Genomic DNA, 121083 nt, shown 5'->3' with positions numbered 1-121083 from the left:
CTGGCAATAGGATGGAAGCCTGTGGTTCACTGCAGCCCTGAATCTTTGCTACCAAATATGATCTTTTATCACAACCTCCCTGTTCCTAAACCATGATTCATATCTGCTCTTATGTACATATTTGACACTTTGGGATTCAGTCTAGACCAGTGGTAGGCAAGCTACAGCCTGCAATCAGATTATACTTATTGGCTACATGCGGCCCACAGATTGCCCACCAGACCAATGAGGAGTTGTCACCACCTGCCTTGTAATTTGGGATGCCTGAAATGCTATACTGCTATGGCGTGCAGTCTGGATCCTAACAGCCAGCATAAATGCAGGTCACATTGTGGCTTCCACCACCCAGTTACTCTTTGCAGAGTGACTCCAACTCCTTAGCCATCCCAAGTCCTGAATGTTCCCAAAATTGTCTCACTGCATGTGCAGTCCTCTCTTGGAACACTCAGGCCCGATCTACACTGCAGCGGAAGGTTGAATTAAGATACACAACTCCAGCTATGTTAATGATGTAGCTGGATGGGGTCAACATATCTGACATTGAGTTTCTGCACCATCCACACAGCAGGAGGCTGACAGGAGCAAACACTCCCGTCAGCTTCCCTTACTTCTTGTAAGGAACAGTAATACCCACGCCGCTGGGAGTGTCCTCTGAGTTGGATTTAGTAAGTTTTCACTATACCCACTAAACAGAACCCCGGAAGATCAACCACAGTAGCGTCGATCTTCCACATAGTGTAAACATGGCCTCAGAGGAGTTATTAAGTTTGCAGTTCCCTTAATGGGACAGAAATAGCATCTCATCTTGATTGGCATTAACAATAACTTCAATGCAGTCAAAGCAGAAAGTTGGTTTAAATAAAACAAGTTTATTCAATTAAAAAGAGATTTTAAGAGAGTTCAAATATAGACGGGGCTGCTAACAAAAGTGAAAAAGAAAAAACAACTAAACTGTAACTTCAGCTAGCTACAATCTTTGCTTAAGCAGATTCTCCCCTAAGTTCCGTTCTCAAATCTAGAGATTTTAGCTCTCTTGATTGAAGGATGCACTTTTCTCAGATGCACAAAAGCCCTGGCCCACGAATAGATAACTATGGGATTCTTTCTCTTTCACTGTATAGTCCAGTAAACTTTTGAAACCTATTCTTTAACAAATAAGGCCAGACAAAGCTCCTTTCCCCTGCTGCGTGTGGATGCCGTGCTACCTGGTGTACACTCCATGCTGTCTTCTACCATCTGGTGATTTTTACAATGCAAAATATCTCTTCTTGTGTCCTCTGATGATAATAAGTAGCCCACTAAATTTGGTCACACCTGGTTGGAGCCTTTCCTTTGTCTGTAGAAAATTCATCAACTCCCTTTAACATGCCAGGTTAAGTACATTTTGGTAATAGTTCTGCATACTATGTAATTAAGAATAATAACCATCAGGGAGCTATCAGTTTTCTAATGACCTGTTATCTGATGCCTTTTACATACAGTTTATAGCTATAGTGAGTTGTAGCACATTGAGCTGGTCATGCCAGCTGAAACTCGCTGCTAGCTACCAAGGAGATGCTTGCCTTCTGTTATAGGGATGCTGTTAGAGTCACAACATAATCTGAAACCTAATTTGTCTGGTTATTACAACGGCTAGACGGGAATGCATTGATGAAAGGCAGTTACGAAGATGGCAATATTTGGATATGAAGGCAGCAGACTGTGTGTGTGTGTTGTGCCTGTGAATGACTCAAGCATACCAATACTAGTTGGACAGTTGCAACCTTATCCTCATGCTTTCTTCCATACTGCGTCAGTCAATACACTTTTGTGTTTCTGACAGTGCACAGTGTCAGAACAACTTGAAGAAATGTGTGCATTTATGTAGTCAGTCCGACACCATAAATGTTAGACTACTCTAAGGGTTAACAGCCTGATCCTCATCTCATGCACTAGTTTCATCCTTGTGTAGCCCTTCTGGCTCCAGTGTGTTTCCTCTTGATTTATGCTGGTGTGAGTGAGATCAGAATCAGGCCCTAAATGTTGCATGCACTAATATAAACAGGAAAAAAAAGTCATAGCAAATGCTGATTTGTTGCTGTAAAACTTCTAACTAAGGCTGATTTATTCAATATGAAATGAAGAAAAACCCAGATGTCTTATATGTTCTGTCTAGATGTAATTTAATTAGAGCCAGGCAGAGTTCAAGTAGGTGCTATGCAAGCTTTCCATACTGCTCTGCCATTGCACCTCACGCATGATTAGCAATATCCCTCCCTCACCTCCACTGCTCATTAACCTACAGGATTGACAAATTGCCAAATTCTGCTGAATTACGAGGAAGTTCACATATGAGCAAATGTCCATTAGGAGCTCAACTGACATACCACAATTGACTTTTCTTATGACTGAAGCCAGATGTGAACACAGCCCCCCACCCCTGAGGTGAAAAGCCCCTCTATGAACCCATTGTGCCACCTAGACCTCCTAGTGCTTTTTTCAGGAAAACATGGCCTTTCAAACTTTTCCAGCTGACACCTGATATTACGATGCCTCGCATCAGTCTGTGTGCATGTCAGGTTTTACCACATCATGTAATATAATGTGAAATGACTGACGCAGTGTGATGCAAAGCATCAAAGATTCAGGTTGTGTTCATAGCCAAAGTGCAGTCAGAGCAATGAGTGAGACATGAAAGAAAATACCCAGAATGCCCTAGGGTCAGTTTTACATGTGATGAAGCTAAGCAGCTGATCCTAAAGAATGGGAGAGGTATGAATAGATAGACTAATTCATCTTTCTTAGTCTGTGTGGCTGGCCTCCCTAGGGAAAACTAAGGCACATGCATGTAACCCGGGGGCCCATGAGAAATGGAATGTATTATCACTTGGTACTTTACCAAATCACAGAATCCTGGGCTGACTACTCAGTAATGAATGTGTAGCCTCAATTTGCAGTTAAATTGATTGATAGTTCTGTGACTTCGCCATGAATTTGGCTCCTTTGCAGCCACAGTTTTTCAGTGTAAAGGGTGAAAGTTATCCTTTATGATTCTCTTAGATTAGAGGACTCTGAGAGTGCACAAAGAATTAATATGGTGATCACAATAGTAAACATTCTTGTCTGTATAATTATATGTTAGATTCACGGACCCACCTCCACAAACTGAGAGACGCACCCCCTCCCCTAAAAGAACAACCAGTGCTGTGTTCATGCCTACATCCCCAAAGATACTGTAGATCCCAGTGGATCTGTCAAGAGATGGTCATCAGAGGGGGGAGGGTGAGTTCCTGCTTGGGCATTCCCATGCTTACCTAATCATGAAACCTCTTTTACATGGCTGTTCAGATCACACCAGCACCTCATCCATATGCATAGGGGTTCCACTTCCAACCTCTTTTTCCTTATCAGTACTTCCACTCCCCATAAGTTTTGGGGTGTGCCACTTTCCATAGGCTGCCCTCTTAGTTCTCCTTTTCCTTATTAGCATCTAACTAACATTTATGTCAACCTTTTTCCAGGAAAACTGATGGTCAGAAGAGAACTTTTCAAGTGTTACAGTCAGGTGTCTTGTGGTCTGTTTTCCCATCTTACAGTATTCCTGTGGGATAGGGACAGGTTTAGGTCACCCACTGATGTCAAGTCTCCTTAAGCCTGTAGTCAAGCATGGCTAAACTGGAATCCTATGGGCCTTAGCCTGTAGGCTGTGCATTACCTACCACCTTACCATATTTATATCCATAATACATATTTGTCAGTCTTCTACTTCTACAACTGTGCCTGAATGTAGCAGGAATTTTGAAGGTGCAAGGAGTGTACAGCTGGTCCCTATATTAATCCAAAATTTGATATAGAAAAGCTAGTAAATCCAATTAGTAGGCTGCTTCAATCCCTGTATTTAAAATATGTTTCACCAATGCTCCACTGTTTTTCAACACCAGGCTCTTTGTCTCCATGGAGACCTGGGTCATTTTCTTTTGCTGAAGCAATGTTTGTAATGATTATGTTTTGGACACAAGTAGTGTAGTGTCAGACACACTGACTAAATACTGCTTTACTGACAGAAGCTAGAGCATGTTATTTAAGCAAGGTATTGTTTAATAAGTGGGTTTTCCACTTTCCAGGTTTATCTTCTATATCAGGTCGAGGCAAAATAGGGCCAGTGGGCCAGATCCAGCCTGTGGATGAATCAGGGAGCCTGACAGATTCCCTGATTGCCTCTCCCCCTCCAGCACACCACTCAGAAAAGCAGCTGCCAGGCCGTTTGTGATTCACAACTTGGGCAAGGGAGAGGCTTCATACGCTGTCCCTGCCCCTCATAAGATCCCATTGGCCGGTTTCACAGACACACATGTCCCCTGCAGCCTGTACGGAAGCAGGGCAGGCACAGAGCCTACCTGAGAAACGTGCTTGGCTTCTGGCTGGGAGTCACCTAGGTAAGTCTCCCAATCAGAACCTACCTCTAGTACCCCAGCCCCTCCCTCCCCCCAAACATTTGCCCCCCACTCCTGCCCCCACCCAACATAATCTGAACCCTCTGTCCTCTTCCTGCACCCATATCCCCTCCCAGATCCTGCATCTCAATCCCCTGCCTAGGTCATAATCCAAACTCCTGTACTCCCCCTCCTACACCTCAATCCCTTGCCCCAGGTCATAACTGCCTCCTTGACCCAAACTCCCTCCCAGACCCCATACATCTTCCTGCACCCCAGTCCCTTACCCCAAGCTCTCTTCTACACTCATCCTCTAACCAAGACCCTGTGCCTCCTCCATTAATATCATACAAAAGTGCAGCCTTTGATCACTTTCCAAAATCTTGAAGTGGTCCCCCCATCAAAAATTATTGCCCACCCCTGTTCTATGTGTAGCCTTGCCTTGTGTGTTTCACATGTTAAATAACCCTTGTAATCTTATGAGATAATTCCTCTCTCTCTGCCATCTAAGGATAGACAACCACTCTGCAGAAATGAAAGTGAATGGCACTTGTTTCCTGGATCACTTTACTTTATCCAGTCAGAAAGAAGTAACAAAACACCACTATTGCTGTGTTAGTAAAACACCTGTTTTTATAATCAGCAGATCTAAATACGGGGAGAAATGACTAAACTTTTGATTTTGTTTCTCGGAAGACAGCACACAGTGGCCGTCTTGTAGTGGAGTTCCATCAATGAGTCGATTAGTGGGGGCGCCACAGCAGGTTATGCCTTTTAAATGTATTAAGAGCCAGTAGGCTGGTGTGCAGCATGGGGGACCAGGCATGAGCTGGGAATTAGCTGTCCCAGTTTGCGCTGGGTCCCCTCTACTACACTCCTGCTTTTTAAATGTATTAAGAGCCAACTGATAGAGGGAGCAAGGGGGAGCGACTAGTCAAGGGACTAGTCAACTATCCGATAAGCTTATACTTGTCAATTAGTCATTTACATCCCTAGTTATTACTAGACCCACTAAATCAAAACCTCAGGAGTTCTCTGTATCGTCGATCTCCTGGTAAGTGGAGACAAGGCTTCATGAAGGATCTCTCCTTAACATCAGCCTAAGACCATTAAAGTTATTGGAAAGAATCCCAGTGACTTGAGTGGACATCAGTTGAGGCCCTAAGACAAAGAGAAATGACCACCAGGACCAAGCCATGTATCACACATGCGTAATTCTAGATAGAAGTCTGCATTTTATGGTAAAATTGATATGAAATGGTAAAATTATCAGATTAGGAGATGTAAAGTCATTAACAAATCTATCCTAGATTCACACTAACCATTATACCTTCTTGGCAATAGCTGCCTGCCAAACAAGTTGATTTACGTTTTTTACTTATTATAATTATTGCACAGAACAGTTCACATTAAAAAGTTACTGACTTATGGTTACCAATTAGATAACTTTTAATATCCTGATCTAACTATGGGAAAGTACTGTAGAATTTCTGTATTCCTATGAAATAGATGCAAATAAATTCAAACTGTTTGGGTATGTTTACAGTACAGGATAAGGTCAAATTAAGATACGCAACTTCAGCTACATTAATTGCGTAGCTGAAATCGAAGTACCTTAACATGATTTTTGGCGCTATCTACACTGCAGGAAGACGAAGGGAGCAGAGTCTCCCTTCAACTTCCCTTACTCCTCGTGGAAGCAGGACTACTGGCATTGACCTGAATGCTCCTCTCAGTTTGAATGAGCATGTCTTCATTAGACCCGCTAATTCAAATCCTGAATGATCAACAGCAACAGCTTCAATCTCTGTAGTGTAGACATACCCTTTGATGGTGACCATTGTATGTTTATGGATTTGTTCTTGTTTGAATGCTTGGGGATTTACACACACGACTTTCCTGAACTATACCAGGAGTTATTCATGTCAGCCCCAATTAGAACGAAAATACACCCCCTTTGCTGTAATCTGCAAGGCATTTTTAACAAAGTGTTTAGAAAAAGTTTCTATGGAAAATCACTGTAATTTTAGTTTCAAATAAAAATATAGTGCATATACAAATAAGACATTATTATAAACCATTGATAGGGAAAAGACTAAAAATTGTAGCAGGATTTCTAGTTAGGGGTCAATGGAAAGTAGTGAAAAAACTAATAAAAGATTAACAAATCATCAGCATTGTAAGGCCAACAGATAGAAACAGAGAGAAATCTGCAACCACAGCTGATGACTTGACCAATTAATGATGTGACTTTTGAATAGAGTAATGAGAGAGGTCCCCATGCAGTGAACAGAAAAAAATGATTTTTTTAAGTTGATCATATCATTAATTGGGCAAGCTGATAGCTGTGTTTGCAGATTTCTCTCTGTTTCTATCTGTTGGCCTTATAATGCTGATGATTCATTAATCTTATTTTAGTTTTTTCACCACTTTCCATTCCATTCAATATGGTGCTGTAAAAGAGTCTTTCTGGGATGCCTCTAGTGGGAACACAGCACCTTGTCCCACATAGTGGTCACCACAGGGTCAGCTCAGTTCAGGCCTTAGCCTCTAAGTTATTGCATTGTTCTTACTAGTGTAACCCAGAAGCGGTGAAACCATTGAGAAAGAGAGAGTGAAGGCTGCTCTACAGCCTTAGCTAGGGGGCAGCTGGGTTTTAGTTCATGGGGCACATGGCTTTAGTCCCTAAGGGCCGAGGATCAATCCTACCCGCCGACAACTCGGATCTGACAGCTTTAAACGGAGTCTATAGATGGGAAAAACAAACATTCAAACTGAAACACGCCACTCCCAGGTTAACTAAAAGAGAGGAAGATAGCAGTGCCAATTCTCTTCAGAATCACTATGCAGCAGCTTTACTAGAGTCCTTCTTGCCAGGAAGCCAAATCAGTCTCTCCCGGCTGGGCTTGCTCCATAGATCATGTGGATTCCTCATCGCCATCTTCCCAGGCAACCCTTAGGGCCACCTGGAGCCATTTAAAGGGCCCAGGGCTCTAACTGCCACCGCAATAGCAGCAGCAGCAGCCTGGAGCTCCCGTCCATTTTGAATAGCCTGGCCCCAGAGCAACTGCCTCCTTTTCTCCCCCTGTCAGCGGGCCTGCTGTCCACCTACTGCTCAGCAAAGTAAAAATCAAATTATGACACAACAGTGACTGTTAATGGAAAACGCAAAAGTAGATGAGACTATTTCCTAGCAGTATTTTCACTATCGCTCCTTGAATGGAGAATTTAGTTTCACAGTGCTCGAGCATTTCCAACACCGGTGAGTTTCTAATCATTTCCTCATTTGTTGTGGTTGAGCAATGGGTTGATCCACAGTGCTGAATTTTCAACCAGCGGGGGGGGGGGAGGGAGTTGTTTGTTTTTTTCCTCCTCTATCACACACTAGAAAGGTCCTGAAGCCTTAGGTAGGTCTGAAGTTTGTTATGACTCTCTTCCCCACTGGAACTGAAAAAGGGCCACTCCGCAATGAGTTCATTTCCTCAATGATAAAACTTCCCCTGCTGAAAGACAGACTTCAAGCCAGAAGTCGCAAGAGTGGTAATAAATGGCACAGCTACCTGGGCGAAAAGCCAGTACTGCTGACTGCCAGCTGTGTTTTTCACAGGCCAAAGAACAAATCTTAGCCAAAGATACACATCTACAGCTAATCATTTGCAATTAAAAAACAACAAACAGAAATATCAAAGAACATTTAACTCAAGAAAAAAACCTGCCCTTGTTGCTGGTGAGAATAATTTTAGCAAAATTTTGTACAAGAGAATTGACAACTAGGTACTGTTTGCTTTACATCCCCAAACAGGATTATTTTCTGTTTAACGGTATATGGCAGACACCCCAGTGTATGTGCTGCTTTTACGATTAGTGGTGTGCTTAATAACTGAGCAGGGAAGTGATGGCTGCAAATGTGTCTACATCAAAAGAAATAGACCGTGTTATGGGTAACAGGATTGGAGATTTGCTGTTATTCACATAATTCATTTGGCACCATGTGAAACAGTATAAACCTTGCATAATTAAGTGATAGTTCAGGTAGAGCATGAACTCAGAATTTGAGAAGTCAATTGTCTCTACTGACATCACCATGAGATCTCAAACAGCCACTTGCCCCTTAGAAATAGGGGAATCAAAGCAATCTTCAGTATAAAAAGATTCATGGAAATCCATGACATTTTCAGTGCATTGCAAGCAATGGGTAATAAAAAAAGTCTGAATAAACAAGACCCAGATTTTGATGGGTGTTTTAGCTTGACTTGCATTCATAAAGCCATGAATGCAGTTAGGCCCACTGATGGGGAATGAGTGGGAAGGGGGAAAAGGGAGCAGTTGCCTTAGGCCCTCTTTGAATTGCCACTCGAGTGCCGGAGGACTGCTTCGCAAGGCTATGAGTGCTGGGGAGGGGGGTGCACCACGGTCCAGGTAGCGCTAAGGGCTGATTGCCCTTTCTGCCCAAAGCTCTACCCTTTCCAGGATACAGAGCCATGCCCCCCCACACACACACATACCTTGTCCCGGGGCCTGGGATGGCTGCTGGCTCCACGGAACACAGTACACAAGTCAGGATTCGCACACAGCCGTTAAGTACATAAAGGTACACTCACATGGAATTTAGGTTCTGCACACACTTGAAAAATCCACACATGCGAATACATGTGCACACAGCTCTCTCTGCAATGAAGCTATGCTGATCTGCAGTAGTTGAAGATATGGCCCCCTATTCTTTAGCTTCGAAATGGAAGGATGATTTTTTTGTGCTGTGATAACTGAGGGACACTTTCTAATAACAATTAATGTTGAGTGCATTGCTTACTGAATATTCTGAACCCCCCTGAGTTCACCTAGGGTTGAGGGTATCCCCAAAAATGGTCTTAGAGGGGTGATGTCATCTCCAGCCACCCTTTCTATGTAAAAATACCAATTAAAAACCAAATGCAGCTCAGCTCACTTGGCAGAATATGGCTTCCTCTAGAAAAGTTTCTAGATTTGAACTTTATTTTTTCCCAGTTTTTCCAATCCAAAATTGCTGATTCTTCTCCAAATAGTCCATAAAAAATTGTTCACCTGACACTAATGACTATTCAGAACTGTGACCCATGTAGTTAGAGTTCTAACATCCAGTAAGTATAAATATGCACTGAAGGCCTCTAATGACCAGGTGAAGAGGAATATTTAAGCACATTCTATACACAGATGGCAGAGAGGTTAAGTGACTTGGCAAAGACCACATAGTGAGTCAGCAGCCAACAATGATTTATAGGACAAAATGTAGCATTATTACTTATTATTTGTATTGGCTAAATAGCCCTAGTCATGGAGCAGAATCCTATTGTGCTAGGCACTGCACAAACACTGAACAAAAGAGACATTCTGGAACCAAAGAATTTATAATCCAAGTTAAGGATGAGACAGATTAATAGAGACAGATGGGGGGCATGTACAAAGAAACAATGAGACAATCTTAGTCAGTATGATAGGCAATGGTCTCGGAGCACCAACAACCTATTGTCAAGTTCCTGTAGGAATCGGGAAAAGGAGAGTTTTAAGGAGGGGGAAGGGAAAAAGAAGGAGAATGAGGCAGCTTTGGCATCATCTCAGGTATCGGCACACTCACTACTGTATTATCCAGCTATGTAGATTCTCTTCTGAAACCCTACGCAACTAACACTCCCAGCTATCTCCGAGATACTACTGACTTCCTGAGAAAACTACAAAACATCGATAACCTCCCTGATAACGCCATCCTTGCTACCATGGATGTAGAAACTCTCTACACCAACATCCCACATGAAGATGGATTACAAGCAATTAGAAACACTACCCCAGAGGATACCACTGCCAATCTGGTAGCAGACCTATGTAACTTTGTTCTCACCCACAATTATTTCCAATTTGGGGACAATTTATACCTCCAGATCAGCGGCACAGCCATGGGTACCCGCATAGCCCCACAGTAGACTAACATCTTTATGGCTGACTTAGAACAATGTTTCCTCAGCTCCCGTCCCCTTTTATCCTTCTCTACTTACGCTACATTGATGACATCTTTATGATCTGGACCCATGGCCAAGAAACACTGGATGCATTCCACAGAGACTTTAACAACCTACACTCCACCATCAGTCTCAGCCTGGACCATTCTACACGAGAGATCCATTTCCTGGACACCACAGTACAAATCACCAATGGTAAATTAGATACCACTCTCTACAGAAAACCCACTGATTCATACTGTTACTTACATGCCTCCAGCTCCCATCCAGAACACACCATATGATCCATCGTCTATAGCCAAGCCCTTCGATACATCCGCATCTGCTCTAATCCCACTGACAGAGACCAGAAACTTCAGGATCTCTACCAAGCATTTATAAACCTCAATTACCCACCCAGAGAAATAAAAAAACAAATTGAAAGAGCCAGACGAATACCCAGAAACCATCTACTTCAAGACAGACGTAAGAAAACCAACAATAGAACACCACTTGTCATCACCTAGGGTACGTCTAGACTACATGGCTCCGTCGACGGATTCATGTAGAGTAGTTTACTTTGCATAGTCAAAGAAGCGGGGATTTAAATAATCCCCGCTTCATTAAAATAAAAATGGCCACCGCGCTGTGCCGACAATCAGCTGATACGGCACAGCGTGGCAGTCTAGATGCAGCGCAGTCAACAAGGCAAGCTTTGACCGCTCCAGTATGCCTTGTGAAACGAGGTTTATCTTGACAACACTAATAGGACTATTTGATTATTTTGATCTGAGGAAGTGGGTCTGGCCCACGAAAACTAATAAACCATCCTGTTAGTCTTTCAAGTGCTGCATAGTCCTGTCTTTTGTTTTTGAAAATGTAATGAGTGATGAAGGCTACCATCATGGACCAATCAGAGGAGATAGTCATAATCCTGCTAACATGAATAAAGTGTAGCCCAGTGAGCTAGTTTGCCTTTATTATATTCACTGCTATCATAGTCCAATTGGCTAGCTTGTCTTTATTATAGTCTCAGAGGGGTAGCCATGTTAGTCTGTAACTGAAAAAAAAACTTTAAAAGCAACTAATGGTCCTGCAGCACTTTAGGCTATGTCTAGACTACATTCGTCTTTCGAAAGAGGAATGTAAATGAAGCAAATCAAAAGTATAAATGAAGCACAGATTTAAAATATCCTGAGCTTCATTTGCATATTCGTGTCCGAGCGCTTTTTCGAAAAAGGGTTTTTCAAAAGTGAATGTGCAGTCTAGAAGGGATTCTTTAAAAAAAAACTTTTTTGAAAGAACTACTGAGACTCATAGACTCATAGACTTTAAGGTCAGAAGGGACCATTATGATCATCTAGTCTGACCCCCCTGCACAGTGCAGGCCACAGAATCTCACCCACCCCTCCCAGAATAATCCTCTCACCTATATCTCAGATATTGAAGCCTTCAAATACTTTGAAGACCCCAAGATGCAGAGAATCCTCTAGCTGTGATCTGTACCCCATGCTACAGAGGAAGGCGAAAAACCTCCAGAGACGACAGGAACTAGTTCACCAATGGAAGAAATAGAGAGGGTAGTATGAGACAGTGCCATTTTCTGAGCAATAGGAGGAAAAAAATTCTCAACAGTTGGGAGAGAAAGAGATGCTGTTAGTTACAAAACAGTCACATTACGAATGTCTGTTGTATTCTGCCAGTCTTAAAGGGCCATCACCAGGAAAGCAAAATAGAAAACAAGATCTTATAAAAAGAATATCCTGAACTAACCAGCATTATTAGGAACCAGGAAGTTAAGTCTCTAGAGAAGGTTCTGCACTATAGCACGTATAGTAAACACAGAAATAAACAGGTCAGTTCCATCTCATTTTTGCTTAGCATTCTTTCCAGGCAATAAAAGCAGTAAATGGACTGCCAAGTTTTTAAAAGAGCCCTTAACCGGGCTTCTAGAACTGTACCTGCAGAATTCTAGATCTTCATATTCCCTGCCCTCACTTTGGAAGTGCTTAATACTGATTCTCCATTCCAATTTTCAGCCATACCTATAGTCTCCAGAGATAATCATCCCAAACATCTATTCTACTGCAGGATTTGATTTTCTTTCTCTGATATTTAATATGTTCATGTGTTTCCCCAGAGTACAATTGAAGGTATGGTTATTGTAGCTTATCAGCTGCATAATAGACATTTGTTTGTTTGTCTGTCTGTCTGTCTGTCTGTCTGTTTGTTTGTTGTGTGTCTAAGAAGAGATACTGGAGCAGTCTCTGAACTCAGTTGCTCCAGTGTAAAACTGGGACAACTTCACTAACTTCTAAAGTATGTCCTACATATTTAGACTCTCGTAACTGAAGTCATGACTTGGCCTCATATTTCCAATCACCAGTAGGCTTATTAAATAGTCCTATTAGTGTTTTCAAGTTTAAATGCTCAAGTTTAAAAGCTTAGATACTACTACAAAAGAGGGACATTCTGGTTCTAGCTCCTGTTTATCTATTTATACTTTGGTATCATGTCCAAAAATAGGTATTTGAATCTAGTACAAAAGTTACATTATTAGTCCTGGACCCAGACATTTAATAAAAGCCACCCTTTCAAAAATATGGATCAACACACACTAATGCTGGAGGAGGGCAGTGGGGGGCGGGGGGGGGGGCAAGTATCCAAATTTTGGCCTGCCAGCATCAACTATATCTGACATCAAATGCTAAAAAATTTCCATCCCTAGTTATTTCTCTGTGGAAGACTGAAGTACTTTATGTAATTGGGATGGGACACATGGATCACTTAGTCTAATAGTGTTCAGTCTAGGGTTCACTTCTACCAGCCAAATGTATGTTAAAATACAACTTGTCCTGAATACACTAGAGTTTTTAACATGTTAGGCAACATGTTTTAAAAAAAATCACACATTTTTATCCCAATCTGTGCAGGCCTTGTGGGAATGCTCCTGGAAGGACAACTTGTTCACTGGATTAAAAAACACAGCAAAATCTAAGAGTTCTTTAACTGTGGCTTAACTCTAAGACATACTTTGTTATATCAGTTCAAGCTATTTGGATGTATTCCTGAACAGTAAACTTAGTGGGTGGTCTCCCCCCCCCCCTTTTTTTTTCTATCTTTGACAAACCATAAAATCTTGATGGCCCACTGGAGCTATTATTATTTTGTATGTTTACTGCAAACTTAAATTTTTCAATAACCTAGAACAGACAGTGAATGCATTTGTTGTTGATATTAAGGTGCATCAAGGTTGGATTCACACTGGCACACAAGTATATTATGTTTATACTCTGATTTTTAAAAAATCATTACAATCCCATACTCACACGTTTCCATTACAAGCACATATTCCGCTCCTACGATGGCTTCTTTTGACTCTACTCAGTTTTGCATTGCATTTCTGTGATCTCATCTTAATGAAGCTTCTGCTTCACTACTCTGGTCTCAGAGACTCTGCTATAAGTGACTGCAAATCCAAATCATTCAGTTTGAGGCTTCTGTGGTTTGAGTTTGAAGGACACAAACCTACTTTTTTCATTTTTTGATGTTACTTAGAGAAACCACAAGGCCTAGCACTCAATGAGCCAGATCCTTAGCAGATATGTATCAGCATAACTCCATAGAAATGAACAGAGATACTCCTCTGTATCCTAATTAACAATCTACCTCACAAGTCTTTCTGAAAGCAGAGTGCCATGCACTGATCTCTTATAATGCGAGCTAGAGTCACAGATTGTGAATTTGTGCATCTAAGGGCACGTCTATACTTACTGCAAGATTGATGCTCAGGATGTCTTATAGTGTTCAATTTAGCGGGTCTAGTATAGACCTGTAAATCAAAGACTGAAGACAGCCACCACCAGTATCCAGCACTCCTCTTTTTTTGAGGAGTAAGGGAAGCTGACGGGAGTGTTTGTTTCCGTTGACCTCCTGCTGTGTGGATGCTGCCAAAGCTCAGCTTAAGGTAAGCTGACTCCAGCTACGCATTTTGCATGGCTGGAGTTCCATACCTTAGGTTGACCTTCTTGATCTAGTATAGACCAAGACTAAGAGGGTATGTCTACACTACCCTCCTAGTTTGAACTAGGAGGGTAATGTAGGCATACCGCACTTGCAAATGAAGCCCGGGATTTGAATTTCCCGGGCTTCATTTGCATAAGCAGGGAGCCGCCATTTTTAAATCCCCGCTGGTTCGAACCCCGCTACACGGGGCTCGAACTAGGTAGTTCGAACTAGGATTCCTATTCCGAACTACCGGTACACCTCGTACGTGGAACGAGGTGTACCGGTAGTTCGGAATAGGAATCCTAGTTCGAACTACCTAGTTCGAGCCCCGTTTAGCCGCGCTGCATGGGGTTCGAACCAGCGGGGATTTAAAAATGGCGGCTCCCTGCTTATGCAAATGAAGCCCAGGAAATTCAAATCCCGGGCTTCATTTGCAAGTGCGGTATGCCTACATTACCCCGCTAGTTCGAACTAGCAGGGTAGTGTAGACATACCCAGAGTTATTCTCTTGGGGTGAAAAAGACCTATCACTTGTGGGCACTTCCAAAAATTACATGCATACATTAATATTATTAAAATACTAAATAATGGAAGGGACGCAGATTCATTATATATTTAGACCATGGTTTTTCTGGTACTCTACCTGATATTTCTCCTGTCTGATTTGTGCCAGGCTAGGATCATATTCTTGAATGGATTTTGGATTAACTGACCATTCATTCGTTTTCATTATGGAACCAGAAACTCTCTGGACCCATCACTTCAAGCACTTTGTGGCTGATATGCACTAGAATGAAATCAGGTATTTACAAATCTCCAATTTCACATGGTAGCCAAAGATTTTGAATAAGCCCAAGTCACAAAAAGGTCATTAACCAAGTCACCCCTAGAAGCTACATTGTTCAGTTCTAACAAAAAAAACCCACTGTGAACAGTGTGTTCCTTACGTTGTATTTCTTTGCTGATGTAAGACCTTTTCCACTTAAGATATGGCATCCTGAAAAAAGTTTCCTGATGGTTATTCAATTGGCATTTTTCCAAAAATTGCTGGGGCCTGATTCTATTCACATTTATCTGATGAGAATTAGTAGTAACTGCTGGAGACAATGGGATTACACCATCATGAATGAGATGAGAATGAAGCCTACATTTGTTCATTAGTTATGAAGCAAAGCAAGAGATGCTTTTGAAAAACAAAATCTGACTTTTTCCATCCAATTGTAAAAATTTCTCCTACCATAAAAATATTGAAACAAGATCTCACAGAGGATCATTCTGGGACATGTCAGGGGAAAATAGTCAATTGCTGTCAAAACTTTGGGACCCTTCAAACCTAGGAATTCATGTAAGATGTTTCCAAGATAATATCCAACATGCCACATGATTGAAGTGCAACAGGTAACACATCTTAAAAAAAACCAAAGACCAAGAGATCAGTAAAATTATTATTAATATCCTAGAGCACAGGCAAGTTCTTACATTTCAGACAGAAATGTCAGGCAAATTTCTAGTTAGCTGTATTTTCTAAGCACCTGCACCTAAAATAGAAAAGTCAACTTACCAGTACTCCAGTGTATTGAAAGGTCTGTGGACTCAGCTGAAGAAACTGTGAGTATCTGAGGCACAAAGCCACAGAAAAGAACAGCAAAATCAATGTATAATAGTTTCTGATCTCTATTTTGAGCTTCCCTCTGCTGTTTGTGAGATGGGAGGCAGTTAGATCATTTACTTAGCACAAGACCCCACAGAAGTTGTCTCCAAGCCCCCCAAGCTTAGGGGATAGGAAAGGTGTCCCTAGCCTTTGTTTGTCAGGGGATGGAAATGGATGACAGGAGAGGGATCACTTGATGATTACCTGTTCTTTTCACTCCTTCTGGGGCACCTGGCATTGGCCACTGTTGGAAGACAGAATACTGGGCTGGCTGGACCTTTGGTCTGACCCAGTATGACCGTTCTTATGTCCATACTAAATTCAGGAATTGGCTTTGACAGAGCATTTATATTATCCAGCAATCCCTGGCTTGCAGACAGTTTCCCAGAGCCAAATGTGTTTCCTGATCAGGTGTGCCTAGCAGACATTGAGCACAGCTGAGAACTGAGGTCTCTGTAGGCCCTAAAAACTATGGGTCTAATCCATGTGTGCCAAGTTAAGCATGTGCATAATTCTTCATGTGATCAGCAGGAGAGGAGGAACTGTGTTCTTTGTACAATGTTATTGATGCACAAAGTCTGATCTAGTCTATTATTTCCTTTTGACTAGACCAGATATTCAATTGTTAGGATATTAAGGCTTGTTTCTGTTAGGAGGAGAATCTGATGATGGAGTTGGGTGTTTCTCTGTTCTAATCCTGTTTATTTTCAAAGAATACACACACACACACACAATTCTTGTATTTCTGAATACAGTATGAATGCAGTAGCAGGAGACAGTTTCTTTACCTTAAAATTCTCAGCCTCTTTCAGCCAGCACTTTACCCAAAAAACACTCTATAGGCTTTTTTTCAAGGTCATGCTTCTAATCCTTGTTTTGGCAGTCTTTGGCTTTCTTCTGCTTCTCCATTCAGTAACAAGAGAAGCAGCAGAAACAGTTTCAACAAAATACCCAGCCCCCTTCTTCCACCTTTAGTGCCTCATTAAATCCCTCTGCTTCAAAAGCTCAGATTCTGACCCACATCTATGTAGTCTATGCTTTGGGTGTTGTCTCCTATTCTTTCAGCTACCTCATTCTATAAAAGAACTTAACTCTTTCTCACATTTACCTTGAATGAAAGGCAGCTGCCAGCTTCAAGGAGTTTTCACCAGCTCAACTAACTGGCTATGTTAGAAGTTTCTAATTCTAAGGCATGTAACATTTGGTTCAATAGACAACCACAACATTTATTAATATGCCCATATATTTCCTACATTTCCTAGTTTCAGTCACAATCTTTTAGTCTGGAATATCCTAGATATTAGCCTGTCCATTGTGTAGCATCTTCATGGATTTGTTTTCTCTGTCAAAAGCTTTTCAAACTTACTGTTGAGACCCTTAGCTTGATCCCTCTGTTTTCCCATTTTTCCACAATCCTGTGCACATGCTTACCTTTTCTCAGCCAATATCTACTTTCCCCTATAAAAATTAAATCCTGTTATCCAAATTCTTCACTCACACAAAGTGCTGCTGGCCTTTTTGACCTCTGTCAAAAATTGTTTATTGCACCTTCTTGTTATGGAGTCCCTTTGGTGGATACATACATTGGATTTATTACTTCAAAACCTGCCAATGCTTCCTGACAGGCAGAGGAAAACCTGGTTTATTTTTCTCGTCTTCTTCTCCAATTAAATGCACAAATATCCCTATACTTATTTTAATTCATGCAATAGCTTAGTAGTTCTCTCTCCCCTGATTACCAAGAAAGAATTCATTTGACTATGAGAGCCTACAAATAAATATGAATATAGTTTAGAAAGTATAGGGTCATTTATAACACTCTGGGATAACATAAACCTAAAGTACATTAAATCATTTGAGGTTTGAAAACCAGTCTTGGGTCAGTAGAGACAAAAACAGGATCATCCGATGACTGAGTCAATAACCCAGAAATGAACTGGTGGACTCAAGGACTTCATAAAAAAGTCATCCCTACATTTGCAATAAATGGCACCCTTGTTAGCAATCTTATCCAAAGCGTGGATCCTGCAAACACATATGCATATGCTTAGCTTTGAGCATTTCATTCTTCCTCTTTCAGGGTGGCCAAAGGATCAGAACTAGAGAGGCAAATAACAGAGGCTCTCTCTTGCCTTGAGTTGGCACTGGATAAGATTCTCCAAGTATGTCTACATTTGAGCTGGTAGAAGTAACTTGCAGCTTATGTAGACATACCTGTGATGGTTCTTCTTGAGGCAGCAAGCTGAAAATAGCACCATAGTCAAGCTAGCAGGGGTGGTGGCTCCAACTAGCCACCAGAGTACATAGCTGGGAGATATAGGCAGGTATCTATTCTGGCAGGTAATGCAAACCACCCCATCTGCTAACCTACCAGTTATTTTTAGAATGCTAGTTTAAGCAGAGCTAACATGGCTACATCTATGTGAGTTAAGAATCACACATACCAGCGCAAATGCAGACATACCCTTACGGTGAAATTCTGGCCCTACTGAAGTCAGTGGGAGTTCTGGTAGTGAACTTAGTGGATTAGGATTTCTACCTTAATATGCATATGGATTCAAACCCGATTGAAATCAATGACTTGTGGCCATTACAAGTATATTGGGCCAAATTTTTCCTCTCAGTTATACCAGTGTATATCCGGATGTTACTCTGAACCCTATCAACATAATTGAAAACAGAATTTGGCTCTTTGGGGCTAACATGTGCCTCTACTCATTTGCCCAGCTCTTTCCCAGTCATTTCTAACTCAGAATTGGATAGCAGGAGTTGATGTTTGTTTTCAAAGCAGAAGCACAATGCACAAGCATGTTCCAGAGCCAAGGATATGAGCTTGAATCCTAGGATAATGTAAGCCATATTCTGAAACCCAGAGTATTATGTTCTACACTTTAGCTCTCTCATTTGTTTTCAGTTATTGTTTACAAAGTAGTACACTTACATCAAATCTGAATTAACAAGGAAATGTATGTTTGTGGTGGCAAACTTTGAACAAGGCTTCATTCTTGCACAAAGTCTTTTATTATATCAAGAAAAATCATCATAGGTTAGGAAGAGTAATTCATTTAGATGTGCTGACAATTTGAATGAATAGCTTTCTTCCTCTAGGTCTCGCTACTTTTGGTCCAAGTGCATGCAAAGATTAGTCAATGACAGGAATCCCAGAACAGCAGCCGCTTCCAAAAAAACTCCATGAAATTATTTGGAAAACTACTTTTAAGAAGTCTTTCAATTGTTTACATGGTGTACAGATTTTCTAGGAAAAGGGATTATGTCTTCAAACTTCAGAGTTTAGTAAGTGTCTAATTTCTGTGTCTACAATAGCCTCCTGTTTCTTTCAGTTTAACGGGCCATCATGTTGTAGCAGAAGTGTATTTGCTGCATATATTAGATCTAATGTCTCAGCAGGAAAAGAAGATTTCCTTTCATTGAAGTTTTATTCAGCCTTTATATTATTTCTTTTTCTTCACAATTTTCATAAGTCATCAAATGAAAGATGATTTGTAAAACATAAGGGCTCTATTCTGTTCTGCTACTCAGGTGTAAATCCTAAATAAGTCTGCTAGGTCCTATTCTGGTCTCACGCTTTCTGGTTTTATGCAGTTGTAACTCCATCCGTTTAAATGCATTTATTCCTCATACATCCTGGTGTCACTGAGAACTGACTTTGACCCTTAGTAAATCTCTTACAAGATTTCTGCTTTCTTACTATCTCTGCAAACAATGACATTTAACTTTATGTTATTTAAGGCTTTTCTATGAACCACAATGAATTTTACAGTATCAGCCACTTCTCTTGTCCCTTCAAAAGTCCTGTTCCCACAACAAGCAGTACACAAAGAACAGCTTTCTATAGGCAGAAAAGAGTAAAAAAATGCCAGAGATTCCAATAAGGGCACTAGGAACTTTAGTATAACCAGTCTATTCTATATAGAAGACCAATGGTTTTAAAGGTACCTGCAGATGCAAATAAGTGCTAACTGGGATTTGAATAATTGTCTAAACAGGTTAGGCCCTGACTCCAGTTGTGCACCTTATTATGCCAGTAGTTCCATGTTCTCCAAGTGCTTGTTTTTCTTTCATTAGGTGTTTGTAGGAGGAAGGCACCATGCAACATGAATAAGAATGGCCACATCAGGCCAGATATGAATTATTATTAGCATGCTGAAAGATTACTTCTGTTTTTGGTTAACTTTTTTTTTTTTTAGTCCTTTGTTCAAATGAGAGTTTCTCTGCTTAGTTCATATTGGTGTGATTAAAAGCTTCTCTACACCTGTGTTTTTTCCACTAGTGGAACATCCCCAGTTTAGAACAAGAGATGAAAACAGAATCTGACTCAGTTCCTCTCTCTTGACCCAGAAAAGGGTTTGCTGCTATTTACATAGTAATTAAGAATTGTGAATTCTTACAGGTGTTGTTTACAGTCATTAACACTACAGAGTCATGGACTAAACTATCTGCCAAGAACATGCCTCTTAGGGAAAGGCAGCGAATTTCTGTGCTACCTCTGACTCACCCCCAGAAGAAGAACCATAGTTACTTTCCTGCTCCCCTTGCTCTAGAAGTTGGTAATTTGCTGCTCAGCTATATTACTACATTGCCTCTAACCAGGGGTGAGGAACCTTGTTTGGGTTGGGGGCTGCTGACCCACAGAAATCAGTCGCAGGCCTCACACAAGTGAGAAAAAACCCCAAATACCCCTCCCCCCGTAATTCTCACTGACATGGCTCCTGACTGAGAAAGAGAAAGACACTCCCCAACATTCTCCTTGCTCCCCCTATTAGTGGGGCCCAAACTAGTAAATTTAAGTGCTCCAGCCCTGTGGGGAAGTGAGCCTCAGGGCCAGATCCAGGCAAGGTTAGGGCTGCATCCATTCTCTGGGCCTTAGGTTTCCCACCTTTACCATAAACCCTTGATCAGCTTAGCTCTACTTGTCACAGTGTTTATGGGACAAAGCCAAGGTCCTCCCATTAAATACCCTTCCTCATCACCCCATTTGGTGGGAGAGAGTAGGGCAAGTGGGCCTACAGCACCCTGTACATTCAACCCAAAGCAAGAGCCCTTTTTGTGCAGGGGCATTAGCAGGTAGCCTCCTCTCATTTGCATCCCTGAATGGGCAGACAGTCTATCAATTTTTTGCCAGCAGAATATTGCCTAATATTCACACGCATTTAGAAATAACTAGCTGGAAGCGATATTGGAAAGTCAGCATGTGTTGTCTGATTGCCAACGAGTAGACATCTCAAAGGATCACAAAGGAAGTAACCATGTAGTTCTGGATCAAGGTACAAGATAATCCCCAAGCACTAACTGAGACTTGACACTTCAGTTTACAGACTACATTTACAAGGTCTCTAATTACACTGGGGCCCTGACACTGGGAAAACAAGAAGCTAACAGAGAGGGGTAGCTTTAAAAATGATCTGCAAAAACTTTTTTTTTTTTTTTTTTTTTTTTGTGGCTGGTTGGGTTTTGTTCAGCTGTTGTAGTTTTTGGAAAAATACAGCAGCAACTTATAACTCAGCCACTTACTTTATGACAGCTCCAAGTATAATAAGTGATTCATTTGATTATATAGAATGATAATATGTACTGCTTTTGCATAAAATTAAAACTACTGTTAGAATTAGAGACTGCTTTCTTCAGTGACTTATATCTCATGGGTCTCCACTGGATTCCTTGGTGTTCTCAAGTCAGTAAAATAATCCTGTAATACAATGTAGGAACGTATGTGTCCTGGTTTGTAATAATTTTTTTTCTATACATGTAATTATTATTTTTATAATTGGTTTCATGGTACATTTACTTTTACGTGACAAATCTACAGCTTGGTAGTTTTGTGATTAGAAATTTTCTTAGGACCAAAGTGCTGCTGCTCTTTTAGGGTGTGTCTGGACTACAGGGTTTTGTCGACAAAAGTCCACTTTTGTCGACAAAACTATATCTGCATCTACACTACCACCGAGGTCTGCAGACATAACTCAGCAGTTTTGTCGACAGCGGTAAACCTCATTCTACGAGGAATAATGCCTGTTGTCGACAGAGTTCTTTCGACAGAAGGCGTTATTGCATCTACACTGTCCTTTGCGTCTACACTCTCAGGTCGACAAAGCGGCTTGCTTTGCCAACAGAACTGGATGTAGTCTAGATGCCCTTTGTCAACAGAAGCTTTGTCAACAGTATCTGTCGACAAAAGCCTGTAGTCTAGACGTACCCTTAAAGATCTACTCATTGCAATGCAAAATTTTGACAACAGATTACTTGTCTAATTTAATTGTGGCCCAGTTTATTACTGGATTGATGTTTATCACATAGAGTTTACAGATTTTATCTGGTACCTCTAAGGTGCAATGCAGAACTCACAGCTCAGGGGCCAGGTTTTAGGAGGGAACGGGACTAAAGGCTGGAGAGGCCTGTGACAGAACAGACTGCCATGGGGCTTGCTTAAGTTATGGCAGAACTTCTATAGCATTTCATGCTATAGCCCTGATGACAACACACCACTTCTGCCTGCGGCCTTGCTCTTGACATACCTCTGCACCAGGTGTGACTGCCACAACACCTGTACTGAGGGAGCCTCTTAAAGCCAGCTAAAAGGTTTTTAGGGCCTTTTTAGGCACTTTAAGTCAACAGACGGGGACCAGAGAAAGGTGAGGATCTCATCCTTTGTTTTGAATCCAGTACTTATCTACAGTGGATGTTCAGATGGGGGACAATAAGCAGCGAACAATAACTGACAATGCTGATCTAAATTCTACTGCTCTCATGTACATCAGTGTAACTACATAGATTGGATCAAGTCCTAGTAAGTTCAAAAAGACACAAAGTCCACAGAGTCTTTCCAATCCAAAGGGCTTTGTATCACATCCCTAGGTACTATGTGCTTACTAAACAGCAGCATTGATATTAAGATCATTGCCATTAAAGGCATTTTATAGGTACCATGTACTTGTTATTTAATCTCTCGGCAGTGCAATAAATAACCTATAGCACCACTCTGTTTAGTGTCTCTGCATCATTTTTCATTTCTCACCTAACCCTCCCAAAAGCCTTTTCTGGGAGCTTACCTCACATTAATTTACAAGCACCTAATCTATACCTTTGTTCTACAAAAATTTCACTGTTGTGGTCTGTTGGACACATCATTACATAATACAATAGCATCAGTATCTGTCTTCGTAGATTTTGATTAATGTTTTTTTGGTACAATCCCACGGCATTTTTCAATTAGAGTGGGTTCTTGTTGCATCTAGCTGTTATCACAAAACATCTGCACTGCATGTAAGAACATCTGTTTTCCAAACTTTTTCCAGGTCCCTAGATGACTCATTTATTTGATGTTTTTTTTCTTCATAATGGCAGTCTAAATAAAAAAAAACTTCATTTGTAACTTCTCATCTTCATTTTATAAGGTAAAGTATTGCTCAGGAGCGTTGTATTTTGTGTTATGCTTTCAATAGTATAACGTTCACCCATGATATACCATTACTTCAGCTGCTCTTAGCAAAACTGTTCTTACATCACGTTTTAAGTATTCCCAGACTAGTGATGTGAAGTGTTGAACTAACCCCAGATATCAACATACTTGAAGCACCTGGTTGAGGCTTTTCCAGATCCTCTAAAGAAGTTAGGTGCCCAAATGCAATTGAAATTCCATAGGAATCAGGCACTTAACTCCCATAGTCTCCTTTGATGATCCCACCCTTAGACATTTAACATAAATATAATTTGTCAAAAATATCAATACAGGCTCTCCTTGAGTTATGAACATCCAAATAACCATCCAGACACATGAACACTCACCTGCAGCTTCAGATGAAACTGCTGCTTCTCTCCAGCTTCCATCTATACAGCTGCCACCTGCTCCTCTGGAGTCCTCCAGCCGTGGTCATATCACTCACTGCATTCTGGTGAGCCAGGGCTGTGCTCAGAACACATGGGGTCAGAAAGGCAGCTGGAGGATAGGGATGGGAACGGCTGGAACTAGTGCTGAGCCTGTGGGTGGGAGCGGTTGGGGAATGACACTGACCATAGATACCAGCACAGAGCCTGCAAGGTTTGAGGACAGTTGGGGCAGCTGGGAGATGGGGATGGATGCTGCCCGAGTGAGTGCTAATCCTGCGGGCTGGGGGCGGGGGTTGGCCAGAGTTGAGGGTGGCCACAGGAGCCAGTGCAGAGCTGTAAGGGGAGGAGGAAGCAGCCAGGGAATGCCCAGAAGTCGCCTTCCGAATCTTCACCTACCTCCTCATCCTCCTCTAATTAAACCTGCCATTCCCCAAGCACCAGCATTCACTGTTAAATAAATAAATAAAACCTATTTCTTAGACAATTTTAATATTTTTCTGTTTTTTATAATTACTAGTATTGCAGCAGTATTGTTTGCTACTATTTTGCATTGTGAGCATACAGTATTTCAGCTGCATGATGAGATAAATAGGCTAGCTTGGGATCTTAACCACCATTTATAACATTGTTTCCATAGGACAATGCATTCTGAGTTCCAAATGGCCAACTTAAATTGAATTCAGTGGAAACAGGACCAATCCTTACAAATTAACCGTCCTTTCTCCCCCAATCTACCACTTTCATTTCTCTGTCAGAACATAATTATCCTTGAATAAGCAGAGTCACTTGTAATTATTTTTATATTTGTTTAAATGAACAAGTGAAATGAAGTCAACTATCTCACCCAAGGTCGTGAGGGCAGTGTAGCATGCAGACCTTGTCATAGAATTCTAGGGCTGGAAGAGACGTCAGGAGGTCATTGAGTCCAGCCCCCTGGCCAAAGCAGGATCAACCCCAACTAAATCATCCCAGCCAGGGCTTTGTCAAGCCGGCACTTAAAAGCCTCTAGGGATGGAGATTCCACCACCTCCCTAGGTAACCCATTCCAGTGCTTCACCACCCTCCTAGTGACATAGTTTTACCTAATATCAAACCTAGATCTCCCCAACTATAACTTGAGTCCATTGTTCCTTGTTCTGCCATCTGTCACTACTGAAAAAAGCCTCTCTCCTTCTTCTTTGGAACCTTCCTTCAGGAAGTTGAATGCTGCTATCAAATCCCCCCTCACTCTTCTCTTCTGCAGACTAAATAAGCCCAAATCCCACAGCCTCTCCTCGTAGGTCATGTGCTCTACCCTCCCAATCACTTTGGTTGCTCTCCACTGGATCCTTTCCAATGTGTGCACATCCTTTCTGTAGTGGGTGCCCCAGAACTGGACACAATCCTCCTGATATGACTTCACCAGTGCTGAATACAGGGGAATAACAACTTCTCTAGATCTCCTGGAAATGCTCCTCATAATGCAACCTAATATGCCATTAGCCTTCTTGGCTACAAGGGCACATTGTTGACTCATATCCACCTTCTCATCCACTATAATCCCCAGGTCCTTTTCTGCTGAACTGCTGCTTAGCCAGTTGGTCCCCAGCCTGTAACAATGCTTGGGATTCTTCCATCCCAAGTGCAGGACTCTGTACTTGTCCTTGTTGAACCTCATCAGATTTCTTTTGTCCCAATCCTCCAATTTGTCTAGATCACTCTGCACCTTATCCGTACCCCACTTGCTAAGGATGCAATCCATTCCCTCATCCAGGTCACTAATAAAGATGTTGAACAAAACTGGCCTTAGAACCGATCCTTTGGGCACTACCCTTGAAACCAGCCACAAACCAGACATCAAGACATTGGTCACTCACTACCTGTTGAGCCCAACAATCTAGCAGGCTTTCTACCCACCTAATAGTCAATTTATCCAATCCATACTCCCTTAACTTGCTGGCAAGAATATTATGGGAGACTATATCAAAAGCTTTGCTAAAGTCAAGGTATATCACATCCACCAACTTCCCCATGTCCACAGAGCCAGTTACCTCATCCTAGAAGCTAATCAGGTTGGTCAGGCATGACTTACCCTTGGTGAATCCATGCTGACTGTTCCTGATCATCTTCCCCTCTTCCTAGGGCTTCAAAATGGATTCCTTGAGGATCCCCTCCATGATTTTTCCAGGGACTGAGGTAAGGCTGACTGGTCTGTAGTTCCCTGGATTGTCCTTCTTCCCTTTTTTAAAAGATTGGCACTACATTTGCCTTTTTCCAATTGTCTAGGACCTCTCCTGATCTCCATGAGTTTTCAAAGATAATGGCCAAAGGCTTTGCAATGACATTTGCCAACTCCCTCAGTACCCTCGGATGAATTAAATCCAGACCCATGAATCTGTGTATGTCTAGCTTTTCTAAATAGTTCTTAACCTGTGCTTTCTCCACTGAGGGCTACCTACCTCCTTCCATACTGCATTGCCTAAAAGTACCCCCAGTACATACAGTTTTCAGACGTACAATTTTTTCTACCATTGCAACATATTTGTTTAAACAACTTAATTGTAGTCGGGCGGGCAATGAAATTTTTGGGTGTAAAATGTATAAAATAATAAAGTGCTGTAAAACTTAAAATAAAAATTCGGTTTTCTCCAAATTTCAGTTGTGTTGATGTACCCCCCACACTTCTCTCAAGTACCCCTAAGGATTGAGAAACACTGGCCTAGTGCAGTAGTCTGGGAGCTGACCTTGTCTGTGAATACAGAGGCAAAAAAAGCATTGAGTACTTCAGCTTTTCCCACATCATATGTCACTAGGTTACCTCCCTCATCCAGTAAGGGCCCCACACCCTCTCTGATCACCCTCTTATTGCTAACATGCCTGTAGAAACCTCTCATTACCCTTCACATCCCTTGCTAGCTGCAATTCCAATTGCTCTTTCGCCTTCCTGATTGCTTCTCCGCATTCTCGAACAATATTTTATACTCCTCTCTGGTCATCTGTCCAAGTTTCCACATCTTGTAAGCTGCCTTTTAGTGTTTACGCTCACCAAGGATTTCCCTGGTAAGCCAATCTGGTCGCCTACCATATTTGCTTTTCTTACTGTGCATCAGGATGGTTTCTTTCTGTGCCTTCAATAAGGCTTCTTTAAAATACTGCCAGCTCTCCTGGACTCCTTTCCCCTTCATGTTAGCATCCCAGGGGATCCTGCCCATCAGTTCTCTGAGGGTGCCACCTGTTGATGGAGCAGTGACACTTCTTACAGCACTGTGATGGGTTGCTCTGCTCACTGCTGAATGGCACCATGTCTTGGTGGTTCTGGGAATTAGCTTGGTCAGGCCAACACTCCAAGCAGAAGCTACACCCAGTTCTCCTCTGTAGCCTCTCTCAATCTCAGGAGCCACACCTATCCTCTTTGTGACTTAGCCCTCTGGCTAAATCACTATTATGGTTTTCCCCCTGGGGAGTCAGGGGACGAGATAAAAGTGTATCACAATTCTCCAGTAGTCTTAAGCCATCTTGCTGCCCAATGCCACTCGCGCACTAGCAGGCAGGACAAACCACATGCTCACTCTACCCCGAGTTCTGTCCTCTTGGATCCTGTATACAACAGCCCAGGTCCATTCCCTGCACCTCACTGCCTTTCTAGGCAACTCATATCTGCAGCCATTCAACCACTCCTTCCTTCTCCCAGGAGGTAACTGCAGACTCCCTCCCTCCACCCCGTCTGCTTCCAGTTTCCTGTCTTGTAGAAGTTCACCTGTCCCTCACAGATGAGCTTTTTTCTAATTGGCTGCCTCCAACCTAATTAGATGATTGGACCCACCTGGCCTAATTCAGTTCTTGCAGGGACAGTGTAGGAAACACATCCCATCACAAGCACTTAGGCTATGTCTATACTGGTGCGATCTTGCGCCAGAAGTATACAAATGAGGCTAAGCGTGGAATATCACCGAGCCTCATTTGCATACCTAATGAGCCACCATTTTTGCAGAAGAGGCTCTTGCGCTAGAAGGGGCAGTGTAGACAGCTCCTTCTGGCGCAAGAGCCTCTTCTGCCAAAATGGCGGCTCATTAGGTATGCAAATGAGGCTCGGCGATATTCCATGCTTAGCCTCATTTGCATACTTCTGGCGCAAGATCGCGCCAGTGTAGACATAGCCCTAGTGTTTCTTGAATGTTTCTCAGCCACCTGCTGCCCCTAAACTGCTTAGCTTCTATGTTCTGCTTGTCTGTAGACCAGGTGTCTTTAATGTTGCCCTATTTAAAGTAGCCTTACAAAGATCTATTCATCTGGGGGGTTTTTCAGGTTGGCCAGCAAATAAAATGTTTTGGGCAAGATTCTTAGTCGGTGTAACATAGCTATCTTGACTTTAGTTGAGCTATGCTGATTTACACCAGTTCTTTTCACACTCACAAAAGTCTTGGGTTCTGGTCCTGGAATCTCTTCCACGTTAACACATCCCTGTGCCTGCACAGAGCCCCACTAACTTTAATGGGACCCTGCACAAATCCACCTGCTCGAGGGCCTTGCAGGGCCTTGATCTTTTATTATTAACAAGCCTTGACCCCAAGGTTTAACATACAAGAAATGGACTTGCTCCCTAAGTGGTTTCTGGGACAGATATGTGGAATATTAGTGGGTGGGATTATTGGAGGTTAAATCAGGTTTAGTAATAGAGATGTAGCCGTGTTAGTCTGGTCTAGCTGAACAAAAGACAGGACTATGCAGCACTTTAAAGACTAATAAAATGGTTTATTAGGTGATGAGCTTTCTGCTATGTACATTGGACAAACGTCTCAGACACTTCGCCAAAGAATCAATGCACACAAAACTGATATCAGACAGTTTCACAAAGAAAAAACAGGTTCTTGCCATTTCAACCAGAAAGGGCATTGTCTCAACAACTTGACTACCTGCATCCTGCTTCAAAGACATTTTAACACAAGACTTCAAAGAGAAACCTCTGAACTGTCATTCATGCTTAAATTTGACACTTTACGAATGGGCCTTAACAAAGATGCTAATTATCTTACCCATTACAAAGATAGCTTTCCCAATTATCACCTCTAATATCATTAGCTCACAGACATTAACCTCCCCACCTCATCCCCCCTCTGTTCTGAAACTTGATTTGTCAATTTTATATGTGCTCACTTTTTTTGATTGTATCCCTTTGGTATATATGGTCATGCCAATTTTCTTCCCCAATTTGATCTGAGGAGGTGGGTCTGGCCCACGAAAGCTCATCACCTAATAAACCATCTTGTTAGTCTTTAAAGTGCTGCATAGTCCTGTCTTTTGTTTTAAATCAGGTTTAGGCTGTCACTTCACCTGTTTTAAAGACCCAGTCCTCCACCACTGAAGTAAATAGGAGTGAAGACAATGATTTCAATAGCAGTTAGAGCAGGATCTCAATTGGAGGGGGAAGGGGATCCTGTTAGAAATGGTTGTACGAGTCTCACTTTAAGTAAATGCACTCTTACTACATTCTGAGGTACAATTTAGACCAGTGAGAGATTGTGTCACCATTTGTATCCTAATCCTGAGTGCTCCCTTGAGGTTCACACATAGCCAGCATCCACTCTGTGTTCTCAGTACTGTATAGCTTTGATCAAACCATTTTCAATCCAACAGACTTGATGACCCAAGACACCTCCAGGGCTAAACTTTGCCAAACCTAGGTGCTTTGCAAGGTCCAGCTCTCTCCTGCAGTGATCAGAAGAAGAATAAGCTCTCATTGATCCTCTAATAAGACACAATGCGCTGCACAGCTGATCATTTAACTGGAATTAACTAACACTTTAATTGAAATGCAGCCCTTTAAAAGAAAAGGCAAACTCCTTCAAATATTTAATTCACATACAACTGTACAGTAATATATATTATGTAAATACACAGGCCAAGATTTAAAACAAAAATAAATGCCTCAAGTTATTCTCTTATATTTATATTTATGCATGTAGTTTCTTATTGGAGCTTATGCATGTGCAGCATTTTTTGAAATCAGGCACTTAAACATGGGTGTACGGCAGTGTTCCCTACAAGCTGCGGGGCAGCACAGCTTCACAGGTGATTAATCAGACCTTCCCAGTATGTCAACTCCATGCAACCTCTGGCTGGGTGGAGCTGATTAATCAGCTGTAAAGCTGTGCTGCCACGTAGTTAAGAGAGAACACTGGTGTAGGGGCCTAATTTTCAATGTTCATTTTTTTAAAAACTTGGCCACACTATGTATTAGATACAGTGTTGTAAGGTACCAATCTATACAATATGCAAAGGTTTAATTGTGAACTCCAGGGTACAGGCTCAGAGAAATAATGCATTCTACAGACAGCCCCCGACTTGCGACTTGATCGGTTCCTGGAGAACCGTCGCAAGTTGAGGGTGTCGTAACTCGAACCCTCATTTATGATAAGTGTTGTGCACCATCATAAATGTGGGCTGAGGACGTAAGTCAGGGGTTTTTGGCCCCTTCCGCATTTACAAAAATGGTTGTAGGTGCAGGGGTCGCAACTCGGGTGGTCACATTTCAGAGGTTTCCTGTATTCCTCTTGATTGGTGTGTGGAGCAAAGATAGAATAAACAACTTCATTTGCATTTTGTTATCCATAATTCCAACATGAAAGTTTTGTAGCTTGAATAAAAGTTTAACTCAGTTTTGAGTAATGGTGTAATAATTGTCCTAATATAAAGGAAACAGAATAAGAACTGTGCTACATATGTCCTGGGAAGGGTTGTATTTAGCATAATCCCAATCTTGCACAGTTACACAGTGGAGTTTGAACACAAAAAATGTAAGAAAGGGCTCTGTCTTCTCTCTCAGTGAGGACTCTGTGTAGGAGTCCACTATTGCTCTCACTTCCTCACATGGAAAGCCAGCAGCTTGAAGAAAGTATAGTCATTTATTACAGTAGTTGCTGCTGAGGTGAACCAACCAGACCTGCAAACTAGAGACAATTTTTCTAAAAAGGCAATGGGGGCTGGTAGTGGCAGGTTGGACTCTGAACCAGTGGTAGTGGAAAGGATTCCAAGTGAGAACTGTCTGGGGATGCGTTAGGCAGCCTTTATGGGGTCCTGACCTACTCAGAGATTGAGGGAAGCTGAAGCAGAGAACAGATCCAAGTGGCAATATTACAGAGAAGGACCATGACAGGAGAAGATGGGACCCACAGACAACCTGTATTACTCTGGATTCACTGACATATGATGATGGGGTACTAAATGGGGGAAGACCTGAATAAACTCTCTGGAAGTTACAGTGGGTTCTCTTAATCTTTAGTTTGAAGATATCTATAGGCAGTGTGTCCCATGTTCCATGGTTTTCATTCCCTATCCAAGGGTGTGTCTAGACTACATGCCTCCGTCGACGGAGGCATGTAGATTAGCCAGATCGGCAGAGGGAAATGAAGCCGCGATTATTTTAATCGCGGCTTCATTTAAATTTAAATGGCTGCCCCGATCTGCCGATCAGCTGTTTGTCGGCAGATCGGGGCAGTCTGGACGCGATGCGCCGACAAAGAAGCCTTTCTTGATCGACACAGGTAAACCTGGTTTCACGAGGTTAGTGCTCATAAAACACTTAAAAACTAATACATTTACAGCTAACAGGGCCATTTTGCCATGATTTATAAGCACAAATTTTAAAAAGCTAATATGTCAAATGCAATTTGTCCAACTCTAACTATTACCAAAACTCTTTAATAACTGAAATTATATTCAGGAAAGTAGGAATTGGTATGCAATCTAGCAGACACTGTGGGTAGAAAGTGAAAAAAGCTGCAGTAGACAGTGATTACAAAGACTCCCTCAGACAAAAAAAAAATCCCAATGGTAAAGCGCTTATTATCTTTGCTTTTTAGCCAAGTATTCATGATACTGCAGTTCATTTCACCCTGCCACATTTGTCTAATGTGCTGTGTAAGCCTCCAGTTATGACTTGATTTTAGAAAAAGAGAAGACCATGAAAACATCATACTTGAACCTCCTTGTTTTGGTACAAGCTTGAGTTTTGAAGCTTTAATTCCTCTAACATCTCCTAAAGAAAGCTTTTAGAAATAGATTGAAACCAAATCTTTCATGAAAACACATTCAACTTTGGAAAGTGGATACAGATCTGAACTTTTCAGCTTCTTCCTGTTTCATTATTGGTCCAAACCAGAGCCACAGATAAAGAGATTTGGGGGAAGTTCACATTCCACATTGTTGTTCACCCTTAGCTCTAGCAAATATCTCTACGGGTACATTTCTTGGCATATTACTTTGGCTATGGGATGATCCGCTATCAATTGCAAACATCTGCACAAGAGCTTGATCATAGATGAAAGACATTTTATATCATAAGTGTGAAAATATCATTCCCTAAAATACGTACAATGACAAATTTTGGGTATTTTATTCATTCCATTGGTATAGATCAGAGGTGAGGAACCGCCGGTGCTCTGGTCACATGTGATTTGTAAGCCCGTTGCTTCCTGCACCTCTCATTGGCTGGCAGAGGAGAACTGTGACCATTGGGTGCAGAGTTCTGTGCCTGTGGATGCTCAGGTAAACAAACCATCTGGTGACCTACCAGCAACTAATCCTGACAAACTACACGCAGCCCATGGGCTGGTGGTTCCCACTGCCATAGTAAATGATACATATTGGTTGACTCATGTTATGAAATAAAAATTTCACTTTAGGTTATCCTCATAAAACTCAGTGAAGTCTTTGGTGTTATATAGGTGTAAGGGAGCAGAATGTGGTCCCCGAGCCTGTCTCTTCCACACAAAATAGCTGCTATATGCTTATGGAGATAGACTGATTAGTTCTGCCTCCCCGCCCCCCCTTCAAAAAAAACCCCCAATCCAATGCATGTTGACTGGCAAAGATTCATTATGTCTAGCCATCATAACCATGTTAATGATGCTATTAATATTAATTAAGTAATTAAGACCAATCTTGGGACCCATGAAAACAGAAAAAGAAATCAAGGTCTGAGCTGCTTGAGGCCATGTCTATACCAGCACTTGTATTTCCAAACTTTTGTCACTCTGGGGTATGGACAGAAAAACACCTCTAAGCAACATACATTTTGCCTGTGTAAACATCCATGTGCACAGTGCTTTGTCAGCGGGACACGCTCTCATGCCCCCATACCTACTGCTGCTCATTGAGTTGGTTTTGTTATGTTGATGGGAGAACTGTATCGGTAGAGTTGTGCTGCTGTAAGCTTGTAAGTGTAGATATGGCCTTAGCCTGCAGTTTCTCTGTAATTTTCTCATACACAGAGACAAGTTGTACGGTACCTACATAAGCACGGATGAATGAACATGAGAACAGCCATGCTGGGTCAAACCTGTATTCCAAAAATGGCCAATGCTAGAGGCTTCAGAGGGAATGAACAGAAAAAGGGTCGTTGTCCAGTCCCAGCTCCTAGCAGTTGGAGGTTTAGGAACACCCAGAGAATGGTGTTGTGTTCCTGGCTATCTTTGCCAATAGCCATTGATGGATATACTCCATTTATTAATAAAAGGCACTTCTGTGGGTCCAGTACACCACTTTAGGGGCCACCTTGCAGTGCAATGAGTAAGTGATAACCCTGCTCTCCTTTTTATGCTGTTTTTTCAAGCTGGTGATTGGACTTTGCAGTCTATTCTTCAGCCTGGGGCTACATCTAGACTACACGCCTTTTTCAAAAGAGGCTTTTTCAAAAGTATCTTTCGAAAAAGCCTCTTTCAAAAAAAAGCATCTAGATTGCATTACGCGGATCGAAAAAGTGATCCGCTTTTTCGAAAAAGAGCATCCAGACTGCTGGATGCTCTTTCGGGAAAAAAAAGGCACCTGGAACCACTTTGACAGATCATGGGGGCAGCATTTACTTTCTGGTGCTGCTGCATGCCCTTTGCAGAAACGCGTGCTTAAAGGGATCCCCCTGGACAGCCGATGCTCTGCTCCTGCTTCTGGCTTGCCTACCTCCTAGAGGGACAGCAAAGCTGCTGCAGCACTTGCTCTGGTTGCCCTGCTTTCTTGGACACCATAGCAGTTTCTTTTCTGGTTGGTTTTCTTGCTTTTCATTGGGTTTTTTTGGCCATGGAGCTGGAGCTGTCCCTGGGCAGGCGGTGGCCCCATGCTGCAGCTTCTGCTTCATCTTCATGACTCAGTCATGAAGCTCCTGCCCCACATAGACCCGGACCAGAGCTACAAAACCTTTGTCCGGGATGCAAGAGCTATGCCCTTGCCTCCAAACTTTTTTGGGACAGGAGGATTTGGAGGCATGAGATAAGTTTGCCGGTGAAACCAGCTTGTCATGGAGCCCTGGGACGATAAGCACTGGCTCCACAACTTCCGGATGTGGAAGGCCACGTTCCAGGAGCAGTGTGCCTGGCTCGCCCCTGCTCTGCAACATTAGGACACCCACCTGCAGCTCGCCATCCCCCTGCAGAAGCGGGTCGCTATTGCCCTTGGGAAGTTGGCTACCCCCAACAGCTACCGCTCGGTGGGACACCAGTTTGGCATGGGGAGGTCTACCGTCAGGGCCGTTTTGCTGGAGATAAGTCATTTTCAGGGGACAGGCCCTGCTGAGTGGAGGGGCTGAAAAAAGGCAACTGCCAAGCAAGGGCAAGGGGGAATGGGAGATGGAGTGGCAATGGGAGGCTGCTCCTTGGCCAACCCTGATGCAGGGGAGGGGGGAATCCTGACATGGGGAGGGGTTGAGGATGGGGGGGTAGGAGGATGGGTTCTCCTCCCAAGGTCTTAGGTATCCTGTCTAACTCCCTGGTTTCCATCTGTCCATTTGTCTCTTTCTGCAGGTGGTGAGGGCCATCAATGCAGAGATGCTGAAGAGGCTCATCCATCTGGGAGACCTGGACACCATCGTTTGCTGGGCGTGGCTTCCCAAAGGAGCCCTTGATGGGACACAAATCCCAATCCGCGCACCGCCCCATTGAGTAGCCCAATTTATTAATCGCAAGGGCTACTTTTCTATGGTGCTGCAGGCCCTGGTCAACCCCTGGGGACAGTTTATGGACATTTGTGTCGGGTGGTCAGGGAGGACACATAATGCCCACATCTTCTGCAACTTGTATCTATACCACAGGTTTCAGGCAGGAACATTTTTCCCACCGCAGGACCTCACGCTTGAGGAAATGCAGATGCTGGTGTGCATTGTAGCCAACGCAGCCTACCCCCTGATGCCATGGCTTATGAAGCCCTACACCAGCCACCTGGATGAGAGCAAGGACCTATTTAATACGCATCTTAGCCAGGCTCGCATGCAGGTAGAATGCGTGTTCGGCTGCTTGAAAGGGAGGTTTCGTTGCCTCCTCACACGGCTGGACACGGGCAAACTCAACATCCCCGAGATGGTGGCCACATGTTATGTGCTCCATAACCTTGTGGAGAGGAGTTTGGTGTTTGCATCCAAGAGGCCCTGAGGGAGAGATTCTCTGAAGGAGCCCACTGACTCTCCTTAGGGCCTCCCCCAAGCAGGGTTTGGCCTGGCCCACCCCTACCTTTCCCTCCACAACCCTCACCCTCTTCCCATAAAGAATACATAAAAAACCAATGTCTGTTGCAAAGAAAACTGAGTGTTTATTAGAAACAATATCAGTAAGGAAAATGTGCTAACTGTTTAAAACAAAACTTTCTCTTTTTTACTGTTCTTCTGTTTATAGACAAGCTACTTCTTTCACTCAAAAAAAAAGATTTTGTTACATCACTGAAATGTTCTTTCACTGGCGTGGTAGGGGGCTGAAAACCTGAAGGGGGGAGGGGGGCTGAAAACCTGGAGGTGGGAGGGGGGCTCAAGTAGGCCGCTGCTTCCCTGATCGCAGGGCCCTGCCACCTTGCGTCCTGGCACCGCCATGGCCTTGGGGTCGGGTGGCATGAGACCTAGTCCTGGGCTGGACGGGGGGGGCAGCTGTTGGGTCTGTGAGGGCTCAGGAGCAGGAGTGGCTGGGAGAGAAGGGAGGGTTGGGGGGGAGCAGGGTCCTGGATTGCAAGAGGAGCGGTGTCCGTGACAGGGGCTGGCAAGGCTAGGACCTCCCACATAGTGGCACAGATTGAAATGCGCTGCTGGACCAGCTCATCCAGCTGCCTGTTGCGCCACTCGGCCTCTACCTCCATCTGCTGAAGAGTCCTGTTGAGGTCCTGCAGGGCCACTACGTGCTCTTTCAGCAGGTCCATGTGGACACACCAGTGCCTGCAGGTGCCACGTGTTCAGGATGGTGGTGGGGCTGATGTGGTGCTACCCTCTTGCATGGGGAGTCCGGCTGTGGAGAAAAAGAGGAGGAGACAATCATGTATGTGTGCACCCGCTGTCCCTGAAGGCATGCCATCACTGTAAGCGGCCCTCCTTCGGAAAGGAGACTCAGAAGTTTTACACGTGACACCGTGTGTGAGTTGGGCAGCAGCCTGAGCATCACAGGGGTCCCACAGTGGTAATGGGACCAGCTGCCTCCTCCTCCCCCCTGCATTGCTAACCCGCCCATGTGTGGTGACCCCTCAAAACACTCACCTGATGTTTCCTCCCCCATGTCCGAGGACACCTGGGAGGCCTTTGGGGTCTGGAGGACCAGCTCCTGGGATAGGGTTGCTGCTGTCTGTTCTTCCTCCTCCTTCTCCTCCTCCTCATGCAGCTCTCCTGTCCCTCCTTCCTGCTCATACTCCCTCAGGGGTTGGTCCACAATATGGTGGAGTAACCTCGACTCCACAAGACACAGCGGAGTCTGGGCTTCCCCACCGCCCGGAATCTGCTCCAAGTCTGCATAATATGGGCAGCTTTGTGGGGCTGCCCCGGAGCGGGAGCTCTGGTTTCGGGCCTTTGCATACCTCTGCCGCAGTTCTTTTACCTTGGCCCTCATTTGGTCCAGGGTGTGGGGGTGATGCCCTTTCTTAGCCAGTCCCTGGGCCATGCGCTCATATATGTCTGCGTTTCTGCGGGGCGACTGCAGAGCTTCCAGGGATTCCTCCTTAGAGCAGAGCTCCAGGAGATTTTTTATTTCAGGCCCTGACCGGGCTGGTTCCTGCCTTTTGGAGGCCCTGGGTGGGTCCTCTTCACCGTCTCGAGAAAGACCAGGGGGACCTTGAGGCGGGGACATGGCTAGCATGGGTGCTCTGGCTGGCTTCCAGACAGTAATGCTTGTCTGGGTACCTGTGCCTTTAAGAGACTGCAGACAGAAACAATAGAGGTATTCAGCATGTAAGGATAGACTGTCCACCAGGGCTTCTTTCTGGAGGCCTTTATTTTCGGGGAAAAAAACTTCCCCGCATCTACACATACCTTTTTTCGACAGATCTCTGTCAAAAATAGTTATTCCTCATAAAACAAGGTTTACCGCTGTTGACAAAAACGCCACGTTCTTTCGATTTACTGTCGACAGAACATGGTGGCAGTCTAGACAAAGGTAAAGTTTTTTCGAAAAAAGGCTGCAGTCTCGACACACCCTGGATGAGACAATTATACCCCAAAGTTCCATGTGAGTAGTGTCTGCATGTTATCACTGTTTAGGTTCATGTTACAGGCCTAATCCAGAACTCCTTATTCTCCAAAATAGTCCAGGAAGACCAAAATTTTCTATTTGTTAAATCAAAATATTATATATATTTTAAACTCAAATTTTAAGTGCACATATACAGAGAAGTTTAGAGAACTCACTGAGGTAAGGAGGGTTAATTGTAATTAACATTAAGAAATCAAAGCACTTTGAAGTAGCTAAACTAGAATTAGATAAAAGATTATATTAAAGAGGACTTAACACTCTTTATTTTGCTCTGGAACTCACACCTCTGATGTAATAATCATTCTGTAGCTGTAAAAAGTAACCACTTTCAAATCCTAATCCCTGGAATACAAATCCATTGGGGAGGTAGATCCTTGAGTAAATTTGTATTATGAAATGTTTGGCTTCAAACATGGTTTCTTGAAACAATCATGTTATAGCTGAATAATTTGTCAAAGACATTACTTGTGGATTTTTTTACTGTGTAATATGACAAAAATCAGTTCCGCATGTTATCCATAGTCTCTGATTTATGGTTTCTGAAAATTACTATTCTGCTCTACCAAAAATACTCTCAAATGATACACTGCAATATGTATATTTTTTCTACAACCATACATTCATATGATTAATAAGGCCTAGTACTGTTCTGTCTGCCAGTCATATAGAATCCACAAGAAACATACATCTGAAATTAGATATTAAACTATTCTTATGCAACATTTTATGAAATATAACATGGTAATAATGAAAACTGCTATGCATGAGTAAAAGTCACATATTTTCAGCTGAGTTAGCTTCACATTGAACTGCACATAAAGCTAGCTATGGTGCAAAGAAAAACTGTATGTAAGGGTGTGATATCTCATTTAGGGCATGTTTACAGTAGGAAATTATTTTGAAACAATAACTCCCGCAATAACTTTGAAAATAGCATGATGACACTACAGGAAAGCCTCAAAATTAGTCTGAGGCAGACTCCCTTAATATGGATGCACTTCCTTGACTTAGAGCCCCAGGAAGCACTGGGGAGTAATTACTTTGAATGACTTTGGCGAGTAATTATTTTGAACTAGCAGCAATGGAGCATCCACACTACTGCTATTTCCAAATAACTATTTTGAAATAAGCATTATTCCTTGTGAAAAGCAGGAATTATTATTTTGAAATAACCAGCCCCTTATTTCAAAATGACGGGCTTGGTAATGTGGATGCTCTGTTTGTTATTTTGAAATAAGGGGCTGGTTATTTCAAAATAATAATTCCTGCTTTTCATGAAGAATAATGCTTATTTCAAACTAGTTATTTGGAAATAGCAGTAGTGTGAATGCTCCATTGTTATTTGGAAATAGCAGTAGTGTGGATGCTCCATTGTTATTTGGAAATAGTGTAGACCAGGACTTAGGGTACATCTACACTGCATACTTATTTCAAAATAAGCTATTCTGGAAGAAATAGTCCGAAATAGCTCATTTCAAATTAGCACGTCTACAATACAGGGAAGCCTCAAAATTAGTCCGAGGCAGGCTTCCCTGTATTGTAGATGTGCTAATTTTCCCAAATTGAGGTAGCACATTCACATTAGGGAAGCCTGCCTCGGACAAATTTTGAGGCTTCCCTAATGTGAATGTGCTACCTCAATTTGGAGCCCCAGGAGGCACTGGGGAGTAATTATTCTGAATGGGCCTGGGGAGAGGCTATTTCGAAATAGCAGCAGTGGAATGTCCACACTACTGCTATTTCAAAATAACTATTTTGGAGTAGGCATTATGCCTCATGGAATGTGGTTTGCAGAAGTCAGAATAAGCCATCCATTATTTTTAATTTATTTCAAAGTAACAGAATTGCTGTGCAGATGCTCGCATTGTTATTTTGGAATAATGGCCGTTATTCCGAAATAATACTGCTGTGTAGATGCACCCTTAGAGAGCTGCACTCTTTGTGCAAGGCATAGTGATTCTCCAGGGATCCTTCCATACACAAAACATTTGATTGATGGGAGACTTGGAAAGGCAAGGCTTATGGATCTGCAGCTATATGGATGCACTGATTAAACTCTCAGATGAAAGACCAAGTAGGCATAGCAGGAAAGACCTGGTGAAGTAGCATTAGTAGAAGAACAACATCTATTGCAGTTAACTCTATGAGAAATTGGATGGGCAAGTTAAAATAATTCTTGTGAATGAACAAAATGTAACTGGAAATCAAGTCAGTGAAGAATACAGATGTTCCATAGAAATCTTTGGGAACAGACCTGTCCGCCTGGCAATAGGAATGAGTAATTTTTCCTAACAAAATCATATGACCCAGAATACCACATGCAATGCTGTGATTAATTACACAAAAAGTCCCAGGAAGGCCTGGTATATGTCAAGAGATAAAACCAGTCAATGGTCCACAGTTTAAGTGCAAAACTTAATTCAACCTTCAGCTACGGAGCTCTGACTGGCGCCTCCATAGTAAGTGAATAATTCCAGGAGAGCTGAAATTCAAACATTCTCTTGTATATCACTTAGATATCCACAACCAAACGGTTTGGACAGAAAGCCAGTGAAGACTGTTAAAAGACTAGTAAAGAAAGCAACAGCTGGCAAAGATTATAGATTCATAGGTTTTAAGAGTACAAAGGATTATTATAACCGTTCAGTCTAATTTATATAACAAAGGCAATAGAATTTCACCCAGTGATTCCTGTATCAAGCCCCAAATTTCTGGGTGAACATTAAAGCATGTCATTTAGAAACATATCCCATCTTGATACAAAGTCTTCAGGTGACGGAAAATATTCTATAATCGAAGTTAAATTGTTTCTGTGGGTAATTGCCATTGGCGTAAATGGTTAAATGCCACCATAAATTAATTGTTAACCAAATTCATAAGGAGGATGGACTGGTGATTAGGGCATCAGACGAGGACTTCAGAACATTTTGTTCAGTTCGTGGCTCTGCCACAGATTTTCTGTGTAATCTTGAGACTGTCAATGTTTCTCACTTCTCCATCTGTAAGTGGATGGTAGTAGCACCTCCCTTCCTCACAGTATTGTTGCAAAGATAAATAACATTAAATTCTGAGAGATTCAGAGGCTGATGCTAACCTAGGAACAACTGTACGCAATTATTTTTAGTCTTAATGTACCTACTGTCAGTTTTCAGCCACTGGATCTTGTTATGCCTTTGTCTGTTAAGTGAGGGTACGTCTAGGCTACAAGCTTTTGTTGACAGAAGTTTTGTCAACAGATACTGTCGATAAAGCTTCTGTTGACAAAGAGCGTCTAGACTACATCCAGTTCTGTCAACAAAGCAAGCCACTTTGTCAACATGACAGTGTAGATGCAAAGGACAGTGTAGATGCAATAACGCCTTCTATTGACAGAACTCTGTTGACAAAAGGCGTTATTCCTCGTAGAATGAGGTTTACAGCCGTTGACAAAACTGCTGAGTTCTGTCAATGTTATGTCAACAGAACTCAGTGGCAGTGTAGATGCAGGTATAGTTTTGTCGACAAAAGTGACTTTTGTCGACAAAACCCTGTAGTCTAGACACACCCTGAAAGCCATCTACTATCACAAATTATTTCCTTACATAAGTATATTTAGACTGTAACAAAGTCACCTCTTAATCTTCTCTAGGGTAAACTCTTCTCACAGCAAGACATCAAATCCTTCTTGTAGAGATTTTTCTTGAACCTTTTCCAATTTGTCAATGTCCTTTTTCAAGTGTTGACACCAGAACCGGACACAGTACTTCAGTCATGGTCTCTTGGCATGTTTCGGTTTATTGGGGTACTAGTCTCCTGCTCTGGGTACAAGTAATCATGGTATCATGAGCTTTTGTGGGCACAACCCACTTCTTGAGATGAAATCTCATGATACCATCTACATTTTTTGTTATTGTCTAAGGTGCTGCAGGACCATTACATTACAGACTAACACAGCTACCCTTCTGATCCCATTTTGATGGTTTTTTAAACAAAAATGTCTGGTTTTCTGATTCACAACCATTTTGTTTTGAAAGTTAGGCTACAGTAGAAAAATGTCAAGTGGTTGAAATTTGAAAAAAAATCCATGACACTAAAGTAGCCAAACTAATCAGAGCTGTTAGACTCATCCTTGGGCAGCTAGCCTGTGCTGCCATTCCTGGCACCACCTCTGTACTCTATTGTTAGCCCACTGATTAAGTCAGAGATAGCATAGGAATGTTTCCTTACACCCCTCGTTTGTCAGTGGGTGGACCTTTCGAGTGTCCTTGTTCATACTTTTTTCTAGGTTCAGTGAATAATCCACCATTCCCGGTTGGCCACAGCAGTAATTAAAGATACTTAAAATAGTTTGCACATCAGTAGCATTCCCTGGATTCCATTTAAGCCATTTTTGTCCTGTCCCATTTCATGCCCATTCATGTTCAGTCCAGTTCTGAAACAGAGGTTTGCTTACACGAATGTGTGTCTCCATGCTGTTCTGAGCTTCTCCTCACAGGTACTGAGCAGACACTGACGGCTGAATGCTAAGGCTTTTGGGTTCTGCACTTCTCTGTTCATAATATCACCTCTGGCATAATCAACAGCATCTAGTATGTTTACCTGCAACAGGCAGAGAAAGCATAGAAAGGTAAGGTGATCAGGGAACAAACTTGCATTGAAGAGAGGCCAAAGACTTCTATTTTAAACTGACAGATCTACATTTTGGTTCCACTCTTGATTATTTTGTGCTAGATATCCAAAGTGAGACTATTGAAAGCTAAAAGGAGACTCTGCCGCAGACATACGATTGGATCTAAACGATGTAAACAGCAAGACGGTCACAACAACCTCGCTTAATAATGTGACCAGCAGCCCTGAATCTGCCTATTTGAATGATCCCCAAATGAGATGGCTGAATGATCACATGTTCATTGATGCTCAGACACTGGAAATCATATGGGAGAAATCAAGAAACACAATTTTGTAGTAATGAGCTCTTGGCTACCCCCTTCTAGCTATTATTCTGCATTCCAGGGACTCAGAATGTATGCACAAAACATTGCCCATTGGAAATGTCCGTGATAAATTTAAGCTCACTGCTGGATGCAAACAGCAGCTGCCAAATGCCAGAGCCTCTGCCCATGCACCCCATTGCCTCTGCATTTTATCTGGCTTTAACAACAATGATGCAAGAGTCAATGCCATACCAAATGCCACGGCAAACCTCTACACACAGACATTCCTCCAGTTGCACAGTTTATTATTATTAAAGTTGTTCCGCAAGGCTCAACAAAAAAATCAAGCCCCATTGACCGAGGAATTGTTCAAACATAAATGAGAGAATCTCTACCCTAAAGATCTTACAACTGAAATCGGTAAGATAGGAAGAAGAGTGAGAAAGGAGAGAAGTAGGGAGCTGAAAGTCATACAACAGATGACAGAGTCAGGAATTAAATTTAGGTCTTCTAAATCCCACGCCTGTGTCCTAGCCAGTGGACCATGCTGCCTCTCTGGCAGCGCATCACTGCAACTGGCATTTCAAGAGATCAGCCTCAGATTGTATCAGTTTAAATGTCACACTAGCTATCAGTATCAGCATGGAAAAGAAAATAAACCCATGCAAATATTGTCAGATAGGGTATGTAGTAATTCCCTTATCCTTAGAAGGGAAAACAGTAGGAAATGTTTAACTGTCTGCTACGCATGGAGAATGGATACTTAATATATGCATGTGCAGTATTATTAGATTCCCTCTAATCTACAGTCATATTGAGCATGATTACTTACAGTGTCTGGGACAGCAGATCTTATTCACCAGATCTCCTGCATGCCAACATCTTGTTACTGAAGTGAAAAATACAGTTAAGTACCAACTATTGTTACCACAAGGAAGGCTTTTTGTGCACATATTCCAGATGAAAACAAGTAAATGAAGCGATAATACTCAAAAAGTCTTATTTCATCTATTGCTATATATGCTTCTACGTGGAATTTAATTCCGAGTGAATTTTTTTACTCCCACTTATTCTCTGCACATAGCTGTATGACCTAGTAATGACACACGTTAGCTATGAACTGAAGTGAATAGGAAAATGATATATTTAGAAATTAGTATTAAATACTCTGTTTTAGTCACTGGATCTTCACAAGGCTTTCAGGGGAGGCAGGAAAAGCTAGAGACCAGAGTTCAAAACCTAACCCTGCAGTGAGTCTTGAACATGTGCACCTTTCTATGCTTCTATTTCCCTTCCCCTTGTCTGTCTTGTGTACCCAGACCATTAACTATTTGGGTCAGGAGCTAATCATGATTTTGAACAGCACAATGGGGCCTCAGACTTGGTTGGGGGCTCTAGGCACAATCCAATACAAACAATAAAGCCATAATAATTCTGTCTACCTCGGGTATCTTCAATATTTCCTCATCATATTGCCTGGACAACACTTTAGAAATGCAAGTTGTGAACTAAACATCACCGACTTCAAGTGGCTCAAAATATCCAATAATCCAAAACAAATTTAGATTGGTTGTTTTGTTTTGATCATTTTGAAGTGTTTCGTTCTGATTTTTCGTGTCTTTTAATGCATACACTTGAATTTAAATATTGTCATTTTGAACTCATTTTTTTCCAAAATTGTTGAAATAGCCTCTTCAAAGCGACGATTTCCAAAGGGATCTGCACCTCCATTTGAAATGTTTTGGGGTACACAAATGTAAAAAAGGTTGAAAACCACTGACCTAGATACATAGGGATACTGAAAAGAGAAAGGGAACATTACAAAAATGATATCAGCATATGACATATCATAAAGGATCAAACCAAAAAGCTAACATAACAGTGTCTATTGATTGAGTCAATCCTTTTTTAAAATAAGATCTTCAAATCATACAAGCTTTAAAAAATAAAAACCACTAGCAAAGAATAAAATAGCCAAAGTAATAGGTTTAAAATATTAGTATTTGACAGGATTATAAATTAATTTATGCTATTTAAATGATTTTAGCGATAGTTCTGTCAGTGACCAGGGGATGAGCAGTCATGTCTCAGTAGCGATGAATCAGAGTAAGTTGTCAGAGCCAAAATCTGGAGCAAACAGTTGGAGCCTAGAGTGAAGCAAGGCAAGTGAAGGCTGGGTCCAAGACAGGTGCTATTTTAGCCATGGGCTATCTTGGAGCACCTGCTGAACAACTGGGGCTGGGCTTACGAGTCAGTCTGTTGATTCTTCCAACCAATCAGGCAGTCTACTACAAGCCAGCTGCTCTTGTTACACTGCACAGAGACTGGCCCTGCTGCAGGCCCTGCTTCCTGACAAGTTCCTTATGGGCTGGAACAAACCCTCACTGGAATCTACAGGAGTCTTTCCATTGACTTCAATGGGTTTGGCTCAGTCCCTAAACTGGTAGCATCTCTTAAATAGTGGTATATGAGCCATATGGTTAATAGAGGAAAATATCTATATTTATTAGAGATGAATGTTAGTTGAACTCCCCAGGAGAAGAAATACCCTTGAATGATCATAATCAAAATTAGGACACATCTCCACTATGCTGGGGATTGACAGTGCCGCGATTGATCCACTGGCCATTGATTTATCATGTCTGCTTCAACATGATAAATCAATCTCTGAGCACTTTTCCATCGACACCAGTACAAAACGAGGACAAGAAGAATAGCTGGTGTCAATGGCAGAGCAGCCCAGGCTGGCCATACGGCACACAAGATGCCATGGTAAGTATGTTGACTTCAGCTATGCTATTTGCTATTTGTGTAGCTGAAGTCACGTAGATTAGATGAAAGATATGGAAAATTTAGTCTCAATAACAGGAAAAAGCATCCAGCAGCAATGTATGCTGTACTCTGAACTAGTCTTCCTAAGGAAGTGAGAAACAGTTCTCACAGTATTTAAAACTGTATTAGACTAGGAACAAGAAAGCATATTGTAGAAATGAATACTGTGTAGGTTGAGGTGCAGAGAACAAGACTCAGATAGGTACCTCCCATCTCAAGACTTCTTTGCTGTGTCAGATCCTGGCATCCAGCCATTCCTCAGAGTTGGACTGGTGACATCCCACAAAGCCACATGTGGCAACCATAATCACAGAGAGAAGGATTAAGGATTCACCAAGGGCAAGCCATGCCTAACCAACCCAATTGCTTTCTATGACAAGATAACCGGATATGTGGATATGGCGAAGGTGGTGGAGATGATATACCTTGACTTTAGCAAAGCTTTTGATATTGTCTTCCACAGTATTCTTGCCAGCAAGTTATGGAAGTATGGATTGGATAAATGGACTATAAGGTGGGTGGAAAGCTGGCTAGATGGTCAGACTCAATGGGTAATGATCAATGGCTCACTGTCTGGTTGGCAGTTGGTATCAAGCGAAGTGTGTCAAGGTTGTGTTCTAGGGCTGGTTCTGTTAAACATCTTTATTAAAAACCTGGGTGAGAGGATGGATTTCACCCTCAGAAAGTTTGCAAATGACAGTAAGCTTCTGGGAGAGGTAGATACATTGGAGGGTAGGGCTAGGGTCCAGAGTGACCTAGATAAATTAGAGAATTGGGCCAAAAGAAATCTGATGAGGTTCAACAAGGACAAGTGCAGAGTCCTGCACTTGGGACAGAAGAATCCCAAGTACTGCTACAGGCTGGGGATGGACTGGCTAAATAGCTGTTCAGAAAAAAAAGACCTGGGGATTACGGTGGATGAGAAACTGGATATGAGTCAACATTGTGCCCTTGTAGCTCAGAAGGCTAACAGCATGTTAGGGTGCATTAGGAGGGGCATTGCCAGCAAATCTAGAGAAGTGATTATTCCCCTTTATTTGGCACTGGGTGATGCCACAACTGGAGTACTACATCTAATTCTGGAGGCCCCCAGTAGAGAAATGATGTGGACTCATTGGAGAAGTTCCAGCGGAGAGCAACAACAATGATTAGGGGGCTGGAGCACATGACTTATGAGAGGAGGCTAGGGGATTTGGGCTTATTTAGTCTACAGAATAGAAGAATGAGGGTGGATTTGATAGCAGCCTTTAACTACCTGAAGGGAGGTTCCAAAGAGGATGGAGAGAGGCTGTTTTCAGTAGTAACAGATGACAGAATGAGGAGCAATGGTCTCAAATTGCAGTGGGGGAGGTCTAGGTTGGATATTAGGAAAAAACTATTTTACAAGGAGGCTGGTGAAGTACTGGAGTGCCTTATCCCCCTAAAAAGATCATGTGAAATTCATTCAAGTATAAGAAAAACACTGCTATGGTTCAATCAGCACACCGCACAAAATCTAGGTATGTAAACGCAGTTAGCAAAACTACCTTATCCTAGGAGACTGTCTTGGTTATGACAATCTTGCAGCCCATTGACATGATGGAGGACCACTCATACAGCCCACTCACTAACCTAAGTTATCCATTGCTGCTCTATTCACACTAGTGGAAATCAAGACTAACTCCACTGAAATCAGTGAAGTGATGCTGACATATAAGTAGCATCAGCAGCAAATTAGTTTATGTGGGGTTAAGATATAGATGTTGTGAGAATGCATATTTAAAGCACCATGATTTGTATGATAATCTCTGTTCCACAACATTACATTAGCAGAGGCTTCTGCTTTTAACAGACATCTTGTTCCACATTTTCTGGCATGTGGAAATGCAGTAGGTGTAATCCCTCTCAAGAAGCAGGGCTATGAGTATTTCATCCTATCTCAGGTTCTTTCCAGGTCTTCAGTGATCATCAGCCATCTCCAGAACAATCCACTGTTGTGGTAACTTAGCCCTCCAGCAAAGTCAGCCAAAGTCCAATCCCTTCCAAGCTTTAAAAGCAACACAACAAAATTAAAAGGGAGAGTAAGGAAGCCCAATCAATGACTAGATACAACCCTTCTCCTCAGAGTCCGCCTTTTCTAATTAGCACTCAACTAAGTTTCCTGCCTATGCTCTACCTTCTCCCACGAGGCTCTGACAGCCAGAAAACTGACTCAGTTTCCTCAGCCAGATTTCCCTCCTAATGAAAGCAGGCGGCCTATTTCCCTCCCTAATCATGCTAAGTTGGGTTCTCCCATTTTAGCTCCAGCTAAGTTGGGTTCTCCCATTTTAGCTCCAGGTCTGACACCTACTGCCAGTATCATGGAGTGAGGCTGAGTAAGCCCACAGGTTCTCATTAACCCATTCTTGACTAGCATGGGGTTCGAACACCCAATTAGAGACAGTCTTATACCAATGACTTGTCATTAAATGTCAATATCACATATTAGTAAGTCACATAACAAAACATTGTTTAAAAGTCAGAAAGGCCAAAGTTCAATCTCATTGCACTGAATGGCAATTAATTAAAAGTGACATAAACTATAAACATGTAGTATAGTTCTAATAAATACCCAGGATAATGACCATAAAGTCAGACCAATGCAATAAAAGTGATTGTTCCAGAGAGCTTTTATGTGGTAACCAAGCCCTGCACTTGATGTTACATTAAAAGTTGTTCTCGTTACTTTGTGTTCCTGTTAGTCTGAGCTCTTCTGCACCTATCCACTGTTTCTTCAAAACAGTATAAATCTCTCTTCCATTCTGCAGGTCAAAGCAAAGTGTGAAGGATCATTACACTCCACATGAAATTTTAGTAGCAGCTGTGTGATTTTCCTCCCAAATAGCACAGGCTCTTTTGAGCTCTATGTTTTTCACAGGGGAAGAATTTACACAAACCATATTCTTGTCTGCTGGTTTTATGCTGAAGATTAGATGGCAGATATCACTGTGCGGCATGGGAAGTATAAGTCAACATTTTTAGAATCTTTAAAAAAGTAATTGCATCCACTGCAGTTGTTGCATAAAGATTTATGAAAAACTTGCAATGTACAGCCATATAGTTCACTTTCAGTCCCACACTTAACTTTCAATGACAGCAGCAAATGTCCCAGTAACCCAGTGAAACTATAAATATTTGAAAACAATGAGTAGTCTTGTGGCACCTTAGAGACTAACAAAATATATGTAGTATCATGAACTTTTGTAGGGGAGACACTTTTCTCCACTCAAACTTATCTGAAGAAGTGGGTTTTGCCCATGAAAGCTCATGATGCGATATACATTTTTTTTTGTCTCTAAGGGCATGTGTGCACAGCAGGGTTATTTCAAAATAACTAGCCTTATTTCAAAATAATGACGTGAACATCTACACAACAATCCCGTTATTTTGAAAGCTCGAGCCTCAGATAGCCTCAGGAAGAAAGTGCTATCCTAATGCCCTGCCTGAAGTGCTCATAGGTGGTCTTCAATGCAATTCTGCATCCAAGGGATGCGGACACTCTATTTTGAAACAGCTCAGCACTATTTTGATCAGCATTGCAGTGTAGACGCTCTAGTTTGAAATAAACTATTTTGAAGTATTTCTTCCGGAATAGCTTATTCCAAAATAAGCATACAGTGTAGACATACCTTAAGGTGCCACAGGACTACTCGTTGTTTTAAAAGTTACAGATTAATAAGGCTACCCTTCTGAGACCCTAAAAATATTCAAAGTTTGCTTTTATTTTGAAAGCATATCCATTCAAACTGTTAGAACAATTCAGCATATATCCAACTGACGAAAGATATGGTCTAGATCAGTGGTCCCTAACGCGGTGCCCGCGGGCACTATGGCACCCACTGGGCCATTTCTGTGCGCCCGCTGAGTGATCGGGGCCAGCCCCAACCCTGCCCCCAGATGCACAGCAAAGGGGCAGTGCCAGCCCCGGACACGAAGCACATGGGCGGCCCCGCCCCCAGGCACACGGTGCATAGGCAGTGCCAGCCCCAGGTGCATGGCGCATGGGTGCTGCCGACTCCTGGGTGTGTGGCGTATGGGCATCCCCGCCTCTGGGCACACGGCACAGGAGCAGCACCAGCCCCGGGAGTGCGGCGCATGGGCGGCCCCGCCCCCGGGCGCATGTGCAGCCCCACCCCCGGGCACCCGGCACCTGAGTGGCTCCACCCCTAGGCGTCCTGCAGCCCCAAAAGATTGGGGACCACTGGTCTAGATGTTGAAGCTTTAGTGTGGGACTTGGAATACACCCAGTTCAATTCCCCCCCTCTGCCACAGATTTCGAGGGATATCTTGGTGAAATCAATGGGAGTTAGGAACTTAAATACCTTTAAAGAGCAGTGTTTTAGTCTCTCCTCAGTTCCCATGGATTAGAATCATAGAAGACTAGGGTTGGAAGAGACTACAGGAGTAGTCCAACCCCCTGCTCAAAGCAGGACCAACCCAACTGAATCATTCAAACCAGGGCTTTGTGAAGTGTTGCCTTAAAAACCTCGAAAAATTGAGATTGTACACACACACCCCAGGCAGCCCATGTGTGAATGCAGATAATAGCACTTTCCTTCCTCACAGGCATGTTGTGAAAGTAAAATATATTAAAGATAGTGAAGTGTCCAGATACTACAGTGATGGAGCCACATAAGGACCTAAGAAATATCATGACATGCAGATACCTTTGACCTGCATAATATTTACCATATAGTGATCATCTCAGAATGGATTTAAATGTTGCCAGTTAAGAGATCTTTCTATTTAGATTTCCAGGATAACATTTCACCTAAATGACAAATATAAATTATTCTCTCCTTTTTAGCAGTTTAATAATGCTAGATTCAGATTCAGCACCAAAACAATGTATTAGTTATATTCTTAAAGCTATCTTCACAACCAGAAGTGCCAGGAACTTTAATGAACTGCATTTATTGCTGCAGATTTCTACTGTTTCAGATCATTTCTAAGGGTCAAAGTAAGTGTTCTTTTATCCCAGAATAAGCTTTGTTTCATTTCATTGTAGATCAGACTAGAGTTTATTATCAAAGAGAGCAGATAAAGCAAAAAGGGGTTTCAGGGGGAAAAAAGAGATGTGTACTAATACAGAATTCAGGGCCTGATCCCGTGCATAGAGGAATCACCTTAGGGAAGTACTGACAGCCTTCAACTTCCATTGAAGAAAGTGACTCATCAGACCCCTATATCACAAAGGCACCAGAGCTCTCCAAGGACTGGGATACAGAAGGGGGACTGATACTCAGAAGTGCTTAGTACTTGCCATTTTCATTGGCTTCATCCGAAGATTTTGGAGCACAGCACTTCTGAAAGTCAGATGCACAGCCTGTTCATACCCAACACAGCTCAGTAAATCCAATATAGAACAGTAGTAACTGAAAGTCATTACCATGCATGGTGCTCTTCACTAGTCTATTTTCAGTAAGTGGTCACATGTCCACTCCACAAAATACTTCACCACATTCGACACCTTTGTTGGCAATCTCAGCAAAGGCATGAAGCTTATGCAGTTCATGTTCTGTGACTAGAAAGGCACACCGGTCTCCAAGCTATGCAAGTCCTATAGTTTTCAAAAATCAACTCACGAATTAGATTAGTTTTTTATGTATTGTCTTTGAATAAACATAATGATGGAAGCCAAGCACTGATCAATCAGTGAGCATTCACTGTTGGAATAAACTGAAGATGAAACTTATAGCAAAGCTGTTGGTGCAGGAGGAATACACACAGCTATAACAATAAAGTTGAATTTATGTTTAATGGAAATTAGCCTTAATTTTTCATTGGTAAGATGATAGTTCTGGGATGCATCACAGGATTGGTAATGGACATAGATACTAAAGTCCATGGGAGTCTTTGCATTGACTTCATTGGACTTTGGATTCTATCCTTGAGGGACCAATTCTGCACGTTGGGCTCCCGATTCAACTCTTAAAAACCAGCTAGTCCAAATATTTTAGAGTTATAAAATAACTCTGTAGGTGTCTATTCAAAAAATTTGGCTGATTTTCTTTTAAATGGTCTCATGGTTTTACCCACACATTATATTATTAATCATGATGTGCAGACAGTTTAGCTAAGATGCCACAAAGTCTGTACTGCCCGGGATAAAATGCTGAATCTGAAATTCCTTACCAGTTGTGGGGAAGAAAAGAAGGACTTTGCCCTATTAGTGTGGTGGCCTTGGACATATAATGAAGTTAGTTATGCTGGGCTCAGCACATTTCTTTTGTTTATCCACTGATGCCATTTTAAAATAGTTTTCTTTGATTCTAAATACTTGCTATTTAAAACTGATTCTTCTTTATGGAGGCTTCATTGAGAGCTATTTATTGAGGACCGTGAGACAGCTTTATTGTCTATATGTATAATTTGGGCTTTCTGTTAAAACATATGCATCCACAGGAAGGGTCGGAAATACCCTCCATTTCTGTTTTGCTGTTAACAAAATGAATGGATGTTCATAGTTAAGTTCAGACAAAGGCTTGGTTTTTGTTTAAGTTATAAAAGCATTCATTTTATACCATTTATTCAAAGGCTTGCTCAAATCCAAGGACTGGAATTATGAATGTATGTAATAAAATACACATCCCACAAGTGGCTTAAATTTCACTTTCTCTGTCAGAATGATACTACTCATTTTAATAGTGGTGTTTCGTTGGTTTCCCTTGATCAGATTCTTTGGCATGGATGGGCTGAAACACCATGTTTAAATTCAATGGCACAGGCCTGCACATAGTAAATATCAGATTCCAGAAGTAGAAACACCCATGTAAGTTATGACGAAGGAAAGTTGTTGGATAAGACCTTTGTTCCCCACTTGGCCATGAAATTGCTTCCCCAAAACACCACGCAATAAGAGCTTTTCCCCACTTGTACCCCACTTGTTTGTCTTAATCAGCTGCTACTGCTACTACCACTAATAATAATAATAATAATTTCTTTCTCCCCCCCCCCCCCCTTGCCTTTATTTAGACTTTAAGCTGCATGACAGGTCAGGGATTGTATTCCACTCCATTTATCTATGGTGCCCAGCAAAGTGGGGCTCTTATTTCATAATCCTGTTACTATAACTAATCATTTAGGCTGTGTCTAGACTACATGCCTCTGTCGTCAGAGGCATGTAGATTAGACACATAGGCAAAGTCAAATGAAGCCGCGATTTAAATGATCGCGGCTTCATTTAAATTTACATGGCTGCCGCGCTGAGCCGACAAACAGCTGAGCAGCTGTTTGTCCGCTCAGCGCGCTAGTCTGGACGCTCCCCTGCCAACATCAAAGCCCTTTGTCAGCAGCCCCGTTATTCCTCGTGGGATGAGGTTTACCAGGACTGCCGACAAAGGGCTTTGATGTCGGCAGGGGAGCGTCCAGACTAGCGCGCTGAGCGGACAAACAGCTAATCAGCTGTTTGTCAGCTCAGCGCGGCAGCCATGTAAATTTAAATGAAGCTGCGATCATTTAAATCGCGGCTTCATTTGACTTTGCCAAAACAACAAATCTACATGGCTCCGTCGACGGAGCTATGTAGTTTAGACGTACCCACATAGTGTCAGTGAAAATAGAATCAGGACCTGAATATTCAAATGCAAATGTAATACTGCAGCTGGTCAGTAGCTGCTGTTAAATCTTAATAAAGCATCCCTGCGATTTTACTTGAATCTATAAAAAAATATCCAGAGGAAGCAAACCACATTATTGGATATTAGCTAGCACTATTTCATTTAAATGCAAGCTTTTTAACAGCTGAAACCACATAACTCCTGTTCTGGTTTATAATGGAAACATTGACACTGCTCTCCCCACAGTTGCTCTTGTGGGCGCCACTATAATAAACACCTGAACATTTGCAATAAGCAATCTAACCCCCTCAAGCAGAGGTTACTGCTGTACAAGTCACAAGAGAAATGGGAAGCATATAATCTAAACAAACTCTATTTAGTTTTATAACTCCCAAGTGATGTGTATATTTGGAGTCCAAATGCATTTTCTTTCCAGGTGCATTTCATCTCCAAAGCCCAACAGACTGTTTGATGCAAGTGAAGCCCTTACCTTATCCTCATTTTCCTCTCCCCTATTTCTGTCTGTTAAGTATTACCCCATGACCTCTCACTGATTGGCTTCAATTAAGACCATGGATTTCCTCTTCCTGAACCAAAGTCAGGTTACAGTGCAAGAAAAATAAAGGCAAAATCAACATGGTGCAGCCATCCAAATACAGTCCCTGAATGTCAGCGTTCAGAATCAAACATTATTTGGTGCTCCCACCCACTGGGAGCACCAATGGTATACATTTGCTGGCAGCCTTTTGAAGACTCCAGTAATTCTCTCCAATCATCTTTTTTTTCCTCATGAAAAACTATCCAGTTTTCAAACACAAATATAACATTCAAAAGGAATTAATCCATACTTAATAAAAAGTACAAGACTACTTAATTCCCCTTTATCTTTGTCTATGCAGAGGTACTAGAAAGACAAACCTGCTTACTGAGAAAAGTGCATGCTCTGACTTCTTTTCAAAAAACAGAAAGTTCTGCAGAATTATTTTTGACATGGTAAAATGCTTACTCTGCCTGTGTACATTAGTAATTATTTGAATTTCAATAGTGCTTGGAGGTGCCATACGAGTTTAGGGCTCTGTTGTGCCAGACACTGGCCATACACATAGTAAAACAAAGTTCTTGACTCAAAATGCTTATATAGACAAGACAGAAATAATAAGACTACTTTACATTCCAAACTGGGTATTATGAGCTACATATCTGGAAGTGTGAATTTGTGTCCCTATTCACAATCTGCGTGAGCAGTGTTGTCATCATAATTTAATTATTTTAAAGGGCAGTGCCTGGGAAGTGCTGTCTTGCTCAGATTCACGATAGCACCACTCACCTGTCTGTAGAATCAGTGCAGCGGGATCTTCTCTCTCATATGGAGCCCTACTGAGGTCAGTGGGATTCCACATGGGCAGATGCTATGCCCAGGGGAAGTCCTGTGGTGGGCAATTAACATCTGCCTGCAGAGATCTGAATGCTGGATCAGGGCCTAAACAATAAGACCCATATTCGCAAATGTATTTAGGTTAAATACTGCTGGGGACCTGAGCCTCAAATCACCCTTGTGAAGTAAGCATCTCAGTCCCTTCGAGGATCTGGATCTAAGCGACTTGCTCCTGGTCATGAAGGAATTCGGCAGCAGAGACAGGAATCAAACCTAGATTTCCTGGAGTCCTACTCTGACACCATCGCTGCAAACCATTTTTCCTTTCCAAGGAAAGGAGTCCTGCCAGAATTGATAGAATTTAGCAGAGTTCACCACACAGGTAGCAAGCACGGAGAGTGGCCAGCAGAATTGTGCTTCTCTCTCCTGGGTGTAGTGCCAAAGAAGGGAAAGAGGGAATACAGGCTGAGCCATCACCTATCCTACACCTGGGATCATCAGCCAATGAGCACATCGACCCCAAAAGTGTGTACAATGAGATATTTCTCATTTGATTCTGTGGTAGCCATCGTGAAGGAGCGTGACCCTAAGGCATCACTGGCAGAATGTGGCATCAGGTCTACATTCCAGTTGCTTCCTGTGCATTCCAGGGGCTATGCATGAGGCTGGCCAGTCTCACAGTGATGACTTCTTATCGACAGGAAGGCTAGGCACAGGTAACTGTGAGTACATGTTCCAGAACCTAGCTGAGTTCCTCAGAGTCCCCTTTGGCCAGAAAAAAAAAAGGCCCTTCCAAAATTTGGATGCTTCTGGGCATTAAACTGGACACAGGTCAAGGCATTTTTAGGTTTCCTACAGAGAAGTTGGAATGAATCAGGTCACGGATTCAGGCTCTCAAAGGGTATGTCTACACTACCCCGCTAGTTCAAACTAGTGGGGATAATGTAGTCATCCGCAGTTGCAAAAGAAGCCCGGGATTTGAATTTCCCGGGCTTCATTTGCATGAAGCCGGCCGGCGCCATTTTTAAATGCCGGCTAGTTCGGACCCCGTGCCGCGAGGCTACACGCGGCACGGACTAGCTAGTTTGGATTAGGCAACACGCGGCACGTGGAACGAGGAACGAGGTGTACAGCTACACATGGAACGAGGTGTACAGCTAGTTCGGATTAGAAGCCTAATCCAAACTAGCTAGTCCGTGCCGCGTGTAGCCGCGCGGCACGGGGTCCAAACTAGCCGGCATTTAAAAATGGCGCCGGCCGGCTTCATGCAAATGAAGCCCGGGAAATTCAAATCCCGGGCTTCATTTGCAACTGCGGATGACTACATTATCCCCACTAGTTCGAACTAGCGGGGTAGTGTAGACATACCCAAAGAGGCAAAGAAAATTATTCTGAGGGAGCTCTCTTGCCATCTCTGGTGCTTTTAGAGTGAGTGAGCAAGTTGATACCTATGGCAGTGTGAACAGGCCCTTGCCAGCATTGCCAACTTTGTGATTGCAGAAAGCCAAACACCCTTGCCCTGCCCCTGCCTGGAGGCCCCACCGCTTCTCACTCCATCCCTCCCACTCTCTCTCATTTTCCCCCATCCTCGCTCACTTGCTCATTTTCATTGGGCTGGGGCAAGAGACTAGACTGTGGAAGTGGGGGTGAGAATCCAGCTAGGGGCAAAGGGTTGGGATGCAAAAGGAGATAGGGGCTCCAGCTAGGAGTATAGGCTCTGAGATAGAGCTTGGAATGAGGGGTTCAGAGTGTGGAAGGGGGCTCTGGTTTGGGGCCAAGGGGTTTGACATATGGGAGGTGTGGGAAGTGGACTCTGGGAGGGGACTTAGAACTGGGCAGGGGGTTGGAGTGTTGGAGGAGGTTCAGGGTGCAGGCTTTGGGCAATGCTTAACTTAGGTGGCTCCCAAAAGCAGCTGCCATGTCCCTGAAGCCCCCAGACGGTAGGAATTAGAGAGAGCTGAGTCCTGAGAAGCAGACTGAGAAGGGTCTACCTTGCATTATGGGTTATATGGAAAGAAGCCCTGTAACTCCCACAATGGGATCAATTGATTGCCTGCTAAACACCTGGTAGCACCCCTCTTCTGTGTTAAAATTTAATAAAAGTTGTGACCTGCTACTTAATTCCATGATTGTGTCCATTCTCACTTTGCTGTTGTGTCCACATCAAAGCAAAAAGTTTGCAACTCAGTACCATACATGCCCAAAATATTGACCTACTTCAATGTATTTCAGACTAACTGGTCTAGATGATCAGACCTCACACACAGAAGTCACAGGACAGAATCCTGCTCTTTGCTGTGGTGTGTAAATCAGGAGTAACTCCGTTGTCTATCATATGTACATGTGGACCATGGACAACATATGGCCCTAAATCCCTTCATAAAACTTTCTCAGCAACATCTAATCCATTCTCTATTTTTTTTAATGGAGCACTGTTGGCGCACTCTAACTACTAAGGAGAATATGTTTACTGTTGCAAGGAGCTTACAATCTAAGATCGGACCATGCAAATTACACATGACTCAGGAGACCAATCTAGGGAGCACATTTCAGGTCTGGGACCTAAAGCATTTCATTTGTTTCCAGGAGATCACTGCTCCTCTTCAAGAGTTTTGTGCTGAAGCACTTGAAAAGTCCATGTGGATTTTAGAGTAAAATAGAATAGGGAATCACAAATACCAGGATGCATCTGACGTAACTACTGATGTAACCAAAAGTCCTTGTAAAAGCAAATCAAACAAATGGTTAGTTGGGAAAGTAATTTAATTACATCTTGTACCACTGCACAGGGTTTCTTTAGCATCAGGACTGCTAGGACTACAGTACATCTTTTATGAGGCATGATCAACTTACCAAAGATGAGCCTGCCTGATCATCTCTAATGCTGGCTTTCAGATGAGTGTTAGCTTTCTTTGGGTTTGAGCCCCAGCCAACCACCATATATTGTATACCTCTATCATTATGCTTCCTCCACAGTTGGGATTTCACATACTCTTTAATGAAGGGGAAAGAATCATTTTTCATGAAGTCAGGAAAGACCAATGTATTTAATTTAAATGTTTGGACCAGCAAAATTTATATTCTGTCATGAAATTTACGACATACTGTAGGGCAGATGTTTTCCCACACTTCATGGGGTACTGGCTACTGTAGTGTAGCAAAGTGGAAATTGCTTTCTAGGGAAAACATGTAGGGATTCATCTCACATACCTCATTCCATCACATGGGTTACACGTAAGCTTTAGGTTTTCTTAATTATTGTAACAATGGTTAACTTTTTTATTAAAGGTTTTTGGCATCAAAGCATTTGTATCATAAAAGTAACAGGAAATTACAAAGGTATAAATACCAGCTGTAGGCACATACTGTAAGAGTCATGGGTGCTTGCAGAGGGAAATGATAGCAAAGTGTTTGTAAGGCACTCAGCTGAGGAGTTTGCTGTTATTATGACAATGTGCAATTTCTGAGAAGCCCAGAATTGCTACTTGTTGATGCTTCTTTCCGGTACACAGTTGGCTTGATTACCTGGTAGTTAGAACAACAGGTTAGGAAATCCGATGCTCTTATTTCTTTAAAAAATTAATGGCTCCCTCCCAAAAAGGTGGTTCAATTACACACTGTTCCTTACTTTTGGCTTTTGGAAAAAGACACATCTTGTCTAACAATTTTAATCAAAATGAGTTCCTCTGCCTGTCTTCCTCACCTCCAACCCTAAAATTAAAAAAATAATCTGCCGCTACCTGGAAGCAAGTATGGCTAGTAGCTAAAGTACTGAACTAGGACTAGACTTCAGTTCTCTTCCCAGATATACTAACCTGTAGTATGACTTTGAAAAAGTCACTTGTCTCCCTGGCCTCAGTTTCCTCATCTGTAAAATAGAAATAATGATACTGACTTTGTCAGTTTGAGCTCTGCTGATGAAAACCACAATATAAGAGTTAGGTATTGTTATCAATATTCCGTCTTGCAATGCAATAGGTATTAACAAAACTAAACAGAAAACAAAGGTTTTTAAATATTCAATAAAAATTGCTTTCCCTCTGAATCTAGTTGTACTTCCTAGATACTTTGAAGTCATAAACCTACCAGTTCTCCAGTCATATATAGACTTCTCCAGCAAAAACAAGTCAGGCAGGATCCAAACCTTTAATATAAAAAAGAATCGAAAGAACAAGGGGGGAGGGTTTGTTTGTTTGTTTGTTGCCTTTCCCTGGATTTCACAGAAAAATTAAAAAGTCACAAATCCATTTTTTTCTGGTCACTTTTACATGAAAAGCAATAGTGGTTCTATAAAGACAAGCACATTTGTAGAAACACACAATAGAGGTTTGCTTTTCCTGTGAAATCTTTAAGCAACATATTATCAGGAATACCCATGAAGAGTATGTAATCATCTCCCAAGTAGTTCACCAACCAACTATGACTCTAGCAATGTATAGCTAATGTAATGTAAATGGTATGTACCACACACATTGCCCAAATGAATGGGGAAAAAATGCACCACAGCAGAAGATGAGCAGCAACAAACCAAAGGCAATCCCTGTGAACATTTCTTGAAAGATACCCTTCATTTTCCTGTCACTACTGTAGGGTGCAAGACAAATGTAAGTGCATTCTTTATATTATCTACACCGTATGAAATCTTCAGTAATGTTATGCCAACAGTAAGCCCTCCTCAGTAATTTTTTATTGCCTTCTGTATAACAATTGGTATTCTGCATAACAATTTTTTCTGTTTTCCTTTCCCCAAGTTGTACATGGAGAATGCATCACAAGGGCCTGAAATTTATTTCTTTTAAATAATGGCCATGTTCTGATTTCAGGTTTTTGGCCAGATAGCAAAGCCTGATATGGTTCACATGAACGCGTCAATGAATCATCCTACTGTGACTGTTTTCCAGTGACAAGGAATGGCAAAAGGAAGGAAGGATAGCATTCTAGGTAAGACATTAGATTACCCCTCTTGAACTCTTATTTTCCAGTCCCAGTTTTGCTACAGTGACCTTGGGTTAGTCACTTCATCTCTGTGCACCTTGATTTCCCATCTGTAAAATGGTGGCAATGCTTCCTTTATCTGTCTTGCCTCCTTAGATTGTAAACTTCTCAGGGCAGGGACTGGCTCTTACCATAGTGTGTACTAGAAAGCAGAACTTCGATTTATATTACTGCCTATAGACACAACTGGAATGCAAATAATAATAAAAGATTTTTCCTCCAAACCAGCATGCTTCAGCAGTCAGATTTAGTTACAAAACCCACAAGTCATAAAATGAAACCAAGTGAACTCATCGCTTGTCATTCTGCATTTGGGGATTTGAACAACTCAGAACAGAATTTGAAGGCATGAAGCTAAGCCAAACAAACCTGATAAAGAGGTTCATAAAAAAATCACAAGGCCCAAATGGAGGGGCTTTTGCATAGTCCTATATTAGAGATATTTCTCAAACTATTATATGCTAAATGAAGGAGAATCATGAAACCTCTGTCCCTGTCTGACTCTTCCTCATATTTGAAGCTTCTGTTATTAACTCTGAAGCTCATTCCAGTGTCAAATGACCATGTCAATCTTCATAGTCTGAAGTCTTCTTTAAACAATTCTGGAGTCTTCATTAAAGGTCCAGTCCTGCCAGGTGCTGAGAACATCTTGTTGACTTCAGTGCAAGCTTTAGATGCACTGCATCTCTAGAAATCAGGCTACACTATGGATTTCGATGCCTAACTTTAAGCTCCTTTTCAAAACAAGTTGAGACTGAATTCTGCCCAGAAGAGCAAACACTCTGGCTGCGTCTAGACTAGCAAGTTTTTCCACAAAAGCAGCTGTCTACACTGGCCGCTTGAATTTCCGCAAGAACACAGACGATCTCATGTAAGATTGTTGGTGTTCTTGCGGAAATGCTATGCTGCTCCCATTCGGGCAAAAGCCCACTTGCACAAATGCTTTTGAGCAAGAGGGCCAGTGTAGACAACGCGGCATTGTTTTGCGCAAAAAAGCCCCAATCGTGAAAATGGCAATCGGGGCTTTCTTGCGCAAAACCACGTCTAGATTGGCACGGACACTTTTCCGCAAAAAGTGCTTTTGCGGAAAATCGTCCATGCCAATCTAGATGCTCTTTTCCGCAAATGCTTTTAATGGAAAAACTTTTCCATTAAAAGCATTTGCGGAAAATCATGCCAGTCTAGACGTAGCTCCTATTTTCAGCTTGAGAGAAGCAAAGTGAAAACAGACAATATTAGGGAGGGAATAGAAGAACAAGATGGCAAATAATACCACATAGTTATTCAGTAAGGGTACGTCTACACAGCACCCAAAACTCGAAATAAGATATGCAATCTGCACTATGAAAATTGTGTATCTTATTTCAAATCTATTTATAAATACAGCACTATTTCAAGCCATCCCTTACTTCTCATGCAAAGAGGTTTATAGGAATGGTGAAATACCACGTCCGCTATATTTCAAAATAGTGGACACATTCAAAAGACGTGGGGTAGCTATTTTGGAAATAACTGCTGTGTAGACATACCCTCAGGCATTTTCTCAGCACTGATATCAAGCTATTCCTATTCTTACTCTTTTTTAAAGCTTGATGCTAAGCCCACTAAAATTAGGTCCCATTGATTTCAATGGATCTTGGATCAGGCCCTTGAGATGTAACCATTTCACACATACAGCCTTATTTTTAGCAGTAATATATGAACCCAACAGCCACCATTCATTTGGACATAAATCTTGACTGTCTGCTCTAGACCAACCTCTGTGGCATCCTTGATCTCTTAACAGCAGCCGTTGGCTCTGGGGAAGATCTCACCCACTCCGTGTTGCCTTCCGAGATCTTTCCTTTCTACCTTCCTTCTCACTTTATCGTTCTCTCAGGTGCCAATCCTCAAGACAATGCTGACTTGTCCCATCTAGTCACAGTCTTGCACTTTGAGAGTTCCATAGTAAGAGCCAGGTTCAGAGAGTTATCATTAGTCAGACATCTTTATTTTAGTTGCTTCTGATGTATTTCATCTTGTAGGAGACAGTGTAAATACTAGCTCTCTCAGGATATGTCTACACTGAAAAAAAAGTGTAGTCTTCACTCAGGGTAGCTTACTCGGGTAAAAATAGCAGTGGAGACACCACAGTTCAGCTTCTAATGAGACTTAGCAGCTCTAGTTAAAACTTATTTGGCAGCCTGGGTTTGAACTGCTATTTTAAACCATATTAGCAAATCCAAATTAAGCATGTACCTTCAGGAGAGCAGAAATATCGTAAGTAGTTTTGAGCCTGAAGCCAACTATGCAAATGGTTGCCCAGCTAGAGAAGTGTTGAAGGACATTGAAAGCCTCACCATATTTCACAGTGGCTCATTACAGCGCTATCACAAATCTTACTATAATCTGACACAGTGTAAATAGTCAGTGTTCAGTGGCCTTCACACACTCATATTTCCACCTGTGTGGTGGGGAGCGCTAGCCTGCTGGTCTGTAATATGAAACATGTGGGAATACCAAACATCTTGACAGGTCTGTCTCACACTTCCTGGTCTTTATTTACTTTGCTGTGTTCCGTTTGTTTCTTCACTTATATTTAGCACATATGACAGGAGGGCAAATAAGCTCAGATGTTTTAACGAAATAATTGAGAGCTCACAATACAGAAACCACCAAAAGACAGGATGCAACACCTCCAACACGCAAACAAAGAACGAAAACATAAAGCCAGCTTTGAACCAGAATGCCTGCAATCAAGTGTTTTGCCTGAGGCCCTTGGGAATACCTCATGTAAGCAGGTGAATATCTCTCTCACATTCACTCCCCTACTACTGAATGGGCTCATTATTTTCAGTGGAAGTGTTTAAGAATGGCATGGTTAGAAGACCTCTTTGATCACGCTGAGCAAAATTCTGCTCCTGGAGCAAAGCAATTATACACTGCCCATTACCTGGGGCTTGTGCCAAAGCTACTATTCAGCCCTGAAATGAATTCATTCAGAGCTGATACCATGACAAGCTATAGTTTGGACATGTTCAGATGGATTTTGACAGGACTGTGAAGGGGGCTTTGTCTGTGTTCATGCTCAATGCTCCTTTTCAAGAATTTGTCTTTACACAAAGCAGTGGCTCCTTTCCTCCTGAGTGGAAGATTCTACACTAACAAAATCAGTCCCAAGATACTTGAGATGAACATCCTTGGAGCTTTAGTGAATAAGACAACAAAGTACTTAGGTGGGATTTTCAGAAATGCCTGTGTGAGGTTGGCACCTAATTATCATTGCAAGCCAATAGGAGTTAGGCACCTAACTCACTTCATTTGAAATGCATTTGAAAATCCAACACTTAAGGTAAGTCTGCACTGTGGACAAAAACTGTTATTGTAGCACATGCAGACACACCTGAGCAAGGACTGAAGTAGCTAACGCAAAGCTAGTTTGAATACCAGCAGCAGGGAAGCCCCTGCAATACGGGGGATGGCATGGGATAGCCCTAGCCATCTGGCACTCTGGGCTCCTACTTAAGGGTAAGTCTACACTGCGGAGCTATTTCGGGATAACAGAAGTATCCCAAAATAGCTATTGAAGCAGCCTGTTATTTCTAAATGGATTTCGAAATAATGGGTGACTTATTCCGACATCCCGGTAGTGAGATGCAAGGGGAAGAAGAACAAGCAGTGTTCCTGTATGCACAGCTATAGCCCCACCCCACCCCTACCCTTCCAAAATGGCACCCTTTGTCTACACATGCTCTAGTCCCCATTACAGTATAAACATACCCTGAGAACTGAAGAAGACAATATAAAAAAATAATTTTTTACCTGACTTTTGAAAACTTTGGACTAACAACCATAAATAAAGCAACGAGCGAAAAAGGAAAGGCGTATATCCACCCAGCAATAAAATAATCTATAAAAATGCCTTAGCTTTCACATTAATTGTTGAGCAAACAAAAAACCCAATAAGATAGTATTTGATTTACTCACATTCTTAAGATAATGGAACGCTGAAGCTATGCATTCATCATCTAGAAACAAGGGTTGTGGTTTTCCATAAATGTCAAAGTAAACACATATTTTCCATAAGAATGGTGAGATGAGAAATATTTATCACAGGAAGCTAATGTGTGAGCATTCATCAGTAGTTTGCATCATTTTGTTACAATATTCTTGCAAATTTATAGAACACTAATCAATAGATTAGCAACATGACTTAGTGGGAGGCTTATCTAGGTGGCATAGTGGAAGTCCATCTGATACATTGGTGTATTGCATCCAGGGCCAGTCCTAACCAGTTGGTGGCCCCAGACAACCACCCAGCTCACCCATAGGGTTGCCAGATGGTTTAAAAAAAAATACCGGACAAAAATTTGTCAAGTAAAAAAAAGGGGGGGAGGGGGTCGGGGAGTAACCTGGGAGGAGGATTCAGGAGGTCGAGCCAAAATACGGTCACAGCCTGCCCCTAAGACTGGCTCTGTTGGTGGCCCCTTGAAAATGGAGGCCCCAGGTGATCACCCGGCTCGCCTGCCCCTAAGACCGGCTCTTATTGCATCCTATGCTGGAGAATTTAGACCCAGTGAAAGCTAGCTGAGGTGGGGGTATTGTTTATCTGTGTGCCTAGAACTGCAAGGAGCAAATTGGTCCATCTGTGTATCTGTTTTATGAGCAAACAGATCTGTCCCAGTGCGTGCAGCTGTAGCCCTCCCACACACACAAACATCCTCTAAAAATGGCACCCTTGGTGTAACCATACCAAGCTAGCTTTAATCTAGCTAGCCTAACTACCAATAGAAGCGAAGCCACAGCAGCATGGGCAATGACTGACCAAGTAGGTGTCCAGAGTGCCAGGTGGCAAGGGCTAGCCCATGCAACCCCCTGTGTTGCAAGAGCTTCTCTGCTGTTGGGACTCAAGCTAGCTTTGCTTTAGCTATATCAGAACTAGGTCAGGTGCTTCTACGTGTGCTGCAATAACACTGTAGGTAGGCTTGGGAGTTGAAGTCAATGGGAGTGCTGCAGGTGGTCAAGACCAATGTATGGCCAATAACCCACGTGCAATTCTCAAACTCCTGATTTTATTGTGTAAACTAGTATTCTCATAGGCATTACAATAGCTCCAGAAGACCTCAGTCACAGTTGAAACTAGGCACTGTGCAAACACGTGGTAAGAAACAATTCTGCATCCAAAATGTTACAGCCTCATTTAAGAAAAGGCATCAAATGTGAGTCAATAATCAGTCAGAATCTATCAGGAGGCAATGCAAGCTTAGGAGTGTCAAGTATGGGTTCTCTTGGCCAGGCCTCGCCCACATAGCCTGAGATCTACCTCAGCAACCTCACCAGTCACATGGATAGCAACAAGGCTTATCTACCAATAAAATGGAGCTTGTCAGAGTCCAGCACCATATATGGGCATCACACCGCACCCAGACCACAACCATGCCACTCCCAGAGCACAAACAATACCAAATATGGTAATAGGCAATAATATAAAACCCCCTGAGCCCTAAGCTCAGGGAGGGCTCCCAAATATTGGAAGACAGAATCTGAGTCTAGTTTAGGACTGATCACCCAAAGGCCGCCTCCCACCCGCCGAATCTAAAAAGGGGTATACAAATCTCGAGCATGCTCCGATTCCTTGTATGTCTTGATTCCTTGTATATCTTTGTGCTGTTGTTGTTGCTGAGTTCATAAGTATTTAATTTACCCTCACTGTTTAAGAGGCTTAAAAGAGACAGGTTAGAAAATATATTGCTCAGTTGTAACTTTTACTTTTGCTATTGTCAGTGTGTTTAAAGAAACAGTTTTTGAAATGTGTTTTTGAAATTTGACTTAGCTGTAACTTAGGTAAAGTTTTAAAAATTGTTGTGGTTCAATTGTTTCGTGGCAAATATTGGGTAATTGCTCATTTCAAGTTGTTCAGTTTAATAAATCATTCCTTCTTTGTTAAAACTTGTTGTGTTACCATCATTTGGTATTTTCACTGGGTATTTGGCCTTAAGCCTCTAGGACTCCCGCCATTTTACTGAACCAAGAAGCAACAAGGAGATCACAAATGGCATTATGCATACCACAGAATGAATACAAAGGTTGGAACAATCCTCTGGAGAGAATTGGGAGATAATACAATGGAAGCAGAGTGCATAGGAAGGGCCGAGAGTGGTGGTAGGTCTGCACTGCAACGGTACGTCAGAAAAAGCTACACAATATGCACTATGAAAATTGCATATTTTTTCTGCTTTATTGGCAAAAGAGGCTTTTCCAAAATTTGGTGCGTCTACACAGCGCCAAATTTCAGAAAAAAGTGCTCTTTTGACACATCCCTTATTTCTCTTAAGACAAGGTTTACAGGGATGGCAAAAGCACATCCACTTTTTCGAAAAAAAAATTCCAAAAAAGCAGATGTGCTCCTTGGATGCAGCATTGTTTTTCTGGAATACCTCTGATATCCCAGAAAAGCAGTGCAGTCTAGACATAGCCTGGAAGTCTGCATAGACTCTATAGGCACACAGTGTCTAGTGTAGATGAATGATTCATTCTCACAAGTACTAAATTCACTCCAAATTTTTTAAGATAATGAAAACAACATACCTTTACTTCTCCAAAAAGGATACTAAAAACATAATAGTCACTTTCTAAGGGACTGAACTAAAGTCCACTAAATCAACAGAAAGAGTTCTATTGGCTACAACAGGCTTTTAGTAAGACCCTATAAGTAAACTATATTTCAGTTTCTCCCATCCCAATGTATCCTTTGCCATCAGTTAACCAAAGAGAAATATGCTTCTTGTTTAAGCAGAAATCTACCTGCTAAAGATTGCCAGCATTTCTTCTTGGATCAGCCCAATTACTCACGGCATTAATTAAAAAGAAAAGAGAATTAATTTATGTCAATGTTGTGGTTATACAATATACTGTAATGTTTTTAATTTAAGATGTTAAGAAGCCAGAAGAACATTAAGCAAAGGGCATAAGGAAAAAGTACTGATTGGAACCATATGGTGTGGGGGGGGGGCTATTTATGTTATTCAATTGCAAAACAAGTTATCTAATCAGTTATGTTTACTTCATATTATGCATGGGATGCTTTTTAACTCCTCTTTCATCTCCATATTCAAAAGTAGTGGTACTGTTAGGACAACAGGAATATTAATATTATCAACCAAAAGAAAACCCAGGAGTATTGTCATGTCAGAGTAATAGTAAACCAAATAATAACTATTGATACTCATTACAAATCTACTCCGTGGGGAGAAAATGTTAACACAATACAGGCAGTCCCCGACTTACGCGGAGCAAAGCCTCAGAGGCGCGGCACCCCGTGTCCCTGGTCTGCTGGGGGGGGGGGGGGCGCAGCTAGTGTGCCCCCCCCCCCCCAGCAGACCAGGCTTTTGTTGTGGACCCTGGGGCAGAGCAGCTGGGGCGCTGCCGGTTGGTCCCGCAGCACCGCTCTGGGCACTACTGGACCAACCTGGCAGCACCCCAGCTGCTCTGCCCCAGGCGTCCTGATTCAGCCGCTGCTGGTCAGTTTCAGCAGTGGCTGAATCAGGACGCCTGGGGCAGAGCAGCTGGGGTGCTGCTGGGTTGGTCCAGTAGCGCCGAGCTGCTCTGCCCCAGGCGTCCCCAAGTCAGCCGCTGCTGAAACTGACCAGCGCTGACTACAGGAAGCCCGAGGCACAGTTGCTCTGCCCCGGGCTTCCTGGAATCAGCCGCTGATCAGTTTCAGCAGCAGCTGACTTGGGAACTTGGGGTTCTTAAGTTGAATCTGTATGTAAGTCAGAACTGGCGGTCAGTTTCAGCAGCAGCTGAATCTGGACGCCAGTTCCGACTTACATACAGATTCAACTTAAGAACAAACCTACAGTCCCTATCTTGTACGTAACCCAGGGACAGCCTGTAGTAAGGAAATTTCTTAAGCAAGCTTTGCCTAATGTAAACTGAAACAGCTCTGATAAAGTCAATGGGACTACGATGATTTATACCAGATCAGGATCTGATCTGAAGTGACAGGGTCAAGATTGTTGCATATGTGTCTATATCTTCCATTTCCCTATGCCGGTCAATACTTAAAGAAAGGGAACCTGTATTTTTCTGACTTATGCTGTTCAGTTAACAAGCTAATGACAACACCCATCTAGAAACCTGGACCCTTGTATCCTATTCCAGGTCCATCAGTCAATGTAATACATAGTTTTTAGAGGAAGATTGTTTTTTCCACAACCCAAGTGTTTTCAAAAAGTTTTAGATTGTCACCCAAACCTGCTCAAAGAGGTAAAACAATGTCCAGTGTCTCAGTAGCAGAGAAGGCCAGGTTTCTGAAGTCTACCTAGTTAGGGCATCTCAATTAGAAGTTCAAAGGCCTACAGAAAAAGAGTGGTCCTATGTCACCTTAGAAACTAACCAAAATGCATAGAATCATGAGCTTTCATGGACAAAACCCACTACATCAGATGAATTGGAGTGGAAATAAGAGAAACCAAGATAGATAGATAGATAGATAGATAGATAGATAGATAGATAGATAGATAGATAGATAGATAGATAGATAGATAGATAGATAGATAGATAGATAGATAGATAGATAAACAGCCAAAGAAGTAGCTGTCAATTATAGAAAGCTAATTAAGTGGGGTGGATGTGTTCCGTACATAGCTTTTGATATGGAAATGCAGGGGATAATGGTGGTAGAAATTGCCTACAGAGTCTTCTTCTATAGGCGAAATGTTTTTTTGGGTTGCAGAACTTAGGATAGTTAATGGCCATAGAAAGAGAGTTCAAGAGGAGAGAGGCGATACTGCAACAGTTACAAATTTCAGCTTTCCATCTTTTTGGCCAATGAAAGAGCACACCCTTAGGCTGTATCTACTCTACAAGCTAGGCTATGTACCCACCAGTTTCAGGCATGTTTGTATTTAGCAGGGCTCAGCTGTGTCTCTGCTACCTCTATCAGGGCTACTGGTGTTAATACTTACTCTAGTGGGATGCTCCAGTCATGTGTGTACACAAATAGGGTAATTATACTCTTAGCTTATAGTGTAGATGTTTCCTTAATTACATAGCCTTAATTTCTTACTACTACAGTTTAGGCAATATTCCTGATTTACGTAAATCAAGGCCATCTTGGGTTAACAATTTTATAATTAAAATTCTCTATATGTAATTAGGATCAACTGAAAGCTTGCACCAAGATCTCCTTGAACATGCAGATCAGACATCTTGCCCTTCCTTAGATTCACATTGTTTGCAGGAGACCTTCAAAAGGACCATTCCCTTTCCTTAAAGAGGTGTCTTGGTTACTTCTATACAGCTGAGTTTTGTTGGGGCAGCATATCAGTTGATGCGGTTTCCCTTCCAGAGGTCTTTTAAAACAATCTGTTAACATCTTACTCTATGGTTTCTTTATATTTGAAACAAGCTCTGTTTTAAAACCTACAAGTAAGAAATTGGAATTAAAAATAGCTGTGTTAGACTGTTTCAGCGTAAAATAATAGTTCATAATACACAATAGGCACCATTACACTTTCAGCCACATTCTCAGCTGGTGTAAACCAGCATACCTCCATTGAAAAGAATGGAATGACACCAATTTATACTCTGCAAATCTGATTCCTTTTATCTGCTCTGATTTGGTAGGTTTGCAAAATACAATGTGAGGTTCCATAAAACATTCAAAGGGTTATTTAGCCCCGATACTATGGTACATTTAAAAACATAACAGAAAATTGCATGCAATAATCACTGACAGATTTCAGGATATAATCCTAACACCAACATTAAGATATGAGTATCTAATATGATGCATAAACTGATATCACTATATATTTCACTTAGGAATAGCAAAGCAACCCCATGGTAAAATAATATAGAGTATTATTATATATTTAATAGCCTTCCCAAATGTAGAGAGAGAGACATGTAAAACTTTAAAATGTCTAAGTGTTGATATGAAAGAGAACAGAGTTCCAATTTTAGATTAAGATATTGGTCTAGAATACTATGTTGAGGGTGAAAAACTGCCTATAATTCACCTTAGATCAGAGGTTCCTCATGCTGTGGTCTGCAGACCACCAGTGGTTTGCAAGCTGCATTCAGGGAATCTGTGGATAGTACCCTCTAAGATTCCAGACCAATTCTTGACAATAAATTAATTAATTCATTCATTAAATAAATGCATTGAAGAACATCTTTTTGCTCATAAGCAAAACTTTGAAGATAACTTTCCAGTAGAAGCTGAATCAAACAACTGGATGCATAATATTTTCAAAAGTGAGAAGAGCTGCCCTCTGGTTTGTCCACTAATGCACAAGAATACTTGTTGAAGCTTTCTTGCAATGAAACATTATGGCTGGAATTAAATATTCCCTAATTGAGTTTTAGATTAAAAGAACAAGAGAATATCCAGAACTTGCAGACAAGGCAGTTTGATTTCTGATGCCATTTGCTACTACATACCTGCAAAACACAGGATTTTCATTACCTACCACCCTCAAGTCCAAATTCAGAAGCAGAATGAATACTGAACCTGACCTATGGCCAAAGCTGACAAACATTAACCTCACTTCCCTGAACTTCGCTTGCAAAAACAGACATGCTCATCCTGTTAGAAAGGAAAGATTAATTATATTAAAATATGAGTTGTGTGCTTTTATTTGTAGACCCAAAAAGGTTGATTATTAAGGGTTTATATATATACATTTGGAAAGGTCATTACATGTTCATCTGAGACCTCAGCAATTTTCAAGTGGTTTGCAAAAAAAAGTTTGGGAACTGATGTCTTAGATCTGTTGACAGTTCCCTCACCAATACAGACTGGTGATAGAAATGTAGCCGTGTTAGTCTGGGGTAGCTGAAGCAAAATGCAGGACAATGTAGCACTTTAAAGACTAACAAGATGGTTTATTAGATGATGAGCTTTCGTGGGATCTGAGGAAGTGGGTCTGGTCAATACAGACTGGTATAAGGGAACTTCAGCTTGGAAGATAAGAGGGACAATCTCAAATTCTTTCATTATGATCTACTGCCTAAACCACTATTCTACCTAAAGAAACATGCTCTGAGATTATGGTTCTTCTCTCGGAGGTGTTTCAGCAGTGGTTAAACTCAATTTATAGTAACAGAAATGTAGGAATGAATGGGAATTCAAGAGGTCATCTAGTCTATCCTACAGGCCTTAATCTATTGTTGTGTGCCAGTGCAGAATGAAAAGCAGGTGTCAAATCAGAATAACAGGATTTCATCGCCACTCATATTGCACAAGGCAATGAAGATTCCATTCCCCCACGACCCGATCCAGATATCTCAAAATGAAGACATGATGAAACAGACAGAAGCAACAAGTCTGAGAAATTTCAGTGGTTTTCCACAATACGGAACCAGCTTTGAAAGACTTTCAGAAAACTGACAAAATAGATTTTTTAAACAAATATAATAGCCCCTATGCCTGATTTTTCTATAGGATCCTGCAAATATATACAGGAGCATTGCACTGGCATTGCCGCATGCAGATTATTATGCAAGGTCCCAGTAAACAACTATTTCCCCAGTTTTTATTGTTCCCTGGTTTCAGTCTTGCTAGCTTTAAGGTACTACACCAGATTTTCAATTGGTGCACCAAGCATAGATTCAATGATTTCCATGAAGTGTTGCCAATTGACATTGCCTGAAAATCTGTTCCATTAATTTGGCCTCAAATGTTTTATAATTAATTCTGTAGGTCACAAGATACTCATATTGAAAGAAAATCCTCCATTAACTTTAAAAGAACAGATTTGGTTCTGATGTGAATAATTTGTATTCCAGTTTTATTATACTAGCTTTACACCACTCTGCTTTAAAAATGAAATAAGACAGAGCGGGCAATAGAAAACAGCAAGAAAACTGAAACAGGTTTAGTTATGCACATCCACTATTGTTAAAATAATGTAACTTATTTGTATTGGAAATGAAGCTTCATTTGTCTAGAATGTATTTCTCATCCTAAGATCTTCAGGTATATGTATGGAATCTAATAATACAAATACCTCTTTGTGTCAAGAAGCAGAATTATAATGAGTCTGAAATTAAATATTAGTCCTTTGTCTTGATTTATTTTAATAGAGATTAAAGTCAAAATTCCCAAAGATGGATCCCTATATATATAGGGCCCTAAATCCATTTTGGGCATCATCATTTTCAAAAATAGGGACCTAAAGTTATTTTCTAAAGAATGTTTATCATTGACTTCCCAGGATCAAGCCCTATGGGCCAGACCCTCAAAGGCATTTACACACCTAACTCCTAATGCAAAGTCCATATTTAGGCATCTTAATAAAGTGGGCCAGATTTCAAACATGCTTAGCTTTCTCTGACATTTGCTAAGTGCTCAATCACTTTTGAACTTTAAACTTAATTGCGAGAGTGTGTCCTCACTTCCTGATAAATCAAGTATTAGAGGTAGTGGGGGTGTTAAATCGAACCCTGACAGATAGATCTCCGGCGTATCAGTCTCCAGGTAAGTGAAGACAAGCCCCAAGTGTTTGCAAGACATTAAATTGTAAGTTTATCTTTTACTTGTTTTAACACATTTCTAGGTGTTATAATGTAGAACCCTCCATTGGAAAGAGCAGCCCTCAGGAGCTCAGGAGTGTCGGACTGGAACTTCTCACCTTGTCCCAAGATAAATTCATGAGAGATAGGGCCTCAATATCCAAGCAGCAATGACTCCACAGTTCTTAAAACACAGAGCTCAGTTATGAACTTCTGGGGAATGTTTCCTCTTGCCTGTTTCACTGCAATTTTGCAAGACGTTTTTCCTTAAGCCATGCAGAGACTTTTCGGTGTCAAGTACCAAAGACTGAACATTTATTACCAGTCTGGATGAGGACTGAAGATTCAGATTCTCTTTCAATTTATCTCCCCCTTCTGGGGGTCACATTTTGCTCTCACATACATAAGCACAGTGTCAAAAACGCAGACTTATTGTTTGAAAATATGATCTTCTTGTACTTCCACACTTCATGGACCATTCTGCTGTTCATTAGCCCGACTCACTGCATCACATCTAAAATTAGACTGTAAGCACTTTGGGGCAGGGACAATGCTCAGGCTTGTCAGTTCATAGCCCTTGCACTGTCAGTTATGAAAGGAAAAAAATTGGTTGAATCTCAGCACCTATTTGTTTGAGTTCTGGCACCTCTTTCATTACAAATTAAGCACTTGGCAGGGACCAGGTCTTAATGTCTATACTGAAAAGTACTTAGCACACTTGGTCACTGTAAAAATAAAACAACAATTGCATGATGATGCAGCAAGGGCATTGTTATTGTCACACAATGATCCTTGGCACGAAAAAGATGCGATGTGACACATTTGATGGCCTGATATATTATGACTCATAGGAGGACAGAAAAGAGAAGACAACGTTAAAAAAGAAAAATCTTTTTAATCTACTTTCTAGCAGTGAATCAAACCACACTCCTAGAAAAACCAATAATACTTTTGCCATTAATTTCAATGGGAGCAGCAGCAGCAGGCCCAACTTGACACCATCTGATCCAAATTTTCTTAGTGAACTGAAACATTACCAAGAAAACAGTATTATATTGCTAAGGGGACTGGTCAAAGTAAACGCAAAGAAATTGGCAGGATGTCTTTGAATATTGCACTCCATATTCCATTGTGCTTAAAAACAAATAATCAGTTACAGCAGACAATAATCTAAGCACAGATATCAAATTTGACATAATCTTTTTTAGTTGCCATAACAATTTAATTACTGGGACATTTCCCTGTTGTTATGGATGTGACTAGTTTGCGGAATAGGATTCAGAGAGCTAATGGAGGATTTGATCAATAGAAAAAGGAGATTGCAAAGATTACTTTATTAGTAATACAGATTGAATCTCTCTAGACCAGCATCCTCATTACCTGACTGATGCCAAACCAGAGAATTTGCCAAACCACAGAAGGTCAATATTGTCTAGCAGCATTAGCAACACTTCCACTTAAATGCTCCTAGAAGACATTTAAGAGTAAGTTAGAGCTAAATAACACCACAGAACACTGAAAGACAGGACTCATGACTGTAAACAAACTTTATGGGACTTCAGGAAACTTGGCCACACCCATGATTAGTGAACATCCAGCTAACTAACATCATGCCAGACCATGGATGTTACTGGGCCAGAGAGTGCCAAATTAGAGAGGTTCCACCTGTACTCCAAAATAATTGACCAGAGAGTATTCTCTCTTAGTTACACAGATATTGCAGTGAATTCCTACTTTATGTCCACTTATACCATCTGAGGATTGGGCCTATAGTCTTCTCTACGAAAAAGTAGCAAAATAAGTAAAGCCCTGATAGTGACCTTTCATCTAGGATTTCTGAAAATGTGTATTAGCTGTTAGTGACACAAGGCAAAATCCTGGCTCCACTGAAATCAATGGCAAAACGCCCATTAATTTCATTGGCGCTAAGATTTTACCCCTAATGCCCACCTCAGATTGTACTAGTGTCCTTCAGTGAGAAAATAAGCTCCAGGGAGAACATCTTCAGAGAGAAACTCATTCACAAGGCTGAAACCATGAAGCCAATTTGACCAGAGGCACAACAGCGTGACGCAGGATTGTTGAATGCAATTTGTGGTACATAACACCCCCAGCAGTGTAGTAAATGTGAAGTTCCCATGGAATTCCACATAGCAACCAACCTATTGGTAGGCCTGAGTCTATGGCTGTGTCTAGACTGGCCAGTTTTTCCGGAAAATCAGCCGCTTTTCCGGAAAAACTTGCCAGCTGTCTATACTGTCCGCTTGAATTTCCGCAAAAGCACTGACTTCCTACTGTAAGAAATCAGTGCTTCTTGCGGAAATACTATGCTGCTCCCGTTCAGGCAAAAGTCCCTTTTGCGCAAAAGGGTCAGTGTAGACAGCTCAGATTTGTTTTCCGCAAAAAAGCCCCGATCACAAAAATGGCTTTTGCGGAAAAGCATCCGTGCCAATCTAGACGCTCTGTTCCAAAAATGCTTTTAACGGAAAACTTTTCCGTTAAAACATTTCCGGAAAATCATGCCAGTCTAGACGCAGCCTATTAGTTGCTGAGGTCCTCCTACACGATGCACAACTCACACTGATTTCACTCAGCATTGAATTAAAATGCCATCATGATGACAAACCCCAAAGAAACGTGGTCTCCTTCCAGATCGAGCACCACAAGGATTAATCTGTGGCTAGGTCTTTAAGATGGTCTGGCTGGATATTCATTTTATCTCAAGCATTTGATCATGCCACTATCGCTTTTGATGCCCAAGTGATTGCTGGCCATATAGCAACATTCTTTGGTACACAAAGACATGCTTAAGAAAATCCCCAAAGTGCAATGGTTATATGATTTATGGCTTATAGTTGCTTGCTATATAGATTTCATTAACATCTGAAATAAGCTGAAGAAAAGTCTTTCTTACAGAAAAGGGAAACAAATCTATAAGAACGTTTCCAACTTTCCAAATGGATAGAGATATATTTTTGCCTGCATTTTACTGTGTAGATGTGACCATAATTATTTTTGAGTGTTTTTTCGGAGCACTGGCTTGGTTTTGTTCTGTAGTCATAACAACTTGTCCTGCGATCCAATAACACCTCACAAGGTTAGGGTCATCACTGGATGTGAAACCTACAAGGAACATTGAAGTGATATTGGTTGTTTTTTTCCCTTTGAGCTGTCAGCATGGTTGAGTAGAAGATGGCACTGGTAATCAGAAGACCTGGGTTCTGGCCATATGGAAATGTCCCACAGAATTTAACAGGGGTGAAAACAAAAGTAATTCTATAGAAATTATTCTAAAATCTATCAATTTTAACACAGAATTATAATCTTTACACCAGCCTGTAAAATTCTATAGCAAGGAAATAATTCTGTCAAATTCTATAGGTTTTTAGAACTTTATAGAACAGTCAGAGTCTCTCCCATTTACATGAGCTTTTCCCTTCCCAGCTCTGCCACTGGCTTACCATATGACTTTGGACTATTCACTGCCACTCACCAAAGATCAGGGAAGCATACAGGTGACAACGCTACCTTTGCTCTACCAGTTGCACCCAACACTGAACAAATGGTGCACGGATTTGGCTTGTTGCTGATATTAATACAAAAGATTTTTAAAACCAAAAAATTCCAGAGTGACCTTAATGTTCATGAAACTCAGAAGCCAATGACAGCATGTTCTATACCACCATCATCAAGCAGCATTGCTAGCACGCCTCAGCCTTTGAGTCAGATTCTGCTCTTGTACAGTAACTGACAATCATATTAAGTGATTTTATGGGAATCAGATGTAGTAATCTTGTGATTATGTGATCAAATGTCTCACTAGAAAATATCTGAAACCAGACAATACAATTTTATTGGTTATCTGTCAACTAGCTCCGTGACATATACTTATGTAAGAGTACACAATTTATAATACCATTTGCTCCTCACATTTCCGAGCCTTTAGCCTTTAGCCCAGTTTTAGAAACTCTGACCAAGAAACTCACTAAGGGAAGGCCTACACTACAAGGACCATGTGATCTAAGCTACACAATTTGTTAGCATAACTCATTGATGTAACTTTGATCTATTTACCACTGGGTTCACACAGTGGGGTGTTGACAGAAAAAAAACTCTCCTGTTGACTACCCTTGCTAATCTCATTCTTCTGGAGTACAGGCAGTCCCCGGGTTACGTCAGTCCAACTTAAGTCGGACCCCTAGTTATGAACCGGGGGGGGGCCTCCCCCACTGACGCCGCCTCTGGCGGCGATGGGGGTGTTTCTCTCCAGCAGACTAGGGAGACGCGGAGCTAGCGGCCCCCCCAGCAGACCAGGGAGACGCGGAGCGGCTTTTCTCGCCGCGGAGGACGCGGGCGGAGGGACCGCAGAGACGCACCACAGTCCCGCCGCCCGCGTCCTCCGCAGTGAGAAAAGCCGCTCCACGTCTCTCTGGTCTGCTGGGGGGAGCGCAGCTAGTGCGCCCCCCCCTCCAGCAGACCAGGCTTTTCTCGCCGATGCCTGGGGTAGAGCATCTGGGGGGCTACCGGGTTGGTCCCACAGCGCCTAGGTGCGGCACTACTGGACCAACCCAGCAGCACCCCAGCTGCTGTGTCCCAGGAGTCTCCAAGTCAGCTGCTGCTGAAACTGATCAGCGGCTGACTACAGGAAGCCCGAGGCAGAGCTGCTCTGCCCTGGGCTTCCTGGAATCAGCCGCTGATCAGTTTCAGCAGCGGCTGACTTGGGGACACCTGGGGTAGAGCAGCTGGGGTGCTGCCGGGTTGGTCCCCGCAGCACCGACGTGCGGCACTGCCTGGACCTACCCAGCAGCCCCAGCTGCTCTGTCCCAGGCGTCCAGATTCAGCCGCTGTTGAAACTAATCAGCGGCTGATTCCAGGAAGCCCGGGGCAGAGCAGCTCTGCCTCGGGCTTCCTGGAGTCAGCCACTGGTCATTTTCAGCAGAGGCTGACTTGGGGACACCTGGGGCAGAGCAGCTGGGGTGCTGCCGGGATGGTCCAGTAGCGCCGAGGAGCGGCGCTGCGGGACCAACCCAGCAGCACCCCAGCTGCTCTGCCCCAGGCATGTCCGATTCAGCCGCTGCTGGTCAGTTTCAACAGCGGCTGAATCTGGACGCCAGTTCCGACTTACATACAAATTCAACTTAAGAACAAACCTACAGTCCCTATCTTGTACGTAACCCGGGGACTGCCTGTACCAGAGTTGATAGCAGAGTCATCAGTGGTAGATTTAGTGGGTCTTTACTAGACTCACTAAATCAACTACTGGTGGCTTGATTGCTGCAGTGTTGATTCACCTAGAATGTTAATTTTCAATAGCTCTTGGAAGACTGGGGAAGTTTTAGAAGATTAGAAGAAAGCTAAATGGAAAGCTAATCTTTGGAACAATTTACCAAGAGTTGTAGAGGATTTTCTACCGCTAGCAATTTTTAAATGAAGATTGGATGATTTTGTAAAATATATACTCTAATCCAGTGTTTCTCAAAGTGTTCCATGAGCTCCCTTTTGGAAAGTCTCATTGGCTGTTGTTCATCATTCCCAGCCCTTGTCTGGAAATGGGAGCCATGAAGCTCTGTGGCTACAGACCCTTTAGATAAACAAAGTGGTGTGGGCCCACTAGTGGCTTTCCCAAAATGTGCCAGTGGAACACTTTGAGAAACACTGCTCTAGTTCAAATGGAAATTAATTCAGGATAATCCCACGACCTGTGTTATAAAGAAAGCCAGACTAGATGATCACAGTGGTCCAATTTGGCTTTATCATCAATGAAACTATGTATAATGACAAACTTCAAAGGCAAAACTCATCTTTTTTATAACATGATACAGAAGAGTATCAGCTACAGCAGGGGCAGGCATTCATTTTTACAGAGGGGCCAATTCATGAATTTTAATACCTGGTTGAGCAGCTTCGGGCAGAAGGGAGAAGTTGGGGGCTACAGAGAGAGATAAAGAGAGTGTGTGATTGTAAATGAGAGACACTCTGTGTGAGAGAGACAGACTATGTGACAGATTGAGAGTGTGTGGCAATCTGCATGTGACAGTATGTGCGTGGCACAGACTGGAGGTGTGTGGCATGACACAAAGTATGCACGTACTGGCTGCTGCAGGGTAAGCTTCTCAGAGAAGCCACACTCTGTCCCTTTAAGGGAAATGTGTCCTGCTCTGTCTCCCCCCATCTCTGCTCTGCACTCCTCTAAGTCACTTACCATTCACAGTTCGAACTGAAGCAGCTCTGCTGTGTGTGTGTGTCCCTCTCCCCAAAGCGTGCTCTGCAGGGATGGGGTATATAAGCAGGAAGACACACTGACTTCAGTCTCCCCTTTCCTCTTCATTCTCTCCTCCCCTCCCCCCGCCACTCTGCACAGCTAGCAGGAGAATCCTGGGAGCAGCTCAGCTGCTGGACAGAGCAAGGTGGGGGAAGGAGCAACCGAACACATGCTGCTGGCTGTAAGTATGCACCAGTGTTCCCTCTAAGCTGCAGGGCAGCACAGCTTCACAGGTGATTAATCATTCCTGCCCAGTCAGGGGCTCAGGGCTCTGTGCACAGAGCTGACTGACTGGGCAGGGCTAATTAATCACCGGTGAAGCAGTGCAGCCCGCAGCTTGGAAGGAACACTAGTATGCACCTCTGCTAATCAGCTGGGTGGGCCAGAGAGAAATGCTTGGCGGGCTCGGACCAGCCCCCGGGCCTGAGCTTGCTCACCCCTGAACTACAGAGTAGCCTAATTCACAACAGAAAATAAATTGTTACAAATAAAAGGCCTGATCCTGCCTCTGGCTTCATACTAAGCAAGATGTGTGCCCATTAAGCACAGGACAACTGTTACCCTTTGGGTTAGCATTTGGAACAATTGGTTTAAAATTTTAGAAAGTTAATTGTCAATCCCCCAAGATAAAAGCTAAAACCCAATAGGTTTATTTACCATTAAACTGAGCACTGAGTAGAGATGAGCTAGAATCATCACAGTAGATCCAAACACTCGTCTCCTTTAGGATGTTTGCATCTCTCTCCAGGACATTTACATCTGCATTTTAGTGTTTGACCTTCCTGCTGCTCTGTCCAATGAAGCCTTACAGTGTCTGGGGTCAGATGCAATCTAGGATCCCACCTATGGAGAGCCATACAAGAGTTATTCTGACTTCAGACTCCTGCTGCTGCCTGAAGAGGCTGAGATCAATGGGTTAGATTGAATCTAATGCAGGACAGCAGGGGAGGTGCTCCAAGGCTTGCTTGGCATACACCTCTTCTCTAAGCATTTTTGGCCATCCTCACAGGCTTGTTTCTCTCCTCTGATGTAAAGCCAGTTCCTACCACCCCCTCATGAGCTCACCAGTCTCCCACTTAAGGAAAGCCAGCAGGACAGCATGTATTGCTTGATAACTAACTATCAGCCAAGTCTCATTTCAGCTTGTCAGCCTCAGCAAGTTCATCTATCTGAGTCTCATCTGCAATGCAATATTTTTTAATGAAAAATCATTTCAAGACTGTAATATGATGTATTTGGTGATCTTTCCAAAGGGGACTTCTTAAAAAAAAAAAGTGTACAAAAGCATGTTTTTATTGTGCTTTCACTTGTTATGCCTTCCCTCCCAGAGTATTTCACAAGGGAAGGCTAATCATTCCATATTATCTGGAGCTCTTCCTAATTTCATGATGCCATTTGCTGCTGCTTTTATTAACAGACAGAAATCTATTGTTCTAAAATGTGCCAGTGAGTCCCAGGATGTGTGCGCAGCTGACTATTTTCTGGTTGCCACAACAAAACCTTTAAAAGGTCTTCCTAGTGGAAGTGTACAAAGTCACTGTATGCACAGAATGATTCTGCTTTCTTAAAGAAAACAAAACCACATTGTGTGGCATGGAGCTAAGGAGTAGTTATCACAGAAACTTTAAGGAAGCTTTGCTACTTGGGAGGCATTTGTTATATCATAGTAAAATATTCAAACCCAAATTAAAAAGTCAGTTCTAGCAAGCTACATGAGTGTTTGCAGAGGAACGGACACAATTTCAGGGTTAATTTTAAAGGAGGTGAAAAAACCTCAGAAAACTGGCAAAGATTGGGCTAAAAGAAAAATATCTGACAGAAAAACAACAGTGATTTCAACTAAAAGATTCAACAATTACCATGACTCACAGTAGAGGGAACTGAAGTTTATGAGTCACTGTGAATTTACGCAAGTGTAAATGGGTGCAAAATTGGAATCATTATCTTGTATTCTCTTAACTGTCCTATTGAAAGCCTCAATAATCCTTTAAAAATAATTACCTATTATATATCTTTCAGACAGTTGACTTTTTAATAAAGATCAGCAGACTGGTTACAAAGAACAAGTCAAAGAGAAAGAGACCTATACTGGCATTAATTGGGTGATTTAATTTGTCAACTATAACAAAAAAATGTGTGGGTTTTAAATGAACCCATACACCTCATTCCCGAAGAGTTTTTGGAGTGTTCAGTCCCTCTGAAAATCAGGGCAAAAGGATATTCATCATTATTGTGAAGGAAGCTTACCATGCTGAAATCTAGTTCTAATTCAGATGAGCTATAGAATCATAGCATTGGAAGGGACATCAAGAGATAATATAGTCCAGTCTCTGCACTCATGGCAGGATTAGGTATTCTAGACCATCCCTGACACGTGTTTATCTAACTTGCTCTTAAAAATCTCAATGGCGATTTCTCAGTCTCTCTAGGCAATTTATTCCAGTAATTAACCACCCTGTAGTAAGGAAACCTTTCCTAATCTCCAACCTATACTTGCTGCAATTGAAGACCATTGCATCTTGTTCTATCTTCAGAGGTTAACAAGAACATTTTTTCCTCTTTCCTCCTTGTTAACAACCTTTTATGTACTTGAAAATCGTTCTCATGTCCCCTCTCAATCTTATCGTCTCCAAACTAAACAAACCCAATTTTTTAAATCTTTCCTCATAGGTCATGTTTTATACACTTTTAATCATTTGTGTTGTTGTTCTTTGGACTTTCTCCAATTTGTCCACATCTTTCTCAAATGTAGTACCCAGACTGGACACAATACTCTAGTAGAGGCCTAATCAGCATATTCTAGGAATGAGTCAGAGCCCTCCTTTATGACATACTTACCTCTAGGGATGATTACAGACCAAGCACTGGATATAAATACCCACAACCTCTCAGTAGGTTAATAGGCTGTGGGACCCCTTGCATCATTTCAGTGGTACTGGGATCAAACATATATTCTCCAGGTATTCCTATTGATTTCAAAAGGACTGCTTACTGGTGAGTAAGACTGTGCTCGACAGACCTCACTGCCTCACCTCCTTTGGAAAAGTAATACCAAACACCAATGGTAGCCTTTTTGCATGCATTTTCTACCCAATGGTAACCTGCTTCACATTCATTTTGCATTGCTACAGATGACCACACAAAGGTCATATACTGTGATCACATTTTGAAATGCATTTTAAGTGTATAGCTCAGAGCCTTGGGCAAGCCACATGGTACATGCAAAAATGTGGACTGCTTGTATTTCTGAAAACCACAGAACTTGGTGCACTTGGAAATATTATGCACAGTAGAGTTCCTAACCTCATGCACTGCATGCGGTCTAGGATAAAATTGACAGAAGAGCTTTTCAATAATCCATACTTTCCTACATGTGCAAATCTCTCTAATAAAGATAGGAGCGTAGCTCACATATATCGTATCTTGAATTGTACTTATGTGGATTTAACAGGCGGCCACCCACTCACGAGTACCATTTGGCTACGTCTACACTGCAGGCTTCTTGCGTAAGAACTGTTTTGCACAAGGATTCTTGTGCAAAAATTATTGCGCAAGAGCGTGTCCACACTGCCATGTGCTTTTGTGCAAGAGTATCAATGGCACTGTGGATTTGCACAAGAAACCCCTATTGCCTGTCCACACTGCCTTCTTGGGCAAGAGCTCTTGCGCAAGAGGGCTTATTCCTCATGGGGAGAGGACCTTCTGTTCCGATACTTTACTGTAAATTTACTTGTGCAAGAACATGCGTGCAGTATAGATGCTCCACAAGTTTCTGTGCAAGAACAGCTGTTCTTGCGCAAAAAGCCTGCAGTGTAAACATAGCCTTTAAGTTTGTTTTTTCCTCTATGCTTGTTTGGGTGTACAATAGATTTTGCACTCTTAAACGACACCAGTGCTGGAACCTGAGAAGCAAGGGGGAATGACGTACTTTTTTTTGCCTGTCTTCATCCCCTAGGCCACAATCTATTCAAACATTCTCTCCCTACCTGTGGCTTCAGATGGATGTTTCTTTTTCTATCAGAGAGGGTATGTCTACACTACCCTCCTAGTTCGAACTAGGAGGGTAATGTATGCATACCGCACTTGCTAATGAAGCCCGGGATTTGAATTTCCCGGGCTTCATTAGCATAAGCGGGGAGCCGCCATTTTTAAATCCCCGCTGCTTCGAACCCCGTGTAGCGCGGCTACACGGGGCTCGAACTAGGTAGTTCGGACTAGGGTCCTATTCCGAACTACCGGTACTCCTCGTTTCACGAGGAGTAACGGTAGTTCGGAATAGGACCCTAGTCCGAACTACCTAGTTCGAGCCCCGTGTAGCCGCGCTACACGGGGTTCGAAGCAGCGGGGATTTAAAAATGGCGGCTCCCCGCTTATGCTAATGAAGCCCGGGAAATTCAAATCCCGGGCTTCATTAGCAAGTGCGGTATGCATACATTACCCCGCTAGTTCGAACTAGCGGGGTAGTGTAGACATACCCAGAGCTACAATAGATCAGATCCTCTGAGGGTGTAGATCAGGGGTAAGCAAATATCAACCCAGGGGCCAGATCTGGTCTGCCAGGATTAGCTCCTGGCAGCCCCTACATTACCGTATTTACCTGTGCCTCAGCTGGTACAGGGGATCCCAGCTCCGATTTGCTGCAGATCACTCTTTCTCAGCCAATGGGAGCTGTGATCACCCCTACCTGCAGAGGTGCAGGTAAATATGGCAGCAGCAGCCCACCAGTGTCTAACCCTGGTTAAACGCTGCTGTTTTATTGCCCACCCTGGTGTAGATTGACATAGCATCACTCAAGTCAAATTTGCGCCTGTTGATTTTTTTGTTTTGTTTCACTCATCTGTTTCATTGTTGCCTTCTTGCTTTTTTAGCATCAGATCTTTTGCTCTCTCATACTTTCATTGCACCTGCCGTTCCTTTCTTTCCTACCTTTCTCATATGCTTTCCTCTGTCTCTGTTCTACCTCCCTTCAATCACTTCCCCTGCCATTTCCCTGGACTTCTCTTTTGCTAACAGCCTCTTTAATCTCTTTCCTTTATCCATCCCAACTTCTACTCTGTCTCCCCAAAATTTCTTTTCCCAAAAAAGTCAATCACCCTCTGCATGTCCCTTCTGTGGGCCCACTGCTTCCTTCTGCAAGTTCTTCTGGCCAGTGAGCTCTCTAATGCTCAGACCCTACTTATAGCTTTCTTCTCTCCCATATGCCAAGCCGAGGACAAAGGGAGAGCCTATATCACTGATCAGACCCGTATACAGAGGAGTGTAAAGAGTGCAAAGCACCCACCTTTGGCCCCCCAAATAAGCATGCTCCAGTCAGCCAGGGGAAGGCAGGAACAGTGCAATGCTCTGACGAGCTAGGGGAAGGCTGGGGCTGATTTCCCCTCTTACTTGGGGCATCATGGGGGGTGCATTCACACCTTTGCAATCCACATTTACAAAAAAAGCAAACCTCCCTCTCCCCCCGCCCCAGAAATTCCTGCATATGGACCTGCTGATACCCTCACCTCATCCACTCTTCCTGCCTCTTGCTGACTGCTTCGTCCCTGGCCCTCATCCCTACACTGTGGCCTGCAGAGTTTCAATAGATCAAACATAAAGTATAGGTGGGATGATTCCATCACCAATAGAGCTTGATTTCAACTGTGGAGACACTAATGTAGCTGACTAGGTTACTGTCCTCTATGCCAGTGAAAGAAAAACTGTTCTTTGTACTCTGTCTTCTAATGCTTTGTTCCAGTGTCATTCCAATTGTCATTCAAATGAAGAGGCGTGTGTCATTCGAAGCTACAGTGTGGATGAAGCTCTCAAGAAAATACCGTAACATATAATCCTGCATTGGCAGCGAGGTAGACAAGAAGATCTTTGATTCCTATGGTGAACTAAATTAGAATGTGACTTTATTTCTTTTTAGCTGTTAATGATGAGCAAAGCCACTGCACATATTTTGTACTTGATTTTTAGCAGAAGGAAAGATATTGCACAATTTCAGTTATTAAATCACCCTCCACGCTTTTTATTCCAATTAGGCTTAGCTCTGACATTTGCCTCTTCCCAGAAACGAGAATCCCTCAGCCTTATGGAAAAAAGTCAGGCTAGGATTAATCGTACTCATAGTGTTCAGATAGATAATATGTTAGTGCTACCTCATTGACTTGATTTGGCAGCTCTATAAGGAACTAAGAAATGCCAACTGTTGAAAAATATGTTTTTTATTATCTCCCTTTGTATTGATTTTTTGATTGAATTATTTGCAAATCCCAGGCACTTGGTGTGACTGCTTGGACCCCCTTGGATGGCACCTGATGTGCTGAAGATACCACTAAACCCGCCTTTTCTGCCAGCCTTTAACCCTGTCTTTAACTCAGCCTCTTAAGCTTCCTCCAGCACACACAGGTAGGGCCAATCCCAGTTGTAGAACAATGCAAACAGTGAGATCAGCTCTGGGAAGAGTCAGCTTAAGGGACATCCCAGACATCTATGTAGTACAAACCCCCGTCTACCCCTCTTAAAGTTCAAGAAGTTATGCACAACTTCCTGTTCTTCTTCCCCCCTTAGAAGTTACATTATAATACTATTATAATTAAATATTATAAACAAGGAATAAGTTTATGAATTACCAAAAGGTGAATTTTAAGTGGTCAAAGGGATAGCAGAAAGAACAAAGCAGATTACTAAGAAAATAATACAAAGCATTCAAACTAAACTAGACTTACTAAAGAAATTGTTTACAAATAATAATTCCTCACCCTAGATGAGGTTTAGATAGACTTCTTCACAGGCCAGGCATCTTTTAGCCTGGGTCCAACAGTTCTCCCCCCATCATAGAATCCTAGGGCTGGAAGAGACCTCAGAAGGTCATCAAGTCCAGCCCCCTGCTCAAGGCAGGACCAACCCCAACTAAATCAACCCAGCCAGGGCTTTGTCAAGCCAAGACTTAAAAACCTCTAGAGATGGAGATTCCACCACCTCCCTAGGTTACCCTTTCCTGTGCTTCACCACCCTCCTAGTGAAATAGCTTTTCCTAATATCCAACCTAGACCTCCCCCACTGTAAAATCCTTCCAGTCCTTTGTTTCCAGATACTTTCAAGTATCAATATGGATAGGGAAGGAGTTGGAGGAGAAGCAAACTGAAGGCCAGGATTGTTTTCCTCCCCCTACCCTTTATATAGAATTTCCATCATAATGTAGGAACCTTTTGTCTGATTGCCCCCTTCCAGTAGAACAGTTCAATAGTTCAAGAGCCAGTTTAGTATCAGGTGATCAGGTCACCTGAGTCTGTAGTGTCATAGCACTCATGAGTCAGTGGCAGTATATGGAGTGCCCGCAGGATGGCCACGCCTTTTCACAGTCCATTGTCTTTGTCTGGCTTGTCCATTGTTCTACCTGAAGTGTTAGCAATGGGCCAAAGTAGCATAGTTGAAATACAAATACACAAGTCAATTTTCCTAACTTCAGATAAAAAATGATACAGATACACAAATTTATGTTCAGTAAATCATAACCTTTCCATGAGCCATCCCGTGTAAAATATATCTCGGCTATGTCATATCTATATCATAAGCATATTTTCATATAGAATATGGAATGTCATGTCACATTTGGTACTATTTTTCTAAGCATTTCAGATTTTTATTTGCTATTTGTGGTTTGACCAATACATACTATGAGAGGCAGGTAGAAGCAATATTAGATTAGATACATCATAAGGGGGCGGGGGGGGGAACGCACTATGAAAACAAATAGCCAAAGAAGATATATGCCAGAGAATAGTATGGGAATTTTGGGGATTGGATAAGGCCCCAAGAGAGACCCAAAGCTAGCTCTACCTGGAAATTCAGTGAATCATAGGCATCCTCCCCACAGAGGTAGGACTTGTTCTCTCCATTTACTTTTTCTTCTTCATAATTGCCCTTTTTGATGGGATCTCCCTCTTCTTCTGCCTTTCTCTTCTGTGTAGTCTGCTGTATTGTCTCATTCCTCTCTATGCTGGTTATTCTTTCTCCTTCACCTCTTCCATTTAGTAGTCTTGCCACCTTCCCTCCCTACTGTCTGAGTTTTCTCACCCCCTTCTTCTCCATATCCCATGTTACTTTCATCCTATCCATAGTTCTTTGCTATCATTACGCTATCTCTAACCCCATCCTCTTGATCTCAGAGGATAAGAAATGCACAGCTTCCTGGACTCATGATATGTTTAAGTGTTATCTGACAGCACTGAACTGAACACTAAAAGATTTTTGCCTGCATTCACACAAGGGTAGCAAAAATGGTACAACAAGATAACATAGTACACCAGCCCACTTTGAGCTAGGGAGTCTGGTTCTGTGGAAGTACCTGTGAAGATTCTCTCCAATCTTTGTCTTCTAGCTACATTGATGGGACATACAAACTCATCTCATTCTTTCCCCAACTTTATTCTCATTAATCCCCCCTCTTTGGTGTATTGCCTTTGGGCAGAATGTTGGACACGCCTGGAGTTGTCAGGGTGCAATCCCTGGCAGTCATTGTCTCTCTAATTAGCCACATATCTGACATCCAACCTGAATATTTTGAGGAATATTTTGAGTGATCAGGCCACGTCCTGATTGGTCATAGGAGTTTGTGTCACTGAAGACACATGGCCATTTAAATTCTTTCATATCACAACTCTTAACTCTGAAATGTATTACTCTGGATACAGATACACACACTCCAATATATGTGTTTAAAATCCTATAGAATTTAAAAGTAAAGTTAATCAATAGAATCCTATTAAATTCCAATAGAATCCTATAGACTTTTGCCTAAAAGTCTATCAAGTTGAACGAAGATGGATAGCCTTTTCATTGGGTTTTTGAAAAAATTATAGGATTCTGTAGCAGGGATTTAATTAACTATTATATTTTATGAAATGATTCAAAAATATAGGAAAGTTATATCCTTGGCAGAATTGTGTCTTCATGTGTTTATACATCCCATAGCATAATGCAACCCTTGTCCTTACTGGAATCAATGAGCAGTTCTGCCATATAATAATAATATGAGATTTTTTCTATAAGGTATGACACACAGAGATTCAGCACACTCACACATTCATGAATACCCCATAGTTTACACAGTTATATCAGGAAACACAAACTATATTTTGGATGACTTTACGACCTGCTTTGTCATCATTTTTCAATACCATGACATCATCCAAACCAATAATAAGACAGTATTACAGCTCTGTAACACATCAAACATAAAACACAGTAATTTGCTGGGGCAGATCAAAAATAAAAATCTTGGTGAGCTTGGACACTGATGCAAAACAAACATGAGAAGTGTAATTTCCATAACACTTTTACCACCCTTCTCACAAACAATAAATTCTCCAATGAATGGCATGAGTTCATATTTTAACAATAGTTTCAAAAGAGTGGCCTGATACAAAAGCAATTTAAAGTGACGTTATCCAACTGTTGCTGATAAAATCCAACACTGCTTAATCCATGTTTTAACGTACAATTTCCACACAGCTGCCAATTTGTAAATAAAGAACTTTAAATAATGTGATCTAATTTTCAAGCACTAGTGTTTTATATTTTAAGGGGTTGCAATAACCTTCATAACAGTCTCCAAACAAATTAATTTGGGGTGATAAAACTCTCCCGCTCTTGCATAATGCAGAAAAACTGAGATGCTGAGTTCACAATCTGGTTGTGATTTTGGGTCACTTCTTCTGTTTAAATAAAATGGCAAAGTAAAAATATACAGGGAATTGGAGGCACCAATAAAATCATCTCAGGGGATATCACAAATGATTATCTTGTACATGTTAATGAATTCCTTTATCTTCTCTTGAAAGGCCTTCTTTCATTTGCATTTTCATATTCTGAACCAAGGTGGCTATGTTGGAAGTAGGCAAGGACCATGATTTTTAAATCTGAGAGTTTCTTAGTGAAACTAATCCTGAAGCCAGGCATAATGCAGGAAGGCACCATGTGCAGACTGCTAGCATAGCATGGCAATGCCAATGAATCTCAGGTCTTGCACACAATGCTCCCTGTTGTCCTATCCCTTGAGTTTCTCTTAAGTTCCCACCTTTCAGGCAGACAAAATAACCCTAGGTGGAGCCCCTCCTACCAAACCATACCCCATATATCAAGCCATTCCCTTTCCATCTCAATATAGCCATAAAGGGACTCTCCTTTGGCTCCTGGGTCTCTGTTCTCCTCATGGTACTCAACCAGCTTAAGAAAAGATTCCCTTCCCCACCCCAAATCTTTGTGTCCTCCACACTTACATACACACTTACAAAGTGTGACACTGTTGCAAAAAAAGCAAACATGATTCTGGGATGCGTTAACAGGAGTGTTGTGAGCAAGACATAAGAAGTCATTCTTCTGCTCTACTCTCTGCTGATTAGGCCTTAGTTGGACTATTGTGTCCAGTTCTGGGCACCACATTTCAAGAAAGATGTGGAGAAATTGGAGAAGGTCCAGAGAAAAGCAACAAGAATGATTAAAGGTCTAGAGAACATGAGCTATGAGGGCAGACTGAAATAACTGGGAGGCTGTGTCTATACTGGGCCACTTATTCCGGAAAATCAGCCGCTTTTCCGGAATAAGCTGCGAGCTGTCTACACTGGCCCTTGAATTTCCGGAAAAGCAACGATGCTCTACTGTACAAAATCAGCCGCTATTCCGGAAAAACTATTCTGCTCCCACTCAGGCATAAGTCCTTATTCCGGAACACTGTTCCAGAAAAGGGCCAGTGTAGACAGCCCAGTAGTCTTTTCCGGAAAAAAGCCCCGCTCGCGAAAATGGCGATCGGGGCTCTTTTCCGGAAAAGCGCGTCTACATTGGCCACAGACGCTTTTCCGGAAAAAGGGCTTTTCCGGAAAAGCAGCCTGCCAATGTAGACGCTCCTTTTCCGGAAAAACTGAAAACGGAATAGTATTCCGTTTTAAGCATTTCCGGAAATTCATGCCAGTGTAGACACAGCCGGATTGTTTAGTTTGGAAAGGAGAAGTCTGAGAGGGGACATAATAGCTGTTTTCAAGTATGTAAAAGAGTGTCACAATGAGGAGGGAGAAAAATTGTTCTCCTTGGCCTCTGAGGATAGGAGAAGAAGCAATGAGCTTAAACTGCAGCAAGGGAGGTTTAGGTTGGACATTAGGAAAAACTCCTGTCAGGCTGGTTAAACACTGGGATAAATTGCTTAGGAAGGCTGTAGTATCTCCATCTCTGGAGATATTTAAGAGCAGGTTAGATAGACATCTATCAGAGATGATCTAGATGGTGCTTGGTCCTACTGTGAGGGCTGGGGACTGGACTCGATGACCTCTCAAGGTCCCTTCCAATTCTAGTATTCTATGATTCTATACAACCAGACTTCTTATTCAAAGCCTCTGCTCAGCACTCAATTCCTCTTGAAGCAGGTTGGCAGGACAGGGAACTAAGCAGAGGTCAGAGGAGTGCATGAGACCCACTTTAAAAAGCACATTTAAAAGAATCAAGAAGAAGGAGTGAAAGAAAAAGTGATATTATTTTTACAGATGAGAGTTGGTCTGGATATGGATTTATTGCCCTACAGCTGGAAGTTCTGGTCCAAGAGCAGATCTGGCAAACAGAGAGTCATTATGCAGTACTCAGAACTGGACAACAACAAACCTCACACTATTATTTATTTCAGGCTGGCTCTGCTTTTCACGTTCAGTGCCAAATTTCCAAACACCCGGTAGAGTGCATGCAAAATGCCTATGGTCACTGCTTTTTCTGCAACCTCACAAAGACCTGTGAGCATGGAGAGCTGACTAGAGTGGACTCAAACCCTGAGTGATTTCAGAGTTTAAGAGGGTGGTAGAAGATAAGTGTGCCAGGCTATTTAACTGAGCATCCTTCTAGCACACCAATCCCTTTCTTTTCTCCTGCTCCCACGAGGACCAATAGCAGCCATGGCATTGCTCAGCTGGTTTGGTCTCTACTGGAATGCAAGCTAAATGAACCTGCTGGGTACCATGCTGCTTAAGAGCTCAGTGACCCAAAAGAAAACATAAAATCATCACTAATCAAGTTTGCAGGCCACACAAAGATTGAAAGGGACAGGCCACTGACACCGAGCTATTTGAATCACTTAGTAAATTGGGAGCAAGCAAACATATTTCACTATGGCCAAATGCAAAGGTCTAGGAACAAAGAACATAGGTCCTACTTATAGGATGGGGGATTCTATCATGAGAAACTGGAACTCTGAAAGGGTATGTCTACACTAGCCCCCTAGTTCGAACTAGGGTGGCTAATGTAGGCATTCGAACTTGCAAATGAAGCCCAGAATTTAAATATCACGGGCTTCATTTGCATGTTCCCGGTCGGGCGCCATTTTTAAATCCCCTTAGTTCGAACTGACTGCCCGCGGCTACACGCGGCAATCAGAAGTTAATCCGAACTAGTGTAGACATATCCAAAAGGACTTGAAGGGTTATGGTGGATAATAAACTCAATATGACCAAAAGGGCTAATGAAATCCCTGGCTGTGTAATCATGGGACTATGAAGTAGGAGTGGAGAGATTTTATTACTTCTGTATTTGGCACTGGTGTGACTGCTATCATCCACAATTCAAGAAAGATTGTAGAGGATTGAAAAAGTTGTAGAGGATTCAGAAAAGAGCAATACATGTAATTTAAGGATTGGAAAATAAGCCTTATAGTAATAGGCTCATGGAACTCAAACTGTTTTGTTAAATAGAGGTGATTAAGAAAAGACTTGATCATAATCTATAAGTACCAAGATAGGAAACAGAAATTTTATGAAAGAGACTCCATTATGCCAACTTAGCCACTTTGTCTCTAAATTTAGTGACTTTTTCATTTCCTTAATATGCTATATATTTGAGAGAGTTTGTCTATCTGTTTTTTCAAGAACTCCTCCTAAACCATAAGAACTAAGACCACCAAATTTGGTATTCAGCTTCCTCTTATAATAGCTTAATGCAAGGTCAGGGTTTGGTTGTGCCAGGAAAATGTGATGTGTCTGGAATGAGATTTCGTCTCAGAAAAACCAAACAGAAAAGAGACAGAATCACCAGACAGGTGAAGAGCTGACTGCAGGGGTGGGAGGGTTCACCCAGGAGTGCTCCAGCCTCAAGCCTCTCACCTCTCATAAGGGAACACTGCTGGCTATTCCCCTACATCAGGGAACAAGGGGCCCCAAGCTGCTGTGGTGAGAGAGGGCTGACAGTCCTCTCTGCCCGGGGCAACCTGTTTACTGAACCCCTCAAACCTAACCCCACTCCAGAGCAATGATTTAAATGAAGCATGGACATTTTCATTTTATTTTACAAACAAAACCCTCAAAAATTAATTGAGTTAAGGACCTAAGCAATGAGGGTAAAACTCCTAGGCTACGTCTACACTGGCATGATTTTCCGGAAATGTTTTCCGTTAAAAGCATTTTCGGAAAAGTGCGTCTAGATTGGCAGGATGTTTTTCCAGAAAAGCACTTTTTCCGGAAAAGCGTCCGTGGCCAATCTAGACGCGCTTTTCCGCAAAAAAGCCCTGGTCGTCATTTTCGCGATCGGGGCTTTTTTGAGGAAAACTGTACGGTGCTGTCTACACTGGCCCTTTTCCGGAACAGTTTTCCGGAAAAAGACTTTTGCCCGAACGGGAGCAGCATAGTTTTTCCTGAAAAGCACTGATGATTTTACATTAGATCATCAGTGCTTTTCCAGAAATTCAAGCGGCCAGTGTAAACAGCTGGCAAGTTCTTCCGGAAAAGCGGCTGATTTTCCGGAATAACTTGCCAGTGTAGACACAGCCCCAGTGAGAAAAATCTAGTGATGTTTACTGCCAATTACAGTGACATTCAGCAAAAGAAGTTACCAGTATCCAGGGCTCACCAAATAGTGGCAAGCCCCGCTCGCCAGCCACGCGGTTCTACAGCCACAGGCGAGTAGATTACATTATTTGTCGAGCCCTGCCAATACCTAGTCACATAGTCATTCCCAAGCAGTGTTCCCTCTAAGGTGCGTGCCTGCATACAAAAAATTCTCTGCCCACCCACCTCCTTTGCAGAGCCGTGCAGCAGCACTCGCTTTCCTGCTGAAAGTGAGTGGCACAGCAGGTGGATGCTTCAGCGGATGGGACTGGCTGAGGCCTTGTGGTGAGGGGGCCACTCGAGAGGCCTGCTGAGGCCTTATGGTGGGGGGTGGGAGGCATTGCAGGGGGAGGCGAGGCTTTCTCTGGTGGCCAGGGCCTGCTGCAGCCTTCACAGCTGTGTGCCGGGGGGAGGGACGGTGCCTGCTGTTGTGGCCAGAGCCTGCTGTGGCCATATGGTAGGGAAGGGGTCAGGGTGCCTGGTCTGGAGGCTGGGGGCCTGTGCCGAGGCCATATGGTGGGAGCTGGTCAGGGCCTGCCATGTGGTCAGGAGGGCCGGGGCCTGCTCCGGCCATGTGGTGAGGAGGCTAGGGCCTGCTCTGGTAGCTGGGGCTTGCTCAGGGGACTGGAGCTTGCTGTGTGGCAAGGACAGGGGCGGCCCTAGACTAGCTGCCAGCAACTGGCGCCCTAGGCAAACCATGCAATTTGTGCCCCCCTCAATGATATTGCTCTACCATTTGATGCCCCATTTAACTTGGAGCCCTAGGAGACCACCTAGTTCGCCTATATGGATGAGCCACCCCTGGGCGACGAGCCAGGGTCTGTTCCAGGAGTCAGGGCCTGCTGCAGGCACGTGGAGTGGTGAACAGGGTATAGTCTGGCAGCCAGGCCCCTGGGTCTGGCAACTGAAGGCCTGCACCAAGGCCACATGTTGGGGGTCCATCCGGGGCCTGTCGCATAGTGGGAGGCCGGGTCTGTTCCAGCGGCCAGGATGCCCCTGGAGCCAGTTCGAGCTCTTCTCCAGAGTTGGAACCAGGCTGTGGTGTGGCTGCTCCTGGGGATAGGGCCCCGTGCTGCTCCATTTCACCTTTTCCCCTCTTCCCCCCGCTTCTGTACTTATCCCTCTCCTCTCAGAGCTCCCTGGTCCCCAACCTTCTCCTCCCCAAACTTCTCCCCCACCCTGCTCCACACATGTTATTGATCCACCCACAGTACCTCACTCTGCAAACCCTGGGTATTCGCAGCAGCTTCCCTCTGCCCCAGGTGGGGGCTCACAGCCAGCCCCCTGAGGGGCATCCCGTGCCTTGCACACAGGCTGCCTAGGGAGCAGTGCTCCCTGGGTGGAGGGGCATGTCTCACCTTCTCCCCCACAAGGTGGGGGTATACTATCTTGGAGAGTCTCTCAGGGAGCTGCACCACTGACGGGTACCACAGTAGCATTCATCCAAACAAGCGCACGTGCCCTCATTGTTGGTGCACAAGACAAAACCCACTCCACTCATGGATGGAAAATCTTAGCGAGAACACTGTTCCCAAGAACTCCCCAGTGTTAATAAAATCCATTCCATGCTCTTCTTACTACATGTGGTTGCACAGCAAGCCAATGTCATTACCTCTCCATTGAGCATGTCTGCAGAAGAAATCACATTCCAGGGCTTCTTGGGCTGAGATCACTATAATCTGCAGGCAAGGAAAGGAACTTTGTGGAAGCTAAGTAATTATTTCAATTAGGTCAGCCCCACTTTGGAGAGAGCAGCGTGTTAGCCAGGGTTTGTTTCTACGCAAATGTGTTCTTTCTTGCCACTCCATTGTAGATAGCCATCTTTCCCTGCATCACAGGGTGTGCTAATGAAGGGGGTAGGGCAAAGGAGGCAAGTTTAATTAGTAAAGATTGCTACATAGATGGAAGGTGTAATGGGATGAGATGGGGCCATAATGGGGTAGGAGGAGGAGAGGCTTTGCCTCCAGGAATTAAACCTTTACTACAGGATAAAAGGTGGAGCTAGCTTGATTTCAGATCCCCTTTACTCCTTCCCCTGACTTGGCTCTAGTTAGCTGCCCAGCTGTTTTCAGAAATGAAACCCTGGAAGCAGGATGAAGATGTCCAGCTAGCAGATTTGTGTTTATAAATCTACTTCCTTGGCTCTGTAAATCTATAAATCTTCCTTCTTGCAGCTCCAAGCTCAGATCAGGCGAATGCCCTCTTCCACCTGGCTCTCCATTTCACTAACCCATCCGTTCAAATCCAGGCTGGCAAAAAAGGGAGGCTCAGCCCAAATTAGCTGACCCCAGCCAACCTGTGTGCTGCAGGGCACAGAGTACTCTTCCCAATGAGCAGAGGGCTGCAGCTCCCTTCTGAATGAGCAGAGGGCACCCTCCTGATGATGACAATGTACTGTTGTTGTTACTTGTGGTGTGCAAAAGATTGTGGTAAGAAGAGCATGGAATGGATTTTATTAACACTATTTAGCGTCTTGTGAAGGATTATGTGACTATTCTCATGTGGTTTTGTGTGTGTGTATCATTATACTTCTCTGCTGAAGTCTCCAAAAATTTTCTTCAGTGACATTTTTTACTCCTTTTGAGTGCTTAAACAGCTACCTCTAGTGACTTTTCAGGGTTTGCCTGGTGACTTCCTATGTGGAGTTGGCAACACCAGACAGCATACAAATAACAAGAATAACAAGATCCAAAAGCTGGAAGTTAAAGCTAGAGAAATATGCACTAGTAACAGTGTGTGTGTGGGGGGGGGGGGGGGGGGGGTTGAAAAAAGAAAAAAAAAGCACCAATACTCCAGGGGAAAAGTTGTTGAGCTCTGACTGGAGGTGCTGGTACTGCGTACTGGGCAGTACCATCACAAAAAAAGCACTGATTAGGATTACGGTAATAACTAACAATAAACAATTTGTTAATGGTGAAGGTAACCATTAGCTTGTGGTGGATGCTCCATCAGTGGAAGTTTTTAAATCAAGATTGGATTATTGTAATTAAGAAAAAAAAGGTCTGCTCTCAAATTAATTCATTCAAACAGGAATGAAGTGCTATGGCCCATGTAATGAAAGAGGTCAGACTAGAATAAATCACCATGGTCCCGTCTTGCTTTTCAGGCCATGAATCTATTAAGACAAAGTCTAAAACCTTAACAAAGCCTGAACTGTAAATGACAATCCTCACTATATCCCAAACAAAAGGAGCCTAATGGGGCTCTCAGGTCCTGCAAAAGACACTCAGGAAAAAGAGTCATTTTTTTTATTTCAAGAAGCAAATACTTTTAGTAGTTAGTAACTCTGAACCACTAATCCAGCAGTTATCAAACTTCATTGCACTGTGACTCCCTTCAGACAACAAAAATTACTACATGACCCCAAGAGGAGGGAACGAAGCCTGCGCCCATCCTATCCCTGCCATCTCAAGTGGAGGAGCCAAACCAGCCACCATGGGCACTGGGACCAAAGCCCAAGAGCTTTATCCTGAGTCAGGGGGGCTGTACCTTGAGTCTTAACGCCCAGGGATGACGCCCTTGTGTTTCATAACCCCCAGCCCTGGGAGTGGGGATTGAGTTTCAATTTTGGCCCCAAGCCCCAACAAGTGTAACACCAGCTCTGGCAACCCCATTAAAATGGGGTTGCAAGCCACTTTGGGGTCCTGACCCGCAGTTTGAGAACAGCAGCGCTAACCTATTGTATTTTTTCTCTCCTGCGGCCTTGTGGAGGCATCAGCCTCCAGCAACTGCAGAAACCCCTTCTTGCCAAGATGTCAGATCTCCACAAGTGAACACATGAAGGGGAAAACAATGGATTTAAAAATTACACAGGAAGTGCGTGTATTGCTGGCATGCACCAAAGAGTGCACGTTGCAAAGTTTGGCAGGCAAAAGGCATGTAAATGGGGACTATCAGGCTTACTCTGGGTTGTCTGCAATAACCCTTTCCTTATCTATCTCTCCTTCCACAAGCCACTCCCACTCAAATGACTCCTCTGTCCACTCTTCCCCTCCTCATCCTTCCCATTCTAGCTGCTGCCCCATTTAAAAAAGAGATGTCAAGATAAGGCTGATGGGAAATATTCTCTGCTGGTGCTTTTTGGTTGCAAATTCTGTCACTCCTAATAGCCACGCTGATCTGATCACACCCTATAAAAGACAGGAAATGTTCCCAATGCCACACCCACTATCCATGTGAACTCACCACTTATTCAGCGCACACTCTCACTCTCCACATGGCCAGCAACCCCACTCCACTTGGAACAATTCTAAGTTGGCACATCAAGCTCTTGTGATACAAGTGACATGAGCTTTTCAGCAGCTATACAAGACTCACTCCAATGAAGTTATTAGAAGGGGGAGACAAATAAGCCTGCATGCAATGGCAGTTATAAATCTAAGGAGCATTTGAACAAAATAGAATCATGTGTTAGTACAGGGATGGGCAATAATTGTTGACCGGGGGCAACCCCAGCAGGGGCATGGCCTCAGGCAGAAGGGGTGGGGCCAGGACACTTCCGTGTTTCCCCACCCATAGACACTGATTGGTCTGTGGGTGGGGGAGCACATAAAGTCTTTCCCCCTGCACTCCCCCAGAGAGAACCACCAGCTGCTATTTTGGTAGAACACCGAAGCTAAGCAAAATTGGATCTGGTCAGCTGGATAATGGAAGACTTTCAAGGAAAATTGAAGATACTACAGGATATAATGGCATTGATTCAGTAGAAACAATGAGAAGTCCTGTGGCATCTTAGAGACAAACACATTTATGAGGTCATGAGCTTACATGGGTAAAACCCACTTCATCAGATTGATTCAGTAGGTTGCATTGTGCCTGTGAGCCCTAGCTTTTCTTCTGTTTCCACTGCTTCTGCTAGATTAACCAGCTACTTATATGAGGCTCCACTAACTGTCAGGTTATAGTGCCCAAATCTTAGGTAACAAAGTAGCAGAAATGAAAGAAGGAAAGAATAAAGGAAGTAAATGGGAGGGAAAAGACAATATGAAGTGAGATGGGGAAAATCTAAGGGAAGATTTACTCTTCCCTCTTTTTATTTTTATCTCCTAAGTTTCTTCTTTTCTCCTTGTTGAATATCCTGCCTATGCTCTGTAACAGGTAACATATCCTTCCACATCTGGCAAAAAATCTATCCGTTTTACAATGAAAAATTACAAAAGTCGTAAGACAATGATTAAACAGGCTGGACTTTTTCAGGCTACAAATACATTGCAATTTTATTTGTTCTCAGTGGAGATGCAGAACTTTTAATGATCAGCAAATGACTTCCAATAATGTTTTGGACAGATTCCTCTTTCTAGTTGGCTTTTGCTCTTCTGTTTGATTCCCCTTGTGATCACCACTGCACATGGATGTAACATTAGGCTGTTATTCATTTTTAAAACCAGTTCCCTTTGGCACTGACTGCATTTCAGATGACTCCCACAAACAAACCAACAATTTTTTAAAAGTTTCTGAGAGTTTTGATAAGGTTTAAACTAGTCTCAGATCTTTCATGACTTGAAATGCAAATGCCATATACATGCTTTATTTTCTTCTGTCCCACAAACTCAGACTTCATCTCCTTTGTAGCTAGCAGGGGCTTCTGACACAGGATTTTGTGGGTACACTGTCTTCCCAGGTTCTCAAATTATTGGATATTGCCCCAGCTTCTGAGTGGTCAGGAAGGTTTGAATTCTAGGAGTGATTTTGTTGGGAAAGAAATGAGATGGCACAGACACAAGATTTTAAAAAACAGGAGCTTAATGTTCAGCTTTTTTTTTCTTAGGCTAATAAACAAAAATTTCTGAGCTTCCAACTGGATTCCATGCTCCTCGGTGCTCCAGACCTTTGAGAATGAGACTATTCAACTTAAATGCACAGCTATAGATATAGTAATCTATTGTAGGCACCTAATGTTAAAAACCTTAGCCACAGAGTGCCTGTATCCTATATTGTCTAATAGGTAGGTGTATTTTTCAGTGGGGATATTCAATACCAATGAGCTGTTAGCAAATCACAACTGAAACGCATTTTCTGAGCTCCAGCAACCATTCTATGCTCGCATTCTCTGTCTTTTCTCTCTCCTGGATTCAGTCCAAATTGGAAGCATATTTATATGCACTTCAGGAGATAACCATGTTCTAGTTAGGAGCCCTGAATTTGTTGACACTGTCATTTAGACAGATTCTAAATGTAGTTTTAGTGTAGCTAGGGGTGATCCTGCTCTTGATGCAAGTAGGTCCTGATGTTTCTGTTCAAAGATCAAGCCAAGAAATGTTCTGTCTAAATCTCAGGGCCAAGAGAAGATGTTTGATTTAAAAGCAGCATCTAAGAAGGTAGCTGTAAGAAAAATCTTTGAAAATCCTTTATGATTAAAGAAAATAGTTTGGATGTTCAGTTAGATTGTGTCTGGCTCATAAGCAGGTATGCAAGGAGCTGAGCCTCCCCTCCCTAGTACAGCCTGGCCAACAGCAGAGAGGGGACAACAGGCACTGTAGGCGAGCAGCAGACATCATCAATTAGGACAACTTAATGCACCCTCTCTACACACATGCACCTCCAACATTGTTTGAAAGTTTATTATGTCTCCATAAAGATGAAATACGCTGTAAAGCTATCAAGTGCTGCCATTGCCATAGAAACAGAAACAATGACACCATCAGCACATTAAAATGACCACTGAGAAAACATTCACATTGATTTCAGTTCGTTTAATGACTGTGTGTTTTTTCAAGAGAGAAAGTTGGATTTCTTTGTGACCTTCAAGAGTCACAGCAAAAATGCCATAATATATTTATACAGATATCATTGAAATATAACTGCTCCAGTGACATTTCTAGTCAACATACTTATCATCATCTTGTTCATCATGATTTTTGTCGAGTGTGTGGGTTACCACGGTTTTCTTTGCCTTGGAATCTACACAGATCTGTAAAGGAAAAGTGTTCTGACTGCAGACACAGTTGATTGTATGGCTGCTGCAGAAGCTGAAATGCCATTGGACGTCTGAAGAATACAGGAAGTATTCATCGTCCACATCTTTCTATCATGCCGCAGAGGTGATCCAGGAACTGGTTTGCCTTTGTTTGCCAAGATGTTTTTTTACATGCTCTTCAGAACTGTGCTCACATGGTGGGAATTTGGCCAATGACTTGCCCTTTTTAAAGGATAGATTGGGAGATGAGCAATTCATGTCTCTGCGGGGTCTCCTTTCCTTTCTTATTCTGGTCATACAGCGTTGATAACAACTTCCTTGCTGCAGAAATTGCAGCTTGTCTATCCCTCCAAATTGGTAAGATCTCTTAGGGTGTGTCTAGACTACATGCCTCCTTCGACGGAGGCATGTAGATTAGCCAGATCGGAAGAGGGAAATGAAGCCGCGATTAAAATAATCGCGGCTTCATTTAAATTTAAATGGCTGCCCCGATCTGCCGATCAGCTGTTTGTCGGCAGATCGGGGCAGTCTGGACGCGACGCGCCGACAAAGAAGCCTTTCTTCATCGGCACAGGTAAACCTGGTTTCACGAGGCTTACCTGTGCCGATGAAGAAAGGCTTCTTTGTCGGCGCGTCGCGTCCAGACTGCCCCGATCTGCCGACAAACAGCTGATCGGCAGATCGGGGCAGCCATTTAAATTTAAATGAAGCTGCGATTATTTTAATCGCGGCTTCATTTCCCTCTTCCGATCTGGCTAATCTACATGCCTCCGTCGAAGGAGGCATGTAGTCTAGACACACCCTTAGTAGTGAGTTCCCTTTGTTTTGATAACATTAAATACAGATCCTCCTCCCGCCCCAATATATAGGGATGACAGTAAATCACCGTACAACCATATACAGTACAACAGGAAGTATGTTGCAGAATTCAGGAATAAGCATCTTGCAAATTACATACATAAGTATGAAACAATGCTTGTCAGTTGTTCTGGTAATGGTGACTGTTTCTATCTACATGTTATCAACATGTTCCATTGTTGGAAAGTAGAGAACAGCAAACATCAAAATATCTGCATCAGGTGATCTATGATTCCTTTGGTACCAAGACACCATGAGGACATGGTTGGTATGAATTGTAACATGCTCTTTACCCCTCTTCAGTGCAGAGGCAAGAATTTTTTGTGGACTTCGTCTTCACTCTTTCTTGTTAGACCACTTCTTTCTCTCAGAGCTTTTTGCATACTCATAATATGAAGCTGGGTGTTGTCATCCCTAACACTAATGCTTACCTCTGCCTAAGAATCATTGACTTAAAAAGAGTTTCTAGACCATTTCACAGGGTAGTAATGCACATAGAGGCAATTACACATTTAAAATCTTCCACTGGGCAAATGAGATGGCACATTGTATGCAGAAAAGCTTACAAATGAAGAAGCATTATATTAGGCATTCATGTATAGGCAGTCTCCGGGTTACGTACAAGATAGGGACTATAGGTTTGTTCTTAAGTTGAGTTTGTATGTAAGTCAGAACTGGCTCCAGATTCAGTTGCTGCCACTGAAACTGACCAGGGGCTGACTACAGGAAGCTGGAGGCAGAGTTGCTCTGCCCCCAGCTTCCTGGAATCAGCCTGATCAGTTTCAACAGCTGCTGAATCTGGAGCCTGGGACAGAACAGCTGGGGCACTGCCCGGTAGGTTCCCACAAGACCAACCCGGCAGCCCCCCAGCTGCTCTACCCGAGGCGTCCCGCAACAAAAGCCTGGTCTCCTGGGGAGGGGGGTGCACTAGCTGCGCCCCCTCCCCCCCAGCAGACTAGGGACACCCGAGCAAAGCCGCCCAGGCGGCGGGACCCCCGCCACCTGGGCGGATTTGCTCCTGTCCCCCTGGTCTGCTGGGGGGGTCCAGCAAAGCCCCTGGACCCCCCCAGCAGACCAGGGACACCCGAGCAAAGCCGCCGCCTGGGCGGCTTTGCTCGTAAAGCCGCCCAGACGGCGGCTTTGCTCTGGTGTCCCTGGTCTACTGGGGGGGTCCAGCGGCTTTGCTGGACCCCCCCCCAGCAGACCAGGGAGACCGGGAGAAGCTTTTCTCGCCCCGGAGGACACGGGTGGCGACCCACCACCCGTGAGCTCCGGGGCGAGAAAAGCCCCGTTCGTAAGTGTGGATCCGACATAAGTCAGATCCGCGTAAGTCGGGGACTGCCTGTACATATAAATTTATACAGTATGCAGTACAAACTGTGGGAATGCAATCTACAGTTACTGATCACAATCTCCAGTGTGAGACTGATATAGAACTTTGACATAATCACTGGCAAGATACTTTGACAATTAAGAATTCACACTGTAAAAACATTATTCCGTTTTTTTGCAAGACGTTGATTTTTGCCACATGCTAAACAGCTTCATTTCTATAACAAGAAACACTTTCCTTTCAAAAACCAATAAAAATCTTCTAATGCATTGTCATTTGGCAGCTTTGACCAATAAATGTCACATTAAGCTGTTGAAATTAATTTAACTAATAAACATGGTCATATAGTCATGTTACAGTAATTCTGGAACTGTGCAAAAAAATGACATGCTCGTTTTGGGTACCATTGTTTTACCTCACCTATGGGCTTACAGCACTACTTCACAACATCACATCATACTGTACTTAAAATAAACTTCTGAATGATATATGATGTGGATGTGTGTAGGATGGATACATTAAACTCCAAAAATATTCCTTTTTGAAAAATCAACCTATGCCTACTGCTCACACAGGCACCAGGTGGAGGTTCTGCCAAGTCATTAATTTGTACAGTAAACCATGTATGAAAAGGAAGTTCAGGCTGGGCTACCTTAAAAGTATAGCACAGCCTGCAGACACCTCAGCCATGACAAGGGCCAGTTGCTTCCATGGGCCCAACAGCAGGAGAGGAGTAAGTATCAGGGACCCACCTACTCTTCTGCATTGATCTGTGGAATGAGCCTGATGTAAAAGGAAACTGTCCTAATGGATGCACACTCTACATTCCCTCCACCTTGTCTCTGTTTCCGCTGGGAGTCTGGGAAATTCTTGAGGCATAGCACATCCCCACACTCACCCTGCTGCAGCATGGGTCCCAGCACAGGTCTACACATTTAAAGGCATGATTTAGCTGCAGATCATTTAGTGACGTAAAAAAGGGAGATGGACAAAAACCATGAGGAAATATTTTCTTCCCAGCCAGCTGTCAGTTATTCTTCCCACACAGAGCTACACAAACATCCAGCCAAACCATCTGGCACCTCTCCAGCTAATATACTTTTATAGGTCATCCAACTATTCATAGATTCCCAGGCCAGACAGAACCTTAGCGGTCATCTAGTCTGACCACCTGCATAACACGTGCCATAGGACATCCCCAAAGTAATTCCTAGAGCCGATCATTTAGAAGAACATCCCATATTGATTTTTAAATTGTCTGTTTTAAATATCATTAAAAATTACACCTTATTTTAAGACATTATTTTACCATCCTACCCATATATACTCAGTATCAGGAATTTGTCACTTAGCACATATGTAATAATTGAACATTCTCTTTGTACTGTCAAATCTTTCCCTCCATAATCTAGTGGATTTATAAAATACACCTAAATCCAATGCCAGCTGTGTTTCAGGGTGTTTCTCCCCACCCCCAAAATATGATGAGTCATGGTCATTCAAATAAGATATAACAAGCAGTCCTGTGGCACCTTAGAGACTAATAAATATATTATATCATGAACTTTTGTGGGTAAAACCCACTTCATCGGATGAGTTGGAGTGGAAATTACAGAATCCAGAGTATATATAAAAGCAAAATTAGTTACCTGCCAATAAGATATAGTTCTGCTTTGCAGGCGATCTCAGACTGTTATTTCAGCCAACAGAGGCAAGGCAGTGAAATGAAGCACAGAGCACAAGGTCTAATTTAAAGAATAATTATTAAGTTTGGAGTAAAACAACAGATGAAAATGAGCTGCATCCCAAGCGTTTTGATTCACTGGACAGCAATTCATGAAATATAGATACAAGAAGTGGTAAGGTAAAGGGTAATGGGTAAAGTTTCCCAAAACACACAAAGTCCTTTGAATTTCAATGAGAGTTAGGTGCCTAGATGCTTGAATATCTGGCTCTAAATGTTTGAGTCACCTTTGAAAATAGAACTTAGGCTTCTGAGTAACTTAGGGTAAAATTTTCAAAAGCACATGAAGTCTTAGGAGCCTAAATCCCCTTCTCAAAAGAAACTTGAGTATTTAGGAGCTTACATCATACTGTCTTTCAATAAGACCTTGAAAATGCATTTGATTTTAAATGATTTTTGAAAATTGTATCCTGCTGCTTTTTTAAAATGTTACCCATTAGAACTGACTCAATCATTATCAAACAGCATGAGACCCTTGGATGAAAACCATTCTGTACATGCATTTTTCACTTGCATTTATTGAACACTAAATAAAGAGCCTGTCCACATGAGCTAACTGAAAAATATAATGAAATGAATACCCAACCAAAACTAAAGTGCATCTCTACAGTGCCATATAACCCACTGCAAGCAAACTAAGCAGCGCTACTGCTAGAATCCTCCTCCCTGACCCAACAATCCCTCATCCTTCTAATCCCTCCTGTTTTCAATGCAAAGAGATGATCTTAGCAGAATGCTCTGAAGGTCAGTAGGTAAGACCTACCGTTAGTTGCTATTTTAATAATAATTCTAAATTATAGAGAGCTTATAAAGGGACAGAGCAGTAATAATGGCAGATTTTAATTGAGTCATACACACACAGGAGTAAATTAACATTAAAAAGATGTGGAGATAACAGTAAAGTTTATCTAAAACACTCAGGCAAGAATGTTCAGAGTTAAGGCTGGAAAAACTTAAAAAACAACAAATAGTCTTACAGAGTTAAGACGGACACAATTCAGATGCAGTAACAATCGATTGCTTTGGATTAGGCTCTAGACTTGAGGGAATGTCAGTGAGCTTTGACATATCCTTGACACATGTCTACACAGCCTCAAAGTACCTGGGCAGAGACAAGCATATGGTTCCAAAATCTCCTGGCGACCTCATTATCAATGGGTCAATGACACAGGAGGCTCTAACGGCTTCTGTCTACCTAGGGAGGATTTAACCCATGTCTGCTCACTCGCTCAGCAATTCTGCATAGTGAGAATCCCCCTCGGATGTTTAATCAAAAGCAGTTAAGGCAACAGCTCAATTTTTTAAAATTAAATCTTTTAAAAAGTGAATCCAATGCACATGGGCAATGCGGTATTAGATCTACATCATGGGCACTGGCAGTATGAGATTTGCCTATAACACCACTTGAAGAAGAAAGTCAACAAGCCCCCTGGCTTGGAAGGAAAACCTCTGGGGTGAAAGGGCAGTTCACTTTTCATGGCCATTTAATCTTTGGCCTCATAGCTCCCAAAGCCATTAATTACTGGGCTAGCAAGGGAGATAGTGAAATGGAAGAGAGACTACAAAACACACCATTACCAGTGAGTAATGGAACATTCGTGTCTACAAGACTCCTGAAAATAGTTGTTCATCTTAGGGAGTTGACAGCTGATAAGCAGTAAAAGGAGGAAGAGGAAGAGCAATCCCCACCCACCAGATGTTCCTTTTTTAAACTAACGATTGCTGACAGAAATCACTGAGATGGGAACAGAAATAGCTGATTCTAACTCCTGTCGAGGCTGTTAGACATTAAGGGGATAGTAGAATGGCAGCACTTAGGCAACAGAATCCACCTGAATAGCGTGTGTCAAAGTTGCCAGCCCAACACACCCTCTCCTGTCAGGCATTAGCTTTTGCCTGAGCTTCTCCCACTCTCCTCCAGTCTCCAACAGCCATATGAGTGTCCAGGCATTTTCAGACCATGGTGCCTGATCCTTCTGGGAACACAGAGTCCTTTATGAACATCCAAGAGAAATGTATATAGAACCAAACCTTCAGCTCAGCTGAGCTCTTAGCAGCCACCTCACCTCAGGAATGCTTCTGCTGCTCTGGACTGTCTTCCTGCCTCACCATAAAATACTGTGCCTCAGCCAACCACACAGCCCAGAGGCTGTTAGATTCCTCCCCTCACTCCAGCTTCATCGCCTCCAGGTGCCCATCTCCAGTCAGATTTCCATCTCTCCCTGGAGAAATCTGTCTGCTCGTCTCTCCCACCTTTCAGGATGCTCCCCAGAGGGAGGGAACTCTTCACCTCACCTCTCCAATTGGGCTCACCTAGGTCTTTTTGGAGAGGTGGAAACTAACTCCCACCCTGCAAACTGGGCTTTATCTCTGATAGGCCTAGCCCACATTCCAGTTGCACCCAGACTGGTTAACTAACTGGCCTCTGAGGCCCATATTAACCCTCCCATGAAAGGTATGGGGTACACACCCCATCACAAGCAGAGAATGCCACATACTGCTGGTATAGTGACTCTTACATCAGTTGATCCAACAGCAGCCTTAGGGACACTGGATGCCTCCCAGTGAGTCCAGTTCAGCACAACACTTAAGGGCTGTGTCTAGACAGGCCAGTTTTTCCGGAAAATCAGCCGCTTTTCTGGAAAAACTTGCCAGCTGTCTACACTGACCGCTTGAATTTCCGCAAAAGCACTGACTTCCTACTGTAAGAAATCAGTGCTTTTTGCAGAAATACTATGCTGCTCCCGTTAGGGCAAAAGTCCCTTTCGTGCAAAACTTTTGTGCAAAAGGGCCAGTGTAGACAGCTGAGATTTGTTTTGCGCAAAAAAGCCCCGATCATGAAAATGGCGATTGGGGCTTTTTTGCACAAAAGCGCATCTAGATTGGCCACAGACACTTTTCCGCAAAAAGTGCTTTTGCGGAAAAGCATCTGTGACAATCTAGACGCTCTTTTCTGAAAATGCTTTTAATGGAAAACTTTTCCGTTAAAAGCATTTCCGGAAAATCATGCCAGTCTAGACGTAGCCAAAGTGTATGCTTGTGTGGTCTGCTGAATAGGGGCCTGAAATTGAAGCAGTGGATCCTGATCAGGCACATTTCCTTATTATCCTTGGTTAGTGAAGGGGAACTCTCCCTTTAGAACATCAGATGTTGTTGGATTTGTTCATGTGGCTGGCCATTGAGTAAACACAAGAGCAATGCCTAGGCCACCTCTTCTTCCCAACCTCACACTCCCAATTCTTTATCTTCCCTGGGGAAGCTATAATATTTGGTTACTTTGAAAAAGTAATATCAGAGAAAACTCTAAGGAGACAAGAGTCTACCCTCGCTTGTGCTCTGTATAATCCCACTCATTCCAAGGGTATTGCACAAAATGTAAATGAAGGCATAATTTGGACTTTTCAGATAGGGGATTACATTTTCCATACCAAACCATTCTTTATTACATGCACCCCGCACTAGACTAATATTTCTAGGTCACTTCATTGTTTGGTGCTGTCTTCTTGGATGTTTGCTACCCCTCTGACTGCTCTTTCCTTAATATGAACCATCCTTCAATTCACACCAAAGGAACCAGGGTTGAAATATGAAGCAGCTTCACATTGTGAGAAGAGATTCTCTTTTTCAGAAAAATTCAGGACTGGACTACCACTGCTAGGAAGTACTATTGTGTGCAGACCTATTGACACTCCCCTGTTCTGATAGAAGCATACCTCACAACTGTTGTATGTTTTGTGTAACTATCCCACTGTGACCCTCACACACATACACACACACAACTTCCTTGTCCCTGTTGAAGGACAGTTTACCCTGGGCCTCCATTTCAGAGAGCCCTCAAACTGACTGGTATTGCAACCTAATACATGAGGTAACAGCAGCACTCAGGTTCGACTTGGCCGCCCCTCTGTCTCCATCTACCGAAGGACAACCGGGCCAAATTTGAGGAGCATTATGTTTGTGACCCCTAGTGCTAGGGTTTCAACTCCAGTCAAATTTTGCCTGACTACCCCTCCATCTGCATCTCCATCTACAGAGGGCCTGATGGACCAAACTTGAGTGATGCTAAAGCCCACTTTAGCCCCTTGAAATGTTGGGAGGTATAATGCAGCAGTAACTTGGTGTGTCCCATGGCCATCAATTTGAGAAAAATCATTTTAGATGAAAGTAAGGACCAAAGACAGAAAAAGAGAGAGAGGTATGGAGTGTTGGACTCCCCAGAGAACTCATATACTTAAAATGCTTCTAGAAGAACAGGATAGAAAGGATTACAGAGGACTTACTTTATATACCTGAATATGTCCAACAGATGTCTTGGCCTCCTGCTTGTAATTAGTGAAGCCAACACATGTGGAGATTTACTTTCTAGACTATAGATCTAGAGATCTTTAATCATGTTTGTTGCAGCAATGATGTCACCAAATGATAAACATGATGATTTTCCCTAAAGCATTTTACATCCATCAGAATATGTCAAGTTACTGTGCTTTTCTACTACATGGTAAGTAAAATCCCAATCCCAGTGAAGTCAATGGGATGTTTGCTACTAACTTCAATGGGACCAGGATATCACCCTTTACACTGACTACAAAGCTCTCCCTTATTATATAATGTTACTTCATCTCAGCTTCTGAGCCCCACACAATCCCATTTTAATCAATCTTATTTTAACAATACCTCAAGCTCAAAGGATGCTGTCATAATGACCATGAAATATAATTGACTCACTAGATTGCAAGCTGTAGTAAATCATCAGCCACCACACAGAAGATCAAAGAAGGCTAATTAAACTGCATCCTGAACTGTCTGCAGCAGACATTTGAAAGAGGTTCTGTTCCCAGCTGGGAAGCAGTGTTTCACAAGACCTAAAGCAACTCTGAATAAAGACCAAGAAAAATATATGCTGTACTTAAAACAGCTGTGAGGTCCATCAACCTACACAAAAGACAATCAGTGGACAAGTGATACTACAGCCAAGAGCAGTCATAAACATTATTAGGCCATTTCTTCAAGTGAAGCATGATTGTGGATAGTGGATTTAAGAGACTCCTGATTTCAGTCCTTTCAGACAGTATCTTCTTACTTACAAAGGTGGGACAGCTAAAAAAGCAGTTAGCACAGACCTGTAAGGTGTTGCTGAAAATTCCATCCATTTCCACATAAAGCAATTGACATATTTGCTAGATATGTTTATCAACACTGAAAATAACAGAATTGAGTCTAAGGATGAAAACTTGCAAAGCGCTACCCATGCGAGTAGTCTCATAAATTTCACTGAGTAAGGGTTAGTCAAGTGCAAGTATTTATATTTTTAGTATCAAGCCTTTAATGAATACAGGCATATTAATATTTTGGCTAATGCCTGATGGGACTAAGATTTAAAAAATGACTCTTCTGAGCCGCACTGTAAAATTTAATCTGTGCTACTCACAGTGTAAAATCCATAAATTGCAACTGGACTAAATTGAAATTGGGATCAATGTAAGAAAATGGAATGTTACAAGAGGGTGGATCACTTAGCCTGTCACTGTTCCACCTTTTAGATCTCACACACTGAGTTTGGTTGGCCCTGCTCTGTATTTTGATGGGACACCTCCACAGAATATATGGGAACAGATATATGAAGGGAGGCAGTGCACCAGCGACATCCTTAAGATTTATGGGGCCCTACGCAGTAAGATTAAACTGGTGCCCCTATACCCAATGGCAACCTGGAGGGGAGTGACAATTTTTTGGAAATGTGATTTTATAATCTTCAGCAACACACTAATGAAATATTTTTAATGCCAGGGTCCTGTAAACCTAACACAGTAATTCAGAAACTGACACTATATGCTTGGAGTTGGCAAATGCCTGTTAAATAGCTTCATTACCATTTGACTGTCTCTTTCACAGGTTCAGTGTTCTGCTATTAGGTCTGGCAGATTTCGTCACTTTTAAGTTAACTAGGGCTATATCTAAACTGCAGAGCTCTGCCACATCCAAAGAATGCGCCCGCTTTTTCAGAACAGTTTCCGAAAAAGCAGACATGTTCTTTCGGCATCCCTGTATTCCTCTCGGTGAGAGGAATAAGGGATGTTCCGAAAGAGTTTCTTCCGAAATTTGGCCCCATGTAGATGAGCCATATTTTGGAAAAGCCTCTTTTGGAAAAAAAGCCAGAAAAGATATACAAATTGCAGTTTGCAGTTTGTGTATTTTTTTTTTTTTTTTACTTTTCTCGGCAGTTTAGACAATAGCCTAGATCCTCTCTGGAAGAAGCAGAGCCACAGAACTGAAGAGCTGGGTGGACATTAAGACTCAGTGGTGCCCCAGACTTTCAGATGCTCTACACAGCTGCATATTCTGCATTTGAGCAAGGATAGTTCTGCACTGCACCAGGGCCGTCACATGGCTGCAGAGCATCATGAGAGATAAAATCCAGCAGAGGAGCCCAGACCATGGAAGAAAGGGAATATGATACAACCAACTCCCATGAGGCACTTTAGCAACATTTCCGAATCAAAATATTTCAGTTGTTGACCAAAAATCCAAAACATTTTTGGGTTCAGGTGTTTGGTTTGATAGGAATAACAAAATATTTATTACAGAGAACACAATTTTGTGAAAAATTATGTTTTATCAAAAACTAGCCTTGGGGTAATTCTGCAATTGTTGCATTTGGAACTATAATAAAAATGCAGAATTCCCCCAGGACTGAAAACCCTATTTTCCATCAAAAAACAATTTTGACAGAAAATTCTCATCCAGTCCTACCTCAACCTACTTATCCACCAGCAAGTCAACATATGATTCATAGTCTCAAAATTTAAGGTCAGAAGTGAACATTATGATCATTTAATTTGATCTCTTGCATATCATAGGACATAGAAGCTCACCCATACACTCCTATACTAAATCCACAAACTCTGGCTGAGTTACTGACATCCTCAAATCATGATTTAAAAATTGCTGTGTATTTGCCCCTTTCTACACAACATTAATGATATGAAGAAACCTTGAAGGCACAATATACAGACACACAAAGCCTCGCTACATATATATACTGTTGCTCTCTTAGGATCTGGCAGTATCGGCACTAGAAGATAAGGAAGGTCCATTAGCGAGCTCCCACACTATTGAATATACTATAATAGAATACTGTAGAATACTGTCTATAATAATACAGTCTGAGCAGCCCACAAACAGAAAGACTATGGACATGATGAAAGCTGGGCCAGCTCAAGAGATGAGCTCCATGTAGAATAACTCATTTAAAGCAGAAAGATTTGTTATAACAAGGACACAGGAGTTGAGGAGTTAGACCACAATTTGTACACAAAGTTGCTCAACCTAATTTGTTGGCTTCCCTTTATCTAAATAAATTGCAGGGTGGACACTTTGGAAGAGAACCATAAGTCTTCCTTCTTTCTGCCAGGAAATGAACAATCTGATTCCATGTTCATTGTCATAAATATTCTGTTCAATGCACAATTTAACTCCTAAACTTACAGCTGTTGATGACATAACATTAAATGAAGCATATGCACTGTGCTGGCTCTTGAAAAATGGTTCATTTGATTTTTTATCCAATACCCATTCTTTCTAATAAATAAAGAAATAAAATGTCCAGTGTAAATTGGGGATGGAGCATCATCTTATCAATGAAACACATACAACTTTATAAAGCATCTGTATAGGTCACCAAGATCAGATGTGAGAATTTGTAGGGTAGGAGGTTTGATGTGTCTGATCCCAAAAGGGGTGCATGGGTGATACAAGGAGCACATAAATACAGGTACCAAGCTCAATATGGTCCTCACAGACTCATTGATTGCAATTCTGGGCCCCAGGACAGAAATCAATAGGTCCCTTTCCCTCCTCCCTCAGCTAGCCCGCCCCAAGCCCCCCCCCCCCACTCGATGAAGCCCAAGCACACACCCCTCTGCCAATCCAGTCTCATCCCCCACTTCCTTGGACTCCCCAGGAGAGCCACACCATGCCTCCCCTCCTTTCCCGGGACCCAACCTACCTGTTCTGGGGAAAAGCCCCAGCAGAGTCTCTTGAGTCTAAGGCACTTTAGATATGCCCAATGCAGGTACTGGGGCCCAGTAACCCTAACCCTTTTAAATTGCTGAGCCCCTAGGCAATTGTCCCTTTTTCCACCCCTGTCAGTGGGCCTGGGTCTTTGCACTCTCCTAAGCACAAGCAGATGCAAGGCTAGTGATCCTTTTAGCAATAGTTTCTCCAAAGTGGTAGAGAAGAGAATATAGACCCACTCCCCTTCAGCCTCTTTTACAGTGGCCATTAGAGTTGGCTGGGAGGTGGATGCCTCGGCCCCTTTGAAATTGATACAATTATCGCTCTTTCCCTGAGCTCCTGGAGCTCTCGGAGGCTGCCTGCCTGCTTCAGGTATAATATCTAAAAATGATCGGACATTTTTTTATCAAAACTGTCCATTTGTTGAAACTCACGCTTTTTGTGTGAAACGGCTAGATTCAATTAATTTCTTGACTTGAAACATTTTTGGAAAAAAAACCAGGTTCTGAAGTTGTGATAACAGCCCATTTTGATATTTTCAAAATGAAAAATTCCAGTTTTCTGGTTTGAAATGACTTAGCTAAGAAATCTCCATCACTTGCACCATGTCCAGGTGTTTCCAAGGAGATATTCTATGTACTTGCATCTATGAGGTCCTGAAGGATGCTCTTCACTTTCCAAGTGCCTCTTATAGTACATATTATTATAGGCCTGGTATGAGACAGGACCTGCTCACAGAATCAGACAAGAACAGGGCCAATAATGCAAAAATACATGCTCCTAAGAAGTGCTAGTCACTGAGTATTCACGCAAACACAGCCCAATCTTAAATGGTACCAAAACATCCCCAAACGAAGGATGATACAAAACATTCACCCCGGATAACAGGAACACACTGAGCTCTCCTAAATGATAAGGTCAGGATGACAGTATGTAACAGAGATGTTTTAATCAAACCAAAATGTACATGGTGACATCAGGGGGATACTAATTTGTTTGTATCGAGGTATAAAGATGTGTCTCAGAGGGAGTATCTTTATCCAGCTGAAGTGGGAATGGAAAGCAGCAATTCACTAAGCTAGAGCCATCTCATGGGCATACATGTTTTAGTGTCCTCCTAGAGTCTGCTGAGTGCTATTACTTGGGTGACTATATTTCTCTTTGCTGAATATGGGACACCTGGTAAAATTACTCCTACTCAAGTGAGATCAATGGTAATCAATCAAAACCATGCAGTACAAATGTTCCAATTAGCATCAGGTTGACTAAACCCCTGTTAAAAAGAAATACTTTGTAGCTGGAGTCTTTGTATTTACCTTCTTATTTTTAGGGTTGAATGTGGAGAACTCTCTCTCACTCTCACACACACACACACACACACACACACACACCTCTCTTTCCCACAAGGATGGGAGTGACTAGCCCAACCTTCCCTACCAGGTGCTCTCCACTCTCCATGCCTGGCTGGGCCCCCACAACAAACCCATCTCTTGCCTGCACAGTGTTGAAAGGCAGCTAACATCCCCAAACTGCTACTGGCCACCGACATAACCCAGCCACGGGCGTAACCCAGACACCTCCTGTTCCCTGGCTAAAGTGCAGGCAGGAAGGGTAAGCCCTAAGGATGCCTTGCACTCCAGAACCCAAAAAATCTGTCTGTGGGAACTTCAATGAAGCTGGCCAGAGAGGTGGCTCAGCAGGGAAGAGTACCAGGGGACAGAGTAGCCCCTGCACATCCTAGGGGTTAGGACCTAGGGCAAGGCCAGTGTGTGAAGAGGGAACTGTACATTTGCCTAGGGAGCTGCTGGGGAGCCTGTAGGGTCAGTCCGCAAACAGGATGAAAATAGCTTCCTCTCTGCCACTGCAGAGCTTAGCTGAGGAGCAGAGAAGCTTCCCTGTGCCAGCACTATGCAAGGCTTTGGCACAGGCAGGGCTTGGCTCACCCTGACCAGAACTCTGGGCCAGAAGATCTTGAGCTTTCCTTGGGTGCCAGCCCAGCCAAAGGCAATGGGGGAAGGAAGAAGCCTGCCAGCCAGGCTGTTGGTAAGGAGAAGGCTCCAACCAGGGGTTGGTGGTCTGCACAGTGGGGGTGGGGAGGGGCTATGGAACAGCAGCAGTGCTGGGGGTGCAGTAGAGATGACATGTAACCAGCCAGCACCAGCCCGTACTCACCAACCACCATAGAAAGTAATCAATGATGGCAGGAAATGGGACAGAGGCTGAAGGGGGGCTGCTGGGCCAAGAGGAGGTACATAGCAGGGAATGCACTGATGTACCAGCCAGGGGAATGGCTGGCCCTGCATGCTACAGCTGTGCCCAACCACCAGCCTTGCACTCTCACCCCCACAATTAGTCTCTGGACACTCCCTCCCACACACACACTCACCACTGGTGGGTAGGCAGCTGGTGAGCAAGGAGCCAGCCAGCAGTAGGACCCACCAGTACTGATAGGAGGAGAGAGACAGAAAATATGGGATAATTGGCCCATTTTTTTTTAAAGTAGGGACATCTACAAGATGTTTATAAACAAGACATCAGGTCACCCTAGCTATTACTGTGCTTTGTTGACAATAAACCTGGCCTAGTGCCTTTGTCCCTTAACAGATCTTGTGATCACTGGGCTCTTTGCTTCAGGGTCTACCATGCCAGCTTTCTGTGCAGGGCTGGTGTGGCACACAGAGGGGACTCACACAACTAGCCAAATCTGTGAACATCTTACCACACCTCTCATCCCGGGAATAATGCATACAACAGGGAAGAGCATCCCTGCATATTGGAATGGTCCTGAAGCACTGAAGCAACTGACCCGTAGGATCCTGCAGAATGTCAGCACCCCAATGGTACTCTCCACTTAGACATAGCAGGGTGGGGCAAAATGCTTTCAGTTTCACAGCAGCACTAACATCCATTGGCTTTCCAGCATTTAAATATGAAGGTTCCCCAAAGAGCATTGCATATACAGCAGTCATTTCTCAGTTCCATTTCCCCTTTGGCCAGACTAACCTTCCCTCCCTATTCTCACAGAAAGCCCAGTCACATACTTCTCATCTGGAGGATCAGTGGGAGGATGCAACATTTCCCTTTGTCTACCAATTCCAGCTGTTTCCTGCCAAGTCTCTGTTCCTTTGACTCAGAATAAGTCATCTGGTCCAGTGGTTTTTCTTTTTCCTCCTTGTATTTTGATCAGAGCTTGACATTTACTTTATCCTTTTTATTTGCATGTATCATTAATGATATCTGCATGCGACCAAACATGAGAAACTCTATGTCCAAAGGATATTTGCATGTGACTTCTTAATTCATTCTAATCTCTCCCATTTCCCACTCCACTACAGTTGTCTGAGAGCTCTGGGATGCAACTTCAGTCTTCTACTGATTTGGAGCCAGATTTTGCCGCTTTACTCCCACTGAACTTAATAGGACTGCTTAAGGCAATGTTCAACATGAGTAAGGGTGGAAGAATCTGATCTTATTTGGGATCTTTGTCAAATGAAATCTGTACGCTCAGATCTGTGTGAAGATTTGGATTGTCCCTTCTTTCATTCTCTGCCTCCCTTGTCTTGACTGAATACAATTCCCACAGGAAACTCAGATTCCGAGGGATTCCCTTTAACCTATTAATCAATGGATATCATCCTGAAGAGTATCAGTAACATCACACACCCATTATCCACAGCAAGAGATCAAGCAGAGAGAAAAGGGAAGAGGATTGATTTCCTCTCCTTGGAGTGGCTATTTGAACATAACTCAGCATTATCTGTAGCACTAAAGTGGATAGAGACACATTAGGATAAAGGCTTAATGCTTGCAGATCAAAGAAATTAGATTTAAACAAAATTTAAGTTGTGACACAAACCGACAAAAGTCAGGGAATTCCCAACTGGGGTGTAATCCTTTATTTCTTACAAAAAGGAAAGAGGGTCACAATGAAAGTTAAGAATGGAGCATCAGCTTCATTACTGATCTCCCTGTAAGTCGTGTGTCCAGGTCACCATGACCTTGTGAATGCAGGAGATGCACTGAGGCAGGAACCAATTATGAAAGTAACATATCTCAATATCTCAGAAGTTTCCTAAGGAGACAGTTATTGCTTTGAGAACCTTGATTTAGGCACCAGTTCAGCAAAGCATGTAAGCACTTATTTAAACATTATGTTGAATCTGAACCAGAATTAACAAGTCAGTGCTCTCTTGCATTTCACAAATGGCATAGCTCCAGTTTGTGTGTTTTACTTTCTTAGTTGCTACTTTCTTTTTAGGTTTGTGCTTCTCCGCCCTTGGCTAATGTAATTTCACCATTTCTGTGAGTGTTCCAATATTAGTTTGTGATTTACTGAGAATGTACAAAAAAGATTACTACTGGGAATTTCTACCAAACAAAAATGGGAAAAAAGGAGAGCTAGATAGATTAGTTCCTTAGTATAACACAGGTTGGTCACTATATAAATCTATGGTACACCTTGACGACTGTGTGCAGTTCTGGTCACCCCATCTCAAAGAGAGATATATTAGAATTTGAAAAGGAACAGAGACAGATGACAAAAATTATCCTGGGCATGGAGGAGAGATTAAATAGAGTGGAACTTTTCAGCGTGGAAAAAAGACAACTAAGCTGGGCTATGATGGAGGTCTATAAAACAGTGAATGGTGTGGAGAAAGTGAATAGGGTAGTGTTATTCACCGCTTCATATAACAGAAAAGCCAGGGGTCATCCAATGACATTAATGACAGCAGGTTTAAAACAAACATAAGGAAGTATTTTTTCACACAGTGCACCTTCAACCTGCAGAACTCACTGAAAGGGGATGTAGCAAAGCCAAAACAATGGCAAAGTTCTAAAAATAATTAGATAAGTTCATAGAAGATAGACCCATCAATGGCTATTAGCCAACATGGTCACAGATGGAATCCCATGCTCTGAGTAACCCTAAATTTTTGACTGCCTGAAGCTGGAACAGGGTAATAGAGATTGGATTGCTCCATAAATGTCCCTTTTATATTCATTCCCTCTGAAGCTTATAACACTGGCCACTGCTAGAAGAAAGGAAACTGGGCTAGATGGACCTTTGGTTTGGCCAAGTATGGCTGTTCTTATTAATTTTAATATAATTCCAGGCCACTGTGGAATCTATCCGAAAAGAAAGTAGTATCAGATGGCCCCTGAATTGCTCCTGGGTGGCTGCCTCCGGTGCACATCTTATAGGGAACACTGGCCGGACCATGTCTCTAAGGGTATGTCTACACTACCCCGCTAGTTCGAATTAGCGGGGTAATGTAGGCATACCGCACTTGCAAATGAAGCCCGGGATTTGAATTTCCCGGGCTTCATTTGCATAAGCGGGGAGCCGCCATTTTTAAATCCCCGCTGGTTCGAACCCCGTGTAGCGTGGCTACACGGGGCTCGAACTAGGTAGTTCGGACTAGGTTCCTATTCCGAACTACCGTTACTCCTCGTGAAGTTTTCCAATTCACACATTTTTTCCCCCAGATTTTGACTGTTCTTCTTAATTTGGAAGAGGAACAGAAGAGATTCAATCTTCTCCAAGTACAAAATTCAATGTAACCTTGGCTGAGGAGCAGTGATGGTCTCATGGACTATAAATGTAGTATTTTGAGTAAATAAATGATACACATATTTCTGTCTCATGTTCTAAATTCATTCCCTTCCAGTTTAAAATTCTTTACCGCATATTTAAATTCACAGTTTTTGTTACACTTGTATTCTTATTTAGCTTTTAAAGTAAAGCTGAAAAAAAAACCCTTAAAAAAATAACGTAGTGAAGGGTTTTGGCACCTCTGGACCAGCTTTAAAGCAACAGCAATCAAACTGAATGAGAAAGAACAGATACGTAACAACCTTGTAAGTCAAGTTTTGACTTCAGATTCTCCAGCTCAGTGGCCTCTAACAGCAGTAGAACAACCCCCACCCCACCCCCGCCCGCCTCGACATTTCCAGGTCTATTATAGAGATTGATCTCAGTGGCCCAAAGAGTTGATGCTACTTAATACATAGCTTCAGGGTTATTTTTAAACAGAGACCATGATTTTACTCACTTACTTGGCAAACATCGAAAAGCATTCATTTAAATTGAAAATGTATGAGTTAAATACAAAGAAAGAACAAGACATAAAACAAGCATTTATTAGGGATGCTAACAAACATTTATTTCTGTAAATGTGTAACCACGGCCTGTGCCTAAGTCATGGGCAATGAGTATAAGAGGCAAGCGGAGGCAATGCTTTCTCTGTGTCTTAATGATAAATCTCCCTCTTCCTATCCCTGTTCTGATTGTGCCTGAAAGCTCCCACAGCAGGCTGTTACAGATTGCAGGCTGGTGACTCTTCCTACAAAGTATATATATGTATGAGTGTGTCTGTGTGTGTGCGTCTGTCTGTGTGCAAGTTCACTTGTTCAAGTACTCCTCTTAAATGTAAGAGTTAAAGCCACCAAATTTGGTAAGCAGTCTCCTAACTTAAAGCAAGGTGAGGGACCAGATGGGACCTCCTGCCCTGAGCCCTTCTTCACGCCCTAACACTCATTCTCTCACACACACACACACACCCATCCTCCTGCACTCTCCCACAAAGCCCGCTCTGAGTCCTGCAACCCCCATACCTTCAGTACCCTACCCTGAAGTACGTAGGTAATGCAGGGTAAGTCTGCTAGTAGGGTGTATTTTCTAGACCTTTAATTATTTTTGTTGGTCTTCTTTGGACCTTTTCCAGTTTCTCCGCATCTTTCTTGAAAAGTGATGCTCAGAACTGGACACAAAACTTCAGTTGAGGCCTATCAGTACAGACAAAAGTGAAAGAATTACTTCTCAGGTCTTGCTTACAACACTGCTGTTAATATTTGTGGGGTGTTTTTGTTTTGTTTTTTGTTTGTTGGTTGTTTTGCAACAGTGTGACACTGTTGACTCATATTCAGCTTGTGGTCCACTATGATCCCTAAATCCCTTTCTGCAGTACTCCTTCCTAAACAATCACTTCCCATTTTGTATGTGTTAAACCAATTATGCTTCCTAAGAGGAGTACTTTGCATTTATTCTTATTGAATTTCATCTTATATACCTCAGGCTACGTCTAGACTGAAGATTTTTATCGGAAAAAGAGTCACAAATTGCGAACTGCAATTTGCATATCTTTTTCGGCTTTTTTTTTTCTTCAGAAAAACCTCCTCTTTTGGAACATCCCTTATTCCTCTGACTGAGAGGAATACAGGGATGCCGAAAGAATGCGCCCGCTTTTACGGAAACTGTTCCAAAAAAGCGGACATGTTCCCTAGACGCAGCAGAGCTTTTCCAGGATACCTCGGTATCCCAGAAAAACTCTGTAGTCTAAACATAGCCTCAGACTATTTGCTACATTTGAGATCAGGGATTTGGCTAGAATGGGTGAACAGAGTGGGGAGGTATGGGCAGAGCAGGGGTGGAGTATGAGCAGCGCCACAGGCTGGGGATCTTGCCTCCCCAAGTAGCAACTTTACCCACTGCCAATGAGTTAAGTAAAGACACACTAAAAGTAGTAATAGGTTATTGTGAGTAAGGAAACAGGAGACTGGGATAGGTGGTACATACTTTCCTACAGATTGCAAAGTGTGCATGTTTTACCAGGAGTATGTCCTAAATCTTGTTACTTGCATTCGACTGTGTCAGTGCTCTGGGGACTTCTTTTTTAAAGAATGGTTAGTTTGCCAGAGTTGCAGGGTAGCTGTTGTCCCTGATTAAATACCATTGTTGTCCTCCGTGCTTGTATCGTGATGCAAATATTTCAAGACCATACAAGGTCTGAGCAATTAAGGAGAAGATTGACACCACGGAGAAGATTGACCCTCTGGAAGTCGATCTTCTAGGGTTCAGTTTAGCAGGTCTATTGTAGAATCAGCCCCTGCTGGCACCCTGTACTCCTCTTCTGTGAGGAATAAGGGATGCCAACGGAAGCATCTGCTCCCGTCAGCCTCCTTCAGTGTAGATGCTGTGGCAGCTCGGCTTAAAGTAAGCCGAATCCAGTTACACATTTTGCGTAAGCTGGATGGCGTACCCTAAGCCAACCTGTCTGGTCTAGCGTAGACTAGACCTAAGAGATTTAATACTAAATTCTAATGTAAATGATCAACCTTTAACACAAGCTCTATAATCCAAGGCAAAATCATTCAGCCTTTACCACAGAAGGCTTCTGACACATGGTCTTTCTTTAGCAAAGTTCTCAAGCTTGCCACCTCTCATCGCCTTTATGTTCCTTGTTTTTATCAACATCATTGATTGTGCTGCATATCTCCAGGGATACAGTGTATTTGTTTTTAACCTTCTGATGGCTGATTAGCTGCCTCTGCAGAAGCAGCAGAGCATAAATAACTGAAGATATTGTAGAGTCCTTTATAAATTATGACAAGTTGTTTGTTTTAATTTTTTCAGTGCAAAGTAGTGTACTTAAATAAAAAGATATATTAACTATGAGGAGCATTACCTACTGTAGTTTACCATCTTTAAAATAGGCCAAACTTTAGGCTTAAACAACTTGACACGGTTCATCTCAATTAGACTCCAAATACAAAAGTAGTGAAGAAAAGAAAAAAAAATCCTTATGACTGTCCTGATCAGTTTCAGAAGAACACATGGTCAGGAAAAAACAGAATCTGGACAAGAAATAAGTATTTTTTAAAAATATATTCCTTTTTAGTAATACTTAGTATATACACAAGGACACCTAAATCACATAGCATACTATGGTTTTCAAGTGCATTAAAACTGAGAGTGCTTGAAGTTAAAATTGTTTTGGTGTGGTGCATCTTTAAAAGCTTGCTAAGAGCTGATGTGTGGTACTGATCTCTCTACAGATCTTTGCTGAAGGCACAGACAGGCAGTCAGTTCCTCATTTATCTGTAGATTGTAAGTGAAGAGAAACACACTCTCACGCTGTGCTCTCTCCCTCTCTCTCTCATGGAGATTAAACCTTTTTTCTTTATTGTTTTCTTAATTGAAAATAATTGATTCAGATTGAAAAATCTCTTCATTCTTTTTATAGAGAAATTTTTCAAACAGATTCCCTGTTCCACAGAGATTGTCCATTCCTGGAATAACAAGAAATGGGAGCCAGCTGGGTACAGTAAAGAAAGGGACTGGAAAGCCACAGAATTTAATGTAACCATCAAGAAACACTGTTTATGCTCAAACGTGTATCTACAATGTAATTCTATAGCATTATCCTCTGAACCACTTTCTGCTCCAGGCTTCTTGTCCCATCTGTGGCTTTCTGCTCCAGACACTTGGATTTAACTCTTGTCTCTGTTTAATTCAGCTCCTGGAATTGTTTTTTCTGTTTCACACTCTTCTATTTGCAACCAGTCCCTCTCCTTCTCTCTTTGCCCCAGGAAGAGAATCCATTTAAAACTTTCCCCCTTTCCAGACTACAGCCTCCTCTTCTCTTTAACAAGGAGACACTACACCATTACAGCATATAAAGATACAACTTTCAATTTTGGACAGCACAACACTTCTTAAAGTTAAACATTAATCCTAGAAAATCACTAATACGGACAAGGCAATTCTATTGCTTAATCAGCCACCATATCACATTCAGAAATTATAGAGCAGCCTACTTGAGCATTATGAATAAAAGTCGAAAGGATCTAGAATTTCCACACATTATAGACATGACACATGTATTCCCTCTGGGCTAACCACCAGTAAGTTACTGAAGTAATTTGTCATTTGGGGTTTTGTCACTGAACAAAGATTTGGTCCTGTATAAAAGAATGCCTGTGGCACTAAATAATAAGACCTTTTTTAATATTCAGCGTGAGTTTCATTTATCAGTGTTGAACTAATTCAGCCAGCTATCCAGTCCCTGCGAGAAGTGTATTGCAGTAGGAACTCAGTTATCAAAAGAGCTCAGATTTCATTTAGACACCTCAACACGGTGGCCAGATTTTCAAATTTTCCACCATTAGCATCTCCCATTAATGATAATGATGCTTAAAGGGGAGCTGAGCTCTTTTGGAAATCTGACCCATCACCCTATCCCCCATTTTTTTCTGTCAGAACCATCTGACTCACCATCAAGTGTTCTACATGTTGGACCTCCCTGGTCCAGCACCCTCAGGACTTGAGCTGTCCTGGACCAGTGAGTTTGCCAGATCAGGGGAGATCAGTGCTCTCCTGCTGGGTGTCCTGCTCTCAGACTTCTCTCCCTGGGGCTTCCTGCTCTGCCCGCTAAAGCTGGCCTGACATGGCTCCCCACCCACTGCCTCAGGGACCGCTTGGCTGCTGCCAGTCCCATTGCCCCAGGGTGTTCCCCAGGATTCCCGGCTGGGGCCACCTGGCACTGCCAGACCCACTGCCACAGGGTATTCCCTGGGGTTCCTGGCTGGGGCTACCCAGCCACCACCAGCCTTGCTGCTGATGGGGGTTCCCCAGCTGGCACCGTCTGGCCACCCCACCCTGCTGCTAGGACCACTCTGCTGCCACGGGGGATTCCGTGGGTTTCCCCAGCCAGGGCTGCTCACCTCCACCAGCCCCACTTCAGCCAGGAGTTCCCCAGCGGAGGCTGTCCGTTTCCCTGACCCCCCTACCACCGCAGGTTT

At 42.6% G+C, this 121083-nt stretch overlaps 1 long non-coding RNA gene across 1 annotated transcript; it reads right to left on the bottom strand.

Moving 5' to 3' along the window:
* Positions 1–39013: 39013 nt before the first annotated feature.
* On the bottom strand, positions 39014–69510 carry LOC142826949 (uncharacterized). The gene is made up of 3 exons (XR_012901235.1): positions 69466–69510; positions 43091–43147; positions 39014–41923 (listed from the first exon to the last, which is right to left on the bottom strand). It is a non-coding gene; the product is annotated as an uncharacterized LOC142826949 (long non-coding RNA).
* Positions 69511–121083: the final 51573 nt, after the last annotated feature.

This window comes from Pelodiscus sinensis, chromosome 2, assembly GCF_049634645.1.
Source record: "Pelodiscus sinensis isolate JC-2024 chromosome 2, ASM4963464v1, whole genome shotgun sequence".
NCBI classification, from domain to species: Eukaryota; Metazoa; Chordata; order Testudines; family Trionychidae; genus Pelodiscus; species Pelodiscus sinensis.
The sequence above is the reverse complement of the archived record's forward strand: the minus strand, read 5'-3'. Positions and strand labels throughout refer to the sequence as shown.